The 144,179-nt window shown below is 29.1% G+C and overlaps 6 protein-coding genes across 8 annotated transcripts; 3 read left to right on the plus strand and 3 right to left on the minus strand.

The window, feature by feature from the left end:
- Positions 1–1,997: 1,997 nt before the first annotated feature.
- On the plus strand, positions 1,998–49,896 carry LOC139426795 (uncharacterized). Of its 3 annotated transcripts, none has more exons than XM_087151030.1 (2): positions 1,998–3,336; positions 49,796–49,896. In XM_087151030.1, exon 1 carries the CDS (start codon positions 2,240–2,242, stop codon positions 3,218–3,220), a length of 981 nt encoding a protein of 326 aa, XP_087007156.1. In that variant the 5' UTR covers positions 1,998–2,239; the 3' UTR covers positions 3,221–3,336; positions 49,796–49,896. The 3 variants fall into 3 exon arrangements, with proteins under 3 accessions (XP_087007156.1, XP_071042902.2, XP_087007157.1); XM_071186801.2 differs by lacking the exon at positions 49,796–49,896 and adding an exon at positions 22,092–24,773; XM_087151031.1 differs by lacking the exon at positions 49,796–49,896 and adding an exon at positions 19,595–19,733.
- On the plus strand, positions 19,462–20,436 carry LOC122271571 (uncharacterized). The gene has a single exon (XM_043053364.3). It carries the CDS (start codon positions 19,462–19,464, stop codon positions 20,434–20,436), a length of 975 nt encoding a protein of 324 aa, XP_042909298.3.
- Positions 40,266–40,769, minus strand: LOC147803378 (protein FAM200A-like). The gene has a single exon (XM_087151270.1). It carries the CDS (start codon positions 40,767–40,769, stop codon positions 40,266–40,268), a length of 504 nt encoding a protein of 167 aa, XP_087007396.1.
- Positions 41,270–41,788, minus strand: LOC147803379 (protein FAM200A-like). The gene has a single exon (XM_087151271.1). It carries the CDS (start codon positions 41,786–41,788, stop codon positions 41,270–41,272), a length of 519 nt encoding a protein of 172 aa, XP_087007397.1.
- On the plus strand, positions 43,116–44,087 carry LOC110282055 (uncharacterized). Its single transcript, XM_021144665.4, has one exon. It carries the CDS (start codon positions 43,116–43,118, stop codon positions 44,085–44,087), a length of 972 nt encoding a protein of 323 aa, XP_021000324.3.
- On the minus strand, positions 48,992–88,185 carry LOC107446654 (cationic amino acid transporter 3). Its single transcript, XM_043053363.3, has 15 exons — positions 87,814–88,185; positions 84,847–85,007; positions 80,158–80,277; positions 78,828–78,956; positions 77,627–77,782; positions 76,175–76,314; positions 73,257–73,371; positions 71,513–71,735; positions 69,649–69,788; positions 67,186–67,288; positions 67,045–67,101; positions 65,307–65,488; positions 61,966–62,132; positions 59,449–59,557; positions 48,992–55,184 (listed from the first exon to the last, which is right to left on the minus strand). The coding sequence occupies exons 2-15, from the start codon at positions 84,959–84,961 to the stop codon at positions 54,943–54,945; spliced, it is 1,998 nt and encodes a 665-aa protein (XP_042909297.1). The 5' UTR covers positions 84,962–85,007; positions 87,814–88,185; the 3' UTR covers positions 48,992–54,942.
- Positions 88,186–144,179: the final 55,994 nt, after the last annotated feature.

Here is a 144,179-nt window from a genome sequence, read left to right on the forward strand (position 1 = left end):
TTGGTAACCTCATGACGCGCGAGCGAAGTGGAGCTCTCTGTGGTAAAACGGCTTAAATATGACCAATACCGCACGTCCTTGGTCCCTATTTAGGCTGATCAAATTGGTCATCCACTAGCTCACTGACCGTATCCAGTGGAACTTCACTCCTGTGTTAAACTGGGAACAGTGTCTTTGCAATCAGTTCACCACAAGACTATTAGAACTCTAGACGTGCTCTAATAAAGAGAAGCTTTTTAAGATTATTAATACAGTATCATTTAATAGTTCAGATCAGGTTAGATTTCGGTTTAGAAGATTCGTCCGCTCTTAGATAATCAAAGCTATTTTATCGATTGGTTACACCACACAGTCAGCGAACCTAGTATATCGATCGGGGTCAGTTCCACAACAAACATCTTATATAGATGTACGAACTTACAACCTTAAAATTCCACAAACAGAAATTTAAAAAAAAAAGTGTAATTGTTTTACTTAATTTTTTTACCGGCTCCAAACATATGATAAAAATACAATTGAAGAATATCGATGTTCTCCTTTGTAGTCTTAAAATTTTGAACCCCACCCAGAAAATATGCATATAATTGTTGCGTAAGGTAAAGACTCCTTATGCGGATTCTCCCAACCACGGTATACATAAAACGAGCCTTTCCAACTCCAGCGGCCCATGATCACACATACGTAATTTTAATTTGATACTCTCGAGGGGGGCGTACGGATCTGGGAATGAGCTTTTTTCTCTGGATCTAAAGGTGTAAAGTAAAGGATTATTGTTTAGTTTATACTCGTCCAGTACTAACTTACACTGGCGTTTTCTTTCCCTCAGGAAAAAAATGACAATTGCCTGTTATTCCTACACTATTTTTTTTCTTCTTTCAGTTTAAGGGCCATTATTCGGTCATGATGACTTTTTTCGTAATCTCAACAATGTGAAATTCATAGCGATCTAAAAAAAGTACGGTATGGTAATTTCATTTACGTCACATTACAGCTGCACAATGGGAATTAACGATGGTCTTGGAAACATCCATGAGGATCATCCGGATATAACATGAATACGTCACACACCGTTTTACAGAGAGGATGCATTCACACGCCATCCAACCACAGAGAGTAATTTTTGATTTGAACAAGAGCACTATCTATCTCAGATTCGGGCCCCGCAGTGCACTGATAGTTAAGACATGATTCCCAGCAGATAACCGAAGTCAAGCATCACTGGCTGCGGTCAGTGTGCGACTGGGTGACCACTTCGATTAGTCTGCGTAGGAGCCAAGGGTGTACGGTATGTGTTCTCGTTAAACTGTTCTACCGTAAAATGCTAGACTTCGCGTGCACGTCGTCGGGCTACCAAAGCAGGGGTGCCATTCCCTCTGCAGAGGATCAAAATTGCGACGGCATATCTTCGTATCATCCTCAGGGATGATTCCCAGACATTTGCCAATAGCCCATTGTGCAGCTCTAGAACAACGTAAATGAACTACAACAACAACTTGGTAGCCTTTAAATTGTTAATGAATATTTTATTGAAGAAATAGAACTATTAATATATACGTAATTAAATTCTGTTATTATACGATGACTGCCTTTACATTGCACATGTTGCGTTTTCATTCCTGCTTACCGACAGGTGCAATATAACAAAGACGAGACTGATGCTTACGGAAAAGATATTAAGCAAGTATTTTTTTAATATTTTCTTTTGAAAAAATAATGCAGAAAAACTAACACTACTTATAAATAAGTGAAAAATATAATTTGCTGCTGAATTCTCTAATTTAAAAAGAGCACTTTCATCGCATCTGAAAGTACCTGATTTCGATTCCTGATGGACACAAATTTATAGGTAGCATTCCATTCAGTATAAGATTATTAATATTCATAACTTTATAGTATGTGTCTACACAGGGCAGATGAATCGGTTGGTGACGTTTCGCCCCAAATACCGAGTTAAAAACAATATCCAATCCAATCATTTTGAAAGTTTCCAGCAAATGAAATATTAAAATAATAAAATTAGCACTACCTTAACTAGCCACGTAAACGGTTAGATTTAATGTTAAAGGTTAGATATACAGTTCTTTCCAATCAAAAGATAACTGTTATCAATTGTATTAAAAAAGAACGCGTAGAGAAACTTAAACATTCTTGATAAGCTACTGCAAAGACCTATCGTCTCACTCTTCTACAATCTAGAATCAATCAAAATAATCGTGAAATCGCTAACATTTCGTTCATAATGTCATCTGTTTTTAAAAAGATTTCACGTCTTCCAGACACATCTAAAAATATTATCGTAATTGAAATGAAAATTGAAAAATCGGATATTGAACATACAAGAAGTATTTTGAGTAAAAATTTTTTTGTGACAGCCACCGAGGCATGTGTCCTTGAATACTGCATATTAGCGCGAGATGATACGTTAGCTTTACTCTTGCATGGTATAAAACAAAACATGTTACTGGGCTTCAGCATCTTCGTAACTGACGGTGATGGAGTTTGCCGTCATTCCAGAGAAGGTACTGCTCAGATATTAAAACGTTCTGTAAACGAAAGCGATTTACTTGTAGGCTTTGTTGACCGAAACAGTTCATTAAAATACCCTTTATCTATCACCTGCCACTTGGAATTTCCGTATGCTGAAAAATCTAAAAATCAAGAAGTGGAATTACAGTGCCTACGAAAGCTATCTGTGGATTTTAAGAAAATTCTGGACCAAGCTACCGAGACGGATGTCACCTTGAAAGTTGACGGTGTCAACATCAAAGCCAACAAGGTAGTACTGCGGGCAAGATCTCCTGTGTTCAACAAGATGTTTGAACACGATACCAGCGAACGTGATAACAGCGTGATAAATATAGAAGACATACGAGCGCCAGTTATGGAGGAACTGGTATCATTTCTGTACTCCGGCACAAAAGAATATCAAGATTTTGAGGAGGCATGCGATCTCTACTACGCAGCTGACAAATACGAAGTGTTGAGTCTCCGAGATGCTTGTAGGAGTGATTTGCTCGACCAATTACAAGTGGGTAATGCGTGTCAAATGCTTATCTTGGCCAATCGCCACGGTGATGCATCCTTTAAAGAAGAAATTATGAAATTCATTAAGATGAACTTCAAAAGTGTAGTAAATACGGAATCTTTTGGAGAAGTTGTAGAAAGCGATGCTAGCATGGCATTGTCATTGATACGTTTTCATGTAAATAATGGCAAATAAACTGTAAGTTACGAAGATTATTCAAAATGTTTGTGTTTAAAAAAGCCAAAAGTTTGTGTGCTATTTCCTAGTGTTATGGATATGAATACTGATAAGCAAAGTTTGAAAATCGATAAGTATGTTTTATTTTATAATATATTTGAATGAAAATTAATTCTGAAATGAAAGAAAAACAAATGTGTGTTCACTATTTTATGTATAGAAACCAATATATATTGATATAGAAATAGATTGATATGATTGATATAGAATCTAATTCCTTCAAATTGAAACTAATTAAACCAATTTCTAAAAGTTGGAGATATCCTAATCATATTAACAGGTTTAGGATATCTCCATGGATTGGGATATCACCAGGTGTGCTATAGCACACTTGCTTTTAGATATCCTAAAAACTGGTGTGTGCACTGTTTTATAGTGTGATTAATAAAATAAACTAATTAGCTAATTTGTAAAATTGAGGGAAATCCAAAAATACGTATTTCGTAACATGATTGATATAAGGACTAGATCACAAAATTGAATATTCGATTTTAAGTGTGATTGATGTAGAAAATATTGCGCAGAATTGAAAATCCGAGAAGGGTACATCATTTTATTGTATACTGAATGTCAAATTTGGAAAAATCTAAGGTGTGTATTTTGTAACGCGATTGATATGGAGATTCTCAAAGTTAGAGAGCCAGATATAAGTGTGATTAATATGAAAACTAATTTGAAAAAATTTTTAAAATCCAAAGTTGTGTGTTATTTTTTATAGAAGGATTTTTATGGAAACTAATTCTCAGAATTCAATCAAAACCCAAAAGTGTTTATTATTTATTGTATAATTAATATTGATACTGATTATCAATCAATTAGAAATCAATCAATCAATGAATTAGAAAATCAAAAGGACTGTATTATTTGCTAATATGATTGATATAGTGATTAATGCTCAATTACATGTGATTAATTTAAAAACTAATTTTTAAGAAACCCAAAAGAGTGTGTAATTTTTCTAGTGTTATTTATATGGGAACTAATTTTTAGAATTGGAAAAACACAAAAGACAGCATTATTTTACAGTGCAATTAGTATGAATATACTAATGTTCTAATTTAAAAAATCCAAAAGTTTGTATTTCATAACAGTGTGAATTTTATTTAAAATTCTTAATTTTTGGAAACAATTCTTCACTTTTGAATATTGTTAGTAATTAACTATGTAGTGATAAATTTTGTGTAACAATAAATTCTAAAATTCATATATATTTTTGTTATAATAAATTATATAATTTTTAAAAATAATTCACACTTTTTAAAAGAATGACCAGAGAAACTACTTATAACATTTTTAAAGTATTCAGAGTATATAAATTCGCTGAATCAAATTCAGTGATGATTGTTATCAAAATACACTTCCGATTTTCTGTTTACGTTGGTTTCATATACTTATGTTAAAATTGTACATTCCAGTTTCGGAATAAAAACTTTACTACAAATAAAAACATTTCTGAAATATTTTTATTTATTTCTTTTGAAATTTCAATAAGTATTTAAAATTTTAGGTAGTACTTACGAATAAGTGATATGGCAACTGCTAATTTTCATTTAAAGCGTAGTCAAGCACAATTAAATATTTATAATTTTAAGAAGGATTTCTGGTGGAATTATAAAATGTAAGTCGTTGGTAATTTTGTTAAATTTGGTGGATGGGCTATGACTAATATTCTTTTGATAAATAACTTTAAAATATTTAATTGGTATTCCATAACAAATATATCATTTGTTTATGGAATGGTTATTACGTTAAACATTAAGTGTATTCATATATTTAGTGTGTGTATATATATATATATATATATATATATATATATATATATATATATATATATATATATATATATATATATATATATATATATATATATATTATTACAAATAAACAAATATATTATTACAAATTTTGATTGTTAAATCTGTTAAACAACTTTTATTTATTTACTTTTATTTTAAATTTTGATAATTGCTCTTCAATTTTTTTTATTAAATACAATAATTGCAACCAATCTGCAATAACTGCTATTAAATCCGCCGAAAAAAAAGTATGTTTATTCAGCGAACCTACGTTTTTGTGTCTGATTTCTTAACTTATCGACACTAATTAACTAGCATATTTGAGATCACCCTCTAGAGCAGTGTTTCTTAACCTGTGGTTCATGGACCCCTTGGGGGTCCATGGGTCATATTTTGGGGGTCCGCCGACTGATTTTAAAATGTTTGCATCAATATTTAGCCAGCAATGGTAACCCGGACCTTCTTCATCCTTAGCGCGCTCTGTGATTTTGATAAGGGATGGATGATTTTATAATTCGTAATTGCATTAAAAGAAATCAGTATTTTCATAAATCTAGTCAATTGAAAAATATCAGTCCATCATCGTTACAAGCTGGAAGTTTTTGTTTCACTAAAGCTAAAGAACAAAAATTAACTTATATAAAATGGAAAGAAATTCTTATGCACATTCTTTATTATTTATTAAAAAATAAACAGTAATGTTGATATTTTTTCTCAATATTTTTATTCTTTGAGTAAATAGTTTGCTATGGCGAAAAATTATTTTTATATACATTTATAAAATATTATTCCTATTTCAGTAATAAAGAACTAAATAAATGCATATGCTTGATTTTAAATACTCTTATAACATAGATTAAGGCAATTAAAGTAAAGTTAATAAAATCTGCTGGAATATATATATACATATGTATTTAACTTTAAATTTTTTGTTGAAAGAATGAATTTAAAGTTTTGGATCACAAGTTTTGTAAGAGGCTACTGCTATGCTGAAGACAATTACATGCTTTGAATTCATGCTAGAATAAATAAATAAAAATTATCAATAACTTAAGCTGACTTACATTTTAAAATCAAAAAATATTTATTCTACATAAAAAATTGATCCAACATTTCTTTCACTTAAGATGAAATTAAATCTTCGAAAATAACTTGAAGTATACATTAAAATTAAGATTAATATAGTTAAAAAATGAAAAAACGAAGTTATTTTGTATTTATAACGCATCATTTATAAGCAATACCATACACTTTTTTTATTAAACTAAAAAATCTTAAATATTCCGAGCTAGAAAATTTCGTCAAGTATTAACAATGTTTCAGTGGGTACCATTGAAATTCAACATTATAAAAATACTTTATTTCAAATCCACATTTTTATTAAGCGATATTAGGGTGCAATTTTTTATACAGATAGCTTTACACCATCTAAAATAGGTCCCGCAGTGGACTGATCGTTAAGACACGGTTCCCAGCAGATCACCGAAGTCAAGCATCACTGGCTAAGGTCAGTGTGCGGGTGGGTGACCTCTTGGATCAGCCTGCGTAGGGACCGAGGGTGTGCGGTATGGGTCCTCGTTAAACTGTTCTACCGTAAAGTGTTCGACTTCGCGTGCAGGTCGTCGGGCTACCGAAGCGGGGGTGCCATCCCCTCTGCGGAGGATCAAAATTGCGATGGCATGTCTTCGGATCATACTCAGGGATGTTTCCCAGACCGTCGCCAATAGCCCATTGTGCAGCTCTAGTGCGACGTAAATGAACAACAACAGCCATCTAAAATAGTTGGATTTAATTAAAAAATTAGAGCATCTCAAATCTCTTCATCCTGAAAATGCATCTAAAGATCTAGAATTTTTTACTAAGAAGAAAGCCCAGTTTTCGAAATCTGGAACATTAACCAAACTTGGATTTGGTATTCCACAAAAACCTTTGGTGAGGCATCTTTCAGAGTTGCATATCATATTGCCAAAAGTAAGAAACCGCATACTATTAGAGAGACATTAATTAAGCCATGTGCGCTGGAAATGGTTGAATTAGTTTCTGGACTGGAACAGAGAAAAAAACTTGAGGCTATTCCATTGTCCAAGGATGTGATACATTCAAGAATAGTTGAAATTTCTTGCAATATCTTGAAATATCATCGATGAAATGAAAGCATCGCCATTTCCCTTTAGTATGCAACTGGATGAAACTACAGACATCTCGAATTGTAGTCAACCTATTGTTTTTGTTCGTTACGTGTTTGCTGATACTATCAAAGAAGAACTCTTATTTTGTGAGCCTCTTTTGCAAACTACAAAGGCAGTTGATGTTTTAGCGATTTTAAATGTTTTCTTTTTCGAACACGACTTCGACTGGAAACAAAAACTTCATTCACTTTGTACGGATAGAGCACCTGCGATGCTTGGCAATAAATCTGGTTTTGCCCATTTGGTAAAAAAAGAGGCTCCTAATGTTATTGTTACATATTGTTTTTTTACATAGACATGCACTGGCTACAAAAACTCTTCCAACCAGCTTAAAAGAAGTATTGTCAATAGTTATTAAAACTGTGAATTTTATTAGAAGTAGAGCTCTTAATCATTGTCTTTTTAAAACACTGTGTCAAGAAATGAACGCAGAACATGAGGTACTTCTGTACCACACGGAAGTGCGCTGGCTGTCACGAGGGCACGTTTTGAAACGAATTTTCATGTTAAAGACAGAAGTATCACTTTTTTTAGAAGAAAAAGATAGATCACTCTTCGAATATTTCAAGAAAAAAGATTTTATATGGAAATTGGCTTACCTGGCAGACATTTTTAACCACATGAACGATATATGTCTTTCAATTCAAGGGCCTGATACAACAATTATGGATGCCACTGAGAAACTACAGGCATTTTTATTGAAAATGTCAGTTTGGAAAATTAGAATTCAAAATGGGATGTATGCAACCTTTCAAATGTTGGACGAAGTGCTTTTTGAAAATGGATCTCAGCAAGATAGTTTGTTATTGAATAACTTGAAAAATGAAATCTGTGAACACCTGGAAGTACTTCAAGTTTCATTTGAAAAATATTTCAATTCGGATGGAATAAATATAAAAGATGAGTTGTGGATTCGTAATCCTTTTCTTTGTGATATTGACTGTATCGATGACATGAACCTTGCCGAAGATGAGCTTATTGATTTGAAAACAAATTCCTTGTTAAAAATGGATTTCGATTCAAAAACTCTTGGATAGTTTTGGTCTTCTTTAAGAGAAGCCTACCCATTGCTTGCAAAGAGAGCTATGGCAGCCATTATTCCGTTTGCTACAGTATATCTTTGCGAAGCAGGATTTTCCACACTTGTCACAATAAAAACAAAACATCGAAATCGACTGAATGTCGAACATGATATGCGCATTGCTTTGTCGAAAACCATCCCTCAATTCAATCTGTTAATCAAGGAAAAGCAGCAACAGCCTTCACATTAAAAATTTTAATTTCTTCAAATTTTTTATACTATTGAAATAAAAATATTAAAATAATTAAATAATAAAACAAAATGTATTTTGTAATAAATGATGTTTAAGCAATGTTTTTTTCACAGAGGGGTCCGTGACATATTTAAAATTTTTAAAGTGGTCCATTGTGCCAAAAAGGTTGAGAAACACTGCTCTAGAGTTATTAAGATTGAAGTCCAGAACGTGAAAATCCGATCATTAGATCAAAGGTTATTCAAGGTGATCCTTTTATTTTATTATATTATATATTAACATATCGCAATCCGGTAAGAAAAGTGACTCAAGTCAAAAAACAGCATTTGAGAAAAATCAATTTAAAGAATATTATAAAACTTATTCTGAAATTGTAAAATCTTGAGTACAATCTAAAGACGAGATACTTTTTGAGCTTGATGGGGTACTTCATGCATATTTTTTATTGACATAACCCTCAAAATTGCTGTTTTCTTTACTTGTGTCACTTTTTTTGCTGGGGTGCGATATATTGAACGGATAATGAAAAAAAAAATATGTACTTAAAAATTAGATTAGTATTTCGAATCAAATTTCAATTTAAAATAACCAAATTCAACAATAAAATTTTTTTTTTGTTTTTTAAATCAGAATCAACATTTAATTTCAATAATCATCGTACGCATCAAAATCGTAAAAAAAAATTATTTCCACATTTATTTTCAATTAATGATGTTGATTATTGAAATGAAACCGTTAGCCGTTGAAATGAAACCGTTATGAAATAACAATTTACGCTTCAAAATCGAAAAAAAAAATATTTCCTCATTTATTTTCAATTAATGATGTTGATTATTGAAATGAAACCGTTAGCCGTTGAAAGGAAACAGTTATGAAATAACAACAACTTACGCTTCAAAATCGAAAAAAAAAAAAATTATTTCCTCATTTATTTTCAATTAATGATGTTGATTATTGAAATGAAACCGTTAGCCGTTGAAAGGAAACAGTTATGAAATAACAACAACTTACGCTTCAAAATCGAAAAAAAAAAAATTATTTCCTCATTTATTTTCAATTAATGATGTTGATTATTGAAATGAAACCGTTAGCCGTTGAAAGGAAACAGTTATGAAATAACAACAACTTACGCTTCAAAATCGAAAAAAAAAAATTATTTCCTCATTTATTTTCAATTAATGATGTTGATTATTGAAATGAAACCGTTATGAAGAATCAACATTTAATTTCGTTAGTTCACGGTTTCATTTCAATAATCATCTTACGCTTCAAAATCGTAAAAAAAAAATTATTTTGCTCATTTATTTTCAATACGAATAAGTAATATTAATTTTACTTTAAAGGACTCCAAAATGAATCTTTTATCTCAAGAACACAAGATTAATGGTTTACTATATAATAATGGTTTACCATAATGGTTAAACTCCACTAGTCACAAAGAATGGAATTAACTTCGCTTTTATGTCCATGCAAGTTATTTTTCTCTTATTCAAAAAATAAAAAATGTCTGAAATATCGGGTAAATGTACTGCTCCTGGCCAAATTATTAGACGCACTCTAAGATTCTATGTAAAATCTTAATTATCAGGTGATACTATACAGCTTTATCATTTTCACACGACTTAAACTGGTTTTCACTTGTTAAGTTCGTGTATCAATTGGTAAAATTAGACGCTATATAATACAAATTCAACGATTGGATAAATTAGACGACATGTTATATAAATATAGAATATTTATTACATCAAGCATAATGTTAGTTTATTATAATAATTAGAGCAAATTATTAGACGGACTGCATTTTTTAAATAATTACGTGCTTTGCACTAGTTAATATGCAATATTTTTATATTTAAACATACATGTAAGGGTTTTTATACAGGAGATTTTTTATGTACTTCCTATTTGTATTTATTTTTAACGTATTGCATTACAATGTTAACTAATTAATACACGAACGTAAACAAGTTCAAACCTGTTTCAACAGAGTAAAAGGAATAAAGCTGTATACCATCACCAAATAATTAAGATTTTACATAGAATCTTACAGTGCGTCTAATAATTTAGGTGACCACTTGGATCAGTCTGCGTAGAGACCGAGGGTGTGCGGTATTGGTCCTCGTTAAACTGTTCTACCGTAAAGTGCTCGACTTCGCGTGCAGGTCGTCGGGCTACCGAAGCGGGGGGGCCACCCCTCTGCAGAGGATCAAAATTGTGATGGCATGTCTTCGGATCATCCTCAGGGATGTTTCCCAGACCGTCGCCAATAGCCCATTGTGCAGCTCTAGTGCGACGTAAATGAACTACAACAGCAACAATCTCCTATTCGGTACCCACAGAGGTATTGATTTGTTACGGGAACTTGGATTTAGTCACCCTGACAAATTTAGCTTGAACCAGGCACCAATTTGTACACGGAGATTCTGTGGCCATAGGGGATCGAACTTTCGGACATGGATCCAACATCCTAGGCTATTTCAGCCCAATCTGAAAACAACTTATTCTAACTCTTTATAAAAAATACGGTATACGATATATTAACTACAACGATAACTACAACAACAATTTGGTAAAAGACTGTGTGCCGTGCAGTGGTGATCCATTAAAAACTTTGTATATCTGAAATTGATGCTGAACCTTAAAATTGACATCAGTGTTTGCAGTGCTGTAGTTGGGGGGGGGGGACACCGTACACCAAAATAAAATTAGTAAAAAGAGTTACAATTGTAGTAAAAAAGTTAAAATATTTGAAAAAAATTCAATTTATTTTCCTTTTAATTTTTTTTTATTTATTTATTATTACCATTATTATTTTGCGAAGTGAAATAACATAAATAAAAATATAAATATGATAAGTGAAAATATAAAATAACAAAACAATGTCATGTCAAAATAAAAATAGTTTGGTCACCACAAACAATTGAAATCAGGGATTTTTGCTAAAAGTCACTGATTAGATGATTAATTTTTTATTGTAAGCTGGAATCATTTTTCATTTAGCACTTAAACCAACACATAGCTAGCCCAACTTTCATTAGACTTGTTACTAATTTTTGAGGCCCCTCAGAAATTGTGGGCTCTAGGCCAATGCCTATTGGGCCTAGGCTATAATCAGGCCCTGCTTTTATGACGAATACACCGAAGATAAAAATAATGCAAGTTGGCAGCAAAAGTCCTTTTTATTTTAAATAATTATCTGGTTTTATTTAAATTAAGTAATTTAAACTGGTCTTTTTTTTTTACCTAGCAAAAATCAGTCAACTATGATATATACCTTATAAAGAGATGAGTTCCCCTAAATATTTTATCCAACTGCAGCCCTGAGTGCGGGGAAATTAACCATCACTTCCAAAAAACAGTGTAAGAAATGGAAATAATAGTCACGTTATTGATTATTTATTGTTCAGTACACATTTGTTTTCTCGAGTCTGTCCGAAATATATCACGAGAAAAAAAAGCTTTTTCCAATCATAAAAGAATATTTTAATATGAAATATTATTATTTATTGTATCTAAATTTGGGTTCTTTAAAACGTTGAATGTTATGGAGGTCACCGGTGACTGGCACTGAATTTGTCTTAGGGTCACCGGTGACCGAGGAAGTCAAGATTATTAGAAACACAGAATAAGTGTAAATTTTTAATATTTTTGTATTATTATCGTTACTAAAATGGTTTGAAGAAATTAATGCAATATAGAACACACAAAAATAGTTTTATTTATATACACAGAGATGTCAAATTGCTCCGGGTGGCGAATAAATATTTTCAAGTGGTAGTTTATTAATTGTGATTCTTGGTTTAATAAATTCAATTTAGTAGATTTTTATCCACCACTATTTCAAAAAAATTCGTAAGCTTATATAATTCACCACTTTAAGTGAGTTATTCAAAACCCTTTAAAAAACTGGCAAAATCTGTCTAATATTCGCAACTTTAGTATGTAGTTATATACCGTTTGGCCAGATGGGCAAGCTATGCATAATTAGCTTTTCTTTTTTGTGCCGTTGTGTTAAACAAGCTTACAGCCAAAACGTAATTATTTGCCTCAACTTTGTCCAAAATCTTAACCAAACAGTGGCTTTGAACAGCGCTGTTTCCTCTCCAAGCATAACTCTTTACTTTCGAACCTCGTTACCGATTTCGATTAACAACATTACTTGAGGCATATATTTACGCTCCCTGTCTGGTTGGCAGGGCATTGGACTCCCGTTCATGAGAACAGGAGTTTGAATCTAACCGGTTGAAAGCTCGCCCGTGTGGTAAATGGTGACAGGTGCACGTTAAATCTGTCTGATCACAAAGTCTTCTATGTTCACATAACAAATAAATACCTCGGGGGGTACTGAATAAGATATTGATCGTTCTGTGGTTCAGGTCAAACTTACGATCTTTGGATGTATGACTGGTTCCGCCCTATAAACGAGTGTGGAAAAAGTCGAATTCTCGATCATAGATGGCGCCACTGGAAAACAGGAACAATCGCACCCCTTGCCATAACTGCCAACGACAACAACATTTACTCATGCTGGCGATCACAGTTCGTAGGTTCGATCCCCGCCGGCCGAAGTCTCCCCGTGTAGTAAATGGTGACTGATACGCGTTAAAGCTGTCTAGTCGCAAAGTCCTCCATGTTCTCATAACAAATCAATACCTCTGGGGGTACTGATCCAGGAGTTTCCTTGTCTTCTGGATTCTTTCAAAATTACGAGGCTACGGAGTTTAACATTAGTGGTCGTAAACCCAAAAATTGGTAGGCTGTTCAACGACGGTTATAAATGAGAGTAAAAAGATAAAACTAGTAGCCAAACTATTTTGTGTAACTATTTGTTAGTGGGCGTAATAATACTGGTTTGATTTATTTTATTCAACGCAACTTAGTTAAAAACTATGTAGTTATAGTTGAAGCCAACACTGATTAGATACTAATAGAATTAAAATTATAACAATGAATGAGCCGACCAAGTTAGCCACACCAAAAATTAATCTGCTGTTTTTTCCCCCTTGACGGTCGTCACCATGTTACAGAGAAAATTAAACAGCTTGGAGACTCCTCCCCCTTCGAGTGATCGATTGCAACCACTGGGTTGCTACGGGCAACTAAAAATATAGAAAGTGGTAGAAACTGTCAATTTATTTTTATACACAGGGTGGTCCTAAAATATATGTCAAAATTGTTAAGGTAGGTAGAGGGGACATAAAGAAGCATATTTCGGATAGGAATGTGTATGAGGTAATGGCACATTAAAGCACTAGCTTGTAAAGCAGTATGAATCAGAGGTAACTGAAAAGACAAATAAAGACAAAAGAAAATAAAAATTTATCAACAGTTTACAAGAGGTACGAGAAAGAGCAGCCACCAACATCGATACAAGATTCACAGCCACTGCGCATCGATCGGCGTACATTAGCTTCGGCGTACATTGGCTTTTAATATGACCCCAAAAGAAAAAATCCAAGCAGGTTAAATCAGGAGAACGCAGTGGCCAGGCAACTGGACCACCCCTTCCTATCCAATGAAATCCTTCTATCCTTTTTTTAAAAAATAGCCAATTTGACGAAATTTTTCTACCTATCTGAAAATTATCAAAAATCACTGCCTTATTCTCAGTTTTCGGAAATTTTTATGAGCCCAGGGAATACAGCATTGGAGTAAGTTTTTAAATATTAAAAAATTAGACCACAAACGCTTATCATTTTTACAAAACTGTGGCTTTTTTCCATATTGATGTTTTACGCCATTTTCAATATAAGCGCAGACCAAGACGGCTTTAGATAGCCTAAACAGAAATAACAGTCATAAGTAACAGTTGCAAACTAACAGCAGTTATAAAAAGATCATATTATTAGCAAAAAAAAAAAAGAAAAAAAAAAAAAGCATTTTATATTACGACGTAGCCGTCGAAAAACATTCTCAGACCGATACTACCATGATTTACAAATAAATAAATAAATAAATAATAAATAAATTAATAAATAAATTAATAAATAAATAAATAATAAATAAATTATTCATATTTAAAGCGAAAACATTATTTGCATTAATTTTCAGAAGTAAACTGAAAGAAATTTGCTAGAAAAAGTTTCTAAATTTAATTTCTTCCTCTAGATTTTTTTTATTTATTAGTCATTTCGTCCTACAGTTCTAGCCATCCATGGCATCTCTACAACCAATATTTTTACAGTTTAGCTCTACAGTTGGAGACATCAGATTCAATAATGTTAGAGAATGCTTTCTCAAATATACAGTCTCATGATGGTGTTTAGAAAAAAACTTAGTCTATCTTCTATACAGTAGTATTGATCATAAGATGCTACGAATCCATGATCAGTAATCTTCATTGTTCGTAGATTCGTAGCAGTTGTTGAAATACAGCATAAAAAGATAATGTGGAATAATTTTTTAAATTTTTTTATTGTCTTTGTATTTGCCTCTTCCTCTAGTGTTGGTGGCTCTATATTCATCAGAGTTCTTATTTTATTTTTTACTTTTATTCTATTCATAAGCTTGCTTAGACTTTTCATTTACGCCTTGCTATTTCAAATCACCCTAATTTGCCCTAATTAAGACTCGTGATTAAACATTTTGCATAAATTGCCAATCTTTAGACACTTGTGGCAACAGTTCTAGCGCTGATGTAACAAGATAATTTTTATTAAATTTTTTTGTAAATCCTCAACATAGTATAGTGATTCCTGATATATATATAACAAATATATACGATGATAAGTGTTTTTTTATTCCTACCTTTTCATTTATTTATTTTGTTTGAGATTCGTGTTTACTGAGTTGAGTGATGTCATTGTAGTAAAAAACAATTTTATAGTATAATAAAAAGATTGATATACAGAAATAAATAAATTGGTACTAATAAGGTATATAAATACATGAAAAGGACAGAAATGAACTCAAAAATAATACATTTAATTATGGCAAAACAAAAATACATGCTATTCTATTTTTTAAAAAAAAGTATTTGAATTGGAAACCTAAATTTCTACCACGTATTAACGTTATTTTCGATTTTTCAAATTCTGAAACCCTAAACAAAGAAAGCTTTTATTCTATGTTGTTATTATTGAACCTTTGAGATGCGAATGCGATAACACGAAAATTATACTTTAGTTAATGCATTTTATAGCTGTAAACATTATTATCTAAAAAAGGGATGGATAGTTAATAGGAGATTCATATCAGCTTGGTGTTGAAACATTCCGCGAAAAGATAATATTAGACGTCAGTGTCCTTTATAGATGAGATATCGATGAAGGGAGCTGTTTTAAAATAATCATTTATTTTTTCCTTTTCAAAACTAAACTCAACATTCATCATGTCCGACGTCTATCAGAGGATAACTTATTTTAAAAACTCATCCAGGATTTTGATCAATATTGAATTGCGTTTTAACCACGACTATATTCAAACTTTTAGTTCTTTTCTCAGTGAAAACTTTTCGGTCACGGGTAAAAGGGAACGCAACCATCTGCAATTACTCAATTACCATGATTCTTTTATGCTAGTTTGTAAAGTAAAATCAGTCGACCTATTTACAGGTTCTACGTGCCTTGTACTCGATGTGAATGACAGCTGCCTTGATTATATTGTTAGATCTTCCATAAAATGTCATGCTGGTGATTACTACCCTATTAATTTATTTCATGAGCCAAAATCTTTCTCGCCCCATCAGTTTCCCATCAAAATAATTTGTTACTTAGAGTTTAAGAATATTACTCAATCGGGTTTCTCCGAAAGTTTAACTCCATATAACTTTGAATTGGAAGAACTGCAAGAGCTTTCGAATGACTTCTCAAAGATTTTGCATCAAACTATTGCCTCAGATGTCACGTTAGATGTTAGTGGTGTAAAGATCAAATCGCACAGAAACATTCTGCAAGCAAGATCACCAGTATTTGACAGAATGTTCAATCATGATACAAGCGAATCTGCAAGGAATATCATAGCTAACACGGATATACGAGCTGAAATAATGAACGATCTCTTGCTGTATCTCTACTCTGGAGTGACGATAATTCATGACTTTGACGACGCTTGCGACCTCTATTATGCTGCTGACAAATATGAAGTTTTGTCGCTCCGCGATGCTTGTAAAACGGAATTGCTGATGGTACATCTGAAAGTAGATACTGCGTGCCAGATGCTGAGTTTGGCCAATCGACATGGTGATGAATCATTTAAAGAAAGTATACTGAAATTCATATGGGAAAACTTCAAAACTGTGGTCAAAATGGAATCATTTGAAGAACTTTCAGTCAACGAGCCAAAATTGGCGGTGTTAGTGAAGCGCTATGGTATGAACTAGAAAACCTAGAGATCAAACAGATAAAATTAGCGACTCTAAACGCAGGCGAAATTGCTATAAGAATATTCTTTCATAAAAATTAGTGACTCTATACGTAAGTAAAATTTTTATAAGAATATTCTATATGTAAGTGAAGTTGCTATAAGCCTTTTCTTTACTTATCTTTGGTACAATATACTGGATGAATTGAATATTACTGGATGTAATTGTAATAAATGCTACTGTCAAAGGATATGTATACTATTATTTGTCTCTTAAACGAATAACGTTCCGAGAGTCATTTCTATTTAAGTATGTTTATAAAAGTAAAAAGCGGGTATAAAATTTAATCTTATTTTACAGATAATTTAGTCTTTTAAATTAGTCTAACAAATACATATGTATGATATATACGCATAATGTAACTTGTGATATAATTTATTAGTTATTCCTAACACCCAGATCATACACTAGTATATGTGTGGTTTATTTATATGCTGTATATAAACTTTTATACTTATTTATGCGCTTTATAAGAGAGATAAATTTGAATAAAAGCTATAAATTCCAGTATCAAAAAATAAATAATAATAATAAGCATGGCATAGCATGCTACTACTTTAAGTAAAAGAAAATCAGATATTTATGATTATTTCAGATAAAAAAAAATTTTACTTCACTGAATTAAATTCTAAAGAGAAAAAAAACTTAGCAATCAGTTTTAATATTTTCGGTTGAAAAAGTTATGTTTATGTGAATTTTTGAAAGCTGAATATTATTTGTTCGATTCGTAAACAGATTATATCAAACAAAAAAAACTAATCACAGAATATCGCTTGAAGCATATTTATAGCTGACAAATTGTGAAGTAATTGAGAATATGTTTTCTTAACATTTATGCTTTAATGTATAAATATTAGTTTTAAAAATTTTGTGTCCGTCCCCCCTCCCTTTGTATTATGTAAGGCTTAAGTGTTCCTGTTTTCTCGGACCAATTTATGTTCTCAGATTTCATAAAAACTGAAATTCACCACTCTGGCCTTCAAATCGCTAATTTAGCGCCATTTTTCCACGCAGTAGAAAATTATCAAAATCACTGCCTTACTCACAGTTTTTGAAAATTATTATGAGCCTAGGTAATGCAGCATAAGAGTTTAAAAAAAATTATAATAAAAAAAGACAGCAAACGCTTTTTATTTTCACAGTACTATGACTTTTCTCCATATTGACTCCATTAGCTGAGCTAAACATGACCTAACAGTCATAAGTAACTTTTGCAAACTAACAGCAGTTTTAAAAATTACAATTATTCACAAAAAAAGCATCATTTCATATCACGACGCAGCCTTCGAAAAACAGCCTTAAACCAAAACTACCAGAAGATGCTATGAATCTATAGTCACTATAATCTTCATTGCTCGTAGATGCGTAGCATTCGATGAGATACAACATAAATAAGATAATGTAGAATGATTTTTATTTGTTTTTTTGTTATTGTAAATAATGCGCTAGTGTTAATGGCTCGATATTCCTATAAGATTTTTTTGTACTTTTATTCTTTTCCTAAGATTGCTTTGTCTTTTCATTTCACCCATGCTATTTTTAATCACCCTAATTTGTTGTAATTAGCTGCAAGCAAAATTTAGTGTAAAAAATTGCCAATCTTTTGACACGTGTGGCAACAGTTCTAACGCTGGAGTAACGAGAAAATTTTTAAAGAAATTTTCTGTAAATCCCCAACATAGTACAGCGATTTCTAAAATTTATAACAAATATATACGATGGTAGGTGTATTTTTTTATCCCTACTTTTTCTTTTTTTGTTGCTTTTATTCTTTTTATAAGCTTGCGTTGTCTTTTCATTTTATCCAAGCTATTTTGAATCACGCTAACTTGTCATTAGAACTCGTGATTAAAAATTTTGCATAAAATATTGCTAATATTTTGACACTTGTGGCGACAGTTCTAACGCTGTAGTAACAAGGCAATTTTAATTAAATTTTCTGTAAATCTTAACTGATTCCTAATATTTATAACAAATATTCACGATGATAAGTGTTTTTTTTATCCCTACCTTTTCATTTATTTATTTATTTATATTGTTTGAGATTCGAGTTTATTGAGTTGAATGATGCCATTGAAAACCAAGTTTATAAGAATATCTATAGATTAATATGCAAAAATAGATAAATTGATACAAATAGGAAAATAAATACATACAAAAATAAGACAGAAAAAACCTCACAAATAATAAATTCAATTATTGCAAAGCGAAAATATATCCTGTTTTTTCAAAAAAGAAATATTTGAATTAGATTTAAAAATTTTACGACGTAGTAACCTTATTTTAGATGTCGAAAGCCTTAAAAAAATATCTTTATTCTTTGTTGCTATTATAGAACCTTTCATAAATGCGATACACAAAAGTGATATTTTAGGATATGCTTAAATCATATCTTTGAAAAATTATTATCTACAAAAGGTGGGGATAGTCAATAGAAAGATTATATCACCTTTGTGATGAAACATTCTTCAAAATGATAATATTATAAAGACTCTATTGTTCTTTATAGATTAGATATCGGTGAAGGTAAGTGTTTTAATTTTTTTTTTTCCTTTCAAAACTAAACTCAACATTCACCATGTCTGGTGTCTTTCAGAGGATAATTCATTTTAAAAACTCATCCAGGATTTTGATCAATATTGAATTGCGATTTAAGAAAGATGATATTAAAATTAATAGTTCCTTTAAGAGTGAAAACTTTTCTGTCACAGGTGAAAAAGAAAGCAACCATCTGATATTACTCAATTACTTTGATGATTTTATGCTACATTGTACAGTAGAATCAATTGACCTATTTATAAATTCTACTTGTTTAATATTCGATGGGAATAACAGCTGCCTTGATTGTAATGCTAGATCTTCCATAAGAGGTAAACTTCTTGATTTATTTCTTAAGCCAAAATCTTTCTCGCCTCAGCAATTTCCTATCAAAATAATTTGTTATTTAGAGTTTAAAAATTCTACTCCATCGTATTCGCCCGAAAGTTTAACGCCAAACAACTTGGAATTGGAAAAGCTGCAAAAGCTTTCGCATGACTTCTCAAAGATTTTGGATCGAACTATTGCCTCAGATGTCACATTAGATGTTAGTGGAGTGAAGATCAAATCGCACAGAATCATTCTGCAAGCAAGATCGCCAGTATTTAACAGAATGTTCAATCACGATACAAGCGAATCTGCAAGCAATATCATAGTTATCCCGGATATACGAGCTGAAACAATGAACGATCTCTTGCTGTATCTCTACTCTGGAGTGACGAAAACTCATGATTTTGACGACGCTTGCGACCTCTATTATGCTGCTGATAAATATGAAGTTTTGTCACTCCGCGATGCTTGCAAAATGGATTTGCTGATGGTACATCTGAAAGCAGATAATGTGTGCCAGATGTTGAGCTTGGCCAATCGACATGGTGATGAATCATTTAAAGAAAATATACTAAAATTCATAAAGAGAAACTTTAAAACTATGGTCAAAATGGAATCATTTGAAGAACTTTCAGCTAACGAACCAAAATTGGCGGTGTTAGTGATGCGCTATTGTATGAACTAGAAAAGACAGGGATCAAACACATAAAATTAGTAACTCTATACATAGGTAAAATTGCTATACTCATATTCTTTCTTAAAAATTAGTGACACTATATGTAAGTAAATAAATTACTATAAGCCTATTCTTTCGTAACAGTTAGTGACTCCATACGTAAGCAAAATTGCTATAAGCGTATTCTTTTGTTATCTATGGAACAATATACTGGATGGATTGAATATTACTGGATTTAATTGTAATAAAGGCTACTGTCAAAGGATATGTATACTATTATTTATCTCATAAACCAATAATGTTCTTATAATCATTTTTTTTTTAAATAAGTTTCAAAAAGTAGAAATCAGGTATAACATTAAATATTACTTCGTAGATAATTTAGTCCTTTATATTAGTCTAACAAACACATATGTATGATATTTACACATAATGTAACGTGTGATATAATTTGTTAGTTATCCCTAACACCCGGCTCATACACAAATAAATCTTTAGTTTATTTATATGTTGTATATGAGCTCTTATATTTATTTATGTGCTTTATATGAGACATAAATTTGAATTAAAGCTATAAATTCCAGAATCAAAAAATAAAAAAATTATAATAATAATAATAAGCCTGGCATAGCATGCTTATTATTTAAGTAGAACTTACTACTTTAAGTAGAAAAAAATCAGACATTTATGATTATTTCAGGTAAAAAAAAAATTTTGCTTCTCTGAATTAAATTCTAAGGAGAAAAAAAACTGAGCAATCAGTTTTAATATTTTCGGTTGAAAAAAATACCTTGGTGACAATTTTCAACATCTAAATGTTATTTGTTCGATCCGTAAACAAATTATACAACCGTAAGCAAACAAAACAAGCGTAATCACAGAGCATCGCTTGAAGCATATTTATAGCTGACAAATTGTAAAGTAGTTGAGAAAAAGTTTTCTAAATATCTATACTTTAATGTATAAATGTTGGTTTTAAAAATTTTGCATCCCTCCTCCCTTCCTTTGCAATATGTCGGGCTTAAATGTTCCTGCTTTTCAGAACTAATTTATGTTCTCAGATTTCATAGAAAAAACTGAAATTCACCACTCTGGACTTCAGATCGCTAATTTAGCACCATTTATCCACTTACTTGAAAATTATCAAAATCACTGACTCATTCTCAGTTTTTACAAATTTTTATGAGCCTAGGTCATGCAGCATTGGAGTTTTTAAATATTAAAAAAAAATTATAATAAAAATAGACAGCAAACGCTTTTCATTTTCACAGTACTGTGGCTTTTTTTCAAATTGACTCCATTAGATAAGCTAAACATGACCTAACAGTCATAAATAACAGGTGCAAACTAACAGCAGTTATAAAAATAACATATTATTCGCAAAAAAGCATCATTTCATATTACGACGGAGCCTTCGAAAAAACAGCCTTAAACCAGAACTACCATGATTTACTATACAAATTATTCATATTTAAAGAGAAGATATTCTTTGCCTCAACTTTCAAAAGTAAACTGAAAGAAATATGCTAGAAAAAGTTGCTAAATTTAATTTCTTTTTATAGATATATGCTAGAAATTACTGTAAGAAATATGCTAGAAAAAGATACTAAATCTATTTTTTTTTTATAGATTTCTTGTTATTCATTAGTCATTTCTTTTTACAGTTCTAGACGTTCACGGCATCTCTACAACCAATATTTTTACAGTTTTGCTCTACAGTTGGAGACATCAGATTCTATGATGTTAGAAAATATGGCATTTTCGAAAATTTAGAGTCTCATGATAGTGTTTAGAAAAAAAATCTATCTTCTACAGTAGTATTGATTATAGATAGTACGAATCTATGATCAGTAATCTTCGTTCATTGTTCGTAGATGCGTAGCATTTGTTGAAATACAGCATAAAAATGATAACGTTGAATAATTTATTTTTTGGTCATTGTATACAGTTGAAACTTGCGGCATCCGCTAAAGAGCTGAAAGCCCATATATATCAAGACGGAAAAGAGTAAAAATTGGTATTAAATAAATTTCAAATTTTAATTTTTTTTTTCGGGAATAATAAAAATCTATAACTACCAATTGCTTTTAACGAATATAATTTTTATATTGCATTGCTCCTTCGCCGAGATTAAATTAATTACCGTGAATTGTTTAATGTTAAGAACAGAAAAACTCCTCCCGAATATTATGTAATATTGAAATAGTTCTCCTACCAGTATTTTCTCTTTTCCGTCTCGCTTTCAGGCCTGATCCGCTAATGTTGATGACTCCATATTCCTATTGAATTTTTTTACTTTTATTCTTTTCATAAGCTTACTTTGTTTTTTCATTTTATTCATGCTATTTTGAATCACCCTAGTTTTCCATTAGGACTCGTGATTAAAAATTTAGCATAAAATATTGCCAATCTTTTGACATTTGTGGCAACAGTTTTAATGCTCAAGTAACAAGGCAATTTTTATTAAATTTTCTGTAAATTCTCAACTTAGTACAGTGATTCCTAATATTTATATCAAATATGTCCAATGATAAGTGGTTTTTTATCCCTACCTTTTCCTTTATTTATTTTGTTTGAGATTCGTGTTTACTGAGTTGAGTGATGCCATTGTAGTAAAAAAACAAGTTTATAAGAACATCGATAGATTAATATGCGAAAATAGATAAATTGGTACAAATTGGAATATAAACACATACAAAACTAAGACTGAAATAACCTCATAAATAATAAATTCAATTATTGAAAAACGAAAATATATCCAATTTTTTTAAAAAGAAATATTTGAATTGGATTTAAAATTTTTATGACGTAATAACCTTATTTTCGATTTATCGGTGTCCCTAAAATAAGTAGCTTTTATTCTCTGTTGTCATTATAGAACACCATTTATAAATGCGATAACACAAAAATGATACTTTAGGATGTGCTTACATCTTATCGTTGCAAAAATTATTATCTAAAAAAGGAAGGGATAGTTAATAGCAGGATTATATCACCTTTGTAATGAAACATTCTGCAAAATGATAATATTATAAAGACTCTATTGTTCTTTATAGATTAGATATCGGTGAAGGTAACTGTTTTAAAATTATAATTTATTTTTACCTTTCAAAGCGAAACTCAACATTCATCATGTCTGGCGTCTTCCAAAGGATAATTTATTTTAAAAACTCATCCATGAATTTGATCTTTATTGAATTGCGATTTAAGAAAGGTGATATTGAAATTGATAGTTTCTTTGAGAGTGAAAACTTTTCTGTCACGGGTGAAAAAGAAAGCAACCATCTGACATTATACAATGGCCAAAATATATTTGGACTAATTTGTTATATAGATTCCATCGACCTATTTACAGGTTCTACGTGTCTAGTATTTGATGCGAATAACATCTGCCTTGACTGTATTGTTAGATCTTCCACAAAAGGTCATGCTGGTGATAACCCTATTGACTTATTTCTTAAGCCAAAAGATTTCTCGCCTCAGCAATTTCCTATAAAAATAATTTGTTACTTAGAGTTTAAGAATTCTACTGAATCGGATTTGCCCGAAAGTTTATCTCCAAACAACTTGGAATTGGAAGAACTGCAAGAGCTTTCGAATGACTTCTCAAAGATTTTGGATCAAACTATTACCTCAGATGTCACATTAGATGTTAGTGGTGTAAAGATCAAATCACACAGAAACATTCTGCAAGCAAGATCACCAGTATTTGACAGAATGTTCAATCATGATACAAGCGAATCTGCAAGCAATATCATAGTTATAACGGATATACGAGCTGAAATAATGAACGATCTCTTGCTGTATCTCTACTCTGGAGTGACGAAAACTCATGACTTTGACGACGCGTACGACCTCTATTATGCTGCTGACAAATATGAAGTTTTGTCACTCCGCGATGCTTGCAAAATTGATTTGCTGGTACATCTGAAAGTGGATAATGCGTGCCAGATGTTGAGTTTGGCAAATAGACATGGTGATGAATCATTTAAAGAAATTATTCTGAAATTCATAAAGGAAAACTTTAAAACTGTGATCAAAATTGAATCATTTGAAGAACTTTCAGCCAACGATCCAAAATTGTCGGTGTTAGTGACGCGCTATTGTATGAACTAGAAAAACCAGAGATCAAACGGTTAAAATTAGTGACTCTATACGTAAGCAAAATTGCTACAAGAACAGTCTTGCATAAAAATTAGAGAGTCTATACCTAAGTAAAATTTTTATAAGCATATTCTATATGTAAGTGAAGTTGCTATGAGCCTTTTCTTTCGCTATCTTTGGAACAATATACTGGATGAATTGAATATTACTGGATGTAATTGTAATAAATGCTATTGTCAAAGTATATGTATACTATTATTTATCTCTTATCCAAGTAACGTTCCCAAAGTCATTTCCATTTAAATATATTTATAAAAGTAGAAAGCAGGTGCAAAAATTAATCTCATTTTACAGATAATTTAGTCTTTTAAATTAGTCTAACAAACACATATGTATAACGTAAATTTAACGTGTGATATAAATTATTAGTTATCCCTGACATCCAGATCATACACTAATATATGCTTAGTTTTTTTATCTGCTGTATATGAGCTTTTATATTTATTTATGTGCTTTATTTTCTATTTTCTTGTTGCTAAATTTAATTTCTTTTTATAGATATATGCTAGAAATTACTGTAAGAAATATGCTAGAAAAAGATACTAAATTTAATTTCAATTTATAGATATTTTTTGCTTATTAGTTATTTCTTTTTACAGTTCTAGCCATTTCAGGCACTTCTGTAACCAATATATTTACAGTTTTGTACAAATGTACAGTCTCATGATAGTGTTTAGAAAGAAAAAAAAACTTAGTCTATCTTCTACAGTAGTATTGATCATACGATGCTACAAATCTATGATCAGTAATATCCATTGTTCGTTGATGCGTAGTATTTGTTGAAATACAGCGTAAATAAGATAATGTAGAATGATTTATTTTTATTTTATATATTTATATATTTTGTCTCTGTATATAACGCGCAATTTGCGGCTTCCACTAGAGTTGGAAAATCCATATTCCTATTGTTTTTTTTCTTTTTTACTTTTATTTTTTTCATAAGCTTGCTTTTGTCTTTTCATTTTATCCATGCTATTTTGAATCACACTAATTTGCCATTAGGACAGGACCATATATGGCAACGTTACTTTTAAAAAGTAACGAGTAAAAGTACAAGTATTTTTAAAAAAAGTAACGAGTAAAAAGTAAAAGTACAGGTACTAAACAAAAAAAGTAACGATTTAAAAGTACATTTCTAGGAAATCGAAAATTCAAAGTAACTTAAAATTTGATTGAATAATATTCTTATGTTCTTTAATGTTTTTGCAAAATTGTAGTTATTTATTTAATTATTTTTAATTTTGAAAGTTATGGATTTATTTTTAAATTCGGAAGAATATTATAATATAATTTTATAATATAATCGTATAATATAATTTTAAAACCAAATATAATTTTAATATCAAACTTTTTATGGATTTGCACGAGAAAGAAATTTTATCTATTGATTTTAATTTTTAGTTTACTTTTGTTTATTTAAATTACCATTGATTTAAAATTGTTTTACTTTATAGAAACGCGTTTTAAAAGCACAAACATAAACAAAGCAAACACGGGATTTCAGAAAGCTTTGTGATCTTTGAGCTAGTAAAAAATAATTGAATGTGCAGTATAAGTTGAAGCAGAACAGTCTACAGTTTTATTTGTAACAATGGCTAATGCTGAAGTTATGCAAGAAAACCATTTTCCGAACATTTCTGCCTAACGGAATAATTAAAATTTGTAAACGAATTTTAGTATCAGCGGCTAAATTAATACCTTCGAGTTTTCAAGAATTAAAATAGTAATTATAATAGTTTTCAGTAGCACAAATAGTTCTGAAGTTCTTAGAGATTTGACTGGGCATTGTTTGACAAGGTCGGGCATAAACATAATTTTAGTAAAAAATATACTAGGTAAAAATGTATTTAGTAAAAAATGTATTAAGACAAAAATTGTATTATTAGTGAGTTCAAAAAGAAAATTGAAAAACGTAATAACAAAATCCAATATTTTTTTATTTAAAATGTATTAAACAAATGCATAAAACTCGAAAATGAATGAAAATAACTTGCTAATTAATATTTTTATTCATTTTGCAAAAATAATTGCATTTCGAAAGCATTTTTTTTTTTAGAAAGCTTACCGAGTTTTAGAAAAAAGTAACGATTTCATTCGACATTTCCGATACAAATACTTGTACTTTTTCCCTAAAAAAGTAACGAAAGTACAAGTAAAAGTACTAAATTTAAAAAGTAACGAAGTGCAAGTAAAAGTACTAAATTTAAAAAGTAACGAAGTACAAGTAAAAGTACGTACTTTTTACTTGTACCGGCGGTACAAGTAACGAAAGTAAAAGTACTGCCATATATGGCATATATGGCAACGTTACTTTTAAAAAGTAACGAGTAAAAGTACAAGTATTTTTAAAAAAAGTAACGAGTAAAAGGTAAAAAGTTCTTATTTTAAAAAGTAACGAGTAAAAAGTACAAGTAAAAGTACAAGTACTGAACAAAAAAAGTAACGACTTAAAAGTACATTTCTAGGAAATCGAAAATTCAAAGTAACCTAAACTTTCATTGAATAATATTCTTGTGTTCTTTAATGTTTTTGCGAAATTGTTGTTATTTATTTAATTATTTTTGATTTTGAAAGTTATGGATATTAATTTATTTTTAAAATCGGAAAAATATTATAATATAATTTTATAATACAATCGTATAATATAATTTTAAAATCAAATATAATTTTAATATCAAACTTTTCATGGATTTGCACGAAAAAGAAATTTTATCTATTGATTTTAATTTTTAGTTTATTATTTTTATTTATTTAAATTACCATTGATTTAAAATTGTTTTACTCTTTAGAAACGCGTTTTAAAAGCACAAACGTAAACAAAGCAAACACGGGGTTTCAGTTAGCTTTGTGACCTTTCAGCTAGTAAAAAATAATTGAATGTGCAGTATAAGTTGAAACAGAAGGTATTTAAACACGAAGTTGGCTGTTAATGCATATATATTGCACATTAATTTTATAAATTAAAAAAAAAACATAAATATTATTTTTAAATATTTTTTTTTTAAAGCTTACCGAATTTACCGAGTTTTAGAAAAAAGTAACGATTTCATTCGATATTTTCGTTACAAATACTTGTACTTTTTCCCTAAAAAAGTAACGAAGTACAAGTAAAAGTACTAAATTTAAAAAGTAACGAAGTGCAAGTAAAAGTACTAAATTTAAAAAGTAACGAAGTACAAGTAAAAGTACGTACTTTTTACTTGTATCGACGGTACAAGTAACGAAAGTAAAAGTACTGCCATATATGGCATATATGGCAACGTTACTTTTAAAAAGTAACGAGTAAAAGTACAAGTATTTTTAAAAAAAGTAACGAGTAAAAGGTAAAAAGTTCTTATTTTAAAAAGTAACGAGTAAAAAGTACAAGTAAAAGTACAAGTACTGAACAAAAAAAGTAACGACTTAAAAGTACATTTCTAGGAAATCGAAAATTCAAAGTAACCTAAACTTTCATTGAATAATATTCTTGTGTTCTTTAATGTTTTTGCGAAATTGTTGTTATTTATTTAATTATTTTTAATTTTGAAAGTTATGGATATTAATTTATTTTTAAAATCGGAAAAATATTATAATATAATTTTATAATACAATCGTATAATATAATTTTAAAATCAAATATAATTTTAATATCAAACTTTTCATGGATTTGCACGAAAAAGAAATTTTATCTATTGATTTTAATTTTTAGTTTATTATTTTTATTTATTTAAATTACCATTGATTTAAAATTGTTTTACTCTTTAGAAACGCGTTTTAAAAGCACAAACGTAAACAAAGCAAACACGGGGTTTCAGTTAGCTTTGTGACCTTTCAGCTAGTAAAAAATAATTGAATGTGCAGTATAAGTTGAAACAGAAGGTATTTAAACACGAAATTGGCTGTTAATGCATATATATTGCACATTAATTTTATAAATTAAAAAAAAAACATAAATATTATTTTTAAAAATTTTTTTTTTAAAGCTTACCGAATTTACCGAGTTTTAGAAAAAAGTAACGATTTCATTCGATATTTTCGTTACAAATACTTGTACTTTTTCCCTAAAAAAGTAGCGAAAGTACAAGTAAAAGTACTAAATTTAAAAAGTAACGAAGTGCAAGTAAAAGTACTAAATTTAAAAAGTAACGAAGTACAAGTAAAAGTGCGTACTTTTTACTTGTACCGGCGGTACAAGTAACGAAAGTAAAAGTACTGCCATATATGCTACTGTCACTGAACAGACCATAGAGTTGAAATACTGTATGGAACAGACCAGCTCCTTTTATTTACTCATGATGTCCATCTGACTGCAAGTAAGAGAACGCGGTCTCTTTCATCTTTCGTATTCCAGGTGTCTTTCTTTTCTAGAAAACAGCATCGGAGTAAAACTAACCTCTGGACAATAGGAATGGTTATTTTCTTAAAGATAAATGGACTTTCATTGTTGTTGGTGCAACAGATAAGACACACTATTCAAAATTCTTTCCAGAAACAGCAAAAATGAAAAGGTCACAGGGGGAAGAAAATTCAATGATAGTTAACAACATATATTTCTTTTTATCTGTAACAAGGATTGCTTATTTGCTTCATTTTTAATTTTAAAATTTTTTTTCAGAAAAAGAAAAAAAATATTTAAAGGATAAAAAAATTAAAATGTTAGCCTAAAATTTCGGTGCATAATTGAAAAATTTATTTTTAGAGCGACGCATAAACGAAGGATATTTATCATTATTTCCCTACCTGATGTACTGGGACCAATAAAAATCGTCGTATAAATGAAAAAGGCACATAAAAGAGGTGGTGCATAAATGAGAGGTCACTGTAGTTTGTTTCTTAGAGTTTAAGAATTCTACTCAATCGGATTTGCCTGAAAGTTTAACTCCAAACAGCTTGGAATTGGAAAAACTGCAAAGGCTTTCGAATGACTTTTCAAAGATTTTGGATCAAACTATTACCTCAGATGTCACGTTAGATGTTAGATGAATTGGATTTTAAATTCTTACGACATACTAACACTATTTTCGATTTTTCGGTGTCTAAAACCTTAAAATAAGTAGTTTTAATTCTTCTTGTGATTATAGAACCTTTCATAAATGCGATACACAAAAAGGATACTTTAGGATGTGCTTACATCTCTTATCGTAGAAATAATCATTATCTAAAAAAGTTTGCATTTCACCTTTGTGATGAAATATTCCGCAATTATGGGGACTCTATTGTAGATTAGATGTCGTTGAAGGGAACACTTTTAAAATGATTATTTTTTCCTCTCAAAACTAAACTCAACACTCATCATGTCTGGCGTCTTTTAGAGAATAACTTATTTTAAAAATGTATCCAGGATTTTGATCAATATTGAATTGCGATTTAAAAAAGATGATATTGATAGTTGTTTTGAGAGTGAAAACTTTTCTGTCACGGTTGAAAAAGAAAGCAACTGTCTGAAATTATTCAATAATTTGGGTGATTTCATGCTAGTTTGTAAAGTAGAATCAACTGACCTATTTACAGGTTCTACGTGTCTTATATTCGATGGGAATAACAGATGCCTTGATTGTTTTGTTAGATCTGCCATCGAAGGTAAAATTTTTAGGTTATTTCCTAATCCAAAGGATTTCTTACCTCAGCAATTTCCTATCAAAATAATTTGTTTCTTAGAGTTTAAGAATTCTACTCCATCGGATTTGCCTGAAAGTTTAACTCCAAACAGCTTGGAATTGGAAAAAGTACAAAGGCTTTCGAATGACTTTTCAAAGATTTTGGATCAAACTATTACCTCAGATTTCACGTTAGATGTTAGTGGTGTAAAGATCAAATCGCACAGAAACATTCTGCAAGCAAGATCACCAGTATTTGACAGAATGTTCAATCATGATACAAGCGAATCTGCAAGCAATATCATAGTTATCCCGGATATACGAGCTGAAATAATGAACGATCTCTTGCTGTATCTCTACTCTGGAGTGACGAAAACTCATGACTTTGACGACGCTTGCGACCTCTATTATGCTGCTGACAAATATGAAGTTTTGTCACTCCGCGATGCTTGTAAAAGGGATTTGCTGGTACATCTGAAAGTAGATAATGCGTGCCAGATGTTGAGTTTGGCCAATCGACATGGTAATGAGACATTTAAAGAAAATATACTGAAATTCATAAAGGAAAATTTTAAAGCTGTTATCAAACTGGAATCATTTGAAGAACTTTCAGCCAACGATCCAAAATTGTCGGTGTTAGTGACGCGCTATTGTATGAACTAGAAAACCCAGGGATCAAACGGATAAAATTAGTGACTCTATACGTAAGCAAAATTGCAATAAGAATATCCTATCGTAAAAATTAGTAACTACACGTAAGTAAAATTGCTATAAGCATATTCTTTTGTAAAAATTAGTGACTCTATAGGTAAGCAAAATTGCTATAAGCATATTTTTTTGTTATCTTTGGAACAATATACTGGATGAATTAAATATTAATGGATGTAATTGTAATAAATGCTGTTGTCAAAGGATATGTATACTATTATTTATCTCATAAGCCAATAACGTTCTTACAATAATTTCTATTTAAATAAGTTTCAAAAAGTAGAAAGCAAGTATAACATTAAATATTACTTCGTAGATAATTTAGTCTTTTATATCAGTCTAACAAACACATATGTATGATATTTACACATAATGTAACGTGTGATATAATTTATTAGTTATCCCTAACACCCACATCATACACAAATAAATCTTTAGTTTATTTATATGTTGTATATGAGCTTTTATATTTATTTATGTGCTTTATATGAGACATAAATTTGAATTAAAGCTATAAATTCCAGAATCAAAAAATAAATAAATAAATAAATAATAATAATAAGCCTGGCATAGCATGCTTATTATTTAAGTAGAACTTACTACTTTAAGTAGAAAAAAATCATACATTTATGATTATTTTAGGTAAAAAAAAATTTTTGCTTCTCTGAATTAAATTCTAAAGAAAAAAAACTGAGCAATCAGTTTTAATATTTTCGGTTGAAAAAAATACCTTGGTGACAATTTTCAACATCCAAATGTTATTTGTTCGATCCGTAAACAAATTATGCAACCGTAGGCAAACAAAACAAGCGTAATCACAGAGCATCGCTTGAAGCATATTTATAGCTGACAAATTGTAAAGTAGTTGAGAAAAAGTTTTCTAAATATCTATACTTTAATGTATAAATGTTGGTTTTAAAAATTTTGCACCCCTCCTCCCTCCCTTTGCAATATGTCTGGCTTAAATGTTCCTGCTTTTCCGAACCAAATTATGTTCTCAGATTTCGTAAAAAACTGAAATTCACCACTCTGGACTTCAGATCGCTAATTTAGCACTATTTATCCACTTGGTTGAAAATTATCAAAATCACTGACTCATTCACAGATTTTACAAATTTTTATGAGCCTAGGTCATGCAGCATTGGAGTTTGTAAATATTAAAAAAAAAATTATGATAAAAATAGACAGCAAACGCTTTTTATTTTCACAGTACTATGGCTTTTTTCCATATTGACTCCATTAGATAAGCTAAACATGACCTAACAGTCATAAGTAACAGTTGCAAACTAACAACAGTTATAAAAATAACATGTTATTCGCAGAAAAGACGGAGCCTTCGTATTTCGACGCAGTCTTCGAAAAAAAGCCTTAAACTAAAACTACCATGATTTACATTACAAATTATTCATATTTAAAGCGAAAACATTCTTTGCCTCAACTTTCAAAAGTAAACTGAAAGAAATATGCTAGAAAAAGTTGCTAAATTTAATTTCTTTTTATAGATATATGCTAGAAATTACTGTAAGAAATATGCTAGAAAAAGGTACTAAATTTTAATTTTTTTTATAGATTTCTTGTTATTCATTAGTCATTTCTTTTTACTGTTTTGGCCATTCACGGCATCTCTACAACCAATATACTATTTACAGTTTTGCTTTACGCCTTTAGACATCAAGTGCTATTATATTAGAAAATAATGCATTTTTTCAAATGTGCAGTCTCATGATAGTGTTTAGAAGGAAAAAAACTTAGTCATTGTTCGTAGATGCGTAGCCTTTGTTGAAATACAGCATAAATTTGATAATGTAAAAGGATTTTTTTTTTATTTTCTGTCTTTGTATATAACACTTGCGACACCCGCTAGTGTTGATGACTCCATATTCCTATTAGGGTTGATGTTTTTTTTTTTTTTTTTTTTTTTTTCTGCTTTTATTCTATTTCAAAGCTTGCGCTGTTTTTTCATTTTATCCGTGCTATTTTGACTGCTATATTGCTATTTTGCCATTAGGACTCGTGATTAAAAATTATACATTAAAAATTTTCAATCTTTTGACACTTGTGGCAACAGTTCTAACGATGGAGTAACAAGGTAAATTTAACGAAATTTTTTGTAAATCCTCAACTTTGTACAGCGATTCCTAAAATTTATAACAAATATATACGATGGTAAGTGTTTTTATCCTTTTTTTATATATATTTTTTTAATTTCTTTACTTATTTTTTATTTTATTTATTTATTTATTTTTCTTTTATTCTTTTTATAAGCATGCGTTGTCTTTTCATTTTATCCATGCTATTTTGAATCACCCTAATTTGCAAAATTAGGACACGTGTTTAAAAATTTAGCATAAAAAATTGCCAATCTTTTGACACTTGTGGCAACAGTTCTAACGCTGAAGTAATAAGATAATTTTAATTAAATTTTCAGTAAATCCTCAACTTAGTACAGTGATTCCTAATATTTATAGCAAATTGAAATATATATGATTTTAAGTGTTTTTTTTTTATCTTTACCTTTGCATTTATTTATTTATTTGAGATTCGTGTTTACTGAGTTGAGTGATGCCATTTAAGTAAAAAAACAAGTTTATTAGAATGTAGATTAATATACAAATTGGAATATAAATACATACAAAAATAAGACAGAAATAACCTCAAAAATAATAAATTTAATTATTGCTAAACGAAAATATATCCTATTTTTTTAAAAAGAAATATTTGAATTGGATTTAAAATTTTTACTACTTACCCAAGTAGCACAGAAACATCGATCTATACCGTGGCTGTTCCTATCAATATTTTGAAAGCGGAGGAATATAGATACTGTGAGCAAGTTATTGAATGAATTCCGCCAATGAAACTTTAAAAGTATTTTTCTTAAAACACTCTATATTAAATATATTTTAGTTTCAAAGTTCAAAATATTTGTTAGAAAGATAAAAATGAGTAAAATTTCTTTATACTTGCTCACATTAGTGAAAGTAAAAAATAGAATTCCGTGAGAACGATATTGAACGGGATTGGAAGGTGAAGCGAACTTAATATTGTTATCAACAAAGTTAATCGATATGAACGCTTGTCACGTGATCTTCAGCTCTGACGTCACGCTTTACGATTTGTATGTGTTAAGCGTGTTATATCTTCTACTAAAAACATAATATTGTCGTCAAAAGTCACCTTACCGATTTAATTTAGGTAAGCAAAGTTTATTCATCTTCTATTTACTTGTATAAACTCTATTAATATTATGTCAGATCTTCATTTCTAATTGCAATGTTTAACTTTTATACTTAGGTTAAGCCTACATTACCAAAAGAACATTCCATTATAAAAGATCATATGTAGCTGGTTTTGAATTATAATTAAGTTAGTAGTTTTTAACTTTTCACTAATTTTAAATATTATGAACGGAATAATTTCTAATTAATGACGTAAATTCATTGTCAAAGTTGTTTGTTCAGAACCGTTTACTTGTTGGCTGGGATGTTAAATGTTATGGTTCACTAGATTCTTAAATAATTTTTTATAAGATGAAATGTTTCTAATGTAATTTATTGTGTGAACAAGGTTCATAGCATTGTAGTTATGAGTGTATAAATACTTTTCATAAAAATTAAGTCTGTCAACGTTAATTCTGTGTGCTTATTAACAGTTAATTCGTTTTAAAACATTCAAAATTGTGCTCAAAATGATATAAGTATACATAATTTATCAAAATATTTATGTAAGTGAATTGTAGTAAAAGGTTATATAGATTTTAAAACTATGTCTAAAAGTAAAATAAGCAATATGAAAATATTAAACAATTTTAAAAAAAGAAATTAGTTAAGCTTTTCAATTTCTGAAAAAAATGATATTCTATTTACCTAAATTTAATCCAGTCTTGTAATATAATTCTCTAAATAAAAGTTCTTAATATAGAAGATTTAGTTTATGGTACAAGAATGATTTTAATTCATTACTACTACAATTTTTTTTTTTAAATGTGTTGGATATCAAGTAAGGTATGTGTTATGTATAAAGTATGATATGTGTTTCTTATATAACAAGAGTATACTAAAGGAAAATTAAACTAGACACTAAAGGTTCAAAATCAAAGAAATTTTTATGGTTATTAAAACTTTTTTAAAGAATTTTTTGTTTGCTGAAAATAATAATAAAAATTTGTAGATAAAAAAGGGAAATTTAAATGTCAAAAATAATATCAAAATGTGTTAATATACAAAATATTAAAGCTATTCACTTTTTTTTTTATCTTTAAAATAACTTTAAAAACTGAAGTATAATTTGGATAAGAGTGCACCAACTAAAACTTATAAGTTTCTAAGATTATGATTAGAAAATATTGGTCAAAGCTTTTCTAATTAATTATTTTATTGTTTTTCAGGCTTTGAAAAATCCCGGGGGAAATTGGGTGTTTTCATTTAGTGCTCATAAACTTTTAAGTTATACTGTATAAATATTTTTATTTATAAAAAGTGTTCTATAAGCTTAAAAAAAGAAATAAATCTGAAAAGTTATTTTAATTTAATTATATGTATTTAATATTATATGTATTTTTAATTTGTTTTTATAATAATAATAATACACTAAATAAAGTGACGGAGGAATTAATGGTATAAAATATGTTTTACGATACAGCTTCTTATTATACATCTAGCATCTAAACATAATATATTACAAGCTATTTATTTTTGTAGAGAATTGTTAGGAATGCGAGAAAAACATTTTTCCTTATATATTATTCATGTTAATAATATCATATTGTTCAGACGTATTTTATGTTAGAAAAATTTCAATTTTTGTTTTATTAAACTATCCAACGTTAATTAATTTTGCAGGATCTCAGAGAATGAAGGATCCCAATTTTTCACAAAAGAGGTACCTCTCAGAAAAACCAAGACAGACCAGGTATATATATATATATATAACACAACAGGTCTATGTGTGATTCTTATTAAATAAGATTATAACTTAGCGGTGATTCATTCTAAAATATTAATGTGTAGAAATTAATTTTGTAATGTCTAATCTTATACTGATATCTATTAACAATATATATCAAGTAGAAATGTTATATTTTGATGTGATAATTTGTTACTGTTTTATCTTATTCTTAATGCCTTCATGTAAATGATTAGAATTTATTTAGAAAATGAGTGCACTTGTTTATTTATACCACTATCAGTAATTTAATGAATAAATGTCAGACAGTTCTTTCATTGTGTTGCAATTTCACCAACATAGGTGTATAATTTGCTCTACTCAGCTTTTTAGCTATTAAATAAATTATGACATCAGACTATTTTGTATTCTTGTCACTGAACAGAGCAATTGCAAGATGAGAAAACTAATATAAATTTAGGAGCCTCGAGTAACATTTTGTATTTTTAATATTTTTTCCTCATTTATTTTTCATGAAAAATTTGCTTGTTATAATATTTAAAAAAATGTATTTAGTTTATGTATTAGTAAATGTATATAGTTTTTATTTTTTGTTAATTAACTTGGTGTTTTTATAAAATACCTAATCTTATTATTAGCATTAAGAACACATTTATAAAACTGCACATACTTAATCTCTTGTATTTGTTATTTTAGTGACTAAGATGTGTAACTGTGTGTTAAAAAATCAAGAGGAGATTAAAAAGTTAAGAAAGGAAATTAAAGAAATGAAGGCTCATCAAATTCAGCTCTCTGAAAAAGAGAAAGATAATTCAACATCTGTTTTTTTAGAATTACCAAGAGGTATTGAGTTCCCGCTTTCTTCGGATGGTGATCTTAATCAATTAGAGGAAAAGTTGAAAGAAGATGTAAGTGAACTTATTGTAATTATTTTTATGATTGAGTTATTCAATGGTATTATAATCATTCCCTAATTTTTTTTCTCCATAGAAAGCATTTTATTAAAAATGGAGCTATAATTATTATGATCAAAAAAATTACAATTGCTCATTGGATCCTTTAGTATAGGAACCTTTGCTCTAAAGTATAGGCCAGTGAATCTTAACCTTTTCAAACCTTGCTGTCTCCTTAAAAAGCAAAAAAGAATTTCACCATCTTATTTGTTCTGCAAAGTGTAAATAATAATTAAGGTGGGCTAGCTAATATAAATATGTTAATACTCTTATAGATTAAATTTTAACATAATTTATATTGTCTTGTAGCTGTTTGAATAAATTAACAAACTTATGTTTTCAGATTCAGTGTTTTGACTCCATATGCCGGCATTGTGACTGAGGTGAAAAGAAAGTCCTCATTTGAAAGTGTGCCTGCCATCACTAATGTCATTTGGGTAAAATTGTTTATTAAAATATTATTTATTTTTATTAATATATATATGTGATATTTTTTTCTTTCTAGTTTTTAAATGCTTTAAGAAAAAAAAATTTAAGTTTTCATCTGAATAACAATTCCAATTGCAAATAATAAATCAAAATATTTAGAATTCCTCTCTTTTTGTGTTAAATTTTACAAACATTAATTTGCAGTTAATCCTTAACATTTCTAAGTTTATTCAGGATTTTTCGTGTATATTCACAATTTTTTAATATGTATTAATCTATATCATCAGTCGATTTTTATCTTTGCCAGCTGTAGTTAAAGGCATCATTATAATTTAATTTAAAAATAATGCTAGGAAGAGATTCTCTCTATTTGAAAAATACAAAATAAAAATTTGTGCCCTTGTAAAGGAAACCAAATATTGCAAAAAAGTTTCAGAAATCCAAACCAAAAAAGTGAGCGGGAGAGAGAGAGGCTTGAAAAACTTAATTTTCAAAGTCTGACACAGTTGTACGTCAATAGTTTTTGGATCACATAAAAAAGTAATTTTGTAGAAGGAAAAAAACAACTATTACATTAAAGAATTGAATGCATTTGGAAGTGCAGTGTATTTATAATAAGTTTAAGCTTTTGTTTAATTATACTTCTAAGTATATGCAATCATAAGTAATCAATATCAGATCTAAATTTTAAAAATAAATCTTATTTTCAACTTCAATACTTTTTGTATATTCACATTAGTATAAGTGAATGTTCTTTAATACACAGAAGTAAAATTGAATATTAAGAAATACAATAAAACTGAATCAATAGGCTTTTTATTATAGTATTTTTTGTTGTTAAAGAATTTATTATTTAATCAAATATACAGCATTGCTGCTTGAATATTGACAGTTTTACAAAACAGTGTCTAATGCAGCATGCCCTTTTTTTATCTGTGTGTCGATTCTCTAAGCCAGTGATTCTCAACTGCAGTGTCGTGGCATTTTTTTGTGCTGCCAAATTCTTAAAATGTGCTTGAAATGTTCATAAAAAGTATATATATATATACTTTTTATAATTTTTCTACGCTTTAACCATTAGAACATCTTTGTCGGCGATTGCCTTGTCTCTGACAATCTTAAAATAAGATGGAATAATTAAATTGTCTTTGACACGCAGTCTTAAAAAAATGTTGAAATAAGTAGGGAATTTAATGACTATTAAAATAATTTATTAACAAAGGAAAACAAGCTAAATATTAACTTACAAATGGAAACATAAGTTAATCATTAAAGTAAGCTATGCAATATAAACAAATTAACAAAGGATAACTTAAAAAAACCAAATATATAAAAAAAAACAAATTAGGAAAAGATAACTAACAAAAAATAAGCTAAAAATTAATTAGCAAAAAAAACTAGTTAACAAGAAATCACAAAAAATAACAGTTAATAACTATAGAAAACAAGCTAACAATTAATAACTAGCAAAAAGAAGGGGGGGAAATAACTGTTACTTACTAATAAAAAATCAGTCGAAAGAAATAATTAATCCCTTAATAAACGTGCTTTTGTAGTACATATTATTATCACAGACTATTTAACACAGTGTACTATAGGTAAGTAAACAATTTTTAATAAAATTTTTTTTCATTGTGTGCCATCAAATTCCTAAATCGTTAAAAGTGTGCCGCAACAAAATAAAAAGGTTGAGATACATTGCTCTAAGCCCTTCATTCAGTTTAGTTCTCTAAGTTTCGTTATATACTCATTAATAAATTGTGTTTTGTTAGTTAGTCTTTCAGTTTTTATTTTTTAAATGTTATTAATATTACTCAATGTTTTACTTCCAGCTACAGTTCGCAAACGTTTTGAGGCCAAGAGCTTGTGGAAAAATTTGGGAAGGTCTGCTACAGCCACTGATTGGGAAGGACGAAAACCTAAGATAATTGACGTGACCAATTCTTTGGATTTGAAGACCCAAGAATGAGCCAATTTGTTTTACTAAATTTTTAATGTTTATTCAAATAAAATATTCATAGCTACTTTTTGTTTTATTCCTTTGCATTCACACCTAAAATTAATACTTTTTGAGTTATTAGTGCTGTTGTGCAATATATTAAATTACTAATTTTCAGTGATTGAATCCTGTCTGAAGATCAAATGTGTATTGCTAATGCTAAAAAATAAGAAAACTAATTTACATGCGTAGAAAATGTGGTTATTTTAAAACAAGCAAATAGTCTTTGATTTTGATTTATAAATCATAGTTGAGCTTAAAATAATTATCATGCCTTACATTAATATTCACTTCTTATATTCCATCTATTTTACACTTAATTTTTAAATTAATTACTGAGCAAATCCTAATTTTATATATATATATATCAGGAAACTGATTAAAAATATTTTTGAGTGCTTATTTTTTGTTGAAAAATTGGAGTACAATTAGCGAAATAAGATCTGAAGTGCAAAACCTTATAAAATAATTAACACAAATTTACCTCTATCCTACAAAACCCAGTGAAAATTTTTTCTTGAATAACGTATCGAAATTATCGATCGGTGTTCTGCCGCATCTTTAAATGCTTATTAATATTTGTTGTACGAATAACGTGATGAAAATATTCATCGACGTTCTACTGTATCTGTAAACGCCGTGGAATATGGTATTTTCAATCTCGACATTCTACGGCGTTATTGAGATATCGATCTATATCAAATTTCACAATGTCGTACAATATAAAAAAAATCTGACGTTTTTACATAGATCGATGTTTCGGAACAATATCGATCGAAGTCGTAAGCGAAGTTTTTTCGAGATCATTCGATATTGAGTGCTACTTGGGTAGTACAGTGCTTTCCAAACTTTTCGTACCTGCGTCCCCCTCTTTGGAAAAAAAATTTGTTGTGCCCCCCTTAATTTTTCTAACAATCCAATTTCATAAACACTCATCTGATATTGTAATTTATTTAATGGGCTACAAAATAATATACAATATTATGTATAAAAATACATAAAAAATAATTATCTATTTTAAGAAATAATAACATAATGTAATAAAAACAAATCTTACAAAAGTACAAAAAATAGAATTCAACATTAATACAACATTATAAAAATTTAATGTGAAGGGTGAGCTTGTTTTTCAGCACAAATTTTGTCAAACCGTGGTATCATTGAAGATATCGCGGTTCTCAGTTCCTTTTCAATCTTTAAGCAAGATCGATACTTTGTCTTTAAGACAGCTACTGCAGAAAACCCAGTTTCACATAAGTAAGATGTTACAAAGGGCAATAAAATTTCTAAAGCTTTACTTGTTAAAGTAGGAAACTCGTCCTTTACTCGTAACCAAAACGTGACAATATTATTTTCGTGTTGAAACATCTGCTTTAATGTGCTGTCACTAGATACGTCAATTATCATTTCCTGCTCTGCTGTCGTAAGGCCAAAATCATCATATTTTTCTATCACAAACGGGTTTCTAATCCATTCATATTTGGACATGTCAAGATCTTTAAAGTAAAACGAGAATTGCTCCCTTAAACTGGTCAAGTGTTTATTAATAAGAACTTTACTTTCTTCTATTTCATCTGCAAGACAGGTAATTTTAAAAGTGGGAAACATGTCAAAGTTATTATTTTTCTAACTTATTATCCACAGTTCCAATTTTCTCATAAATGCAGTAACCTTGTCTTTCTGGACAAAAGCATGAATTTGAGGCCCTTGCATTAATTTATATAAAGTACTGAGTCTTTGAAAAATATCCACTAAATACGCAAGTTTTACAAGGAATTTCGTGTCATAAAACAAGTTTGCTTCATCTCTATTATTATCAGTAAGGAATATGGCGATCTCTTCTTTTAGCTCAAACACCCTTTGAAGTACTTTGGAACGAGAAAGCCAACGTGCCTCACAATAATATAGAAGTGATGTATATTCTGAACCCATGTCATTACACAATTTTGCGAAAAGCCTTCCTCTTAATGGGCTATTTTTGATAAAATTTACAACTCTTAAAATAACTTGAAATACTGTTAGTAAATCTTCACCCATATCTCTTGAAACAAGTGATTGTCTATGAATCATGCAATGCGTCCAACTTGCCCGAGGAGCCACCTTTCGAACTATAGTGCCTGTAGACCAGCGTTTTTTCCTGCCATAGATGGAGCTCCATCTGTGCATAGTCCAACACAGTTCTCCCACAGAATGTTATATTCATTGAAAAATTTATCAATCATATTAAAAACTTCACTTGCTGTAGTATTGCCTTCAATAGGTTTACAGAATAACATGTCTTCTCTAACATCAGTTTCCACAACATATCTTACATATGTAATCAAGTGTGCATCCTTAAGAACATCTGTAGCCTCATCTACTTGCAACGCGAAAGAAGAGAGTTTTACTTTTTCTATTAATTGATCGCAAAGATCTTCAGATATATCGGATATTCGTCTTCCCACCGTATTATCTGCAAGTGGAATGATTTTAAGTTGATCAGCATATGATTCACCTAGCATCGTAGCTACCATGTCAATAACTGCAGGTAGCACTAAAGTTTCTCCTATTACATGGGGTTTTTTGCATTTAGCAATTCTATAAGAAACCTTATAAGACGCAAGCAATGCTTTTTGTGTAACAGACATGGTCTTTGAAAACATTTCTTTTTGTTTATTTAAATTCTCCAATTTTCTTTGGAAAAATTCTATTGTCTTGCCAACGTGATCTGCATGTACGTTTTCGAGATGCCGTTTTAATTTATTTGGTTTCATGCTGTCTGAGGCCAAAGTATTCAGACACAGCAAACACATTGGTCGTTCTTGGACATTAATGACTTTACATGTAAATCCAAATGATAAGTACATTGGATCATATTTTCTACATTTAGGTTTACTATTTTGCGAAGATGTTCCGCTATTTTCGTTACCTCTTCTTTTACCGTCTGCTTCTGCTTCATTCAATTTTCTTTTCAACCCAGTTACGTATTTATCCATCTAAAAGGGTTATTATTTTAAATCAAATAAAAATACTTTATAACAGTTTTGAAATTTACCTCAATATTAATTTAGAAGTGTACCAAAGCGAGTTTGTAGACAATCTGCGTGGAAACGGTCGAGTTTAACCAACGTTTCTTAACGAAATGCCGCGTGTCTGCTCTCGTCTGGGCGCGCGCATCCAGGTGTAGTCGCGTCGTCTGAGTTTGAAAAACCCCGCAGTCGCGCGCAATTGATGATAGTTCCACACCAGATGTAATGAGCGCTAACGTCGTCGAATTAACGACGGCCTTGGCTCATAAGCCTTGTCGGGGCCTGCTGCCTGCTTCTGTTTGCTGAAGTTTGGCGGGAGTAACCCCGAGAATACCCGGGATGATCCGAGTGCTTGTCTAGTGTTTCCTCGCGCTCGTCTCCAAACGGGAAAGCAAGATGTTTTCGTTCCAGCAAGAGTATGGATGGATTTTTTAGCATTTATACCCGAGAAATTCGCGGCGAAGATTACGTATAACCGTTTTTCTGATTAATTTTTTTGACACCTATTCGACTTCTTTGGTTTGTATTCGAAAATGATACTTTGGAATCAGCTGCGTGCCCCCCCCCCCTACAACAGTCTCGCGCCCCCCTAGGGAGGCGCGCCCCACAGTTTGGAACACACTGACTTAGTAACCTTATTTTCGATTTATCGGTGTCCTTAAAATAAGTAAATTTTATTCTTTGTTAATATAGAACACCATTCATAAATGCGATAACACAGAAATGATACTTTAGGATATGATTACATCTTATCGTTGTAAAAATTAATATCTAATAAAAGAGTGAATAGTTAACAGTAAGACTATATCAACTTTTTGATGAAATATTCTGCAAAATGATAATATTATAAAGACACTATTGTTCTTTATAGATTAGATATCGGTGAAGATATCGGTTTTAAAATTATTTTTTTTTTTTCCTCTCAAAACTAAATTTAAAATTCATCATGTCTGGTGTCTTTCAGAGGATAATTCATTTTAAAAGCTCATCCATGAATTTGATCTTTATTGAATTGCGATTTAAGAAAGATGATATAGAAAGAAATGGTGTCTTTGAGAGTGAAAACTTTTCTGTCACGGGTGAAAGTGAAAGCAACCATCTGATATTACTCAATTACTTTGATAATTTTATGCTACGTTGTATAGTAGAATCAATTGACCTATTTATAAATTCTACGTGTCTAATATTCGATGGGAATAACAGCTGCCTTGATTGTAATGTTAGATCTTCCATAAGAGGTAAACTTCTTGATTTATTTCTTAAGCCAAAAGATTTCTTGCCTCAGCAATTTCCTATCAAAATAATTTGTTACTTGGAGTTTAAGAATTCTACCGAATCGGATTTGACCGAAAGTTTAACTCCGAACAACTTGGGATTGGAAAAACTGCAAAAGCTTTCAAATGACTTCTCAAAAATTTTGGATCAAACTATTACCTCAGATGTCACATTAGATGTTAGTGGAGTTGAGATCAAATCGCACAGAAACATTCTGCAAGCAAGATCACCAGTATTTGACAGAATGTTCAATTATGATACTAGCGAATCTGCAAGCAATATCATAGTTATCCCGGATATACGAGCTGAAATAATGAACGATCTCTTGCTGTATCTCTACTCTGGAGCGACGAAAACTCATGATTTTGACGACGCTTGCGACCTCTATTATGCTGCAGATAAATATGAAGTTTTGTCACTCCGCGATGCTTGTAAAAGGGATTTGCTGGTACATCTGAAAGTAGATAATGCGTGCCAGATGTTGAGTTTGGCCAATCGACATGGGGATGAATCATTTAAAGAAAATATTCTGAAATTCATAAAGGAGAACTTTAAAACTGTGGTCAAAATGGAATCATTTGAAGAACTTTCAGCCAACGAGCCAAAATTGGCTCTGTTAGTAACGCGCTATTTTATGAACTAGAAAACCCAGGGATCAAACATATAAAATTAGTGACTCTAAACGTAAGCGAAATTGCTTTAAGAATATTGTTTCGTAAAAAATAGTGACTCTGTACGTAAGTAAAATTGCTATAAGCATATTCTTTTGTTATGTTTGGAACAAAATACTGAATGAATTGACTATTACTGGATGCAATTGTAATAAATGCGACTGTCAAAGGATATGTATACTATTATTTATATATTAATCAAATAATGTTTCTAAAATCATTTCCATTTAAATATGTTTCTAGAAGTAAAAAGCAGGTATAACATTAAACATGTATTATTTTGTAGATAACTTATAGTCTTTTATTTTAGTCTAACAAGCACTTGATTGGACCCTTTTAACTCGAACTTGAGTGAATTTCAATCATTTTTCATTCATATTTAGCATAATTTAAGTGAATATATTTTAATCATATTGGAGTTATTTTCTATTATTATTTATTCTTTTTACTTGAGTGTCATTTAAATCACTTTTGAATTAAATGAATCCTTTTGCTGGCTATTCACCGAATATTTTAATGTCTCTCATAAATAAGATGAAAAGAAAAATATTTTTAGCATGTATAACATAAATAATTTTTTAGCATATATTTCTTTTAAATTTCATCAATGCTTTGTTCGGTAATTAATATGTTCCTTTTTTTTCAAATTTCAAAACTTTACAGTGATAGTTGGGGGAAAAAATTGAAAGCTTTGTAATTTATCGGTATTTAACAATATATGTTGAATATAGTTGCAAGATAATACTCTTTAGAGTTCAAAAGCTTTGTGACAGACTTAAGTAAAAAATTTTAAGGATTTTTTAACTTGTTGTAATAAAACAATTTTTTTATTAACAGTTTACATAATTTTTCATTTTACATAAGTATTCAAATAGTAGTTAAAAAGACTTCATTAGTACGTTAAATTGTACTTAACCATTTCCTTTCCAGTTCTTGGGAACATAACTTTAATAATTCTACATTCCATTTCATCTTGATGTAAACTTTTCTTGTTATTACATTATTTATAAAAGGTTTGCTAAAATATACTTATAAATAATTTTTAGATATTGGTAAAAGGCAAGAGCATAAACATCTTTATAACAGGTAACACACTCAATTTCAGAAAAAAATTCCCTGACTTTTCCAGGTAAATTAAAATCAAGACCATATTTTATCTATATCATGCAATTTTTTATTAGAAAACTTTGATTATTTTATTTGTAATGGTAAATATTAGATTTTCTGTGTAAAAAAATATGTCGGTAAATGACATGGAAACATTTCAGTTTGACTAAAATGTAAAATTTTTGCAACAAATAATTGTAACAGAGTTTAGAATTGTTTAACTCAATCTCAATAACTAATTGCTGTTACTGACAATTTTAAGACTGGTTATTTTATATGTTATGACTGGTTATATAATAGGAGTTTCCCAGATTTTTGTGAAAAAAATTGCAACTTGCCCTGACTATTCCCTAATTCTTGGAGCAAAAATAAAAACCCTTGAGCTGTCTTATAGGTCTCGTCAAAAAGTTTCTCCCCTACCTGAACGATTGATGAAGTGGGCGGAGGATCTCTATTGAAAAAGCACATCTGTTCCCGTTTTATATTATCTGATCATAGAATCTGAACGCAGCTCAAAATGACGTGTTTCCGTGCTTAGTCTTAAAACACAAAAGAAGAAAATACAATTTTTGGAAGAAAAAAAATACGCTCAGAAAAAGGTTGAAGCTCCTTGGTTTGTTAGAAATATCAAGATTAACCATTCACCGAATATTTGGAGACAGGAAAGACTGAATTCTGCTACAAAGCAATCAATTGCTCTCCTGCAAATTTCAATTACTTATTCCATAAGGAATTACATTAAGCATAGCCGAGTCCAATCATTCTTACTCGGCTAGGATCATGTTGAAATATTTTTTGTAAATACTGTTAAGATTTTTTCCTCATTATTTCTTTGGTTAATTTCTAATATATTAATAGCTATCAATTCTAATAATTCGGTATTACCAGTCATGTTGATAGTAGCTCAAGATGAAATGGCAATAATGTCGCAAGTCAGGAATATCATATTAACCTCACGTTGAAGCACTCACCAAGTTTGGCATTGAAGCACTTACCAACCACAGTTGAGCATAATCCTTACAGGGCAAAGTCCCGTACTTCGAGCAAAGAATTCGATATTCTTTGCTTCAGAGGTCGTGGTAACTTTTCAGGCTATGTATACGGATTCAGAATTCTAAACAATAAAGTGAATTTTAAAACTCTTAAATTCCATTAACGTCAAAGTACTATCATAAATTTATTGCAACCGTGAAAAACAATTTGACGAAAAATTTTTAAAAAAATTTACCAGGTGACTTATTCAAATTGACACATTACGAATTTATTTCGATTCATTATTTATTCTTTGAAAAAAAAAATACTCGTAAGAAAAGTTCGGAAAACTGAATCAAACACTATACCGATTTTCATAAATACATATTTCCAGCTGTAACCATTTTCGTAAACACGCATTTCGAGCTGCGAACATTTTCATAAACTAGCATTTCAATCTGTGTTCCTTCTCATATGACTGTCCACACGCTAATGGTGAAAGCACGTGAAGTGTTACCTTAGATAAAAAAAAAGTTCTGTTCCGCGCCACCTGTAGCCTATTTCGATAGCCAATAATGTGCAACTGGCTACGAGCAGTAATTTCTGCTAAATAACATACGTCTAGGACAGCGGTTCCTTATTTTTTTTTTCCGACTACGGAAACCTAAATAACCATTTCTTTCGGCGGTAGTTTCTTTATTTACGTCGCACTAGAACTGCCCAATGGTCTATTGGTGAAGGTCTAAAAAGCATCCCTGTGGTTAATACTAAGGCATGCCATCACAATTTTGATCCTCTGCAGAGGCGATCTCATTTGTGAGGCCACTTGATCAATAGACACAAATCTGAAGCAGTAAGAAATGTTCTCCGGATTGTTGTGCAACCAACCACACATTATACAAGCACGAATATTTTCTTTCGATGAAACCCCCGACTTTATAAATAGAAGCTAATTAAAGTAATTATGATAGTTATAAGCTATAAAATACTATTTTTAAAATACATAGAGGAATAGTTTTTTTTATAGTTTAGCATTAATCTTAAATGAGGTTTCACGTCTACAGAAATATTTGTAGTTCTTGAGCCACCATATCGAGCCCAGCAAAGAATTTGTTTTTGGTTTAACATACACTATATTATAGCATTAAAAATCTTCATACATTTAAACCTATTAAGAGCGACACTTGCAGAACCTCGTCGAGTCATGTTTTTTTAAGTTTGGGTCATAAATTGTTGTCAATAATAACGTACAAAAGATTTACTGAAATCTGTAACAGGTCGATTTTTTCAGACGATTATATATGGAACTCACAACATTGTGTAATTTAAGTAAGGCTTTTTTTTTCCCATATGTAATTTAGTTTGTGTTGTCTTTTGAGATTTCATTGCATTTACTATTTTCCAAGAAAAAGTCATTCACCCCTACAATATGAACTTCCATATTTGAGGTGGTAGAGTTAAGCTTGGAAAATGTACTTGTTACATCCACTTACGTTAATCGCTAGTATAGGAGTTTTTATTTTTTAATATTGTTTTTAGCGAATAATGGGGAATAAAAGTATTTAGATCTATACAGTGCGAGAAAAAAACCGAGTCAACTTAAATAATTTTTGATCTAAGGATCGGATCTCCACGTTCCAGGACTCAAATCTTAATGATTCGAGAGACTGCTCTCAAATATACTTCAAAATGTAGACGATATTTTAAGTTACGAAATCAGACACGAAAACGTATTTTCTCTGAACAAACATATTTTTTTTTATCCTCTACGGATTCGGTTTTTGACCCCCAAAATATAGGAGGTAGCAGCAATCTGAGAAATGTGGTCTCATTAGTTTAGCCAGGAGAGCGCTCTAATGTTTGGATCCCTTAATATTAATTTTAAACTTTATTAATATTAAGAACTTTTTGTACATAATAATAAAATTCGTTTATGCAAAGATAATTTCATGCAAAAAATAATTTTTAGTAAATATTTATTATTCTCATTTTATTTAATAATGGTCGAAAAATTTTTGAATTATGAGATACATAAATTTTTGCATCATTTTGCTATTTAAAATCGAAATCTTTAAAATCATGTAAAAAATTGCTTACCTTAGAATTAAAAAAAATTTCGACCATTATTAAATAATATAATAAATATTTAATAAAGGTTATTATTTTTTAATCTTTGGACAAACGAATGTTATATTTGTGTGAAATTTTTTTTATTTATTCGCTTTCTAAGTTCTTAAGATATAGCGAAATACGCAGAAAGTAAAATTAACATCAAGGTATTCAAACTTTAAAACGCTCTGCTGACCAAACTATAGAAACAATATTTCTCAGGTTGCGGGTAACCCCACATTTTGGGGGTCAGAAATCCGAATCCGTTGGGGGGAAAAGTTATGTTTATTCAGAGAAAGTACGTTTTTGTGTCTGATTTCGTAACTTAAAATATCGTCTGAGCTTATTATTTAATATATTTGAGGTCACCCCCTCGAGCGATTAAGATTTTGTCCTAGATCGTTAAGATTCAATCCTTAGATCAAAAGTTCTTCAGGGTGGTCGGGTTTTTTTTTCTTTGGCGCACAGTACAATTCTTCACCCAACCAGGGTAAATTAGTAAACTTTGTGTAGATGATACTGGCACATCCCCTTCTACTGACAAGAATGTCAAACAACTGTGAGCACTTCATGAAGTTTATATATGGTTTGCCCTTACAGTGATAGCTGGAATCAAATTCGATACCTTTGGATAAAATTCCCACTGTAATAAAGTAATGTTGTGCATTTAATTAAATTTAGCTCGATATCTTGATCAAAAAACAAAAACACTTTATTTCTCAAAAATAATGGAACCAAGAAATGTCTTTTGATAACAATGAAATATTACACTGCTTCAAACATAACAAAATATACAATTTTCTTCAGTCGAATATCAAATAAAATAAAAAAGCAATATATACAAATGATGAAATACACAAAACATGCATATATAATTATAATATTCAACAATTTGTGAAAACTGATATCACGAGTCTAATATTAAAAACATTAAATGAATGTAGATTTTTGAGCAACATCTAATGCATTAAAATTGATGAAATTTTTGTTCAAAACTAAATGGAGGAACAAACACACAAAAGTAGTCTCGTAACATAAAATAAAATTTAACAAACATAACTCATTTTATATTATGCAACTACAGAAATAAAACTTTTATAAAGAAGATATACCAACCTGCAAGCTTTGATAAATTAAGTTTAATTATTTATAATAGTGTAGAAATAACTTCAAAATTCTCAAGCCAATATTGAATGAACATGTTTTCTAAGTCAATGACAAAAATGTATCAGCTTTCGATATGTAACTGCTTTATTTGATAATAGTTTCTTTATTTTTTTCAGCAATCTCTTCCATATTGATTAATCATCTGGTTTTGATTTAAGTTTAATTTAGATATTAAGTCAATTTAAACAATATTATCTACAGCTAACCTACTGTTCACAAAGTTGCAATTTAGTTCATTTTTTTTTCTTTAATTACAAGATTCAGTATTATTTTTTGTAAAATGAAATTTTGTTGAAATGATTAATTTTAGATAAATTTTTTTTAGTGCAAGGAATTGTCACAGCAAATAAACAATTTCAATTCACCTGAAAACAACAGAACTAAATGGTATGTCCTGGTTTTTCATTTCTCTCATAATAATAAAAATTATTCTAAACTTGACAAATATACAAAACTGATTTTGAATTTGTATCAATATATTTTCCAGGAAAAAATCCTGAAGCATTTTTTAACCCACTTTACATTTTTTTAACTCTATTTTTTAAAGGTACATCCCCTTTTATTAACGATTAAAATTTAATCAATTTAAAATATCTGTTGATATTTAAGTTTTTTTTTTAAATAGGAATCACTAAGCTTATTTTATTCAAAACGATTTCAATAACAAAGTTTAAGAATAGTATTAATTTTTCGAAAAAATTTCAAAACATATTTATTTTACAAAACACCATTTTATTTTTTTAAAGATGTTTTAACTTTTCATTTCTTTAAAATTAAGCATTCTTCATTTTAAATTTTTTTAAATATTTGATTATCGTTGAAATGAAAACTTTTAAAACACATACATACAATTATGATTAAAGTATATTAAATACATTTTCGATAACCATCGATGTAATTCTAATAAATAGTGCCAATTTATAAAAAAACAAAACTAGAAAAATTGTTTAATTTTTATAGTAGAATTTACAAAAATTATCAGTCAATATTTGGAAGTCAATTGGGTTTATATAAAAAAAAGTTAATAAAGCACAACTGAAAGTACAGAAATAGACATACTATGGTTAGGGTTCTAAAGACAAGAGCATTCCTCAATGTCTAAACGCCAAAAGTTTTGTGTTTAGACACTAAAGACTGTTCTTGTCCATAGAACCCAAACTATAGTATGCCTATTTTTGTACTTTTAGTTGTGCTTTGTTTACACTTTTTCCCCTTTTATGTTTATAGGCTTTATGTATCACAAACAATTTTATAAAAACTTACATGCATTATTGTAAATAAAAAAATTCTGATCACTGTAAAAAGCTTTATAAAAATTTATTTAGAAAAAAATTATTCACATTGAGGACTCCAGGGAAAATAAATATTTTTTTCTTTTGGACATTCGTAGATATTACATAAAAACTTGTTTTATGTACAGAGCTGCAATTTTTGACTAAAAAATTGTATCTTCTACAATCAAAAGCTAATGTAGTTTTTAGGTTTGTACTTTAGATATAGAGACAATTCTTATTAAAACAGAAAAGTTTTTCTCATATATATTTGAACTAATGATTTGCATTAATAATTTTTTTGTCGTAATATATCACTAAATATTTATATACTGACAGATAAGAAATGTTTGTTCATTATATTTCATTAAATAATTGCAGAAACATTTTTAATTATATGCAATTTAAAATGCATATTATACTTTAACTATTAGTTGCAGATGAGACACTGCTGTCCCTTTTATATATTTTTTTTTCTCATGCTCAAATCGCAAGTAAAAATTATAAGAAACAGAAAAAGTTTGACTTTTTTTTTCCTCATTTATAAATTTATCAATAATTGATTTTTCCAAATTAAAGAAATTTTAATGATGAATAACTGTTACTCTTAGTTCTAAAATAAGTGCAATTTTGAAAAATTATTGTTTGGAAGATTTTACCTTTCATGCAGAAAATAAAAACCAGTGTTTCATGCTCTATTTCATAACCATAAATTATTTAAATGCTAATTATAGTGATATTTTCCATTTATTTCGACCTAAATTAATACAAAATAATGAAAAAAAAAGTATTAAAAATATGTTTAAAATAAATGTCTGCATTAAAGGGTTAACAATCTATAAATTTTTTTTTTTACAAATACAATTTTGAATAAACAAATCACTAAAAGAAAAAAAAATCTTGAGACCAACTAAGTGTTGTGATTGCTTTTTGATGGTATTGCATTCATTTAATTTTTTCATGTAACAAACTAGAAGCATATTTTCATATTATGCTAAATATAGTGTATACTAAAAATAGATATTATAGGTCCATCATGTGAAGAAAAATAACTATTTTCATTAAGAGTGCGACAACTTAGTTTTATATTGCTGAAACCTAAATTTATAAAATTAAGTATGGTTTGGAAAATTAATAAATCTTTTATAAAGCTGGATCCAATTTCAAACATTCATCTCAGATCGTTAAGTTTTTATTTAAGAATAAACACTAATCCAAACATTCCATTTTGATAAAACTTTCCATTTAAAATTTCCGGTCATTAAGTTCAGTATAAATGCAAAATTATTAGCTCAAAATCTATCAAAGAAAAACCACATCGCTTAAATTATGGATTATCCTGTATTAGCTAGGAATCGGATATTACAAAATTTATTAAAAAATTGAATCACATTAAACAGGATTCTTCGAGAAGACAATATTCATAATGAATATGGGTGAATTAATTAAGACTCATTTTAATTCCTCTGGTTAGAAAACCCTTCTTTATAAACTATTTTATAATAGCTCCATTTACAAAAATTCTAATTGGAAGTTAATGCTAATAACAAAGAATAAATAATTGCTATAGCTTTGATTTCAATGCTATTGAATTTATTAATGATTCAAGTTTATATTAATAAATGGTCTGCAAAAAATAGTAAGTAATTAATATAAAATTTATGAAATGTTTCATAGAATAATTAAGGTCATTTGAATATAATTTAATTAACTTGAGAGATTTTACCTATTTTTTCAAATAAAGGAAATTTTAACCATACTGTTTTTTTAATAAGAAAAATTTTAAAACATATGAATGACATATCTCCCAAATTAATTAAAGGTTTGCACCATTAAAATATCATAAAACAGTAACATAACTTACAAGGGGAATACAATGCAGTGTTAAAAGTAAATTATGTCAAAGAAATTATCACAAAGTTTCTGGAAAATTTAAATTGGGCAGAGGCAAAATTATTTGACATTGGAATTCAGTATTTTGAATTAAAATTTAATACAAAAGTTAAAAATATGATCAAAATATAAATACAATAATAAAGTTTTACGCATACAAAGTGATCATCAACAGAAAATTTGAATCTGAAACCAGTAAGATTCATAAAGGCGTAATTTTTAGGGAAGGTTAAATAATAATTTTAAAAAAATCATGTTCATTGAAATAAATCAAAAATAGTTAAAAAAAAAAAAAAAAAGGTTGTTTTTATGACATTTTACTTCATGACTACATAAATAAGGATGTATAAAAAAATAGTTAATAGTGTAAGAACACTATAAATATGAACACTCAACTAAAAATTTTCAAAATAAATGAAATAGTTGGCTCATGTAATAAAAATTATCACGAGATTGTAAAAAGGAAATTGCTGCCTACAAACATAATATTGAAAATTAAAATTACATAAAACGGAATTATATATTTTTTGATTAGAACAAAAAATAAAATTACATTTAATTTGATTTTTAAATTGACAAAACTTTTTTGCTTTCTATTATTAATAATCTCATAATTGGATAAAAGTTACATTGAATTAGACATGGGGAAAAATAAATATATCTTTAAAAACTAAATTAATGATTACATTATTTATACACTACAGCCACATATTTAATTTAAAAAAAGTCATGACTAGACAAAAATAAATGTATAAGAAATTCAACATTTATTGTTTTAATAAACTTCACCCTGAAATATGATTTGAAATGCGAAGTTCATAATATTTTTAAATCAAAATAGCAGTGAAAATAATTTCGAACAATTTTAAATCCTATTCAGAACTGTAACTTAAGGTGAAAAAAAAGGATCAGTGTCAATAGAATAATTGCTTTTTCATGGCAATCATAGTATCTTTGTGTGAATAACATGCACAATACTGTTAGAGTTAGATAAATTTTCCTTACACTTTATTCATTAAAGTTTAACTAGTTCATGACTAAAACAAGTAGCAACACATATTAAAACAAAACTACTACACACAACGAAATAAAACGATTATTTACAACAGGAATGATGCTTAACATTAATTCTTTAACTAATTTTGTTTTGTATAGATTTTTATAAACTGGTGTCTACAATTATATAAATGTGTTTTTTTTTTTCTTAAAAAAAATTGTTTAATTTCAGTTTAAGGTCAGTTGCCAAGCATTATAAGGTATATGAAACTTTAAAAATATGAAAAAAGAAAAGTACAATTTTTAGTTCAACAATATTTTCTTCTTTTAAAGGGAAAAAAATTATTTAAATACAAATAAATTGTTTCGAATTTCCAACCTTACTTAAATTAAGATGAAGAACTTTTACTTAAATTAGTTTAGAAAAATAATACATAATGAAGTATTTAAGACAAAAGACTAATTTCCTGTTCAGACAATAAAAAAATTAAGTTACAGGCAGCATAAAAATCATGTCAAACATGTAAATTTATTATTCATTTTATGTGAGCACATGTAAATTAATATGATTTCATGTCAACAGCCATCGATTACAATGTATAATCATTGAAATTCAGTAAATGTCAGCAAATAATGGCAGGCATATGATCATTTTAATCATGTGGCATCAATTTGCTTTCACTTCTTATTAAAAATTTTTTAACTTCACTTGTAAATAACAAAACAAACTTAACAACCCGGTGGCCAGAAACACATAGGAAAAGAAATCTCTTTTCTTTTTTATTTCAGAATGATTTTATCAATTTTCCTTGATTCTTCTAACTGGTAGCCTTACTTTAATTATTAATTTTATAGTTATGTCTTATTCTCAGGCAAAGAATATATTACAAAATATTTATACTTGCTTTTAGGGTTGAAAAAAAAAAATTCCGAAGAATTAATACAAGATTCTTTTGTAAATAATATTTAAAAATAAAATGAATTTATTTAATTCCGACTTTTTGGGAACCTGACAAATGATATTTTTTTTCTTTTTCAAAATGTTAACGTTTCCCAATTTGTCCCTCTTGTGGTTCACAATTTAATTATTTTACCCGTAAAATCACTAATATTTTAAATTACATTCTACTGCTACCCGTTCTCAAATTTATTATTGCCTGAATAGTGAATTAACCTGTTAATCTAAGAAAGATATGCACATTTTTTTTAAAAAAGAAGAAAAAACAACTCTTTGGAACGCATCACAGTTTTCAATAATCTTCTGCAATCACTTGGCCTTTAATGGAAGCAACGCTAGGGGAGGAAGAATCAACTAAATTCTTCCATTGGAAGGGTGACTGGATATTAGCTGAACTTCAGCGGAATTGCAGCTCCCCATTAATTCAGACATATTGCTTTCAACACTGGCCTTGCCTTTGTGCAAAGGACTGCCATTCAATACGTCATTACAGTCCACTAATTGTGTGCCATCAACACAGAATACATTTTTGGCACCACCACTGTCTTTACGCTCTGAGCTATTCCATATACCGTAAAAGAAGTAGACACAGAAACCTGTTTAAAGATAAAATGTAGGATTTAATGACAAGAATAACGTGTTCAAGAATGGTTATTTAGGATAAACGAGTGATAGACATATTGTCATTAAAGTTAATAAAATCATAAAGATATAAAAACTTAAAATTAGCCGACAAAAATTCACTATCCTAATATATTAGAGGTGTAAATTTTAGTTTTTGACTTTTTTTTCAAATTATTCTTAAGAAATACTTAGAGGATCATTTCATAAATTTAGAAGTCTTTAGGTTATGTGATTTCCCCTATTTATCAATAAATTTTAAAGCTTTCAGAAGATTGAGGGCTTGGCAATAAATTAGTAACAAAAACAAGCATTTCTGATAACCCTATATGGCAGAAAATATAACAGTAAGCTTCTAACTTGCATTGATTACTTTGGTTTTTATTTGAAATAATTGTATGAAATTTTGTAAACCTAGCTCAAATTCCTTATGGTGATATGGACGTCCTTTTTTTCTTCAGTTTTTTTACAGTATAATTTTAAAAGCATTTAATAAAATTTTACAATTAATAACAAACTAAACTAATTTTGAACGAAATTCATTAAAAATTTTAATCGTTTAAGTAGTTCTTTTATACTGTGCAAGCTCTTAAAAAATTAAAAATATTTTTTTAACAATTTTGAAGTGAATTGTATAATATGGTATTTAATGAAAAATATCCGACTTGAATATCTTAAAAATTAAAAGATATTTGTTATTTTTAATAAAGCTCTGGAGGATAAGGGTTTTTCTGCAAATGACACTGGCATTATGATGCAATATCCCCCATACAAGTATGTTTTTTTAATGCATCGACGATTATTGTAAGCTATTATCATTGCATCATAATATTATTTATCATAACATAATAATTGCGTCTTATAATATCAGTTATTATTACATCATAATTATATCATCATAACATAACATGATATTTGAGGAAAACTTCCTAAGATTCAAAGCTCTTTTTAAAAATTTACGAAAACTACTTAGAAAATTACTTTAAACTACTTAAAATTATCAATATATTCAAATTGGACTTTTTTCAGTATTTAGAAATTTAATTAACTACAATAATATTAAAAAAAATTTCCCTGCATGCTCAGTATAAAATAAGTACTTTAAACACTTCCATCTTGCACAATTTTTTAAAATAATAATTTTGTAATAAATTTTTTTTTAGAAAATTGTTTAATTTTAAAGTTATAATAAAAAAATATAAGAGAAAAATATTAGCTTTTAATAAAAATGTCCCATAAATATTTAAGCTAGGTTTATGAATGCTCATTCAATTATTGAAAGTAACCAAAGTAGTTGATACAAGTTACACACTTAATGCGACATTTCCTGGCATAGGGTGTTAAAAAAAAAAAAAAAAATTCGTCATTTAATGCCAGTCCCTCAAACTTTTAGACCTAATTTATAACTATGAGAAATCACATGAACTAAACACCTGTAAAGTTATAAAATAATCTTCCAAGTATTGAGAAATTAAAATAATGTTAAAAACTGAAAGGGTATGAACAAAGTAAAAATAATCCAAAATAGCCTCTTTACACGAATTTTTGAATAGGGAGAGCATTGAAAAAAAAAAACATTTTTTAAGTGATCTAAATCAAATTTTCAGTGATCCCAGACTAATGAACCACCATTGGTTTAGAGTCTTGCTTCATCTTAGTAATTCACAAGTTCTTCGAAATTTTTAACAAAAATATGATACCAATAATTAACCAACAGGCTAGAAAATATAGAATTCGAAAAATTTCAAGCTTTGATTAAAAAAAAGTTATATTGTAAAGTAAAAATATAACTATGAAAGCCTAAGATGGTAAAACTGACCACAGGAGAATTAATATAATTGATAAAACTTTTACAAACTATTAATTATTGATTGCCAGCATCTGACTGTGACATATTAATCCACAGATTAAGTTTTATTTGATTAATTAAATTTTTAAAAGGCCATGACAGAAAGTTTTCAGAGGCGTGATAATTTTTAAATTTCCTAGGAAATATAATAGAAAAAAAAATCTGAAAATGATTCGAAAAAGAAATTGTAAATTCAAAGCATATTATGCCTGTGTGTATTAACTGCGATAATTAAGAGCAATAGAAATTTTTCATTTAAACATGAAATTTCATTGTAAAATTGGACTTAATTTAAAGGAATTTTTATAGAAATATCCTACAATATGAAAATAAAATAGAACAATATATATAGCAATTAAAAAATGCAAAAAAAATATAGCCTAGCAAGTCTTTAAAGTTTCTAGTCTTTTAAATTTCACCAGAAAATCTTGGAATTTTATCTACTGACACAGAATCATCATCACATGGATGAGTTTATTTTACTTTAGTAGTATTTGAGAAAAACTTAAAAGATCAATTTACATGAATTTTTGAAAGCAAAATTATACTTTTTAAAGTGAATTTTAAAAAAAATTTTTTAGCAATTTTATAGATTTTAAAATGTGTATGTAAAACTTTCATAAAAATGTAAAACTTTCATAAAAATTTGAATCGTGATTCCGAAGATAACGATTCTCTAAATGAGCTACAAAATAATATTGTGAAATTTAAATTAATAAAAAGTGTTACATAAAAAGGGTATTTATATCTAAATTTTTCCTTTAGTGAATAATAAATTTGAAAGTTAAGCATTTTTGCAATTTATAAATTTTACTGTTATTGAGAACTGAATAATTTAAAATATTTGCACAACTGCTTGAAAGTTATAATTTCAACAACCTTAATATCTGAAATCGTTAATTTTGATTTTTTTGTCAGTTTTTATTTAAAAGATTTAGAGCATTAATATGAATTTCATTACTTAAAAAAAAAAAAAAGTATTAAAAAATCTTTAAGTATTTTTTAAGTCTTTGTATTAAAAGAATTTGGCAATGTAAGTTATTTAATTAGTTATTGAGATTTCTTGATTTTAAATTAATTGTATAAATATAAGGGATAATGAGAAGATCAAGAATAAAACTTCTTCCCAAGTAATAAGTTAAATGAAATTTTATTGGGCTGTTTGGATGAAGGTTTCATTGGTCACAAGACACAAGATATACAAAAAAATATATTATGTATCATTTAAAATATCACTAAGGCAGATATTTACCCATTTCACAACATTTTTTAGATAAAATTAATATTCAAAATTTTATTGCAAGTAATATCTACTATGTTTTTAAATTATTATAGAGCAAATGGTGTAGTTACGAAAAAATAAGTATTTTTTTTAAAATTATGTTTTTTCCAGTCATTGCTATTACTGTCCCTTTTTGTAATTACTGTTCCTGTACACAAAAACAAATTTTGATTGTAAATTAAGTATTTGCTTACAAAATGTGGTCTTACTTCAAGGTATTATAAAAATCTAAATACAAAGATGTTTTTACTATGAAAAAGTACCAATTCGTAATATTTCATTAATATTCTAGCTATAATCAATTTTATGAGGAAATATTAAATTTCCAAATAAATATTATAACAAATGTTCCCCTACAATTATTAACTGTTGATACATAGAAAAAAATATATCTTCATGCGTTATTAAAGTGCTTAAGTGGGGGAAGGGGACAGAATTTACATTTTTTCAAGTAATTAAAACTGACCCTAAATTTGCATTTTTAAGTATTTTCATTGCTGGTTGCTGAATTGTATACTTAGATGAATTGTCTGACTGTAAAAATTGTCAACAGTGTTTTAATTATAAGATGAATTTTTTCTAATTGTTGCAAGCAAAAGTTAATGCCTTGAGAAAATCACCAATGCTTATTTTATTTTATAACCGTCATTGAACAGCCGACCGAGTTTTCAGTTTACGACTACCTATGTTCAACTTTGTAGCCTTGTGATTTTGAACTCAATCCAGAAGACAAGGGAATTGCTCGATCAAGTATTGGGAGAAATTTGCCTTTGTGGAGAGCTTTTTGAAGGATTTAACCCGTTTTGTGTTACATGGAGAGGAAAACCTCCCATGGTTAGCCTGACAGCAAGGGAACTCTAAACCATGATCCATCTATAACTGAGGATATTTTTTGTCAGCACTGTGATTGGTGCAAGCCGGGTGCGGAATTCCTATCGACCGGCCATCACTGGGATTTGAACGTGGTTCAATTCATTGGATGGCGAGTGCTGCATTCCCTGAGCCATCACGACTCACCCATACTTATTAACATATTTAAATTTCAATAATCTGATAGTTAAAAAATATATACATATAAGAATGAAATAAATAAATCACAAATGCTCACCAATTGCCATCCAAACACCAAACCTTTCCCAAGTAAGGACAGACAATTTGAACATCAGATAGGTATTAATGGTGACACTTAACATAGGAATAAATGGAACTAAAGGAACCTGCCAAATAATAAAGAAATTTATTACAATATATTTAAGCAACATTTATGTAAATATTAGGAATTTAAAAAACCAATATCAAAAATAACTCTGATTAAATTACCTACTACTCATACTTAGCTGCGCAAAGTTTTCCGGCAAACCAAATACACGAATTTTCACTTGTTTAGAAAACATGCACAAGTACATATGTTGCTTCGTCTTTGCAGTAAAATATTTAAGATTTCATAGATTGCAGTAAAAGAAAAGTTTTTTGAATGTCATAAATCCATGGAGGTTTTCTTCAAATTATTTAAATATTCAGCACATTATTACATAATAAACCTACTTTCAAAATTAAGCACAAATTCAAAAGTTTAAATACTTATATTAAAATTTAAGAGGAAAAAAAAAGTTATAAGGTTTCAAACTAGCATATCAACTTTAATTACAAACAAAGGTACTTTGGGATTATCCCACCAGTCTGTCAACGTTCGCAAAAATGCACAAATTCTTTGGCACCATCATAATGAAAAGCAATTTCCAAAATAAACATTTTAAATTTATCAAATAATAATTTAAAAAAACGTAAGAGTAAAAATACGTAATAAAAAAAGTTTCAAAACAAAGTAATATTTTTTTTTTATAATTACACATTGAATTATTCTTGAATCTAACCATATATGTATTATTATAAATAATTTCGTGGGCCAAAAATCCTTGATAACTTTTAAAGGTCAAACAAACAAATCATTACCTTGTAACCACATAAATTCGTTTAAATACGAATGCTAGTGTTTTCAGGTAGTCTGGCTTTACAGCGGAGTAAAAAAAAAAAAAAAAACAGTATATTTCAACATGCTAAAGAAAACTAACTTGCGTTGTCAAGGATTACACAGTAAATATTATAAAATTTGGGGTTATTGGCGCTGAAATTACCTTTTGGCAGTATCGGGTTTGGCGAAAATTTATGACGGGATAATGCCGAAGTAAGAGAATGGTTGACTGGATAATCCCAAAATATGAAAATGGTCAACGGGATGATCCCTAAATAATACATTGATTGATTTGATTAGATGATGAACTTAATGATACAGTCACAATAAGTCTATTCAATTAACTGATACAGTCACTTTTAGCTCTTAAAAGAGAATTTATTGTGTCAAACTCGAAAATAATAAATTGATCAATTTTTAGTAAATTTGATACAAAAATTAAAAAGAAGAAAATTTAGAAACAAAAATAAAATTCAGCAGAGTGCCTTCAAATGGTAAAAACAGTAATTATCTGTACTTGAAAACCCCAAAAAAGTTAAGAAAAATATTAAGAATATAGATTTTCAAATTATACATTCAAGAACTGCAATCTTCTATAGTGTATCAAACAACATTACTACCAACTATGTGGTTCAAACAGTGTTGTAAACAAAGATCATGGAGCATATCATGCACCAATATTTAGACAGATCATCAATTCACCCAGTGTCCTCAATTAATAAACGATCCTGGTAGAAACGGATATTAAAATAAAGCTAATAGAATCTGAAAAAGAAATCAGCATAACCATTAACTACTCTAGAATTTCTGTAGTTACAGAAAATTTTTAAGTAGTGGTAGCAGAGGTAATGTATTACTTTTTTTCCCAATTAATTAGAATTATAAGTATTTTGTGCACCAGTACATTTTAATAATTTAAACAGATGTATAAAATGGTCAAATAGCAGGGGTAATTGTGAGCCCAACTCAAAAATCCCGAAAATTTCTTGAGTAAAATCATTAATGATGCATTTCAAAAAATTAATGTCTTCATAAATTTAAATCAATGATATTTTAAAAGCATGAAATTCTAAATAAATTATATTCAGTATAATTTAAATGAATAATTATGCATAAGTTTACTTTTATGTCGAATCACATTTATTATTCTAAATGAAAAAATATTATGAAATTAAAGAGATGCCAAGTATAAATTTTAGTTCTTCTGTCTCTAAATAAAATATACCAAATTTTTTAGACATTAATGTGATTGATGATTTCTTGAAACTTCTAGACCTCTGATTTCCTCAGATTATGACTTTTGGATCGCGATTAGCCAAAAATTCAGAAATTCGGATTTTTTCCAAACCACAATCATCTCTGAAATAGACAAATGGTTATGTTTTCAGATTTCAATAAAAGTTTTGAAAAAATTCTATTTATTTTAATATGTTTCTGTTTCAGATCTGAAAAGAATGTTTTGTGAAAATCTCTAATGTATGACGGGGTGTGTATCAGAACTGACTGAAGAGCTAGTTATAATCATCCAATGTTCTAAGGATTGGTCATCCCTGTTCTGTTATATCAATTAATTTCACATTCTCTAGTAAAATATATGATAAACACAGACATCTATAGCTACAATTTTATTATTGAAGCATGTAAAATACTTACTTTAAATGATAATTTGGTTTGTTCTGATGGCTGCCTATGTAGCATGATAAGACAAAGGAGAATAAAAAAAAGTGTTAAACCTAAGCAGCAAAACGATAATAAATCTTTTTCTGCTAAGCCTGTCTCATTTAATGCCAGCTGTCCGTCTAATATAACAATCAATGTACCTACAATATAATATAATTCATGTTTATAACTTTGAATTTAATATGAAAAAAGCACTTTAAATTATAAGAAATGATATTTTAAATTAACAAAAACAAAAATATTATTTGCCCAAATGTGTTTTAATTTGCAACAAATAAAATTATGTTCCTAATAATTTGATGAGAACTTTTCAAAATTTCTTAGTAAGATTCTGGATATAACATACATTGATCTTTCCCAAGGATGATTTCAGCTTAAAATAACCTAAATAATTTTATTCATATTTTTTAGACCTGCAAGGCAGATATACGAACAAAACAAAATAGGAGAAAAATTTTGGAAAATTATTATACAGCATAAAAGTACAATTATGGTATGTTAATAAATTACATTCAAAACCAAATTGCTCTCACAAATTGAAGATTTAAATTTCTACAGTAAAAATTAGTTAAAATTACTAAACTATTTTAGAATAAAAGTTACTAAATTTTTTGTAACATTAAAGAATAAAAATTAGAAAAATATTATATTAAAAAGAATCTAAAGAGGTTTGAAAAATATTTAATGATAGGATTAAAATTGATTTTAAAAGAGTAACAAACACTGAGCTATATACAGGTATATATACATAAATTGCAATTTTTTATAATTGAATTGTAAATTTATGAATTGTTCACAAATAAAGAAAGATAATGTTGCAAGTACTCTACAATGCAATCATAAAAAGGTTTGCTAAAAAAAACTTAATTATTTAATGATAAAATTAAATTAAACTAAATAATGTAAACAAAATTGAACAATTGATGTAAACAAAATAAACACCTGCTGTTCTGGTCTATCATGTGTACCAGCCGTTAGCAAAAGTTAAATGCTAACTTTATTTGTTGCATATTTCGCTATATCTCGAGAACTTTTAGAGCAAATTTAAATATTTTTTGCATACAATTATGAAATTTGTTTATCCAAAGATCATTCAATGCAAAAAATAAATTTTAGCAAATATATATTATTTTATTTTATAACAGTCTAATAAATTTTGAATGGCAATGTATGTATTTTTTTATATCATTTTAAATTATCTTATTTAACATGGCAAAATAAGAAATTTGAGCAAAAATACAAAAAAAAAATTAATAATAACATTGGTTGACCAGTTCATGAGTATAGGAATTTTAAAAAAGTCGTACATTTATAATTCAATTTTTTAGCAATTATTCAATCAATTTTGCTAGAACTTTGTATTTCACCATGTTAAATAAGATACTTTAAGATTATGTAAAAAATTGCATAGCTTACAATTCAAAACATTTTAGACAATTTTTAAATAAAATAAAAAAAAAATAATAAATATGTACCGAAATTTATCTTTAGCTTTGAATTATTTATGGATGAATGAATGGGAATAGAACAAATTTTGGAATTAGTTGAATCGAGATATGGTGAAATATGCAAAAAGGAAAATTAACATGAAGCAGTTCAAATTTTAAAGCGCTCTGCTGGCCGAAAAATGGGGACCATATTTCCCAGACTGTGGTTACCCTCCATGTTTAGGGGGTCAGAAACCTAAATTCATCTTGAAAAATAGATATGTTTATTTGGAGAAAGTACGTTTTTGTGTTTGACTTTGTATTTTAAAATATCATCTGCACTTATTAATTAGCATATTTGAGGTTAGTATATATTAGCCTTTGAATGATTAAGATGGATTTCTAGATAGTGAAGACCTGATTATTATATTAAAAGTTTTTCAGTGTGGTCTTTTTTTTTCGGGGAGGGGGGACAAATAGTACAGTGCAGTATCAATATTGAATAAAAATAAAAATTTAAACTTTATAGAATGATGCGATTTTTTTTTTAGAAAAATAAATGATTAAAAACAAGATTAGATTGAAAATCATATGTTGTACAAGAATGATAAAGTGTAGGTTTTTAGAAGAAAAAATAAAAGTGTGCATTGAACAATCCAAATTAATAATAATAAAAAAAGAGTAATTGTTAATGATGATCATATTAAATTTCATTAAAAACAACGCTTATAATCATAAAAAAATTCTCATTACAAACCTAATGATTTATTAAACCTAATTGGTTTCTTTCATTAAAACCTTCAATTTTTGATAGAAAAAAAAACCTTGCCCCTCATAATTTTAAACTTTTAATGAAATTTCATATTCATTCTATACATCAAAAAAAGTTTGAATAAAAAATAAAATTAGATAAAATAAACTTAGATAGGTCATAGTACTAACTAATCTTTATATTTAAAGATTAAAATGTAAAAACTAAGAATAGGAAATAAAACTGTGCTAAAATAAAATTTAAATTATGAATAAAATTAGAATACTATACATATAATAATTGTATTAAATGTAGATTTTAACAATGAAAATAGGAAGCATCTAAGCTATATTGTGTTAAATTCAAGCCTAAAAAAACTACACAAAATTACACAATCATAAAAACTATATTTAGTATGTATAGAATGGTAACATGCATTATATTTTTGAATTTGAATTGTATTTTGTATTTAAAACAGCAACAAATAACATGTGTTACAAGTGGGATAAAATATGCAACAAAAAAAAAACATTGTAAGAAATAAACTTAATAAAAAAAAAAATTTCAAAAGGTTTTTATTAATTTTAAACACAGAATCTAATTGATCATAAATAATATATTTTTTTAAAATGTAACCAAAATTTTTTTAAAAAGTAAAAAAAAGGTCACTAGCGCACATAGGTTTGAAATTTTATTTATTTATTTTGAAGGTAATCACTTCAAAACCTATTTTATGCACAGTAAAACTTTGAAACAAATATTAACTAAAATAACTAGATGCTATAACATAAAGTAAGTTTAAAACAATTTATTGAATACAAAAATAAAAAGTGCTAAACAAATTGATCTGATAATAGATAAGCTATTTATAATAGAGTTATTCATCTATTGACCATAATTTTGATACATTGAACAAATGAAAAGAACACATAACACTTTAAATTGTTGTTTAGAAACCATAAAAAAAATATGGTTTGAAGCAAAAATGTTCCCACACGATGTATAATAATTTTACATGTCTCTCAAATGGACTTTCTCAATTCTTTACAAAGTAAAATAACTTATGTCAGCATGTAACACATATATTTATGTAACTTATATATTTATAAAAAAAATCAGAATCAAATATAACTTACATATTATGGTAATAAGAGAAAAACTTATTTTTGATGTTAATGCAGTTGGTTTCTCGATTCTGTCTAAATTGTACAACTGTCTAAATACAGCATTGTAAGTTATCTTCTCTAGCGGAATGGCTAAAGAGTCTGACAAACTTGCTTTACCATTACCCTCGGTCTCATAACCAGGTTTCTGTGAGCTGGGGGAAAAAATCTCATGATTAGGCGATAATTCTTTTCAGTATTCTTATCATACAAAGAAATCACAAGACATAATTCTATATAATCAAAGAAAATTCAAATTTTCTTAGTTGTTATTACCATTAAATAAACAATTATTCATTTTAACTGGTAAATTGATTGAGTCATTCCACATCAAATCAATCACTTTTTAATGACCAATTTTTATTTCTCATAAAATTTGGTAAGATAGAATCCACTTATAATAAACTTTTGGACTTTCAAACTGTACTATAAATTTACGGTTTTGCCTCATCTTTTCATGGGCATTATGGCAAAACTAAAATATTAAGACTAAAAGTGCTGATTTATTTTGTTATATAGTCCTCTCACATCGAAAATTCACAGCTGCCAACATTTGCACCTTATGAAGCAGGTATTTCCTAGAGATAGTGAAATTACAATGTTATTAATAACTGTGTTAATAATTGTTTCAAAAATAAATTCATTGTTTGAATTACAAATAATTTTTCACTTTTTAATAAAGAAAAACCTAAAACTATGCTTGAATTTTAAAAAAAAATTATTTAAAATTACGAAGCTGCAGATAATTATTAACAGTTTTAAATATTTTCCAGAAATTTATTTAACCAGTAAAGTGATACACAGAATTTTAGAAAATTAAACCCACTTGCTGCATAATTTTTTTTCAACAAAATAGATTCAAAAATAGTGTTTTTTTTTTTTTTAAATTATTATAAAGTTCAAATGTACATATATTTTAGTGTTAAAATATACAAAAAAAAATTTTTTTTTTAAATATAGAATTAGATTATAAAAGAAGGTTGTCAGGAAATTGTAACAGAATAATAATCATATAATAGCAAAATTTCTGCCCCAAAAAAATATTGAAATGAAGCAGGAGCAAAGGGAATATTTTACACATCCCATCTGTTTCCACTATCACTGGAATCAGAGTACTTGAAATCAGAGACTGCTTTTAGTGTCGAAAATATTGTCAGGAATGTAGGTTATGTCACTTGTAAAGCTCTTCTTGCCAGACATGTTTGAGAAAAAGAGTGGAATTAAGTATCGAATATTTCCTAAAATGTAGACAACTTAATTATATGTTAACCCAGATGTGAATAAACAACAAAACATCACAGAAAAGCTAAAATTAAACCATTAACAGGAAAAGAAAGGGATTCAACTTTAAATAGACAGGAAACATTCAAATCCATATAAATCACAGACTGCACAAATTTTGCTATTTCTACATTGCTCAAAGAGAACCACAAAATATGCAGCAAGTGGGTTAAGAGTTATCACATGCCTACTGGCTAAAAGCCCTAATTTAAATAGTAGTTACATTTTACTCAAAATTCATATTAACTTTTTAATTATAAATCCTAAAATCTGCTTTCACCTAAATTAGAGCAGGATACAATTCGTTTGATTTGCACAGAAAATCAGCTTTCCTGCATGTTATTCAAAGGAGATGCTATGCCTGGGAGTGAAATTCTTGTGTAAATTATGACAAGTTGCAAATTAGTTAAATATTTAATAATATACTTACTTCTGAATCGATGAGTACCTTGCATGCGATGGCTGAACATTATCTGGACAACGATATCTATATAAAAATAAACAAAATAAGTAGTGCACTCAATAAAATTGTTATCAAACTAAAAACTTAAGATAGGAAATCAATAAGTACCTCAAAATAGTAACAGATACAGCAACTAGAGAGTATGCTAACAATGTCCCAATAGACATCATATCGGCTAATTCTTGGACATTGAACATCATAGCCATTGTTCCTATGATTTTCACACAAAAAATTAAAGAATATGCATGAATAACTCTTTCTTTTAAAAAAGATGTAACTTTATTAATCTTATAAGGAGGATGTTGATAACCAAAAAATTCTTGAAAAATGCCCTTAAAAATACAAGCTTCTAAAAACAATTAAAATATTACCTTAAATTGAAAAATAAAAAACTTAACATTTTTAAAGCGTTGTTTTATATTAGCTATCTAATATATCTATCTAAATATAAAAATAAAAGCGTATATAGGGACGAAGGGATCATTTAACAGCTCGTTCTTACAAAAGTACAGAAGCGTGTTTGATTTGTTATTTCAGTTACCTTGGATTGGCCGGAATCTGGATGTGCGCAAGGTAACAATATTAGATAATTCAAAGTTTATAATTAGTAATAAGTTTGAATTTTAATTATAAAATTTAGTATTTTAGAGATATTATTAACATTTGATGAAAAAAATTACATACATATGTATGTATCTATACATACACAACAATATATATATTTTCTAAATACTTCATATATGCAATATGTTACCTGCACTGCATTTATAAATTTAATAAAAATAAATTAGTAATTAAAATAAATATTTAATTTATGAACAAAATAAAATGGAACTAGTCTTTATTAAAATAATAATAAAATTTAACTTTAAAAAAGATAAATGATAATTTCTTGAAAAATTTAAAAATTCTTGAAGTGAAAAACTATGATCATTATTATTACAGCATATTTAAATATTTAAAATACAAGATTCAGTGCAAAATTTAAAGTAATTTATAAAAAGGAAATTAATTCACAAATAAAATGCTTTTAAAAAAAAAACTATTAAACAAAACTATTAAAATGCCTGATAAAAAAAAGAGCAAAAATGCAAATGCAATAATTAGCAACATCCCGTAACTCTGCTGATAACTGCATTACTATAACTTTAGTAATTAATAGGAACTAAGTACATTTTTATACAGATGCCAAAGATTACAGAGTAAAGATCATATTACATATTTGAAAATGTTTATTCAATTTTCTAAAACAAAAAAGTAAAAGCAATATTTTCTTTCAACTAGAAAAAATACTATCATGAAAAAATATTAATTTTTCTCCTAATTATTAAAACCTATTTTCTTAAATGAGAATAATTATAATAGCTAAATCAAAAAATATAAACAGAATAATATTTGAAGCTTCCATATGTGAATATGTTAGCAGAACAAGTATTTTGTTACAAGGGAAATGGTGTTTAAAGTTACAGATTTCTAACTAGTTAGGTCAAGAAATTGCGTTAGTTACATTACTTGTTAGTTAGGTTATAAAATATGTTGTAATGATTTAATTAAATTGTAAATTAAGGAAACAAACACATAGAAATATTACATACTATATTTTTGATTAAATGAGACTGCTTAATATGAATGCAATATATTTATTTATTTTATTATTATTTTTTTTTTTGAAGTTATATTTCACAAAAAGTTAGAACAGATACACTAAGTTTTAAATATATCAAAATTCATTTTATAAAACTGCAGTTTATATGAAAGTATTCGAAAATCCTTAATTTTTCTTTTCATTCGATTCTTTTTTTCAAAGAAGCATTTCAATTAGACTACAATTCCTACATCACTACTAATTTCTTTGTGCGTTTACAAAAAAACATTTTTTCAAAACATTTTTTCCATATAAACATAAAAAGTATATATATTATAAATAAAAATACACTGATCTTAATATTTTTTGCAAATCAAACAAATTAGCATAGATTAAAGGAAATACTCTTAATATTTTATGAAAATACAGATGATAATATTTAAAGTTTACAAACATTTGAAGATGTTTAAGTCTTACAATAACATTCAGACTTCCTAAAAACTAACAAAGGGCGATTATCTATTTGATGAATGCTTAGTTATCAACAATTAATTAAAAATTTATAAAACATTGATGTTTCTGAATAAGCAAAAACTAAAAAGTGGCTGTTTTTGTCGTAAAATAGACACCTTTGACAGTTCAAAATCATGCATTTGCCAGTGTCTTAATTTTGCTTTTTTATTTAACAAGATAAATTCATAATTTAATAACTTATTTTTCATAAAAACATATATTTTAAAACCATTGTTATTTAAAATTTTAAAAAAAAACTAACTAATAACCAGAACAAATTTTATTTAAAAAATAAAAATTGTGGGAGTTTTGATCACAACCTTTAAAAATATAACAGTAAAGAAAAAAAATGAAATTTTGCTATGAAATAGTTGAGATTGAAAATGCTGCTAGGATAGAAATATAATACAAGTGAATGCTAACATTTGTAACTAAAATGTGAAATGGTGGAGAAAAATAAAAGTTTGAAATACCTGCAAAAACACCAGAAACTGCAGTTGCTATCAGTGGAGTCTGAAAACGAGGATGAACTCTAGCTAAGAATCGAAAAATGATGCCATCAGAACCCATTGCATACAGAACACGTGGAAGAGGGAAAATGGCTCCTAATAAACTGAAACGAATTTTAGGATACCCTGTAGCTTTATAAAAAAAATATAAAAATGAATTGTAAGACATTCAGCCTAATTTGCTCCGGTTAAAACTTAATTTGCATTTATCTTTCATTAGTTTAAAGGCATAACTTAAGATGAAGCATAACTTACAAACTAAAGTGTATGCATTTAATATAATGTAAATCATTAATATAAGAAAAAAAACTACAAACAAATATATATTATAATTTTTACAAATTTCAGCAGATACAAATTTTATAAACTCTGATTGTTAGCTTCATCTTTTATTGAACATTAAACTGCTATTAATTTTATAAATTTTTAAAAAAAAAAACATAAATTTGCTATTACAGACATAACACAATGTGTTTGTTAGTGTAAACTGACAAAAAATTAATGAAAATTAGATAAAGTAGAAAATGTTGCTAAAACTATTTTGACAAAATGTTTTAAAATTTTTAACTAAAAAAAAATAGATAAATAAATTAAAAAAATTATAAATTCTATGTTTTTAAAATGAGAAAAAATTCTATTCATAACAATGGAATTATCCATTTCCAAACATCCAAAGAAATTTTCCAAAAAGTTTGCTAAATGGAACAATTCTTACTAAGAAACAATTTTTTTTTTTTAATCTATAGATGATAACTATGGGATACATTGCTATGAGATATAATACTCTCCCTCTCACATGAATATTTTTATAAGCACAGTAGAGCGCCGGTTGTCTGAACCCTTATTATCCGATCGTCCAATTATCCGAACTGCGTCCGATTTTTTTTTTTTTTTTAAAGATTAGAATACTTTTTAACTTATCAATAATTTTTCTAAATTTCTAAAAAAGTAGATCATTCGGATGAAAAGATGCCAGGTTATGCAGCAGAAGAAATAGAAGACTGGTGTCGTTGAGACACTGAAAACGTCCCGGTATTTCAAATAATGAAATAGTTGCTGAAATTTTGAATGAAATTCAGAACTCCACAAACAAAGAGGAAGACGTAGGTGATCAAATTCAAGATAGTGGACCATCTCATACAGAAGCATGCAATTCATTAGATATTGCAATGAATTGACTAGAACGCCAAAATGATGTTGATCCAGTTCAGTTGATTTATTTAAAAAGAATAAGGGATATGGCTGCTCAAAAAAGAGCATCTTCTTCGAAACAAAAGTCTTTGCTGGATTTCTTTTGCAGTGGAAAATAAAGAAAAATGTGGCTAAATCAGTAATTGACAAAAAAAAATTTAAAAAGCTGAAATATGATTAAAAAAATTCAAAATGAAAAAAAAAGTTTTAAAAAAAATAAATAAAAAATATTTAAAATTTGAATTTTTTTTTTTTAAACAGAGCTATTTTAGATAGTACTGCCAGTCCTAAACCTGGAAAAAGTGTGAAGGCAAGTTAATACATAAATAATGATAATTTAAACTAGATTTTGAACAACCTTCCAATTATCCAAACGGCGTTCGGTCCCGAGCAGTTTGGATAATCAGCGCTCTACTGTATACTTCATTGATGTATATTAGAAAATATATCTCCTTGGTGCAATTTTACAATTATATCTCATTGGTTAATTTTTGCGAGTATGATGCATTTTTCAATTTCACTTGTTAAAAAGTAAGATCTGTCCAGATGCTTAGTCACATAGACATATATTGCTGTTCAAACCAAACATGTTCTCAAATATTTTTTTTAAATATAATTTATTGAAAAACTGGCAAACCTTGTTGAAAGACCAGCCAGAGCTCCAACTGCAACAATCCACCTGCAAACAGGCCATCCTACATAATCAAAAACATAGGGAAGGGGTGCAGCATTGTTTTGCAAATAATAGGGTACCATGAGAGTTTGCACTGTAGAGACTCCAAAGTATGCAAGGAATACAAACAACAGTGAAAGAACTATACTGATGGGAATTGACTTCTGAGGATCTTTTACCTCCTCTCCTACAATAAATAAAAATTTCTAAATGTATAAGTGAAAAATGGAACAGTTCAATAAACAGAATTAAAAGAGGAATTCCTTTGACTGGTTACATAAGTTTTATAATAAGCAATTTTCTTATACAATTAACTATAGTTTTTATACAGCAATTTATTGTAAATTTACAAATATAATTTTGCTTATTAAGAAAATCCAAATTTGAAATAGATATCGTTAATTAATATACTCCAAGTAAGAAAACAGTTTCAAATATATTTGGCAATTTCTGATGCCTATTTAGATTTATAATTTAATAGACATACATACTACATATTTTAAAAATTATAATTGATTTCTATATTTTTCCTATAAGAAAAGGTTTTAAATTTTCAAACCCAGCATACATTTTTGATTTTCTTTCAAACTTACTGAAGCAGGTAGAATTTTATTGACATTAAAAAATTTAGAAGAGGTATCAAAGCAAAAATATTGAGGAGTAACTTGGGAATCAGAAAATAGTTAGATCAAGTTAATAAAATATAGCCTACAAATTCCTATAATGTAATCAACAAAGTGATAATGTACAACAAAATTAACTACATTGGCAAAAACTAAGAAAATTTAGATACTAATATACAGAACCAATAGCTAAATTTATTACTTGTCTCTACACATTTTCACTGGTATGTTTGCATATCTCTATTAATTTCTTCAAGTGAATTAAAATGAAAAATTACAAAGCAATGATTGTGAAATATTCACAATTAAAATGAAATATGCTTTACTGTAACAAAAGCACAGACCAAAACACAAAACCGAAAATTAAAAAAAAAGAAGCATAACAATCCCTTTATATAGAAAGGTGGTTTTGGTGCTGAGACAACTGGTAATTATTTTAAGATGGTCCAAGTTAAATTTTAATGGTCTTAGACCAATTGACCATAATGAATTTTAAGGACTGAACTGTATTACTGTTACATATTCAGTAATATCATTAACACTAAAACAATTGTAAATTTTTTTAAAAAGAGTCAACTTTTTAATGTATAGGGAAAAAAAAGTATGTGATTAAATAAAACGAACTTTAGAAAAAGTGCGATAAATTTTGTTGTATATTTAACTCATTAAAGTACAATAATTAATCTAAATAGGAAACATTAAATAAATAAATCTATAAATATAACTTGTTAAGTTTCAATAAGACCACAACATTGTTCCTTTTTTTTACCAACCATTTTAAAAAAAGGAAAAGAAAGAAAAAACTAACATTGACAGATTATAAATAACCTTAAATTGTATAATTTTTTTTTCTTTTAAAAAAAAAAATCTAAACTGTGCAATAAAAAAACTGTTTCAATCAAAACTGTACCGCTTCGATACTTTTAAACACATTAATTTTTATTAACTGAACTATTACTAAAAGTTTTATACTTTTCCCTACTAATGCAAAAATTCATAAAAATTAAAATAGTATAAAATTTTGTTAGAGTGCTTTTTAATTTTAAGTTACGCAGATGAAAAAAACGTATAGTCAATAATATCACCTGTCGTTGCAATGCAATCAAATCCAATAAAACCATAAAAGCAAGTTGCAGCCCCTGACATCATTCCAGAAATTCCAAATGGGAAAAAACCACCATGACCCGCATATGCAGGAATCTACAACAAAAAAAAAAACATTAATAAATATTAGAAATAAAAAGGTATAAACCATGACACTAAGATTGTTTTCCTAAAAAAAAGGAAAAAGAAAGAAAGTAAAAGTATTTAATTATGCTAAAGTTAAGAAATAAATAAAAATTGCCGATTTCACAATAAAACATTTGATATTCCTGATTTCCAATGAGATTAATTTTTTCAAAAAAGTAGGATTTTTAATTTTTTTTTTCTTTCTAATTTCTTGAAATAAAAGTTTATGTTATTAAAATTTAGCTAGAAAAAATGAAATGTTCAGCCTACCATTTTAATAAAAGTAGAATTGGATTTAAATGCTTTTAAAGTAACAAACAAAATTGCTCAGGAGTCAAATATTATTATTACAACTGTACAAATGAATTTTTGATAATATTGATATTTTTAATATAAATTTCAAATGTAAAACAGTAATAAAGAGCATCTGAAACTCATCAGATTTCACAGCGATACTTTAACATAAATAGAATAGACAAATTCAGTGCATAGGAATGAAAAATTTTACCAAATAAAAAAATTATTTGATATTATGAATTTAGGGCACAAATCTTCATCTCTCCTTGTCAGTTTTGGTGAAGATAAATCAAATAATAATTTTGATATTTAATAATTTTGGTAGTTTTAATATAAATTCTAAATGTAAAACAGTAATAAAGAGCATCTAAAATTCCTCAGATTTCACAGCGATACTTTAACATAAATAGGATAGACAAATTCAATTGACATTAAAAAGGATAGACAAATTCAGTTTACATATCTTAGCAACAAGTGATTATTTTTTCAGTGCATAGAAATAAAAAATTTTACTAAACAAATTATTTGATATTATGAATTTGGGGCACAAACCTACATCTCTCCTTATCAGTTTTGGTGAAGATAAAGCAAACAGTTTAAATTGCAAGCAGCTTTATACCCCATTTGCACACACCAAATTATTGCAGATAAATATGAAATGAAATTTAAATTCTTCACCTTAGCCACTCGTGAGAGTTCTTCAAAATAATAGGTTCATATAAGAGCATTTCTAAGAGCTTCTTTTCGACCAGTACATTAATATTTTAGAATTATATAACATTATACAATATTTAATTATTACCCTATAGTTCCAAATACAGGGTGTTTCATATTGAATGGGACAAAAAGAATAGCACAGTGTGACTGCCGTAATGGATTTATTCAGCCGAAACAAATTTATTCTGCAACTACAATTATACTAGTTTTATTTGGCAACAGGGAAAAATCATCGAATGACGAACTCGCCGCTAGAGGCGCTGTTAAACAAAAAGTCATCCATGCAGGAGAGAGCATACTGCATTTTCGAATATGCCAAAACCTCCTCGGTAACTGTTGTGCAAAGACATGTTCGCACGAAATTTTATAAAGAACCACCGCATCGGCATAACATAAGCAGGTGGGTGAAGCAGTTCCAGGATACCGGCTGCTTATGCAAGAACAAAAGCCCAGGACGAAAAGAAACTCCATCGCAGGGGATATGCTATCACGAGTGTGGCAGGAGCTTGATTACCGTGTAGACATTTGTCGTGTCACCGAAGGGGCACATATAGAACACCTGTAGAAACTTGAATAAATGTAGCTTTTAAGTAAATTTGAATTTTCTAAATACAGTACAGAACCCGTTATCCGGAAATCAGAAAACCGGAATGAAATTCGATAAATTTTCCCGCCATTTTTTTAAAGAATATTTCTTTTCCTCATAATATTTTAGGATTTTTCTTTCTTTTCTGAAAGATGTTTAGCTTACCATCATTTTGGAAATAATCATTAGTGTATTACTTCATCGTTTTTTCTTCTTTTTATGATTATTTCCAAAAAAAATTTCTTTAGTTGGGTTTAACAATAAAAAAAACTGCTTTTTGCAGGGATTCAGAAAACCGGAAAAAACAGTTATCCGGAATAGCGATGGTCCCGATCGTTCCGGATAATCGGTACTCTACTGTATATTAATTATAACGTTTACAATCATGTTTTCTTTTTATATAAGTTGATCTGTGTAGAAGCTAAGATGCTCAGTGGCCCTCGATGGGCTGGTTTAGTGTAGAAGCTAAAGAGTACGCTCTTCATTTGGAAATTCACCAAAAATGCAGATTTCGTTAATAGGTCAACAAAAAAAAAATAAGGAATGCTATGCTTGATAATAAAGATGTACACCCTCTTTTCTAGTAATGATAAATCTAGCAACAGTTACACTCTGAGTAAAAGAGGCATGATCTTTCTGAATCTGTAATTAGAAGATTAAAAAGTAGTATTTCTTTCAAATTGTACTTATGCTATTTTTATATTTGGTCATACCGTTTCTAACTTTTATTCTATGTATTTAATGATTATTACTAATGCTAGACAAAAAGAGAAATATTTCTGTGTGCGATGTTTTCCTGGAATTATTTCTGTGAGGGATGTTTCCCTGAAGCCTCCCCCTCACTTTAGCTTTCAAAAATTGCTCTGCTTATATTCCAAAACATTTGGTACAAAAAAATTCTATAAAAATTTCGTTTCCTGCAAAGAGATGTTTATTTTATTTATTTTTAGAACATATTTTCATTTTCTTTTATTTATTTTTATAGGGTGTTTTTTTACTTTTTATAGAGTATTTTTTATTTATTTTTTGTGTCATCAAAGTGCGAAAGATAAATCTGATATACTGTTAATTTAAAACTTTTGCAAAAATATATAACAATTGCTAAACAAATTCAATTTTTCCTTAGGAGAGAAAATAAAACAAACAAGTTATATGATTAGTATTTTTAATTACCTCCGATTCCTTTAATTTCCAATTGCTGACATCAGATTTAATAGATCCAGCTATGATGGCAAAAACTACTACCCCCAAATTCAAGGCAGTGAACACTGTGTTGAAACGTGTGGATTCCTTCACCCCAATACACAGCATAGCTGAAAACATTCATGAATTGGTATATACATTTAATTTTTAAATTTGATAATATAAAATTTTTGAAATAGTAATATATATAATAACATATAACGATAATTTTAGTAAGCATATTCAATTCAAAGTTTCAAAGAAGTTTGATTTTAATATTATTTTCAGTCCCATTAATAAGATAAAATTTTCTAATCTCAAACAGCCCATTGACAGTCAAAATAGCTGGGGTACATACCAAATTAATTGCCAATGCGGCCTTTCATATATTTTATTGTTTACGACTACTTACGTTCAACTCCGTAGCCTTGTAATTTTGAACCAATCCAGAAGACAAGGAAACTCCTGGATCAGTACCCCCAGAGGTATTGATTTGTTGTGGGAACATGGAGGACTTTGAGACTCGACAGATTTAACGTGCATCAGTCACCATTTACTACACGGGGAGTCTTCGGCCGGCGAGGATCGAACCCACGACCTCTTGGATATGGGTCCAGCGCCCTACCGACCAGGCTATCCCGGCCCGGCCTTTCATATATAGGCCAAACTAAGTGTGCCTTAAAGTGCCGTGTCAAGGAACATGAAGCTTATGTCAAAAAACAAGAATTTAAACGCTCATCTATTGCCCAACATTGTTGGGACTCTAATCATAATTTTAATTTTTCTTCTTCTAAAGTGATTTAAATTTATTCTTTAATTTTTGATTTAAATTTTTACACGTCTTATCGTATTTTCAAAAATTCCAAACTGTTGGTCAATGACCTATCCAGCGTTCCTTATCTTTCTCCTGTTTGGAAATCTATGATTAAACCTAACTAACCACCTTTTTGTTCCTTGCTTCCAATTCGTCGTCATCCATTCACCCTTTCCTCCTATTGGCCGTTGCTCTAACCCTCTTGTGACATCACCTTTCTCTATATTTACCCTGTTTTCTCTCATTTCTTTCTGTTGCACTGATGAAGGTTGCCCTCTGAGCATCCGAAACAGCTGCCTGTATTTTATAAATATTTTTGTGCTCTTTAACGTTGTTTGCCTTATTTTGTATTTTAGCACAAAGGTCGCCCACTTGTGTATTTATATAGCAGTATTGTTTTATCAGAGAAAATTAATTCTTTGATTTTAGATTATGAATCTAATTATAATCATAAAGAACTAAAAATTTAACTAAAAGATTTAAAAACATCTAAGACAGAAGAGAAAGTTTATGAATCAAAATTAATACAAAATTAGCATACAATCTTGTTTACTTTAAAATATGCAAAAATTTTTTGACAATATCAAAATTTGTTTAGTACCTAATTATAAATACAAATAACAACATACTTGCCAATAACAGTGTTATTCCAAATGCTAGGAAATCTGGATATGCAGAGACATGCTGAATATCTATGGGCATAGCCGCCCTCAGGTGTTTTTCAATGGTACCATTAAATAAGGAGTCTAAATAGCCGCTATATCCTCTAGCAACAGATGCAGTTCCTTAACAAAATATAGAATAGTGTCTATTAGATATGAAATAGTTAACTTATAAGGTATGTTTTTGGTACCCATTATAAGCCATTTATCAGCCTCATAAAAGCTATAAATAACACACTGATAAAAGAGAAATTCTAGTTTTAAAAAATGAGGTGTTCAATGTCAAACCAATTTTCATTTCTATTTCATAACTTGATTTTGATTATAAATTAAATATTGTATATTAGATAAGTTTACAAGCATGTTTATAATAGCATGAAAAATAAAAATCTACAAGGTTGACAGTCAATTTTTGAAATAAAATTTATTGATTCTAAGAAGACGTCAACAAAATTCCAGACCTCAGTTATGATGCATACTACAATATTTCATCGGAAACCACGAACTGAACGTTTAACATGCATTTTTAACAATACATAAGTGTATAAATTATAAATTAAAACAATGGTTTACTCAAAAACTGAACAGATTGAAAAAAAAATGCAATAGAAATATAATTCATTAATAGAATCACATCAGCTATACAGCCATTATAAATTTTGCATAGTTTTAATGATAAAAAATTTATTTGAAAGTTATAAGTATTGAAATAAATTATAACTATCCTAATAAAACACACTGTTGAACTGTAAATAAAGCTACAATGAAAAGAGAAAAAAACATCTAACAAGAAATTGTAGAAAAATATTATGTACAAATATAAATTATTACTCTAGTTTTAATTGATGTAAGAGTATCAAATTATTTTGCATCAGAATTGGAATAAGAAATAATTGTAATAGATGTTACATTTTTCTCCCCTTTGAATAGTTAATAGTTCTTAAAATAAATTTTAAAATGAGACATTTTTAACTTTTCTTGATAAACTTTTCAAGACTAAAAACAAAAATTCATGTTTGCCCTAATTTTTTTTTGTCAAAATTAAATTTTCTGACAAATCCAACTTTTCCTGTACATGTGGGATTCTTATAGCTTATTAAAAATGAATTGCTTAACCCTCGTTGAAAAAAAAAAGCCACAATTAGTCAGTTTTTAAAAGTAGTTTTACCTATGACATATTCTAATATAAGGTTCCATCCTATAATAAAAGCCATCAATTCTCCAACAGTGACATAACTGTACACATATGCTGATCCAGCTCTAGGAACTCTTGCACCAAATTCTGCATAGCATAAACCTAAAAATACATCAATATTGATTATTTTCAAAATATCAGATTATTACATTAATCAATTCTACTTGACACCATAATTTACAGAAATTAACCAGTCTTTCAACTGATAATGTAAATTAACTGATAATATAAATTAAAATCAATAAACAAATCTACAAATTTCATCAGGACTATGTGCTATTTGATTGGAAAAATATATAGTGCACAGCTAGTAAGAAATACATTTAATGCTACTCATTGTTATTTACATAATTAGCTTTAAAAAATGAAGTAAGATTATTTAACCTAAATTTTAAGCTGGTTGCTATTCCAAAATAAAATTTGATTACCACACACTTATATTGTCCTTCGTATACCTAGGAAAGGGATAAGATGAGAGATGTGCAGATAAACAACTTGTTTACCTTATTTCAAGTTTTTAAGAGCAAAGAACATGCAAGAGTAAGATTTGATAAAATCTTAAGAAATGCTGTCGTTTGCAATCACAACTCCTACAAATTTAAAGATGAGAAATGGAATTTGAGTCCATTGTAAATAAACCATTAATTTTTCAGGGGCCCCCTATATGAAATAACTTTAGCTAAACGGAAGTTCAGAAGGGGCCACTACTATAACCGAGTATTCACATGTCTATGGTTCATTATAGTAGGGTTCCATTGAAGTCAAATATTTTAGTTACTGGTCCTTTGAATCATTGATGTTATCAGAGATGCCAACTGCTCCGGACACGTCAAAATAATAAAATATAAAAAAACGGTAAATAACTGCAAACTAAATTTTGCAAATATTTGACTATTTTTTATTGCTTTTTAAAAGGCATAGCATTACATAAGTACTATAAAGTGGTGAATTATATAAGACTATGAATTATTTAGAAATAGTGGTGGATAAAAATCTACTAATTTGAATTTATTAAACCAAGAATCACAATTGATAAACTACCACTTTAAAATATTTATTTGCTGTCCGGAGCAAGTTGGCATCTCTGTATTATATTCTTAATTTTTAACCCTGCATAAAACGGAATTGCTAAAAAAATTAATCAAAATGAAGATTTTCATTAAGCTAAAATTATTTTATGTTTCTGAATAGTAAAATTTCTACCCAGTAACATTTCAGTCCTCCTATACTTTAATACAACTCTAAAAAATAAGATAAATAAGTATTTATTAATAATAATAAAATTATCTCTATAAGCATGTACCGGCAAATACAGATGCTACAGCTGCAATGAAAAAAGAAATAGTAACAGCAGGGCCTGCTTTAGTACTGGCTACTTGCCCAGCCAGTACATATATTCCCAAGCCAAGGGTGCTGCCAATACCTATAAAAAATTAAAAAAAAAAAAGAGTTAAATTATTTGAAAATTATTACCTCATAAAAGTAAATATTACCATAATTATAAGAAATTTTGTAACTTTTCAACTGAAAAATTTGTTCAAAGTAAAATTTTATATCATACACAACTATAAATAAATAATTACATACCATTTACAATACTAATTTAATTATTTCATTTGAACTTAAAAACATAATGTTTCATTCAACTGTCTATGTTATTTATAATACTACAACTTTGTTCCCAATATAATGTGCGATAAAGTCCTGTCTCCTACTTCAGGGGTTTCTAAAATGTGTACCAGGGCGTCCTAACCTAGTGTGCCACAAAGCGAGAGGAATGATAACACAAGGTGCTCATGACTTCACTTTAAATATTATTCCTTTAATAATAATCTATTACGCAAGAAGAAAAATCTCAAGACAGGGTAGATAGATTTTATAGTTCAAATATTATATAATTATAAATTAAAATTAAAGCTTTCGATAGACTTTCAATTTTGAGTTGCATTACCTGTTTTCAAATCCTCCATCATAACTTTGATAATTTCTGTTTGAAGTCTTATTGTATATATTATATGTGTATGATAAACATTATGCTGCAAAGAAATATTACAAGACTAGGATGCCATAAGGCAATTTTCAATTTGTAAGGGCACCAAAACTTAGAAAAGTTTGGGAGCAACGGCTCAATATCATAACCACAATATTTTAATTCTCATTAGATCTTCTTTTTTCTTCATTAGAGAACAGAATTTTTCATTCCAATATATATGCCTAATTTTTATCAATTACCAAATTATTATTATGCATTATTAATCACTTATGAAATATGTGTGGAACATTTGTTGAAACTAACAAAACAAAATTCCTTCAGCTCATCGAATTACTAAAGATTTCCAAAGAAAAATTGCAAATTGTATTGATTTAAATTATACCAAATTTTTATAGCGATTTAAAAATATTATTAAGAAAAAAATCTTTATGTATTAAAAATTTATATGCATCAACAATTTGTATATAATAAAATTTAAATTTTGCTAATTTTTGAAAATTGCTCATTGTTTCAAATCTACAATTTTCATAATGCTAAACCAAACCATTTTCTATGATTTCTATAGAAGGTTTTTATTATTAAACTTGTAATGGGATTTAGAATAATTTTTTTGAAAAATATTGATTGTCCTAATGTTTTAAGACAAAAGAAAAACTCAGTAGCACAACAGCCCATGGAGGATCAATTCCTATGATGCACATCCTAGTTTTCTTCACCTTGGGCAGGAGCAAGAACAAATGCTCTTATTGAGTACTACGCCAAACTCAAAAATCCTAGGGTAAAGTTCCTAACCATGTTTGGAACTTATATAATTGACCAAAGAAGAGATAAAATAATGAGTCAATCTGACAAGTCCGAGAATAGAACTCTGGACCAATGGAACAGGAGCACGACTCAGTCAACAGTTTCATTTTTTTAAGGAAAAGGTAAACTCAATTATTGAATAAAATGGCTCTGACGAATACTTTATTATATGCAATTATAGTGATGACATATTAATACAATACTGCCAATTGCTGAGTTAGGGGTAAATTTCCCTGAAAATTCCAGATTCTTCCAGTGGTATTTTCAAATTACCTGAAAATTTGAGGCTTATTCTGTTTGCAGAATAAACCTCCATCCTAATAATGTTTGTTTTCACTTAGAGGATAGGAGTAGAGTTGATGATTAAAATGATATCTATAAATGTTGAAGAATGAAAGCTTATTTCAACAACTAAACATTTTTATTACTAAAAAAATAAATTAATTAATTAAGCTTAATTTAATTGATGGCATAAATTTTTAAACAAAATATTTAACTCCTTTATGGATCGTTTATAATATGAACGATGTAAATGAGATTCAGAAAAAAACACAATAAACAAAAAACAGCAAAATGAAATAAATATAAATTAGGTAAATGATTATAAGGAACAGGGCTGGATTAAGTGTACGCGGGGCCCTAGGACATTAATATTTTTGGGGCCCTTTGATTAAATTTTTTTCTCGTATATTTTTTTTTATTCAAATATAAAAGTATTTATCTTTTCATTTAAAAAAGCATATTAAAAATTAAAATAAATAATAATAAACTAAATTTTACTACTTTGTTTTATTAAATTAGAACTAAAAAAATAATCATAACATTTTGAAAAAATTTGAAAAATCCTAATCCTTTTTCCTAATTTTTTAAGATTTATTTTCAAAAAATTCATTTTAAGGGGGCCCCTAATCATTGGGAGCCCCAGGCCATGGCCTAGTGGGTAATCCAGCCCTGGTAAGGAAATTAATTGGCAAAGAACTAAATCAAATTACAAAAAAAAAAAAAAAAAAAAATGACATAGTAACTTAGAAAATTTGAAATGAAACCAAAGAAGGCAGTTGCAGTTAAATTCTTTTAAATGTTTAACATTTCAATTCCTCAAATTAGAAAAATAAAAACTATAAAAATAAGAAAATAAAACTTTATAAAATTAGTGAAACACTGCACTCATTTAAAAAATTGTCTTCAGTATTAAAATAAAAAACAAAAAATAAGCAATTTACATTTTTAGTTTTTAACTGCAACCTACAAGCATATTATGTACTTGAGTTTTGCTTACTTATGTGATTTTTTATAGGATTTTGATAAAATAATTTTTCATTAGGAACTTCAAACTTCATAATTTAAATATAACATTAAAATTTAATATTTAAATTATTTAGCTCAATTAAATAAGAGGGTTTTATGCAAGTTGAATTGTTTGTTTTAGAAAAGACCAAAAGAAGCAATGAATGAAACAAAATTTAATTTGACAAATTTAAAATTATAACAATAACTAAATAGCTTATGAAATGAATAAAACCTTGTTTTAAGCAGTTCAATGTTAGGAAAAAATGTATTTAGATGAATTAATTTGAACTTAACATATGCTCATGAAACTTTAAAAGGAACATTGATTAAATAAACATTACATGAACTTTAAACAACAAAATGGTATTAAAAAACAAACACTGATATTTTGCTATTATTATACTCATAAATGTTTTAAACTTTCAAATTAATTGTTTTTATAATAACACTAACTTCTTTCCTACACCTACTTTTAATATAAACCAAATATGTAATTCCCCTAAATACAATGTTTTCTATGACTGAAATGATTAGTCTAACATTATAAATATGGCATACTTGATGCTAACACTGGTTCTATAGGTCAATTAGTTAGAATTTATCAAATTTGAGTCTAAGAAAGGAAAATAACTCACAAAATAAAACTATTATAACTTACATTTTGTAAGCTTTTTTAGTTCGAAAAAATACATAATATTTTGTAAGCTGTAATTTGTAATTATTTAAATTTAAATATTTTTTTTAAAAAAATTTAGTAATTTTGAAAGAAAAGCAATTTATTCTTAAACATTGAATAAAGATTCATTTTCAAAAAAACTGAAAATTATTATAATTTTATTTATAATTATTTTTCAAGCAATAACAAGCAAATGTAAAAAGTGAAATCAGTCTTTCATTTCTTTTAGACTTCAATCAAATAAACTTAAGCTAACAAGCTTTTAAATTCTAATACATCTCTATCCTTTGATACCCGTGTTCAAGTACACCATTTAAAAAACTCAGTTTTAGAAGTTAAATTTTCTAACTATCCCATGAATAAGTCAAAAAATTTCTGACCATATTAAAAAATTATCTAACAATATTAAAAAATTATCTAACAATAATACATAATTTAACAATAAAATCACATTGGTCACTAAGCCATGATATATCTTACAAGTAAGTTTGTGATGAAGAACTTTGATAAATTACTTTTTTTTAAAACAATTATTATCAATTTAGGGAATAGTAGTATTAAACTGAAAATATGGACAAAAAAATTTGTGTAGGTGGAAATTGAAACAAAAAATTCCCAAATGAGATTACTTTAAACAAATTAATATTTTAACTTTACTAAATCTAAATAAATTTCATTATACTGTAAAGAAATAATACATAATATCAGATATTTTACTTTGAACTCTACTTGGTGAGAATATTACATCACATATTTTAAAATTAGCTAATTTCCAAGGTTTTTTTCCAGTTTTGTTTAAAATATATCATTATTTCCAGATTTCCAAGGAACCTTGTTCATTTCAATAAAATTCAAATTATATAAATTTATTACAAATTCAAAATATAATTTCTTATTATAATACCCCATCATTAAGTTGCATTTTTAAAAAGAAATTAATAACTTTAGAAGAAAAATGTAACACACATACAATATTGCAATTTTCTTTGAATTTAAATCACTGCATATATAATTTCACTAACCAGAATTTCAAAGTCACAAATAAAAAAAATATATTGTTTTAATAAAACATAATATTGACATGTATTATAATACTACAGTTCATTTTTTTTAACATTCTTGTAACCTATTAATGTGTTGTAACAAATAATAGTTCTTAATATCCTTAAAATCAAATATTACTCACTTATTAATAGCATCAAAAAACTAAATAATTAAAAACAGCTTACCAAGTGATGTTAAATCTAATGTTGACAAACATCTGTTAAGTTTAGTTTCTTGTAAATCCACTTCTAAAGGTTTTCTTCGGACTATTGCTCTGAAAAAAGACCTTGCGGCACACATTTTGTAGTATGTTTCAGGACCACTTATCAGCTAAAAATGTTGTTTCCTGTCAAACAATTAAGATCAGAGGAAAATTAGATTCAATAAAAATCAATGCAGAATTTAAAACATTAGGATTAGAATTTAATTTATTTAAAAAAAATTAAACTTTAAAATTACTTTAAACACAAAATTTTAAATCAGTAAATATTAAAAAGCAATTTTATTGCTGTACTTGAGTAACTGTATAAAAATAAATGAAATGTATTATTTAAAAATAAAAAAAATTGGATTGAAAACTGCACATTCAGAATAAAAATTTAAGAAGAAAAATAAATGTGTATAATTTTTTCACACAATTTACTAGATTTTATTTCATATAAAAACCAGTCTCTATTTAAAAAAAAAATTTGATAATACTGCAGGAATTAATGAAAATTAAACTATGAAAAGTTAACATTAATAAAATAATATAAGAATCATATTTCATAGAAATAAACCAAATATTTTTCAATTAAATAAATATTTAAAATTGCATTTAAATAAATATTTAATCTACTAAAATAAAAACTAATGGACATTTTCAAACCAAATATAAAATTAAAAAAATTATTTACTTTTACATTTAAAACATTTTCACAAAAGAATTTGACTTAAAGATCAGTGCTAGTGAAAATTAAACAATTAATAACCAGAGATGGCATAATTTAAATTGCTTGAATTTTTTTGAAAAAAATCATTGATTTAAATTGACATTTTTACAAACAAAATCATTGATTTAAATCAAAAACACTTTTTGTTCAGTATAATTTACAGATAAATTATTAAGATTTATATTGAAGGTTTTAAACTAAGAATTAGAAAAATTATGATGATAGAAGGTAATGCATGTAAAATATTATTTGATGCCCAAAATGAACTAAAAATAGAAACAAAATATGGATTAAATTATGACTTACCATTAGCTGTCCGTAAAATAATTTACTAGTTCAACATATTTCATTGTATCAATTTATTTCTAAATTTAAGTACAAATACTCTGAAAACTTATAATTTTTTAAAAAATATATTTGCATAGGATACAAATTTGTTCTGCCAAGTAAAGTTTAAAATAATTCTTTTTTATTTATGTTTCATGATCTAAATTAATTTGTTTTTCCTTTGATATCAAACTAACAAATTAAATCTTTGTCTACATATATAATATATTCATAAAAATGTTTTTCTATGATCATGATAAAAACTTCTATGATTTTACATGTTCAATTTATAATAATTATATAATTATTTTCAGCATTTTAGTTAGAAACATAAAGTACTTAAGTTATAGGTAATAATGTTTTTTAAAGTATTAAGCCTTATTATTGTATTTTATCCGAGTTTTAATTAGTATATGTATTAAAAAAATCTGATTTCTTGATTTAAGAAAGATTTTTTTTTTAAATTTCAGATATTAGAAATCCTGATTTTCGCAACACTGTAAATATCAGAAAAAAATATGATAGAAACTTATTTTAAAAGAAAATATTTATCAAAGAACAAACAAATGAAAATTTATGAAAGATCAACAGCAATTCAATAAAACTTAGCAACAGTAACTAAAGGTTTTGTGCTAATAAACTAAGCATAATCTTCAATTATAATTTAATCAATCTTTTCTAATGAAATAATTATTACGATAAATATTTAAAATACTACAAAAAGAAAAGAAAAAACATAAGCAATTACCCAAACTAGGAAGTTTAAAAAATTACAAGTGCTTATAAAATAGGCATTTAGAGAAAAAATAATAATTTAACAATATATTGCAGAAATTAAGAGAACAACTATGTGAATTCAGTCAATAAACCTTAAAGATAATGTTAATGCAGTCAATAAATAAATTTAAAAAAATAATATCTAAAATAAACTGTATAAATAAAGTCAAACCTATAGATAAACACTAAAAATAATTTCTTTTTTTTTGGTGTTTTGACAGTAATTTTTTTTAAAGGTTTGATGCTTTAAAAAACTAGTCTTTATAAATAAAATTTAAAAAAAAAACATTGATCTACAGATAAATAAAAACTTAGAAAATAAGCATAATATGTAATTGATTGAACAAATATTTATTACTGAAATAATTGAATAAATACTGAAAATCCTACAGTAAATAAAAAACCTCAAGCATTTTTAAAAACAAATATCAAATTTAATAATAAAAAAAAAACTTTAATACTCTTTCATGACTCATAACATGATCATATTGCTTTAAAAATCAGAACTTGAACAAAATATTAAATATACTTTTGAAGAAAAAAAAGTAAACAAATTCAACAATATGCAAACAGTAATTAAGAATATATATATTATGGGTTCAAAAAAATAATAATGAAACGATCAGATATTTTTTTCAATAAATATATTTAACAGAAGTTTTTTTTTTAATCTCTTGGAATTCAAAGATTTTATGTTTATTCTTTTTTATACTAATTTTACAAGAGTACCTTAATATTACATTTTATTAATAATCAATCTTAAAGGAATTTTATTACATTTATCTGATTGACTTCCACATTGCACTAATAAAAATTAAGCATGAATAACGCTACATATATAAAAAGCAATATTTATTTTCACTACCTTCAAATTCTAGCAATTGAATCGGAGCTTGCAAACTAAATTAAAAAATCGTGTTTATAGATTCAATTTAAGTTTTTAAATTATCTTTTTAAGAGATAGCTCAAAGAGACATGGGTGATTACGTGATTGCATCATCAATTCCAGTCAATGTTTTAACCAAAAAAAAAACATCTTTTTTCGACAAAAACACATAAAATTCATATTTTTCTTATAATCTAAGCAACAATAAACCATTTCGAGCATTGACTTACCTTTATGATCACTTTAAAAAGATAAAAAAACAGACGATAAAATATTTCTCTTAGACAATATTGAAAACACCTACACCTTTATATGACACTTTATAGACGAAGCACGCGGTATTTCCACAAACGATAAAATCGTGAAATACAGTAGAATCCGTAAATGTAGGAGATAACTTATGTAGAAAAGAGAATTTATACTTTTTCGAAGTCACTAACACGCTGACACAGTGTTCTACTACAAAATGATGCGAGAAACTATCACTGAATATCAGGATCAAGTTTTTCTTCTTTTTCTTCAGCTCGAATCCGCGATCAGTCAGTGCTGCCAAACCAAACGCGGCGTGTTTGCGCATGCGCTTTTAGCCTCAAAGCGGCCGGCGAAATGTTCAGTTATGCAGCTGTTTTTACTGTCTAACAAGCTTAGCGTTTCGGCGGAGAAAACACGTACTGTAATTATTGGTTGTATACGTTTTGGAATTTCGTGATTATTTTTATATTGTGAAACCAGAAACGCGATTAATTTTTATTTTGTTGTATTCCGTATTATGGAAGAAAAGTTCTAGTTTCGAATTAGTATTTTATTTTTTGAATTAAAATTTTCTTTTTTAATAATAGAGACCTCAGTATTTTTACTCTTATTAAATATTCTCTTTTTTTGTGCTTGATTTTTAACTGATCTTTCAATAAATTTTGTATTTAAAATTAGAAAAAAAAAATATAATTAATGTTTATTAACTTCTAGAATTTATCTTATCTTCTAATTTAATCTATCTAAGACTATTATTTAACTTCCAGATAGCAAATCTGGTCTGATCTTTTTATTCAATTTTAAAAAAGTTTTCTAATTCAATTTTATCAAAATTTTTTATTTCTATTTTAAATGCGAGATAATTGCATCTGAGCTTTCTAAATACCTAATCAGCCCTTAAGGTATAATTTGGAGCATATTATTTATTTATAAGTTCAAATACGTATCTAAACTTTTCTCTTCTCAAGCTCTAAGTAGCACATACGGCCAAGTTTTTTACTTCAAAAGATTAGAAACCAGTTTTTTACCTATTTTCTTTTATCAGAAAACGGAGGGTTGACAAAGGATTTTATTTTGAAGCATATAATTTTACAAATTTTAATACCTGCTTATTACTCAGAGAATAAAAGTTCTCCGATCCAACAACATATCACTATTTTATATTTTATAATCGTCGTTGAACAGCCGACTCAATTTTTGGGTTTACGACTACTAATGTTCAACTCCGTAGCCTTGTAATTTTGAACCCAATCCAGAAGACAAGGGAACTCCTGGATCAAGTATAGGGATAAATTTCGCCTTCGTGGAGGACTTTTTGATGGCACTAACTCGCATTTGCGTTATATGGAGAGGAAGACCACAAGAACCTCCCACCGTTAGTCTGACGGCAAAGGGACTCAAACCCATTATCCGTCTAGTACTGAGGATATTTTACGTCAACACTGTCGGTGCAAGCCGGATGCGGAATTCTTATCGACCAGCCACAGCTAGGATTCGAACCTGGTTCACCTCATTGAAAGACGAACTCTCTATCCCCTGAGCCATCACGGCCATCGTTAGTAACATTTTCGAAATGCTAAAACGGGCATTCTTTAAAAAAAAAACATTCATATACACTATGTAAGACTATCAAGTAAGTAATACGATGTTTCTAAGTATTGATCTGTCTTCTGGTTACTTCTAAATTACCAAATAGGAAACAATACTAAGTTACAGATAGTGAACTTGAAATATCAGCTTTAGAAAACTGTGACTTCTATGCACTTAATCTTTTAAGTGATGACGACTCAAAATTTTAGCTTAAAATTTAGTAACGCTTCTCTAAAATTTCACTTGTCACATTCTTGTTTCACACCAACTTATTTATTCCTAGCTATTTCAAACTGTATTATTATGCAATCATTTTAATGGTTTTAGTTTAAAAATGAAAAAGCATTCATCATTTTCGGGAAAAAAATACTTTTAACACACGTTATTTTTACGCTCTATGTATTATTTTTTGTTTATTTTATTTTGCTCCAGCAGGTTTCATGCGGTATTTAACAATACATATAAAAATCGAATAATGATGTAGCAGAATCCAATGAAATCATTGACAGTACGAAGTCTTAACGCTTCAAATGCATCAACCAGCCAATCAGAAATGGGAACGTTATTAAACCAGAGATTATTGTTACTTTAATGAAGTTTTTCTAATACGAGCTTTAAAATTCTATAAAGCCAAGTTGTCGGCGCATTTTTATTATCTGGAAAATTGTATGGTAGAATCATAATTCCTATTTATATATTCCTATATAATTTCTATATATTTTGGCTGTCATCAGGATAAAATTCATAAAGGTATCGTTTTTCTGTAAAATATATTCGTAACCCTAATTTAAAAATTTTTACACGTAGTATTTGATTTTTCCTATTATATTCTGCCATTATTGCGTTTTTGATTTTGATTATTTTTTTCTGAGTTAAAAACTAAAATAGTTGTTTCTGTATTATAGTATTATTCTAAGATGTTACCTTAATGTGCTAAATTGTAAGATAAACTTATTTAAATCGATGGTTAAATTTATTAAACGTTTTGGAATTATTTTTTGGTTTAAATTACAATAATATTTTTTCGACATTAGTTTGTCGCAAAACGGTTTTGTTAGCAACATTTTTAGTCATTTTTGTGTTTATTTCAGAAAAAAAGAATTAAAAATAACGGCAACTAGCCTAGTAAAATAAATAAATGCAACAAAAAAACAAAACGCTTTTCAGAATTATTTATGTTTAACGAACAGTTTTTCCTTTACATTTTTTTTAACTGTCTCAATTTTTGAGTCTTTTTCCCTCTTTTTTAGAAATTTCCTATCCCAAGAAGTACTTTGACCGACTTGAGGGGAGCAAGACGTAACTATCTAAAGAATGAGACATTTTTTTAGCATCTCTTGCCAAGAATAGGTCCTTGAAAACGGTCTACTTAAAGAAAAAGAATTCACGTTTTGCCGGTCGTTCGGCTGCATAATTGGCGACGTTTCCCAGGTGCAATCAGTGTTGCCAGAACTTAAGATTAAAAAGTAGCGAATGGGAGCTCCAAAAGTAGCGGATTCGAACATTTTGTAGCCCAAAAATAAATCATATATATATATATATATATATATATATATATATATATATATATATATATATATATATATATATATATATATATATATATATATATATATATATATATATATATATCATATCATATATATATATCATATATATATATATATATATATATATATATATATATATATATATATATATATATATATATATATATATATATATATATATATATATATAAATTTATTTACTGCACTAATAACATTGGCTAGCTCGTTTTTTTCCAGCTTTTTTATGTGTAAAAATCAGTCGGAACTGTCTTCGATATTTTAATGTTGGTGCGGTCTTTGAGCTGCATAAGAATACTAAGAGGTTTCGACCTCAGCTCGCTTCGTTCCCCAACCTCAAGAACCTTAATTACTCGCACATAAAAATGTTCTCACTAGCTAATTTTTTTTTAATAAAAATTATCTCGCTTTTCGAGGAAATTAAAAATAAGACCTAACTAGGACCCAATCTCCAACAAGAAATTCAGAAAAGTTCAACTTCATGGGCCTACATCTGTGTGTATTTAAAAATAAAAGGCAAAAAATCTTTTTTTGATAAGCAAAATAATTTATTTAATCATTTCTGCTCTGAAGTTCGAAACAATACAAAGTACAAACATTCAGCTCGCAGATGAGAAATATGACTTTGCTTTTCTTTGTAACAGCATCAATAATTGAGAATAGTTTTGATAGTCTCGATTTAGAATAGTTTTGATAGTAATTGAGTGAACAAATGAATATTTTGATTTGGACCACGTATGAAACAGTATTTTAAAGCGTCTACGAAGCAACAAATATTTTTAACTAATTTTTTTTTCATTTATAGTAGCCGTAACATCTGTTGTAAAGTTTTAAAAAAAAACAATGATAAAAAGATAGATTTGCACTAAATGCTCGTAAATATTTTCTTTTCTCGCAGCTCGCCTTAGTTGCTGTGCTTACTTTACTTGCACAGCGAAACCTGTTAAGTTGACCATCTCTATAAGTTAATCACCTATCTAAGATTTTGATGATCAAGTGCAAAACTGGTAAAAACAATTTATTATCATTTTTATAAGATGACTTCTCTTATAAAACCATCAAATTGTAGTTCCACTTCTGATCAGTTTACGATAGTTTCACTGTAGTAGCTTTAATAATTTTCTAAACTCCTTTTATAACACGCAGCATATACATTACCGTGTTTATCATTTAAAGTAATTATCTTTCCTAGTTATTTTGCAATTACTATAAATGTTTCGAAAGGTTTAAAATGTTGACATTTTCGAATTAAAAAAATTGTCGTTATTCAGTTTTCCTGATCCCTAAGTGCATTATGTTTCAATTAACTTAGTCATTTTTATTCATAATTTCATTGTTATAGTTAATTATTATTTGAAATTTCATAGTATATATTTTTGTTTTAAAAACAAATTCCATCTTTTGCGTTTCATCGTCATCATTGGGTGGGCCTTGGCCTTCTATGAAATATTTCTTCATGTCGTTCTCCTTGATGTCAATTCTGATTATCATTTGCGTTTGGTAATACGAATTTTATTTTAATATGATAACTATCCAAAACTTAATTTTTATTTGTTTCATTTATTTATTGCATATTTGGCAAAATGAGGTGAAAAATAATAACTGTAAACCATAGCAATACAGATTATAGCTTCCTTTAAAAAAAATAATTTCCTCATTTACAACGGGCAAATCTAAGCTCTAGAGCAGGGATGGGCAAACTTTTTTGGTCGAGGGCCAAAAATCGAGAAAAAAAATGTTTGGTGGGACAAATAAAACTTTCAAAATTTAAAAAAAAAAGCGATATGCAAGTTTTAATTTAAATATTTAGTGAGATGAATGAAATTGCGATTTCGTTTTTAAAAGTTCCTTATATTAAGGTTCGAAGCGAGATGTGCCTATTTTACGGAACAAGGCTAAATTCTCTCCCAAACTTAGGTTCAAAGTTGAAAACTCTTGTTCACATATATAAGATTAAGCAAACATAGAGCTGATTTTCTGGGCATGAAATATTAAATTTTGGAAACTACCTTTTGGTAATGATTTGTAAAACTTTGGCAAATTTACAAACAACTGCTTCAGATGATTGTTAGATTGTCCGCTCGTTGGATCTTAAAATGCGTAGTCTGCCAAATGTGAAGTACAATTTACCTACATTAGATTCCTCGAGAAAGACAAACACTAGTTAGAGCCACTCTAAGACTATTCTATGAAGAACTTCTGCTTTCAACATTTTACCAATTGAAGCTGTCTGTGCTAACTATTTCCATCAATTTATGTTTTGTAGAACAAAAATAGAGAAAGTAAAAAGGTCATCAGTACTTTGTTAAAAAAGGAAAAACAGAAATAATTTTGAATAGTTGACAAGAAAATGGATGTATATTGTTTATGTATATTGCCACTGATCGGCAAATTAAAATTATATCCGCGGGCCGGACAAAACCTTCCGGCGGGCCACAGTTGGCCCGCGGGCCGTAGTTTGCCCATCCCTGCTCTAGAGAGATATAAAAAATTTCCTATTTTTCGTGCAACTGTGAATAGATCGTGATTTACAAAAGTGAAATGAATTCACTAAAAAGCATTTAACAGTACGATATTTTTTGGAAACTCATTGTCATTCACAACAACTATTTTCATTCATCAGGTAAAATGTCTTCGGATTTAATTTTTCTGAGTTTCAAAGCGAGTAACGTGATTTTTTTCTCTCCAGAAGATAAACGATTAATAATAGTTGGAGTTAAAAAACATTTTCCCCATCATACTCTCCGTGCATTTTTCCATATATATCTTCGCGATTTCCCGAGTCTACGATTTGAAACTTAAACATGGAAAGATTATAGACTCGATCAGTAAAACATATCAAGAATCCAAAACTGAAGCGAGAACGTTTTCAACAACAACAACAAAAATGTCCTTTTTAAAAATGGTAAAGAAGTTGCAAACTTTCAGAATCATTTTATAATGGTAAGGGAAAAAATTAAAAAATATATATATATTTCAGTAAGGAAAAAAAGTAGCGCATATTTAAGATTTGTAGCGTTCGAAAAATAATAAGTAGCCCAAAAAGTAGCAAGTAGCGAAAATTCAATTTTCAGTAGCGGGGACTTTTAAAAGTAGCCCAATCCGCTACTTGTAGCCCAATCTGGCAACACTGGGTGCAATATACGTGTCAAAACGCCAAATAAAAGTAAAACACGAGCTAGGAAGAAGAAAGAGAAAAAGAAAATTAAAAAACAGTAATTAATGTTTCCTTCTATAAATTAACTCATCTTGATTTCTACATGGTATGGTAATATTATAATTTACACTTCAACGCATGGGAAGGATAATAAAAATGAATAAAATATATTGTTGCACGAATTCAAGGTTGTATATTAAATATGTTTCATTGCTTGTTTACTGTTCTTTATTTATTGTTATAACTTATTACAATTTGAAAACAGCAGTTAACATTTTATTATACCTTTTATTACTACAAATGGTGTTCGATTTTGTTTCTAATTCTTTAACACTAAAAAGACTGAAACCTATATTGCCCAAAAGCAGTCAAAATGATTGTGAAAGAATAACTTTTATGTAAAGAAACTTATTTAAAATTAATTTTTAATATTTTTATTTTATTTACAGTAATATAACAAGTTATTAGTAAATATTAACAGTAAAAAAAAATTATATGTTGTCACAAAATTCTAAGAAACTGTGTCATTATACCTCATTTTTTTTCTAATTGAAATTAAAAAGCAGTTAAAATTACTTTCTTGGGCAATCTAGTGTTAAACAGATAATATAGGTAAACTTTGAATTTTGATTCTAATTTAAATTAGTTCGTTGATAAAATGAGACGCCCTGGTAAAACGTATTTTTTTAAACATTAAAAGAGAATTTTTTTTTAACTATACGTATTATTTAATTTAATTTTTTACTGAAAATAAAATGTTTCATAAAAAACGTGAAGCCCCAAAAAAAACAGCAAAAAAATTCGCAGTGCTGCATTAAAAATTCTGTAATTGGCATGAAGTAAGCAAAACTCATACATTTCCGTACGCTTTGTCAGTAAATATTAACCCCTTAAATATTTCAATATGAAATTGTATTGGGTAAGAATAAATATTTTCTGCAATCGGAAATAACTGAAGCGAGAAGGATTGTGTGTGTAAAAAGGGATAATTTTTAAATAGCTTTTCATAATTTCATTGCTTCATTTAAATTTTTTATGGCTTTGTTTAAATTACATTTTTCGACTTCCAAATTGCATAATACTTAAGTGAGTTTCTTTTGTAAAGCCGCAGAATTCAGATGTGATGAAAATTAAATATTACTACTTATGCGTAATTATTGTTATTACTTACATTAATAGTTTGTTGCCCGATTACATTACAATTGCATACTTTTCAATTTACTTAAACATCTAATTTAAATGGGGAAACTTAACTTTCATCCTGCTTAAGTAATATTGTCAAATTATTATAATTAATAATAAATTATATTTAAAAAAAAGGTTAGAAAGTTGAAAAATTTTTACTAGTTGCGAATATGCGTAATCAATTGAAGGTCAAAGGGGAAAAACTATCTATAAAAGTTGATTTTGAGAAAAACGAACTTGCGCGCGAACAACTTTTTTTTTTTTTTTTTTTTTCACAGTACGGCGCGGGTTTTTTTCACACTCAACACTCAGAGAGTATTGTTTTCCCACGTTTTCAATTTGTCACAAACTTAGTAATCCTGAGCAATGGTGATTCATCGTAGATATTGTGGAAATTGATAAAAAACCGTTTGTCCCCTTATTTTCAATTAACAGCTAATCTTTTTATCAAATTACCATTTTAAACCAGAAGTAAATATTTAAGGATTAGTTTTGCTACAACTATAAAAAAATTTCCGAACATAGCGTGAGAGTTGGCAGCAAATAATGTACAACAAAAAGAAAATTGGAATTCAAATTTTATGATTGTCCTGTTACATTAAACGTTAACCAGAGAAAAGTACCCCATCCCCCCCTTATTATTAAATGAATAAACCCAAGAAATTGCGGTACTAACGTATTATCGCAACCAGGCCAAAATTCGCATAAATCGCCAAATTTGGCGATCCTACTTACGGCAACCTTACGTGTTATACGTGGTTTTTCCTAAAGAAACAAAATAATAATAAATAATTTTGTTTTAATAATAATTTGATAATAATAATAATTAATTAATAATAATTTTATTTTAATAATTATAATTTGTTTTAATAATAATAATTTCGTTTTAAATAATTTTAAAACAAAATAATATAAAAAACTGTATTAAAAATTATCTGTAATTAATAAATGCACATTTTCTTTCTATTCATACTTTCTTACTCAAACTTACAAATCGCGCCAAACCTGGTTGCGATAATACGTAAGTACCTATATTACTTGTTTAAAAAAATTAATTCGCTTCAAAATTATATAAATCATAAATAACAGTCGACTTTGTTTCAGGCGCTCAAAAACAAGCGCCTGTTATCAAGACTTGTTAGACGCAAATGAGAAGAAACGAAGATGATTTGAAATATAAAAAGAGAAGTTTCCGACGAAAAAGGAAAAAAAATAAAGGTGGGAACAGAACTAGAAAAACTTCAGCAGCTTAGAGGAAAAAAAGATGAAAAATAGAACAAGAAAAAGAATGTTATTATATATATTTTTGAAGAGAATAAAGTTTATAAATCAAGTAATACTCTCTTCTTATATTTGTTTACGTAACTGAATAAAATAACTTAAAACAGAAACTAATTAAAAAAATTTATAGATTGTTTTTCAGTTATTTAATATATTCAGTAATACCGCTACTGACGCAAATGAATGTAATTTGTATTGATTATTAAAAAGAAGAAAAAAAATTGTAATTCATGCAGTACTAATTTAAGTCAAACTTAGCAGGTCAAGACATTTACATTTCATATTAAATGCAACAAGCGTATATAAATAAATTATCTTGAGTGGCCTTGGCAATGGAATTCAATATTGAGAATCACGTTTGGCGCCATTTAAACATAATTTTAATTTGTTGTGCGACCAGGTGTATGTAACTTTATGGTAAAGAAAGAAAATGGATGAAGGAGAATTTTTTTTAACGATGTTAAAGGAATTCTGATTCTTTGCACAGTGTAAATGAATATATTCAGCTGCATTTTAATGTAGGTATGAGATTGTGCAATAAAAATAAAATACTTGGCAGCGTTGGCGTAACCAGGAAATTTCTGTAGGCTGGGTCGTAATTTTACAGTCAGTACCAAATAACTAACCAATTTAATAAAAACATCAAATTTTTTTTAAATGAGTTTTCAAAAGTTTTTCACGAGTTTCTTTTTCATTGTATTTTATAGTTAATTCAATTTATTTTTTATCTAGTCTTCATATTATTTTTTAAATATTTTATTGCGATTACCATGAAAACTATTTATAATATCGAATAAATATATTAGTTCCATTTTTTATGCTAGCACAATTTATGGAGAAGCAAAAGTAATTTGAAAGGTAAATGCAAGAGTAATTTAAAATTTTATGTTGAAGAAATTTAATTGCAATATAAAATAAAAAAATAATAATTATTGTTTGCAAAACAAAAATATTTTTAAAGGTGAAAAAAATGTATAGACTTGAATTAGCTAAAAATTTACAAGGTTTGAAAATTAGCTAATTGCAAAATGGCTATTTCTACTTTATGAAACAACAAACTACATCAAAGAAATTTTTTAAATTCTTTTTAAAAATTATAAAGAGTTAAAACGCATGTATTGGTAACCAGTCAATGTGTTTTTTTTTCTGGTGAAATTTAGAAATTTCTACTCACATTAATGAATGTAATTGTAAATCTATTGTCACTTGAACAGTAATTGTCAAACTCTGCTCCAAGACAAAGTCTCACTAGTCTGCATTTAATCAACCTTTCCTAGAAGAGAGAAGGCTTCTGCACGGATCAATTTAATAGTCCAACGTAACGAACTTAAACTGCGCAGTGAGAAGGAAGTACGAACGATGTCACAATGTTAGGACTACTAAATGATCGGATTCTTATATATGATAACCTGTGCGGAGGCTTTCTCTCTTCAATGAGGTGTTGATTTAATCCAAACACACAGCCACTCTGGAATCACAAAAATTATACTGCTTGAGCTATATTTTTCCTACCTTTACGGTAGAAAGAATCAAAGAAAAAGAAGGAATACTCTATGCAGAGAACATTCCTAAAAGTAAAAAAAAAAAAAAAAAAAAAATTCGTTAGTTTTGAATGAAAAAAGTAAGAAATAAACTATTGTGAATTTATACGAATCAAGTCTGAGTTAAGATTGCGGGTATTATGTTCATTTTATGTAAAGTTCGTCTTAAAATGTGTTACAAAATTTTCTTCTCTTATTAAATTTTTAAATAATGCAGACGATAAGTCGGCGATTGATTTTATATTATCATTGTTATTCAAAAACCGCTGACTTTCCATCTGCTTACTTAAAATTCCTTTTAAGAAAGTCTTGCAACACATTTTAAGGTAAGAAAAGTTGTTGTTTTTTAAAATTTTATTTTATACCTTTCCGTCTTATGATTCTAAGTCACTAAAAAAAGTCGCGCTTGATCCTCTGTAAATTTGGTACTGATAGTAAACTTAGATAGATTATTTTAGGTCAGACGTATATGTAATAATCTTTACTAAAGAGAAAGACTAATATAAATCAAAAATAACTGAAGATACAGGTTTCTTACGGATTAGAAATTAAAATATCAGTCAAATTAAAAATTAATTAAATTGAAATATTAATTGAATAATGTTACGAAAAAATTGATAGGTAATATAGAGGACAATATACTTTTCTGGAATTCTGAAGAAATTGATACTGAGTATAAGTTGGAGTCGATGTCTCAGGAAAGTATAGAGTCGGAGCTGAATTCGAACCTTTCAACTACCGACTCCACAGTTCTGATCAATACCATGAATTATGCACAAAATTGAATTATTGAACCGACAAAATTAATAAAGCTAAAATGTTTTTTTTTTTAATATACTGTCCTTTCCGGTTGCTTTACATTATTAGATTGAACAAAACATTTTTTTTAACAGTTCATCTCATTAGAATAATAAATTAGTGCATTCATAAATATTGGAATGCTGCTGTTGCTCGATATTAATACGGACCTCAGGACGCTCTAAGTGCATACCACTGTGTTTCCGTATACTTTTGGCCCGATGGTGTATATTAGTATGTAGGGCACATATTAAAAGCAACAATAATTACCGTAATACCGGCAGTACTAACTACCAAAGTTAAGCATCGTTGACGTTAATATTACGAGTCGATATAACTAGTAATATCGATATAACGAGTACGGTCTATTACTTAACCCTAACGGTTCTCCTAAGCGAATCGGTACTTTTTCTCCATTATCTTTGCATTTTAGCACGAAACTTTTTTCTTTATCTAAATTACCACAGATTTTGAATTATTTAAATTTATAAAAACAAGTTTAAAAATCTCGACTATGAAAAAATACACATGTGATTTCAGATAATTTTATAGGAATACTAATTCAGTGAAGTAGCCACGTTGATGATTTAGCTTGTAAATAATCTTAACCTTAACTGTTCTCCTAAACGAATTGGTACTTTTTCTTCATTATCTTTGCATTTTAGCACGTAACTTTTTTCTTTATCTAAATTACCACAGATTTTGAATTATTTAAATTTATAAAAACAAGTTTAAAAATCTCGACTATGAAAAAATACACATGTGATTTCAGATAACTTTATGGAAATACTAATTCAGTGAAGCAGCCAGGCTGAGGATTAAGCTTGAGAATAATATTTAAGCATTAAAGAACGTGCAATAAATTCCTTAGCAGAATTATCTACAGTTTAATTTATAAGAATGGGTTAACCAATATGAAAAATTCATTTTCACACATTTCTTCCGAACCAACTATTTGAAATTTTTAAGCGATTTTTTTGATTGAGACTAAAGTTTCTCCTTGTAGTCAATGCTGCGAGTAACGCATAATAATATATACGCTTAAGTTTTTTTAAAAATAGTGGTGATCAAAATCATTTAAAAATTAAGTTTATAAACGAAAAAATAGCATATATTTACTACCACTTTAAATGTAAAAATAAAATTTTACGCCAAATGCGTAAAAGTTGGCAGGTATGCTCCCTGGCCGAACGGTATCGCCCACTAAAAGCTCTGTTAAGCGTGGAGGTGTCGGGTTCGAAGCCCGCCATAAACCTGGCTGTATTCTTTGTGATGTCCTTCTCTATATTGTGCTATCTCTTCTACTTGACAAAGGTTTATAAAGGTTTGAGCACACAAGCCGGCAAATGTATGTTTTAAATCAATAAGCAATTATTGCCTTCGCTTTCATTAAAAATCCGAAATAAGTATGCCAAAAATGTTGTTGAATTTAATGTAAAATTTTGAAAATCACCACTTTTGCAATTTTAGTCGCATGTGGAAATCTTGACTTTTAAATTTTCCTTATTACAGAATATTTTAATATGTAAGTTAAATTTTAAAAAAAATTGTGGTAGTTTCAGTTTTATAATTTTTTTTCTTATTTAATTCTTTATAAGAATTTGTGAGATACATATCACTTTTTTTTAAGACTGCCAAAAAGCAAAATATTTCTCTTTATGTGTTCAATAAAAATTTATTAATCTGTGTTGAAAAACTAAGGTTTTATTGAAGTAGATAACTTTTTTGTAACAAATGTTCTTAAAATTTAATATAAACAACACTAAGGTATTATGTACTGATTTTTCATCGTCGCGTTAAAGGATGTCCAAGTTGCTAGTTTTAAAAAGGGGGGGGGGAAACATTATTTTGAAATTAAGCAAAAACATTGCATAATAGAAATCTTTATTTGTAATCACGATACCTTTTAAAAGGGTTTTATTAATCCGTATTTTTACTACAAAAATACTCAATTAAAATGGCAATTATAGTAAAGACAATTATGCAAATATGTAAAAGCAATTATGGTAATAGAATTTAATAAATGATGTTATCTTCAGAAAAGCTCTTATTATACTACAAAAATATAAAAATTTTCACGATTATTTTGTTTTGATAAAAAGATTTAGGGCACATTATCTCAGAACAGCACCGTTAAATAAAATGATAAGGTTTATATGGAATAAATAATGAAAGTGATTCGACAATAAAAAATTGATGATACGTTGCTTATTTATTTTGCTTTTATTTCTTATAAGGTTTTGCTAAGGTGAAAATTAACTACGTTTCTTTTTAGTACAGAAATATCAACTAAAACTATTCATTTAGGTTTGAGAACTTACAATGTTTAAGAAATAAAACGTGTCAAGGCTTTCTGCTCTGGGACAGCGGTTCCCAAATGGTGCAAATGGTGCTTCAGGGCAGCTCCGTGGATAAGTTAAAGGGGTTCCGCGATTTGGTGATTTTTATAACTAGTGATGTGTTTTGAAACCTCAGATTATGTTTTGATCCAACCTATAATTTATAAACCAATAATTCCTTTTAGGTTGCTTTAAAATTATTCCAAAAATTTTTCCCCAAATTTTTTTTTTTTTTTTTTTTTTTTTAATTTTTTCAAAAAACGTTGAAAGTTGGCAGGTCTACATATATAGCTGCCAACTTAACCCTTTAATGGGGCATTTATTTCTTGTAAAGGTAAATTAAAGCATTTTTGGAATTGAAATAATAATCGATATAAGAAAAAAAAACTAATTTAGTTTATACAAATGCCATTTTTTGGTAGTAAATATATTTAACACGACCTATTAGGAACTTATTGACTTTTATTTTTCTTTATTTATAAAATAAATTTTATGAATGCTACAAACTTCAAAAGGAATTATGTATTTTATAACTTTTATACGTTTTTTTAAACTAACAAAAGGTTACCAATTTTATTCAAACGCACTTCAAGAAAGCTGAAGTTATTAACAAATGGAAACCTAAATTAAAAGTGGCAAAAATGTGGTGGTAAGTATACTTCCCACGGCCTTCGAAAGGGTTAAATGCCATCCAACGATATTTCCTAGTAGTGATGAAATTACAATTAATTTGTAAATTGCAAGCTCTTTTAAGTTAGGTTAAATTTTAGACATGATTTCGAATTTTGGCATCTTTTATTTTCGAATTTTGGCATCTCTTTTGAATCCCGTGGGATTCAAATTACCGAAATTCAACCAGATTGGGGCTATATTTTGATATTTTTTTAATGTTATTATTTTGATACTTAAATATATTTACTTGTAATTTTTCGCGATGTTTTGAGAATCAAGTATCCAAATCAGAGACGGCATGAAGAAACGGTATGTTTATTCAGACAAAACACCTTTTTATGTCTTAAAATAACGCCTGCTTCATTTTTATCATATTTTCATAATTCAGAGTATTCTTCTCTTCGAACACTTAATATTATATGTTATTATGTTAAAACCCGATCATCATATTAATATTTTAGGTTTTCTTTTATATATATTTTGGGCACTGTTTATACATATGTAATGTACCGACTGACTTTAAAATTTTAAATTTGCAATTTAACAGAAGAAAACAATTGAAGGTATTTCATTTTGAGTTCTTTTTCTCTATTGATTCATTGATGTTTTGCTTAATGTACCATTTGATGATCCTAATAGCGTATTTGTAGGCTCTGTATGGCACATATATCTTTGCTTATTTATTGTATTTTTTCTTTTTTAAATCACACAACTTGGATTTCAAGCTCAATGCAGATTATTACTTTTTTTACGTTAACATTTTATAAATTTACATTACTTTTTTCCCCCACATAACTTTCACATTCGTTTCATTTCTGATAAAAACAAAGAACTTTATCAAGAACTTGATTTTATAATCACACATTGAATAACTTATAGAAGAACAAAGAACACTTTCAATTTCCCCACCATTCAATTTCTTGAATGATAATGATGCGCAGTTCCATAAAACTAGTCATAAACATTTTTCTAAAGCTTTGTCTAGAATAATATTACATAAGTTCACAGCTTTAAATTTATATTTCTGTAAACATAACTAACCGCGCTTTCGATTTATCTCCCCGGTAACAATGAATCAATATATTAGAATCCTGCCAAGTCTTAGTATTTTTCACTGAATGATATATACATTAATAATAATATATTTAGTCGATAAATCCATTGCATAGTTTTCATTTCATCCTTCTGGTCAGTTTGTGCAACGGTAGTAAAACTATTTCATATCTCGCATGTTTTCCGATACCTAAGCTAAATAACTGTTTACTAGTCTTGTCAATTACGGATTTTTATTCGATGTTAAATCAAGCTAGAAATGAAATAGTGATTACCGAATTTCAACTTTACATTTTGTAAACTGAAAAGCAGAATAGAAACCGATTGATCTGGAAATTAAAAAGAGTAAATGGAAATAGATTGGTCGTTCTACGTAAACCTGAAAAATTTAAAGTAAAACAAGTTTTTGATTGGAACCCTCATGGCAATAGAAAAAGAGGAAGACTTAAAAAAATATTAGGCGAAAGACGATTGAAACGAATTGAAAACAACAGGAAAAACTTGGAGAGAGACAACAAATAGAGTAAGTTGGAAAGCTATGATCGAAGCCCTATGCTCCAATTTGGGGTGATGAGGAATATGTTTTATTTTATTTTATAGCCGTCGTTGAATAGCCGACCGAATTTTTGGGTTTACGACTACTAATGTTCAACTCCGTAGCCTTGTAATTTTGAACCCAATCCAGGAGAGAAGGGAACTCCTGGATCAAGTATCGGGAGAAATTTGGCTTCGTGGAGGACTTTTTGATGGAGCTAAGTCTCATTTGCCTTATATGGAGAGGAAGACCACGAGAACCTCTCACGGTTAGCCTAACGGCGAAGGGACTCTAACCCATGATCCGTCTACCATTGGGGATGTTTCACGTCAGCACTGTGGTCCGTGCAAGCCGGATGAGGATTCGTATGGTACGTGCCTGGAAAAAATTAATACCTCGCATCATTTTGTTACAAAGAAGCAGAAAATTTCTTAATATTAGTTTACACTATCGAATTAAAATCTCATACTTAGAGAAAATAACATATTCTGGTAGATACAAACATATTATATTAATATTACTACCACTTTCAATTTTTTTTTTCCGGGTGCGTATGAACTCTTCAATAAATATTATTAAATTTTTCAAGGAAAAAAAGTTCTTATCCGCTTTGACAAAGGAATAAGAAGTTACTAAACGGTGAAGCTCTGTTGCCAACGAAAATAAAAAAAGTCATAGTATAAGTGCCTTACATTTAAAGCAATGCGGTGACTTAAAACTATGTGTATAATCTTGCAGTGAAGAATTATCTGGGTTTAAGAACAGACAATTAAGTTAAATATTTAAAAAGTTATTAAACTTTGTAAAAATCTCCAATTTGGCGACATTTTTCCACCTAGATAAAAATTATCATAACAAATAACAATTGCCTTAATCTCAGTTTTTATGAGCCCAGGCAATGCAGCATTGGAGTAAGTTTTGGAATATTGAAAAATTGGACCACAAACGCTTTTCATTTTCATAAAACTGTGGTTATCGCAGTATGGAAATAATTTTAAAAACAATGGTGAAGAAGATTTCATAAGATTATTGTAAATTTTACAGCCTTTAAATTGACATCAATTTTATGAGTTGGAACAAAAATATTTAATTTTTAAAATATTTTTGACTGATGGCAATTAGTTAAAACATTTTGATTCCTTGATATTTTACTACCAGTTTTTAAAATTTTTCTTGAAAGTGGTTCTTACCCAAATATACGTGCTAACTAGTACAGTCGCTGAAAAGTGGTAGTAAAGTAACAATCAAAGTAGGATTTTTTTAAAAAAAATTAAATTACTTAAGCATTTAGTAATTAAATAAGTTAATTAAATAGATCATATCTAAATATGTTTTAATTATTGATTTTTCGTGGTAGGTGGAAATTTTTTTTGAAACTTTAAATTGAATATTTAATAAGTCAAAAGCTATAATGTTGCGACTGAGAAATTTTTTCTCAATTGCCGCACAAGTTGGCAACTATGTGACTATAGTTATTAATTGAAGAAGCGATTTATAGATGTTAACAATATTCAACTTAACACCTAATTTAATTAAAATGTATTTAAAGCCTTTAAAATTAACCATTTTTTAAAATTTTCTCGGTTGTGACCTTTCAGCTAATCTATCGAAATTTTGGTACCACAGTTTCGAATAAGTAACACTCGTATACAGGGCCGTTTTATCCATTAGGCACAGTAGGTAACTGCCTAGGGGCCCCGCCACATTCAGGGGCCCTGTGCTACAGAGAAATAAATTGACTATGTTTCTTAAACAGTAATTATAAACAGTGATGTATTGGAAAAGGTTAACTTTCAGGATGTCTTGAACGATTTTGTAACAAAAAAAGTTAGAAAAGTTAATATTTAAGCTTATTGTATGATTTTTTTTAAATGCATATATTAATTACTTATATTCTTTTCGTTTGATTCAATATTTTTATTGAATAATGTGATAATATACCTATGTAGTAAAAAACAGCGTAATTATGAATAAAGTGTTGTGTTAGCGAAAAAATATATTAGGAAGTTCGAAGACGGTAGGGGGGGGGTGGCGAGACGAGCATTGCCTAGGGGCCGCGACATGCATAAGCCGGCCCTGCTCGTATACTTCTACAAGTTACACTCGTACAAGTTAGCAGACACAACAATTGAGAATTAAATATTTTTAAAACAGTCTGTGACGGTAGAAATTAAAAAGATGGATTCGTCATAATTCTTAAAAAAATATATACATGTTTATAAAGATTTTCTTAATAATAAGCATTGAGATAATGCAGTTATAAATTATTATCTGTCCAAATCTAGATTTAGGTACCAATCCAATTGTTCTTCCGACTATTCTGTAATAGAAATAATAATATAGAAAGGGACACCTTTGAAAAATTGATGCTTGTTTGAAGAATAGTACAGTTTCCCTTTCTCTATTTGTTACTTTACATGAACAATAAAAACGTTCTTTCTAAATGTATGAGTAAGGGGTAAATACAATTTCTTTTAATAATTATAGTTATTTTTAGTTCCCTCAAGGAATTTTTCTCATATCCACTCCCCTTCCTGGTTTTCTTGGGAGGAAAAGAGACCGGTTTTGTTTTTCTTCAAGGGTGGCTTTGTTCTTTTTTTTAAGGGAGCTCTGTTACCATCTTTTAGAAGTAAAAACCAAGGCGCCTTTTTATCCCTTAGACTCAGGATTTTTAGAAAACATACTTTAAATAGTTTTTCCATTTATTTTGCGTTAATTTAGGTCAAAAACAAGAAAAGCAAATTATATTTAGCAGTTTAATAATTTCTAATTATGAAATACAACTTGAAACAGTGTTTTTTTTTCTGCGTAAAAAGTAAAATCTTCGAAATACGCTTCACTTCCAAATAATAACGTTTATAGTATTTATATCTAAGAGAGAAACAGTTATCCATCATTGAAACTTCTCTCACTTTCAAAATCAATTATTGATACATTTTTGAATATGAATGAGAATTCTTTTTTTTTTTTTTCAAACTACGTTTTTTTGGTTTTATAACTTAGTACAAATGCAATTCCGAGAATCTAACAGATTTTTTAGATACTATGAAACTGTTTTTATTATTAAGAAACAGCAAATTATATTTTTGCTTGTAATTAGAGCTTAATGAGATCTTTCGTATTTATCACCATTGCGCAGCGTAGTAGCCCGAACTTAGTGACATCTTTCTTATTTTCATCCACTGCGCAGTTTATGTTCGTTACGTCGGACTACTAAATTGATCCGTGATGAGGCCTTCTTTCTTCTAGGAGATGTTGTATTGGTTCATGGATCAAATGGTACCGGGCACCCCAAGGAATTATTTCCATATTATCATAGATATAAAGGCATAAATGTACTGCATATTATGTACTGTGGTGTATTTCTCTCCGGTTTGTACGACTTTCCATGGACGAGAGGTTAACCGGGAGTTGATAGACGTCAACTTAAAGCCACGCCAATACCATAATTGTATTTTGTTTTGAAAGCATGTTTAAATACAAACATGCCTTCGAATCAAAACAATTTAAAATACAAACAATCAACGTCCCTTCCCCCTCTGAGGGTCGCAGCAAAATTATGAAACGTTGAACGGCCAGTGGAGATAAAAAGGTTGGGGAGAACTGTTTTAAGGAATTATTCTTTGCTTTGTAAATTTGATATGAAATTTGTTCCGCACCCCTGCAAGTAAATAATTCAAAAGTGTCAGTGAAAATTTTGAAATTGTGAAGCCACTGTGTTTCGGTTCTGATGTTGCTAAAATTACCAAAATTTTCGAAAGCTCTAGTTTTTTATTGTTTACTGCTCTATAAAATATTTTGCCAAAAACCGTGAAAGTTGGCAGACCTAGCTTCACGTTTATATGATGATAATGTAATTTTGTTGAGATAATATTCAATAACATACAATTATTAATGGTTTCACGTTTATATGATGATAATGTAATTTTGTTGAGATAATATTCAATAACATACAATTATTAATGGTTTCACGTTTATATGATGATAATGTAATTTTGTTGAGATAATATTCAATAACATACAATTATTAAAAAGAATTGATGTTGAATAACAAAACATAATAATAGAATAAAACAACAAAAGCAGATAAAAAAATGCCGTAGATTAAAATGTAGATTAGAGCAGATTTGCATGAATAATTTATAGGTAAATGCAATGTTAAACCTTTATTGATTTTATGCTGATGTCAACACTGATGATATCGGTATCTTCTTTGTTCAGCGAGAATGCTGTTACGTGATTGCTTACACAAATAAGAATGTTTCAACAACAATCAGGAAATTCGTCAGACTAGTTTCGTTTTCATAGTGAAAATAGATAATCCATTTGTTTGTTATTACTTTTAAAAAAATTACGGGCTTTTTGACTTATGATTAAATTATCATTATTTCCATTGTCAAAAATGAATGATATCAGTATTTTGCAAATCGTTAAGCGTAATTTTAAAATCTATAAAAACCATATTAGGCAATTTTACGTAGATGGGCGATTGTACGGAAGATTGCGATTGTTGATCGTGGAATGAGGCTAATCTTTTGTTTAGGTAGGTAGCTGCTTTATTGATGTCGCACTAGAACTGCATGATGGGCTATTGGAGACGGTCTGGCAAACATCCCTGAGGATGATCCGGAGACATGCCATTGCAATTTTAATCTTCTGCAGAGGGAATGACTCCCCTGCTTTGGTAGCCCGACGACCTGCGCGTGAAGTAGAGCACTGTACGGTAAAACAGTTAAACGAGGACTGATACAGCGCACCCTCGGTCCCTACGCAGGCTGATTGAAGTGGTCACCCACCCGCATATTGACATTTTTTTTTTGTTTATCAGTGCAGCCGGATCAGAAATTTCCAGCCCTTCCCACAATATTTTAAGTTGTAGTTAATCACTAGTCAAGAAAGTAAACATTCCAAAACATTTTCACCATTTTTAAGAACATCGATTTTTTTTTAACCCCGCTACTTAAAAGAGCCGTTATGGCTTAGGGGACAGAGCGTTCGCCACCAAATGAGGTGAACTGTGTTCGAATCCCAGCAATGACTGGTCGATACTAATTCTGCACCCGGCTCGCACCGATCACAGTGCAGATGTAAAATATCCTCGGTGGTAGACGGATCATGGGTTAAAATTCCCTTGCAGTGAGACTAACCATTGGAGGTTTTCCTCTCCATGTTACGCAAATGCGAGTTAGTTCCCTCAAAAATTCTCCCACTAAGTCGAAATTTCTCCCAATTCTTGATCCTGGAGTTCCCTTGTCTTCTGGAATGGGTTCAAAATCACAAGGCTACGGAATTGTACATTGGTAGTCGTAAACTCAAAATTGGGTCTGCTGTTCAACGACGGTTATAAAATAAGATACTAATTACGACATTTTTATAAACTAAATGAAGATTTTCTGCAAGTAATTAAGAGCGGGTATTTAAATTAAAAAAAAAAAAAGAAACACGCAGTTTTCTCTAATTTAAATCTCAAAAACTAACATATTTCTTTTTTTTTTTTATTACACTGAGGTATTTTTCTTGATTTCAAGTAGTGTTACTCGTCTTGATTCAAGTCTTACGTCACTAAATCAAAAGTTATTCTTGTGCTCTGTTTTTCCTGTTGCGCATTGAACAATTCTTTTCACAATTAACAATTTCTAAATAAAGATGTTTTTGATCAGCGCAACATTCTTAATTGATTCATTAAAAATGTATTAGATAAAGAGTAACATTAGATTAAATTAAGATATTTTTAAAAATATCTTAACTTAGATTTATAACTAAGATATTTTTTTAAACCAAATAATGACTTTCTAAAAAAAAAAAAAAAAAAAAATGAGCGACACAATTAAACATTTTTCTTAAAACACACACAGTTTTCCTTACTTTAAAGCTAAAAAAATCAAATATTATTCTTGTATTTTTATTATTTTAGATATTAAACACAAACCCTTTGCTTTAAATCTCAAAAATATAAAATATTTGGTATTCGTCCTTGATGTCAAATAAAGCGTAAAAATATTTCCACCAATGCTATCTATTTTACACGATGCATGGCTTACGTTTCAAGGGTAACGTTATTCCAACATTTTTGCGAAAGTGTTAGCGGCTCTATTAAAACAACGTTACGACACCCTAATTACGATCCAGAGGATAATACATTCAAATAGCTGCAAAAATATATTTTTATATCCTTTTACTTTTTTCTTGTATCCTTTATTCAAACACACTCAATGTCATAAATCTCTTCTTTTTTTTATTTTTTGGAGTTTTCCTTTCAAGCATTTTTTTATGGCAGAAAGCTTGATATCAGTTTTAACTTTTACTATGAGACGATATAATAATTTGTTGAATGATATATCACTTGCGCTTAACAATTGATTTCGCAATAATATTCTTTATTTAAGTCTAAATTTTATGTGCATTATTTTCATGATATAATGTTATGATTAAATCATGTTACAAAGATATATCTAATAAATATTGTGTTATGATATTACATAATATATTTTTAGAAAATATTGAAAGAATTAATTCATTATTTTTTGTTTGATACTTTGAAGCATTGACTAAACATTATATAAAATAGTTGGTTATTTGATTGAAAATTATAATTGTAAACAATTTGGAAGAACAAATTTATTAATTTTTTTGTTGCATGATATTTTTGAGCGGGTTTTCACGTCCCTGATTTAAAAAATGCAGTGAGTTTCGATCTAAGCTACTGTTTTTATGCAATTTAATAATATTTTTATGGAATTTAATAAAATATTCTTAGGCAGGAGTTTTGAAAATTCACTAGAGTTAATATTAAGAATCCACACTTCTCATCTACGTAGTTAGTGGTAGGAAGAAGGCGATAATATATTTCAGTTTATGATGCGATACATTAAGATCATATAGTTTTTTTTTTACCTTAAAAGTTTTTTTCAGAAGAGAAGACAACCGTAAAAGTTTATAAAATACACAAAAATAATGAGCCTTGAATGCTTTTGATCTAGAAATTTTAAAGAAATTTGTCACAAATTTATAAGTTCTGTTAAAATTTGAAAGAATTTGTAGAAATTTTACAGAAATTTGTAACCAAAATATAGAAATTTTGTCCAATTAATTATAAAAAACTATAACAAATTCAACTACTTATCTAACTAACGAGATTTATATCCCAAATTCCGTTTAACCCTTTTCAAGGCCGTGGCAAGTATACTTACCACCACGTTTTACCACTTTTAATTTAGGCTTCCATTTTTCAATAACTTCAGCTTTCTTGAAGTGAGTTTGAATAAAATTGGTAACCATTTGTCACTTTTAAAAAACGTATAAAAGTTATAAAATACATGATTCCTTTTGAAGTTTGTAGCATTTAAGGAATTTATTTTATAAGTAACGAAAAATAAAAGTCAGTAAGTTCCTAATAGGTCATGTTAAATATATTCACCACCAAAAAAATGTCATTTTTATAAACTAAATGAGTTGTTTTTTCCTTAGATCAATTACTGTTCTTAAAACAATTTCAATTCCAAAAATACTTTAATTTACCTTTACTAGAAATAAAGGGCCCGTTAAAGGGTTAACCAGTTTTAACTAACTTCAATTCGTTCTTCATGTTTTAACAATTAGTTTAGAAACTTCAAATTGATCATTTTCGACGCGGAATAAATTAAGAAGTGATTAACACTCGTAACTAGGCCAAGTACAATTAAACTTAATTATCTGATCGAACAGCTCACCGAAAATTTGACATATCAGTCCTGTTATTAGTCAAAACATTATCAAAAACATGAATCTATTGCACAGTAGCCATAATTTACAGAGGTCAAGGACCATTTGTTGACTGAATTAAAGAAACTTCTCACCCGGAGTATTTCGGAAATAAACTAGTTTTCAAAAAAACAGAATCTAATTGATATATATTAATTTTCATGTTGTGGAATTTAAAAAAAAGTTATAATTGTTTATTTATGAAGGAATTTAAAATAGAAAAAAGGCAAATAGTGCCGATTGCTAATTTACGTTTCATAAATAATTTTATGGGAATCGATGATGAGTATCAATTTTAGAAGTTTCGGAATTAGGTTTCTTGTCCATAAGGAGATAGAGATTAATTTTTTTATAACTTTATTCATCCTTAGTCTTATTAAAATTTGAAAAAAATTACAGAAGTTATCAGATGATGAACAAAAAAATTGAAAAGATATTATTTAATATATACGAGAATCAGGGAATAAAGCTTTCGCCTTCCTATGAGGTGAACCGGGTTCGAAATCCAGAGACGGCTGATGGATACGAATTCCGCACCCGACTCGCACCGACCACAGTGCTGATGTAAAATATCCTCATTGGTAGACAGATCGTGGGTTTGAATCCCCTTGCCGTCAAGCTAACAGTGGGAGATTTTCGTGGTTTTCTTCGCCATGTAACGCAAATGAGGGTCAGTTTCTGCATAAAAGTTCTCCACTAAGGCAAATTCCTCCCATTACTTGATCTAGGAGTTCTCTTGTCTTCTGGATTGGGTTCAAAATTAAAAGGATGTGGAATTGAACATTGGTAGTCGTAAACCCAAAATTGGTTCGGTTGTTCAACGACGGTTATAAAATAAAATGAAAATTGTTACCACGCAGAGCACAAATAAGTAATCAGTTTTTAACAATTTAGAGAAAATAAAATGTTCCCAAAATGCGAAAAAAGAAGAGAATTTCTAAAAATAATTTCGAGTTTATGATGAAAAGAAAACAATCACTTAAAAAAATAAATAATTACGAAAGCATGGTTTTGTTTTTAAATAACAGTCTAAATTTGTTATTTTTTCCACTGACTAAGATAAGAATTAGATCGCTGATTCATGCCAAAGGTAAACCCTGAAACAAAAGTAATGAACCGTTACGTTTAATTCCCTTTTAACAAGCCATTTCAGTCACGTTAAACACTTTCAGTTTCTAGCCCATTAACATTGTAAAAGAATAAGAACGGATACTTTAAATCTCAGTGCGAGTTTTTCCTGTGTCGGTACATAAATTAGCGAAGAAAACTTGAGAAATCATCTTTCATTCACGTTTGAACGATTTGCTTCCTTTTTGCGAAAGTGTTTTCCAAATGGAATGACATTTCAGACGCTGAGTTGTGGTGACGCAGCTGTTGTTATAAAGCATGTTGACAATCAGTCGACCGTTAAACACGTTTGTCAAATCAATCAATCAATTTTTTATTAATCAAATTTTGTTGCTACTAGCAACGTGCATGTTACAGAATTTGATAAAAAAAATTATAAATCGATATAAAAATTTGTTATTAAATTAACTAACGATTGCAAAAAGAAAAAAAAAAAAAAGTTTATATTCGTTATTGTAGAGTAAATATGTATTACTAGTGGGCGCTCGCAAACGCTCGCCAACCCCCGAAAATTGCTACGCTATCTTATATGGTTTGCTTCGCAAACCAAGCTCACTTCGCTCGCTACTAACTTGGGTACATTGCAAATGCACAAAATTCTAAGAATTCAAAACAATCATTCAAATCCATATAAAAACTTTTTTCTTTAAAAAAATTACATCTTTTTAGTAAATACTAAGTCATTAAAATAAATTTGAATTCAAATAAATGACATGTAATTCGTTGAACCTATTAGAAATGTGCTATAGTATAATTCGTGATATAAATCAAAAATCAATAAATAAATTCGTAATATATAAATTCGTGAAAAAAGCGCTTTCGACAAAATACTAAAATAGAGATCTATCGACAAAGACTACTCACTTCTGCCTAACTTATTAGTATAAGATTGCCGCAGCCGATGCTCTCTGGTTATTTCAGTTTCCTTTTTTAAAAGCGCTTTATGTCGAGCCACCTCAGCTAGATTTGGCATGTGACATTTTTAGCGGCAATCATTGGTCGATTCGCCGTGTAAGAGAAATAGTAACGTAAACAAAAGAAAGCAAACGTTGCCACCGGCGGAAAAGAAATACAGCCAAAATTTGGGAGCCACGTAAGAGAACTATATATATTAGATTATTCAAAAGGGTTTTCATTAACCCAATTTGTTCGAATTAATAGTAAATAGTGGCATAAATATGCTGCTATCAGATGTTTTAAAAATTATATGGGTGCTCACTTTTAAATTTTGGCACTAGGTTGCCTAAAGGCAGTCATTTTGACTGCTTTTTCATTTGCAAAAAATGTACAAATAATAATGCATAAATTAATATTTTCTTTCCAAGAGAAGTAAATTTTTTTATTGTTAATATTTACTAATACTTGTTATATAACTGTAATAATATAATAAATATTAAAAATTACTTAAACAAATTTCTTTACACATTCTTTCACAATGCAGTCATTTTGACTGCTTTTGGGCAATATAAGTATACACTAAGTTTCAGTCTTTCTAGTGTTAACCCGTTTTGTCCCGAATTTATCTATTGAAATGATACAAAAAGTGGTTTTATGGAAAAAGTGGTATAATATATTTTCGAAATTAATTGTTTTTTCTGCTGTTAGGGCATTCGAAAAGTCTTTGATAGATCGAAAAGTACTTGCTCCTTATAATTCGAGATCTAATCATAAATAACTAAATCATTGTGGTATCTGAGAATCATTTAATTCACCCAGATAAATTAAAATGCTGAAAAAAGTTTCCCACCACAATGAATATTTTTGAAAAAAAGGAACTGTCCTAATTATATCACTTCGCGGCAAGGCAACTCTCACCGTTATTCAATATGACAATTTTAATTATTTTTAAATTTAACAAATGTAGTGACTTAATAATTTCATTGTTAGGATTTAATTTTTAAAGTGGTAGATATTAAAAAAAGAGAAAGTCCTTTTTCAAAGCTAGGTATCAATAGGTTCAGCAACAAAAGACCTGCGTTAATCAAAAACTGTGGATTTTCTCCATATTTGCATTTTGCGCTATTTTCATAATTAGTATAAAGAATATCACTGGCTGAAATGAAGAAAATTTAATATTACTATCAAGAATAACTGTTACAATCTCACAACAGTTTTAAAAATAACATATTATTCGTTAAAATATGTTATTTTATGTAACAATACAGGCTTCGGAAAACAGCTTTTAAGAATAACGAATTATTCTTATTTTTTACATATGTTAATGAGTTTAAACAATGCAGCCTTTCAATGTTAAAAAACAACAAAAGACTATAATTTTATCAAAATTGAGGATTTTCTCTATATAGAATCAACGAATAATTTTCCTTTTTGCATATTTTTATGAGTCTAAACAATGCAGCATTCAAATAAGTTTGCAAATGTTAAAAATTATTCTAAAGATTTCTCGTGTTATCAAAACTTGTTGCTTTTTTTTTTGGCATCTTGACATTTTACGCCATTTTCTAGCCCAATCTAACCTAAGCCAAATCTAATCAAGCATTAGCCAAATCTAACCTAACTGTCAGGAGTAACTGTCACAAAATTACAATAGTTATAAAAATAGCATATTATTTGTTAAAGCATATAATTCATATAATGACACAGTCATAAACATGCCACCCAAATTATTTATTAAATACTAGTGGTCTGCGCCCCCTTCTCGCTAACGCTCGCCAACCCCCGAAAATTGCTACGCAATCTTATATGGTTTGCTTCGCAAACTAAGCTCGCTTCGCTCGCTACTAACTTTGGTACATTACAAATGTACAAAATTCTAAGAATTCAGAACAATTATTCAAATCCATATAACAACTTTTTTTAAAAAAAAAACATTACATCTTTTTAGTAAATACTACGTCATTAAAATAAATTTGAATTCAAATAAATGACGTGTAATTCGTTAAAGCTATTAGAAATGTGCTATAGTATAAAATCTTAAGATAAAATTTCTAAAACTGATATCTCTATAAAAAGGTTAAAATTTTGGCTATAATTAAGTCTATTAAAAATTGAAATAAGTGAATTGCAGTGGAAATAAATCCTGGATAAACAAATAAATTCTAGTAAAACAAATAAATTCGACTACTGTTTGTCTACGATAGGTACTCTGTCCGCCATTCGTCTGGAGGGGTGGCGGGGACTATGGTAACGAGGTATGATTATTTCAAGTAGGGGTGCGGGGCCCCTCTTTAAGACTGGTTTCGGTGGGAGAAAAGGAGACTTCTTTCTTCGATCTATTGTATTAGCCCTAGAGTTAAGAGAAATGAGCATTCGCGCCTGAAACATCGTTTAGAGCGTGTGATTCCTTTTTTTTAATCTTTTCTCTTTTTCAAAAGCTTCTGTTTTAGAAAAAAAATTAAAAAAATTTATATGTATGTATGGAATATGTATGGAAATTGTATAAAATTGTTTAAAGCAGCTCAATGTTTTATTAATAAATAACTCATCTATAAATTTATCATACATAGTAAATTGGTTATTAAGAAAAAAATAAATTTGCTATTAAAAACTGTTTTTAATAAATAGTTAAAAAAACTGTACAGGTTACAATAAAATATGAATAAGAAAACGTAATTTAAGCAAAAAAAACTTCAGATAATTTCAGATGGTTCTGATAAAAATCATCGTTGATAGTTTTAGATTTCATCCTAGTTGCGGTTACTTGCTTTCAGTTTCAAAAAAAAATAAAATAAATAAATAAATAAAATATTTAAAAATTAATAATCAAAACAAAGATATTTAATATTTCTCCGGCACAGATAACGTGAACTATTTTTATTTTCAGCAAAAGTTTTATCTCCTTTTAAAATCAGAGTTATTAAGTTTAAGCTCTTCACTTTTTCCCGAAAATTCAAGTAATAAAAGAAATTAACTGCTTTAAAAAATGTGCAAGTTTAGAAATTAAGCAATCTAACAATCAATGAACATTCATAATAAATATCGTAAAATTAAAAAGTAATATTAAAAAAACCTGTACTACCCTTAATGTCAGAATTTGTTCACTTTTTTTCCTTTGTATTTAAAAAATAACAACTGATTGAATCGAGAGAATTATTTTAAGTAAGAAAGAAATATTTATACGAATCTTAAAAAAGTTCTTGAATCAGATTAAATAAATCTCCTACTGGTGGCTGAGTCAGCCAATCTGGTATACTCCCCATAAAAGCTATCATCGAAGACGAAAGAAAAGAAGACCTCTTCATCGAAGCCACCCTCCCTAAAATGCTCTCTTCTTGTTTCCATAGCACCAGACTGCCGCAGACTTTGTGGCGGACAGAGTACCTATCGTAGACAAACAGTACTCTCTTCTGCCTAGCTTATGCTCTCTCTGGTTATTTCAGTTTCCGTTTTTAAAAGCGCTATATGTTGAGCCATCTAAGCTAGATTTGGCATGTGACATTTTTAGCGGCAATGATTGGTCAATTTTCTAGTGTTGCCATTCGGGGAGTTGTAATGAGGCCTTTTTTATTGCCGTGTAAGAGAAATATATATATAGATATTTTTCATTATTTTATATAGATTTAGATCGAAATAAGTGAAAAATATTATGTTTAGCATTTCAATAATCTATGGTTATGAAATATACCGGTATCTTTCTGTGTTGAAGGTAAAATTTTCCAAACACGACTCACTTCTAAACAATAATTTTTCAAATTAGCACTTATTTGCAGTTAATCATATTTAAGAGAACCTGTTATTTATCATTGAAATTTTACAAAATCAATTGTTGATATATTTCTGAATATGAATGCAAAAAAAATTTTTTTTCAAAGTACTTTTTTTTTTATTTATATTTAGTACAAATATAATTTCAATAATCTATTAGACTGTTTTAAGTAACTATTAGACTGTTTTTTTTCTAATTAAAAAATACCAAAATATACTTTTGCTCGCAATTTGATCGTTTGCGTTAACGGATTAAATAACGTTCTAAATCAATAAATAAAAAAAATTATAATTTAAAACTATCATCTCTACTCAAAAGAAATAAAGTAAATGAAAAGTGAAGGAGAAAAAAGTATTAAGAACATTGTGCCATGATATTTTCAATCTAATATTAAATAAACCACTAAAAAAAGAAAACTATTTATAACCGATTTTATAATTCTAAGAGCACCACCTGCTATGAATGATTAGAAGCATGTGTCATTCCCCCCTTTTTGAAAGTGGAATAAGTCCATGTTTTTGGGTAACGAGATATTTAAGCAATATCGTTTGGAACATAAAAATATTGGCAAATTTTCATCGATTTGGCTGTTCATTGTTTTTAAAACTATAATTTGATAGAACTTTAAAATGCGCAATAAAATAGAAAAAAAGAAATAAATGATGTTTAGCTCCGTATGAACTTATTCCACTTTAAAAAATAACAGCTATATTTGAACCAAGTATTATGTAATTTGTCATCATATTTGACGGATACTTCCGGTAGATTTTTTTTTTCTTTCTTTTTAATTTGTAGAACTAGATTCTGTAACGAAATACAATAAATCACCCTAAAGGATAATATTGAAGGATTTCAGAAGCACTTATACCGAATGAAATATGAAAATAAAAAAAGAGATAACAGAAAGTGGACAGGAAAAGGGATGTTCTACGGGTCACACTTCCCGATAGAGACTGATATTGAAAAAGAGGAAACAGTGTGGCCGTCTGGACAGAACAAGAACTAGAATAATCGCCATTTGTATTTTTACACTCAGCTTCAAAGGAAATGAATTAATAGACACCGATAGTTTTTATAATTCCATTCGTTTTAAAATTGTTATATTTCTCTCTCCAACATTTTATTAGCGAAATATAATATTTCCTTTTTAAAAAAAATCATCAAAATTTATTTTTGGAAAGATTTTTTTTCTCCAGTCAGTAAAAGGTGTTGACAAAAAAAAAATGTTTCCAAAATTGAAAATAAATTCTTTGTGTAGTTTAATGATTGTAAAATAGCCTCAGAGGTAGACAGAACATAGGTTACAGTCCATTTGCTGTCAGGCTAACCATGGGAGGTTTTCCTCACCATGTCACGGATATGCGGGTTAGTTCCATATGTCCCCCATGAAGAAAAATTTCTCCCAATGCTTGAAACAGGAGTTCCCTTGTCTTCTGGATTGGATTCAAAATTACAAGGCTATGGCGTTGAACATTCCTTATCGTAAACTCAAAAGTGGGTCTGCTGTTCAACAATGGTGATAAAATAAAATAAAATGAATAGTACTTAATCGTTTGAGTATTAGGAATACAGTGTCAACTTAAGGTCAAATATTTTATTAATGTTTTATCATCAAATATACAATAAATAAAGCTAGAATTCATACAAATTGTTTATTTATTTATATAAAACTCACCCCCCTAGCCTAAGGACGCTAGAAAAAAGTATGAATGAAAATAATAACTTATTAGAAAACGTTGCTAAAAAGAACTGTGCTTAATCGTCTGAGTGTCAGGAATACAATGTCAGCTTAAGGTCAAATGTTACATTATTAATGTTTTATCATCAAATATACAATAAATAAAACTAGAATTCATAAAAAAATTTTTTATCAATGTAAAATTCATCCCCCTAGCCTAAAGACGCTAAAAGAAAGTATAAATGAAATTAATGATTTATTAAGAACTGATTAGAAAACATTGGTAAAATGAATAGTGCTTAATCGTTTGAGTGTCAGAAGAACAATGTCAGCTTAAGGTCAAATGTTACATTAATAATGTTTCATCATCAAATATACAATAAATAAAGATAGAATTCATACAAATTGTTTATTTATATATAACTTCCTCTACTAGCCTGAGGACGTTGGAAAAAAGTATAAATGATAATCTATGGTATATAATTCTCTTACGTGGCTCCCAAATTTTGGCTGTATTTCTTTTCCGCCGGTGGCAACGTTTGCTTTGTTTTGAAAACACCAAAGCATTCTGCCTTTTAATGAAGTGTTTCTGATCTAATATATATAATTCTCTTACGTGGCTCCCAAATTTTGGCTGAAGTACTTTGTACAACTAAATAAGATTCTTTTCACAGCAGTTAAATATTTACGTCATTTTCTTCATTCATAGAGAAAACAGTCGGCAAAGAATTATACAGTCAATTCGCTATAACTCGAAGTACGATAACTCGAATATTACTATAACTCGATTTTTTTATGAGGTCCCGACCCTTTTATCTTAAATTTCATGTTAATTATTCTCGATTACTCGAATTTTACTCCCTTTAACTCGATTTTTTTTGGATCTTTTAAAGCAAGAAAAAAAACCTAGGAGCTGATATCTCTCCCCTTCCTTTGCAACACACACACAATGTCTTTTGCACTATTCATGGAGAAGCTAAAGCTGTCCCTCTTGAAGTATCTGAACAGTGGTTAAATGAAACGTTACCAAATTTACTTCAAGCATACAGTTAAAATGATGTTTTCAATATTGATGAAATGGGTTTATTTTTTAAATGTCTTTTAAATAAGACTATGATGTTTAAGGATGAAAACTGCTCAGGGGGTAAAATGAGCAAGAAACGTTTGACTGTCCTAGTTGAAGGAAATGCGTCTGGGACAGAGAAATTGCCCTTACTTGTTATCGGAAAATACCGAAATCCTCAATGTTTCAAGAATGTAAAAACGTATCCTTTGGATTACAAGTCTAACAAAAAGTTTTGGATGACATCAGTTTTATTTGAAGACTATGTAAGAAAATTGGGTCGGAAATTCTTCGCTAAAAAAAGAAAAGTGATACTCTTTATTGATAAATGCACAGCGCATAGTGATCTACCTAATTTGAAAGCAGTAAACTTGCAGTTTCTCCCACCAAACACAACAGCAAAGTTGCAGCCGATGGACCAGGGTATCATAAAGTGCTTAAACAGTCTTATCGTAAATGGCTTGTCAAAAAAATGATCTTAAATATTGTAAGCATTTAGAAGATTTGTAATTAATAAGCATTAATTAAATAATCCGACAATATTTTTAAAGTCCAAAACCTAAACTAACGGTAAGTCGAACTTCCGATATGTCGAAGTTTTTCGTCAGTCCTATCAGATTCGAGTTATCGCGAATTCTCTGTATTAGGTTAAAAAACATTTCGCTAAAAAAATAACGAATTCTAAAGAAATAAAAATAAACAACTTAAAAAATAAAAATGCTGTTGCCAGCCATAGAATTTTTTGAAAGTTAACTTAGCAACATAAATCAAAATGACATAGAAGCGCAACTAGATCAAAATTATGATACCTGAGCACTTGACGTAACAAATCTTTCAATTCTAAAAGTTTTGTATCGCCAAATGCCCAAATTAACAATTGTGTTCTTAAAGAAATTCTATAAATTGCTCATTGATTAAAAATATTGTTTTAATTTTACAGTACTAACTTTACTTCTACTTTCATTATTGCTATGACCCTCATTTTACAACTTCATGCTAAATTTGAGGACTTTAAGTTGTTTTGTGGTTGAATACTGACATTTAGAAATGTGCACATAAATGTGTACAAAAAATAATATTTAGAGGTTAAGAGTTGCCTCATAAAAATTTGAATTGTTGACATTGAACTTAACAATGGAAACAATCGTTTTTGTAAAAAATTGAATTGTATTGTTGACATCAAAACTAAAAATATTCTGTTTCAACTTAACAATACTACCTTGGTGAGCGACAGCGAGCAAGGGGCGAAGCCTCCTAGTAGTTTATTAAGAACTGATTTGAAAACATTGGTAAAAAGAATTGTGCTTAATTGTTTGAGTATCAGAAATACAGTGTCAGCTTAAGGTCAAATGTTACATTATTAAGGTTTTATCATCAAATATACGATAAATAATGCTAGAATTCATACAAACTGTTCATTTATATATAACTTCCTTTCCTAGCCTAAAGAAGCGGGGGGAAAAGTATAAATTAAAATAATAATTTATTGGAAACTTATTAGAAAACGTTGGTAAAAAGAACTGTGCTTAATCGTCTGAGTGTGAGGAATACAATGTCAGCTTAAGGTCAAATGTTACATTATTAATGTTTTATCATCAAATATACAATAAATAAAGCTAGAATTCATACAAATTGTTTATTTATATATAACTTCCTCTACTAGCCTGAGGACGTTGGAAAAAAGTATAAATGATAATAGTTTATTAAGAACTGATTCAAAAATATGTATTGGTAAAAAGAATTGTGCTTAATCGTTTGAGTGTCAGGAATACTGTGTCAACTTAATGTCAAATGATAGCTTGAGGTCATTATTAGTGTTTTATCATTAAGTATTTTAAAATAAATAACGCTAGAATATCAACATATGTTTCATTTATTCTAAAATTGCCAAGCCCATCCCAAAGCTGCTCACAAAAAACATTAAAAAATAAAAGTAATAACTACTTATGAACTGATTAGAAAACGTTAGTAAAAACAATGTTACTTCATCGTTACAGTATCAGAAATGCAATAGCAGACGAAGGTCAAAGGTTTTATAATATGATTATTAAGTGACATATTTCAAATGAAACGCGAACATGTCATGATTATATAACTTTTTAAAGCTGCGCATTTCCTTACTGCTTATTTGAAAATACTTTATTTCATTAATTCTGTCTGATTTTTTTACATTCTATAAATATTTCTGTCAAATCGTAATGTCATGATTAGGACTGGGCGATATTAGAAATTATATATCGTGATATATCGTCAGTTTTGCATCGCGATATAGCGATGTATCGCGATATAGTATTTTTGAATTTCATTTACTTTAAGGCACAGAAAGTCAGATTTCTATCAAGACTTCATACGCATATTGATTTAAATCAATTTATAAATTTGAAAATATATATGTTTTGCTAAAGAAAGATATTAAATAAATTGACTAAGATGTACAAATCTTACTTAAAATATTTATTGAAAAAATGTGTGTAGATACAGAATGAAATATTTGCACTTCTTTATCGTTTATAAGGTATAAGCAGTCTTAATTTAAGTTAACCCTTAAAACACCCTTAATGAAAAAAAATATTGTTATTAAACAAAAGCTGATTTTAAAATTTCAAAATATATTTTAATTAAAATAAAAGTTAGATTGACTAAAAGCCGAAGTTTAAAATTAAAAATGTTCGAATTTTAAACTAAAAAGTAAACATAAGAATTGTAATAATTTCTTAAAATTTTCGTTCTCTGAAAGATTTCTCAGTTTAAAAATAAAAAGGGAATTTTATAAAGATATCTAGCTGAAATTATTGAAAGAAAATTTAAAAAATTAAAAAAAAGTTTGTTAAGAAATTCATTATACACTTAAAACAAAGTGTTAAAAATATTTTTTTTTTTTTAAAAAAAAAGAAACTTTTTTTAACAAATCAATATTTGCTTGTACTATTATGCGTAAATAATTACAGAATTATTAAGTTCGATCGTAATGTTCAAATTCTTAATAAAGAAGTAAACACAAGTTTTGTTATATTTTCTAAAAATGATCACGCAAATAACAAAAGATTTCTTAGTTTAAAAATAAAAAAATAAATAAAAGTGAAATTTATCAATATATTTACCTAACAGCATAGGAACAAAATTTAAAAAATAAGTTCGTTAAAAAATTATTTGTATGCTTAAAGCAAAGAGCTAAATAAATTTTAGAAAAAAAATGCTTCTTAAACACTATTTTTATTATTATTTCATATAAATAATTAAATTAAATTAAATAATGAACGAACGAAAAACAAAGTAAGGCAAAGTTTCTTAATTAAATTCTTAAAAATAGAAACAAAAGAATTGTGATATTCGGTAATATATTTAGCTAATTAACTAATAATATAAAACGAAAATTAAAAAAAAATAATGATTTTACTCTCTAATAAAACGAAGTAGTAATTGATAAAAAAAAAAGAAATGAATAAAATCCGCAAACTTTTCAAATTCTTTTGAACAAATAAAGTTTATTGACTTATGTCCAAAAAATAAGTTTTGTTTTAACTTTATTTCTAAAAATAAAAACAACTCAAGATTTATAAATTTAAAATCAGTAATAGAAGCCCATTAAATTATTAGAAGTTTTATCCGAAAGGTTTTTAATAAATTAAAAGAAAGTAAAAAAATAACCTAACAAATTTATTTACTTTGTAATTTAATTCCTTATGTGTGCCTTAAATTAGATTTCCGATAATTTTCACATTTAAAAATATAAAAAAAGTTTTGTCAGAAAATAAATAAAAAACTTATCTAATTAATGAAGAAACTTTTCTTTATAAATTCTTTTCAATAATTGATTGCGTTCAGAACAAGGTTACGACGGCGATCACGAAGTTAATCCCATTGAAAATAATCTACAAGAAACGATTTCTAATCGCGAAGGTGCAAAAACTAACATGTGATATAACGATATAAAGTCTCAAAAGTGATTCTGATTCTACCGCTCATCAGTCAAGGCCGTCTCAACATAACGAAACAATATCGACTTCCACAGCGCGAGTTGGCATCGGAACGTAAGAGAAAGTCCTTGCGTGTATGGCTATATCGCTATATCGTTATATCGTCTTCTTTACTCGACGGCTTAAAGCAGATTTCAGATACATCGCTTGGAATGAAAGTTGCTGTATCGGTTTGCCGATATAGGCGTTAAATCGATATGTCGCGATATATCGATTTATAGCCCAGTCCTAGTCATGATGCTTCCGTTTCTATTGGTTATTCCTTCAATTTAAGGAAGGCACTTTACATAGGAAGTGAAAACATGTGGAACGAGTTAAAAAATGATTATTGAATTTAGAATTCGGCAGATGGTAGCCATATTTTTTTCTTCTTTTCTGCGTTTTAAATTAAATGAAAGGAACTTTTTATTTTAAATAGTTGTCTCAGATTTACAAAGCAAAAATTAAGAGCCGCTATGGCTCAGGGGGTAGAGCGTTCGCCTTCCAATGAGGTGAACCCAGGATCGAATCCCAGCGATGGCTGATCGAAACAAATCCGCATCCGGCTTGCACCGACCACATTGCTGACGTGAAATATCCTCAATGGTAGATGGATAATGGGTCAGAGTCCCTTTGCCGTCAGGCTAACCGTGGGAGGTTCTCGTGGTTTTCCCCTCCATGTAACGCAAATGCGGGTTAGTTCCCTCACAAAGTCCTCCATGAAGGCAAATTTCTCCCAATACTTAATCCAGGAGTTCCCTTGACTTCTGGATTGAGTTGTCGTAAACCCTAAAATTGGGTCGACTGTTCAACGACGCGGTTATAAAATATAAAACAGAATCGAAAATTAAGAGTTCTGCTCTTAATTACTTATTTATTCAAATAAATTCATTCAATTTCTTTAGAAGAAGTTAGAAACCTGTTCATTTTTCGAAATAATTTATTTCAAAAAATGGTGGGCCTTCCTAAAAGGTGGGGGGGGGCTCTGACTCCATGCCATTTGGAACCAAAAGAAGAAGAAAAAGAAGCATTACAAAAAATTAATATAGCTTCAAAACAGACTTTGTTGTAATAATTGGAATTTCATTTAATGAATGAATCTGAAGCTACGTAAATGCGTCGCAATTTAAATAACTGCAGGGAACTGTATCTTCCGCCTAGTGCATGTGCAGAAAATTCTGAGCTTACAAACTTTTGAGTGTACAAACCGGAGCCCCACCATAATACTTCGATGCAAAATGATACTTCCTCTTCGCCGTGATGAATTTTGAAAAAAAAAAAAAAAAAAAAAAAAAAAAAAAAAAAAAATCACGCTTTTAATTGCGGTATAATATGCATAAAATTATGAGTTAATAGACTTTTGTATAATCCCGGAGCCCACGTGTAAAATATTTCCAACCAAGTGACCCTTAAAACCTCCTTCCCTATGAAAATGGGAGAAGGAAAGGAAAAAAAGGAAAAAATACTTCTCCGTAACATTATACTTCCACGTCGCAATGATGAATATAATGAAACACAAACATACTTAATATTGCGGCATAATGCGCATTAAATTCTAAGTTAACAACCTTTGGATTTGAAAGTTGAAATGCACCTTTCAATGGAAAATTTATGACAAACTTTTTCGTTTCAGGGAATAACAATATTGATTGAGTAAAAACAAAACGCGTTGAGAAATTTTTGGGGTTACACTATTTCAAACGACGTTTGAAACTGTTTCGTCACTTTACGGTTGAAAAATATTAAATTATATTTTTGGAAACAGAACAAATTAGTTTTCTGTCATTCATTTTATTGATAATAATTAAACTAACTTCAAACAAAACTAATTTTTTTTTTACCATAAATTCTAAAATAAACTACGTCGACTAAAAAGTTAGGTGGTTAAAAATTAAATATAAAATAACTAGTTAATTAGAGAATGTTCAAAAATTTCTTATAAGTTTTGCAAATCAAGTTACTAAGCGAAATTAATGTTTATTAACTTTTAAAAAAAATGAGGACATTTCATACCCAGGGGCCTCCATCAGGGGGGAAGGTGGGCGCATCGTGCGCTTAAAGCTTGGGGGGGGGGACTTTTTACACTAAAACGAATAGTTTTGGGGGGGGGGGAATTTAGACGAGATAATTTTTTTTTAAGTACATAAATAAACGAAGCATTGTCATATTATGAGTAAGCAAAGTAGCACTATTTCGAACAAGCTAACATGGAAGGGGGAAATTAGCAATTTTTTTTGGGGGGGATGAATGCGCCCAAGAGCTTGGGGGGATGGGGGCTACTGTTCATACCAGTACCCCCACCCCCCTAGACCCCAGTCCGATTCCGCACTATAGTTTCATAAAAATGTATCTAAATTGCAACGCAAACTACAGAAACATTGTATGATTTAAACATATCCTTTATTGCATCATTTAAGAGATCCTTGGACTTGTTAAAGGTGAAGGAATCGAAGATTTTCGCAGCCGTGCCACACGTGCGTACCAATGCGAAAAAAACGTTCTAATTTAGAAAGGTAGTGAGTAAGAAATATATCACAGCACCCGTTGGAAGCGGTCCAGTAACCTTGCGACGGAGTTTTTGTGTCTTAAAATAAAACAGATCTCATGTTTATACTTTTTTTAGCATTTGGTTGTGGAAAGTTGAACTCTGGCGACAAACTTCCGCGTTTTGAAGAAAATGATGTCATATTTGGCGAAAAAAGGGGGTGTGTAACTTATGGACTTTGGATATTAATCGATTATTTTTTTTAATCGTTAACACTAGGTTTACGGAACGTGTCATTTTGACGCATTTCGAATTTTATAAGGAAAATTACAAAACCCGTTTGCACTTTTATTTTATCTCTTGTAATGACTTTTATCCATTGATAGAGGTAAATATATATTGAAGTCTATTTTCTTCAAAAGCGTTGAAATATTGAAATTCTCTTTGTGGTATACCTATCTCTACGGATATTGGTCAATTTGACGCGATCGTAATTTAGACAAAATTTTGAGTAAACATGCAAACATATATCAATAATAAATAGGAATGTACCGACAATACTTCGAGCCGCTATCCGATATCTTTATCTCAAATGAAGCGAGCGATAAACAACTGTCGCCGATAAACAATAATAGAAAGAACAAACGCAGAATGTCAATTGATGTCAGAGTGTCATATTTTGAAGGTTTCAGTTGCTTAGTTCGAGTATTGAAAAATAAAATACTAAAATATTTTATAAATATACACCGAAGAGCCATTACACCATGACCACTCTCCATCTATAACAATGGGCTCGCTCAGGTTTTCATGGTTTCTCGCCCAGGAACAATGTTTTGATGGGCATATTAGGATCCATAATCCTCATAGAACAATACTTGTAAGCTACTTGAACATAGTTGCAATCCAGGTTCACCCATTCATGGCAACAGTTTTTCCTGCCGGGGATGGTGTTTACCAACAGGATAATGCACCATGTCATAAGGGTCGAATCGTCGAGGAACATTCCAGTGACTTTTAAATCATGTCTTGGCCCCCAAATTCACCTGACCTTAATACAATGGAGCATTTGTGGAAAACCAAATTCGTGTTGCCACGCTACCCCCTCGCAATGTGAGGGAATTGCAGGACCAGTTGGAGAGCGCTTGGTACCAGATACCTCAGACTACCTATCAGCACCTTGTGGAATCAATGCCACGGCGGGTGCTAGCAGTTTTGAGGGCGAAAGGTGGTCCTACATGTTATTAGCAGGGTGGTCATAATGGTGTATATCTCATATCGGTGTATATCTCATATTTTCATTTTTTTTTCTTTTATTACATAATTACATTGCTTTCTAAGTCCAGCTCCAGACATGCCAAAATAATTAAAAAAGAAAGGTAGATAACTACTAAAAATCTACTAAATTGAATTTATTAAGCGAATCACAATTGATAAACTACCACTATAAAATATATATTTGCTGTCAGGAGCAAGTTGGCATCTCTGTAAAGTGCTGTTATATGTATTCGTTCATGCGTCAAAATGACGCGTGTTCGTAGATATATAAGAAACGTCCGTAAACCTAGAGTTAATGAAACTCATCTATCATAGCATTCATAATCTGAAAGGCACTATCACAATAAGAGATGGTTCTTTTAAGTACAAATCGAATCGTATAGCTTTTTTAATATATGGCTCTTTTGCACTATAATAATAAAAAGAGAAAATTTGAATTTTCTATAAATTCATTGAGAGTAATTTAGGCTCGGGAATCCCTCTTTTACCATAACACCATAGTCATGGTTAGAGGAATTTAACTAAAAGATATCAATTCAAAAAAATATCAATTAAATCCGGAAAAATTGGCATCGATAATTTTGATCTAAATAGGACTGTTTTTTGAATATAAATAAATTATATTTTTATAGCATTTCAGGCAATTATATTTTTATAGCATATTTTTTTTTGCAACTTTTTATAGCATTTTTCTTTAAAATTTACTATTGAAATTTCATCAAATTTTATTAAATCGAGAATAAAATGGTGAAATGTAAAATAGAGCAAAAATAAATAATCAGGAAAACTTTCTCGCCATAAGTGGAAGAAGTTGGCAACATCACGATCACAGTTTGCTCTATTTACCATAACTATGTTATTATTTATAATTATTTTATTTTATTTTACATCCATCGTTGAACAGCCGACGCAATTTTTTGGTTTACTACTACTAATGTTCAACGCCGTAGCCTTGCAATTTCGAACCCAATCTGGAAGACAAGGGAACTTTTGGATTAAGTATTGGGAAAAATTTGCCTTCGTGGAGGACATTTTAATAGAACTAATCCGCATTTGCGTTACACGGAGAAGAAAACCACGAAACTCTCCCATGGTAAGCCTAAAGGCAAGGGAACTCTAACCCATAATCCGTCTACCACTAAGGATATTTTACGTTTGCACTGTAGTCGGTGCAAATCGAATGCGGAATGCGTATCGATCAGCCATCGCTGGGATTCGCACCCGGGTCACCTTATTGTAAGGTGAACGGTCTATTCCCTGAGCTACCACAGCTCTATATATTATTATTTTTCATATTTATTTTTATAACTATTTTATAACCAATTCATTAGAAAACGGGACTAATAATTCCTTGCTTTATTTTATTTACCACCGCCTAATTTGAAATAAAAATCATGTAGGCATACTAAAAACTAATGCCGCTTACAGAGATGCCAACTGCTCCGGACACGCCAAAATAATTAAAAAAAAACGGTAAATAATTACGAAGTAAATTTTGCAAATATTTGACTATTTTTGTTTGCTTTTTGAATGGGTATAGCATGACATAATTACTATAAAGTGGTGGATTATATAAGCCTACGAATTATTTAGACTGTCGAATTATTAGACTGGTATTATTACTGTCCGGAGCAAGTTGGTATCTCTGCGCATAGTTACGTTAGGATGAAAGTGAAAGCAAAAACAGTTCTGTTACATTAAACATACCCATATTGAGGCAACCACTTTATGTTATTCTCTATGATTCACTAATTTCCCCTAAAATGTCACTTACCTGGTTCTTCCACCAAGCTCTTAAACAGTGTCGGTATATGTCTTTCAGTTTAGAGCATGATTTCGTAGTGTTTCTCAGTATTGATTCATTGATTCTTTGCCTTTTTTTAATCCATCCCTTGCTAAGAACAGATATTCAGCTAATATTTTATGGATGGTTGACCGTGCTAAGCGCAGATGGCGCTGCAGTCAAAATTCGCCGTACTACTTCTGACTGATTTTTAAGCCTAAGCTTGAAAAATCACGCCATCTATTATTTCTATACTTGATGTGTTTTCAATATAACGATTTCTTTCAACATAACTTTCAACGAAACAAGCAACAAATGAATTGGGAAGAGTCCGCAGGCTTGCTATGATGTTAACCCAAAATAAAACAAACGGCACTATTTTACACAAATATATAAGGATAACACTCAAAACATAGCAAACCTTGCACTTTATTTATGCTGCGATATTAATTTTGTTAAATTTGTTTTAGGTTCATGGCCAGTTAGAATGTATAAATTACAGTAAACTGTTAAGAATGGAAAGATTTTACGAACAAATTTAAATACAAATCACAATAATTAAACTTCCTAGAATACTAGGACTCTTCACACATCGCCTCGTAAGCATAACATAAGCGGAGGGATACACCGGAAGCTTTCTAACTTCCTTCCGGTTTTAGCAAGCTTGTTATTGTTTACATTCAGTCAACCATCCTTAATATATTTAAAAGTTTTAGGAAGGAAAAATCTCATTATGCAGACATAAAAAATATAGCTTTTATGCAAATTGTTACTGTAACACATTTTTTGTTTGTTAAAATGTTTTTCGAGTAAAATAAAATGTAATAAAAAAAATGCATAGGGAATTATTTGTTCGAGTAATATGCATGCTTGGTTTATGTCACAGAATCAATTGATAATTTACCCCTTTGACTTATTACTTATCAATCACATTATGCTTTTCCGCAAATCTCTTTTGATTAATAAATGCAAGTTCTAGGAAAAAAACACAATTCTAAAAATAAATAAGTTCAAGTTCAAATCAATGTATTTTTACTTCCACGTGGCACGTGTTTTTAAATGTGAACAAACGAAGGTTGTTTACATGAAACGAGTTCAAAGCCTACTATTATTTGTTTCCGCTCTATTGGATTCGAGAATAAATAAAACAAAATTATTCCTGTTGGAAGGTGAAGGCTTTAATTGTCAATAAAATCGAATGATCAAATTTGTCAGAAAATAAATATTTACAAAAACAAGATCGGACTCTAACTCCTTTGTTTTATATTTTTTTTTTCTTCTGATACGTGATTTTTAAGAACGGAATTTGGGTATTTTCGCGTTGCTGATTTCAAATCTGCAATAGGTTTATCTTTACAAGCTACCATTTAGCAAATTTATATAATATATTCGAACCAGATTTTTTTTAAATTCACTCGAGCTGATATTAAGTATCATCACTTCTCTGCTACGTAGGGAGTGGTAGGAAGAAATCAATAATACATTTTAATTATGGTGAAGATCATCTGCTTTTATGTCGAAATAGTTATTTTTCAAAGAAGAGCACAAGTGTCAATGTATGTAAAGAGTGTTCTAGAATGCCCTGTGCAAACTTGGGGAGGAGGTAGAGAACATCGTTATAGGAGCCATAATTACATAGGAATTACATAGATGGCGCTGTACGCGAGCTCTCAGACTCGATACATGTGACTTTCTCATTGTAAACGCCATTGTAGTCCGCGCTCTACATGTATCGTTTTTCTAACGCCAAGCTGGCTGTCATCCAATTCAACTATGGCATAGCTAACGGTAAACGACCCGCTGATGTTCTGTTGTATTGGGAGAAATATCCAACATAGCGCCAAACAAATCATAAAATGTTCGCTCAGGTTCAACGTGGATCATTCACAGCCAAAATTGAAGGTACTGAGCAGATGTGAACACTTCATATTCGAAGAGAATCTGTTGCATTTGCGTTTACTATTTGAACAAGCTGCTATGTGACCAATGCTATGGGATATCATATCATTGGATATCAATGCTTTTAGCAAATATAGCATTTCAAAAAGTTCGAAATCTGCTTTTCTTTTTTTTTTATTTAGCTTAGATCTAAACATCATCATTGTTCAAAATACTAATGTAAATGTGTCTACTAACAAGTGGAGAAAGTAAAATCAAAGAGACCTCGTTCCATTAAAAAAAATTAATTGATAAATAAATAGTCATTAGTGGCATTTCTGCTCTCAACATAGTATACTATGTTGATAGTATACATAGATTGAATAACGAAATTGGATTAACTATGAGAAGTAACGCCTACTTTGTACTCAGAAATATCTGGGAGAACGTATAGAGGTTATGAAAATCCGAAGTAGAACAGAAAATCTTATTCCTTTATCCCGAAATGAATACCATAATTTGTTTTTGATGCATGCATAACTTGAATAGAAGTGAAATATATATATATATATATATATATATATATATATATATATATATATATATATATATATATATATATATATATATATATATATACAGTACAGAACCCGTTATCCGGTAATCAGAAAACCGGAACGAAATTGGATAAATTTTCCCGCAATTTTTAAAAAAAAATGTTTTTTTCTTCATAAGATTTTAGGATTTTGTTTCTTTTTGTGAAAGATGTTTACCTTACCATCAGTTTAGAAATAATCATTAGTGTATTAGTTCATCGTTTTTTCTTCTTTTTTAAAATAACTTCCAAATACAGTAGAGAACCGATTATCCGGAACGATCGGGACCATCGCTATTCCGGATAACTGATTTTTCCGGTTTTCTGAATCACTACAAAAAGAAGTTTTTTTACTGTTAAACCCAACCAAAAAAATATATATATTTGGAAGTTATCTTAAAAAGAAGAAAAAACGATGAACTAATACACTAATGATTATTTCTAAACTGATGGTAAGGTAAACATCTTTCAAAAAAGAAACAAAATCCTAAAATCTTATGAAGAAGAAAACATTTTTTTAAAAAAATTGCGGGAAAATTTATCGAATTTCGTTCCGGTTTTTTGGTCTTCTGATTTCCGGATAACGGGTTCTGTACTGTATATTATACATTTTTTTAGTTGGGTTTAACAATAAAAAAACATCTTTTTGTAGCGATTCAGAAAACCGGAAAAATCAGTTATCCAGAATAGCGATGGTCCCGATCGTTCCGGATAACGGGTTCTGTACTGTATACTATATATTTTTTTAGTTGGGTTTAACAATAAAAAAACATCTTTTTGTAGCGATTCAGAAAACCGGAAAAATCAGTTATCCAGAATAGCGATGGTCCCGATCGTTCCGGATAACGGGTTCTGTACTGTATACTATATATTTTTTTAGTTGGGTTTAACAATAAAAAAACATCTTTTTGTAGCGATTCAGAAAACCGGAAAAATCAGTTATCCAGAATAGCGATGGTCCCGATCGTTCCGGATAACGGGTTCTGTACTGTATACTATATATTTTTTTAGTTGGGTTTAACAATAAAAAAACATCTTTTTGTAGCGATTCAGAAAACCCGAAAAATCAGTTATCCAGAATAGCGATGGTCCCGATCGTTCCGGATAACGGGTTCTGTACTGTATACTATATATTTTTTTAGTTGGGTTTAACAATAAAAAAACATCTTTTTGTAGCGATTCAGAAAACCCGAAAAATCAGTTATCCAGAATAGCGATGGTCCCGATCGTTCCGGATAACGGGTTCTGTACTGTATACTATATATTTTTTTAGTTGGGTTTAACAATAAAAAAACATCTTTTTGTAGCGATTCAGAAAACCGGAAAAATCAGTTATCCAGAATAGCGATGGTCCCGATCGTTCCGGATAACGGGTTCTGTACTGTATACTATATATTTTTTTAGTTGGGTTTAACAATAAAAAAACATCTTTTTGTAGCGATTCAGAAAACCGGAAAAATCAGTTATCCAGAATAGCGATGGTCCCGATCGTACCGGATAACGGGTTCTGTACTGTATACTATATATTTTTTTAGTTGGGTTTAACAATAAAAAAACATCTTTTTGTAGCGATTCAGAAAACCGGAAAAATCAGTTATCCAGAATAGCGATGGTCCCGATCGTTCCGGATAACGGGTTCTGTACTGTATACTATATATTTTTTTAGTTGGGTTTAACAATAAAAAAACATCTTTTTGTAGCGATTCAGAAAACCGGAAAAATCAGTTATCCAGAATAGCGATGGTCCCGATCGTTCCGGATAATCGGTTCTCTACTGTATATATATATATATATATATATATATATATTATACTGAATTATAGGTTTCATTGAAATGAATACGAAATGTGTCATTTTTAACGTTGAGAATGGTTAACAAAAAATCTTATTTCTTTATCCCGAAGTGATTACCATAATTTATTTTTGATGTATGCAAAACTTGAAAATAAATAATAAAATAAAAGTACTGAATTATTGGTTTCATTGAAATGAATGCGAAAATATGGCTTGTTTATACAAGATAAATGCTAACAAAGAAAGGATTCGATCATTAGCATATGGATTATTAGTATTAGTATAAGGATGAAAAAAGGATTTATTTCCGTAAAATTGGTTCAGAAAACTTAGCCTCTACAGGGTGTCTCAGTTAAGCGTTTCAGAATTTCTAAGAGTGGTAGGGGGCATCCTGACGAGTCGAAATCATATAGCAATGTGGGGTCGGAAATGCTTTCCTGAAGCGGTGACGTACACAGAAGCACCATAAAGAAAAGAGACCGTAAGTGAAAAATCGCTATAATAATACATTGAAAAAATTATATGGCCTCCTCGGTCACCCGACCTATCAAGTCTTGATTTCTGGAGTCATATGAAGACACTGGTTTATGACACTCCTGTTGATAATGCTGGTTGCAAGAATCGCAGTAGCTGCCTGCGAGATATGCCTGGAGTATTGCAGAATGTTCGAATGTCCATGCGCTGGAGATGTGAGGTGTACATTGTAGCCGGTGGCAGAAACTTCGAACACTTACTTTGGCCCATGTACCATATAATTTTTTCAATGTATTATTATAGCAATTTTTCACTTACGGTCTCTTTTCCTTATGGTGCTTCTGTGTACGTCACCGCTTCAGGAAAGCATTTCCGACCCCACATTGCTATATGATTTCGACTCGTCAGGATGCCCCCTACCCCTCTTCTGAAGTTCTGAAACGCTTAACTGAGACACCCTGTATACTCATTTTATTACTATTCATATAGCGAAGGGTACTAGTTATATAAATTCGCTCTCTTACTCACATTGAGTTGAAGTCTTCATTTCCGAAGGACAACTACTCGTATTTAAAAGAATCTAGAACAAAATCCTTTAATTTACGAATTTCATAAATATTTTTAATAAATATTCAATTAATTTCTTTACATTATAAACTGGGAACATATTTACTTTCTTTTTACTTCGGTAGGCATTTAAACTGTGTAGAACTCCCAAATGTCCGATAAAGCTAAAATGGTTGCAAAGATGATGACAGTCTCATTTGATTTAATGCTTAATTTATGGCTATTATAAAAAAAAACGAACTTTCTGCGTGCCTTTGGGATTTATGTTACATGCCATAAAAAATTTGCACAACAAAATCCGGTACTTCACGAGAAGTAACGCCTACTTACCAAATAAAATCCCTATTCCGAAATGCTTTCGATTATGATTATTACAAATGTAACGCGTAATGTAGATAAAATTTTATTTACCAGAAGTCGCTAGGTATAAATTATCAGCATTATCTAAACTGGGATAGTGCTGATTTAAGGAAAATGATTTACATAGTGATGGCTATATCCTCGATCGGTGAGTATCTTATGCAGCCTGTACGGAAATAAAGCTGCGTTGGCTAGTGACTCCACTTAGATTAAGATTTGAACTTGATGCTCAGTACCACTTCAGGTGTGTGCTCTTAAATGACATGAACCAAAAGGACATAGCTGGGAAATAGTGGACTCCATAGTCATACAGTTCGAACTGGCAGTCTGAGGCCTCTAATGAGTCCTCTTGCCATTCGTCTTGAAATATTGCACTTTGTGGTGGTAAAATAACAGAAACACAAATAGGGTGATAAGGTAACAGGAACACAAATACAATGATAAGGTAACAGGAACACAAATAGGGTGAAGGGCAGGAAATAAACATCAAATGGACAAACAATAAATGGACTGAACTAAAACCTGATCGCATTTCTTAGAACAAATCTTGCTTCGAATCCCTGAAATCTGCTGAATTTTTTTTTTTTTTAATTTACACTCGAGGATAAGCATAAAAAGAGTTCGGTAGCCTGGTCGCAATTCTAAACTCATTAAATGCAATACTGATTATTAAGGCTTTTTTTCGAAGGCTGCGTCGTAATATGAAATGATGCTTCTTTTGTAAAAAATATTCTATTTTTATAACTGCTGTGAGTTTGCAACAATTACTCATGACTGTTTGATCAAGTTTAGCCTATCCAAAGTCAGCGCTGCCTAAGTTTATATCAAAAATGGTGCAATACGCCAATATGGAGAAAAGCCGCAGTTTTTTTTAAAATAAAAAGCATCTGCGGCTTAATGTTTGAATATTTTATGACTTACTCCAATGCTGCATTACCTGGGCTCATAAAAATTTGCAAAAACTGAGAATAAGGCAGTGAGTTTGATAATTTTTATCGAAAATGTCACCAAATCGGCGATTTCTGAAATTTTTTAATAGCTTTGAAAATATTTAAGTTATTTTTCTGTTTTAAAGACCAGATAATTCTTGCCGGCAAGATTATACATATAGTTCCAAACCATCGCATCGCTACAAGACACTTAAACTATGGCTTTTTTTTATTTTCCTCGCTGACAGAGCTTCGACAAACAGCGTTAAAAAATGCAGTTGTAACAATAGATTAGAGAAAAGAGTAAAATAATAAATACTTTAGTACAAAGGGATAAACCACAGCGGATCATGCTGTGAAAGGCTTAGCTAATAAATCTTAGGAAATTCACAAAATTTAACTTTGTACCGACATAAACATTATTTAAATCACTGAAATGCACGCAAATGAACGAAACAATATTAAAGTTGCTCATTATAATACTTTCAAGCTAAAAACTGGCAGAGTCCAATGCATGAGAGTGCAACTGCAATAGGGTCCAATGCAACTGCAATTTTCGCTAAAAAAAAAAAAAAGAAAAGAAACTAATATCATCCACATCAGCAACAATACCAACGGATAATGAAGATATTTTTTATATTGCTTTATGACAATAATAATGATTTCAATAAAACAACCTGCCTCTAAACACATTATCACCAAATGAAAACCCTCTTTCCGCACATTAACACGTTGAGCGCCACGCTAATTTTACATGGCTTGCCAATCTGGCCACGGTAAATAACTAGAAACTAAATCAGCAAATAGTAGACGGATTTTGCTATATATTTTCAGAAGGTTTATCATGACATTACTGCGGAAACTAATAATTGGTGCACCGGAGTACCTGACCAAAAAGGCCACCTCCGTAAATTATATGATTACAAACTGAATCAAAGGCCATTGATATTAAAATTATTTGGGTTAGTAAACTTAATGTTAGTAGTTAAATAATATTGTGGAAAAGAAGATAGAACAGGGATAACACAGACGGGCAATAACATAAACCATGAAAAAAAATTACAGGAAAACAAAAATTTAAATTACTTATTATAAATTATTATTTATTTATAATTATTGACAAATGAGCAGTTAGTGATTAGCATTGTTAGTAGTTGTATTAGTAAATTGAATCAGTATGAGCCGCAGTAATTCCGGTTTATCATGACATATCTGACAAAAGTGGTGAATTATAAAAGCCTACGAATTATGTAGAAATAGTGGTGGATAAAAATCTACTAAATTGAATTTATTAAACCAAGAATCACAATAATTAAGTAAATTTTGTATAAATTTTCTGCAATTCCATAAGAGAGTGTAAATTTTATAGTTCTGTATCATGTTATACGCTGTCAGTCAGCTGTTTTTCGCGGCCTACGTGAAAGGTCAGAGTCAGCAAGCTGTGGCAGACGCAGCCTAAATGTAATTTCAGTGTCAGCCACCGATGGCTGACGCAGCCTAAATGTAATTTCAGTGTCAGTCACCGATGGCTGACGCGGTGCTCAACGCGTTAAATATTCTATTTAGCTCTTTCAAATTGAAGTTAAGAAACTGATCCGATAGATCATATTGTTTTTAACCTTTAACTGTCTGGGTCAATCAAAATTTATAAAATCATTTTGTTAATTTTCTTAAAGCCTGTAATGTTTTTTTTAGCTAAAATTTGCAATATTTTTACTGCTCGTATCCAATTGAATATGTGTGTACTCATTTACGGTTTTATAATCAAATGAAATCAGGTAGAAATAATAGAAATTAAAGCACAATTATTTAGCAAACATGATTTCTGAACAATATCTGCGCATTTCTCTTAATCAAGTGCGGACTATATAATTTCCGTGAACCCTTTCGAAAACCGTGGTAAGTATACTTACCACATCTTTTTTACCACTTTTAATTTAGGTTTCCATTTGTCAATAACTTCAGTTTTCTTGAAGTGCGTTTGAATAAAATTGGAAACCATTTGTTAATTTAAAAAATGTATAAAATACAAAATTCTTTTTGAAGTTTTTAGCATTTTTAAAAAACAAATTTCTAAATATAGAATAAATAAAAGTCAATAAGTTCCTCATAAGTCATGTTAAACATATTTGCCACCCAAGAAATGGCTTTTTTGTAAACTAAATTAGTTTTTTTTCCCTATATCAATTACTAATTGTTAAAACAATTTCAATTCCAAAAATATATGGTCCATTAAAGGGTTAACCATTTCGCGCCGACTGTCTCAAATCATCATCATCATCATCATCGAAATATAACTGGGCGCCTGGGGCCGTTAGCGGCCTTTTTCCCATTCATCTTGTATTTAATCTTTAAGGTGGTTCTTTCTGGTAACTGGAATAAAAGGAAATCAAATATTTTGTATTTTAGTTAAAATTATGTCACTACAAAAATGAGCTGCAATCGGCCTGAGGTTTATGTCTTCTCTTAAGTTTTCGAACGTAAAAATTTCGTTGAATCCTGCGGTGTCACAATATATGGTCTTTTCAAAAAATCTGAAGTTTTGCTTTGCAATGTGATGATCTAAAAAATCTATGTTGAGGTCGCTATGTATGTTTTTATTGCGGATAAACCATCTTGCTTTTGTTATTTTCCTGAGGATTTTGTTCTGGCATATTTTGAGTTTTTTAAGGAGTGATGTAGAGATGTTGCACCAAGCTGGAGATGCATAAGTCAGGATGGGACGGATCATCGAGATGTAAAGTAAACGTTTAAGTCTGAGCTCCATTTTAGGGTTCTGAAGAAGGATTTGAAATCTGTGGCAGGCTGTTTGTGCTTTGTTGATGACTGTTTTGACGTGATCGTTCCAATTAAATTTGCTGTTTATGACCAGACCAAGATATTTTGCTGTTTTGACTATGGGTATCGTTTCGTTAAAGAGTACAACTTGATTTTTAGGGAGGATCGTTTTTCTTTTATGTTGAATGATTAGTAGTTTCGATTTTTGGCCGTTTACTTTAAACTTCCAGTCTAGGCACCAGGTTTCTATTTCTGTGATATTTTCTTGGAGTTTTTGTAAGGCAATGTTGGGATTTTTGGACTTCACGACAATTCCTGTATCATCTGCGTAAAGTGCTGTGATGCTGTTAAAGTCTTGTCGGTCGATGGGAAAGTCGTAGGTAAATAATATGAATAGTATGGGCCCAAGGATGCTTCCTTGAGGTACTCCTGCTGTTATTTTCCTGTTTGTTGATTTCATATTTTTAAAGTTAACTTGAAAGGTTCTATTATGTAAGTAGGCCTGTATTATTTTAATGATACCAGTTGGGAATTTCAGTTGTATAAGCTTGAAGATGAGACCCTGATGCCAAACTCGGTCGAAAGCCTTTGCAATATCTAGCATCAGTAGTGCTGAACTCTGTTTGTTATGGAGTCCACGTCCAATATAGTCGACAATTCTGAGGAGCTGTTTGGTTGTGTCAAGATGCTTCCGAAAGCCATACTGCTCATCTAGTAGTGAAGTAAGGTGAGGCGACTGTCTCAAATACGTGCCAGCATAAAGCCATATCAACCAGGGTAAAAAGATAAAACTGATAATCAAAGTAATTCTTTAGCAGTTTATTTGTGGGCGGATTTATAATTGTTTGATTAATTTAATTCACCATTACTTTGTTCGAAATAAAACTATTTAGTTATACACTGAATTAACATTGATTATATATATGACAAAACTAACAATAATTAAAAGTAAAAGCAAAGTAAGTCTGTCAAATTAGCAACGACTACATTTAAGTCACCGTTTTTTATTTAATTACATCCTGATTCTGATTTTGTACGAATGCTTTTCTGAATCACCCGTCCCCAAAGGGTTAAAATAATAAAAAATTTCATAACCAATCTACCTAAACCAGTAACCTCTAAACTACCTTTGCATTTCAAAAGATTATTAGGTGCAAATTTCAACAAAAGGTAAAATCCTGAGTTGAGTATTATGTAATTCGGAATTATTTTTATATTTTTTCTCTCCGGGACGGGACAATTAATGTGATACTCGGACAGACAATTTGTGAGACAATGAAAGGTTGACAATGGCTGCTTACAAACAACACCCAAGCATAACTGAAACCATCAAATGTCGAAACTCGCAATCTGTCTTAACATTACAACAAGAGATTCAATATATTTTTATATTCCAGAGATGCCAACTTGCTCCGCTTTGTAAAATAGTATTTTCTAATGGCAGCGAAATTTAAGTTACTTTTAGTTTAGTATTTTTCATTTTAAGTAATCTCTTCACCACTAAATATCAAAAATTGTAAGTATCATATAAAATGCAACGTTTAATGATCACTGTAAAAAATGTACAGGTCGAGATATTCCGCGGAGGTCGCTTCCAAATTCAATGTTATAGATGCCAATAATTTGGACACTCTCAACGAACTTGTTCTGCAGAACCAACATGCATGAAATGTGCCCAGCCCCACTTCTCGTACGAATGTACGAAACCCATCTCTGAACCAGCGACTTGTGTCAATTGCAGCGGTGAGCCCCCAGCCTGTTTTTCAGGCTGCGGTGCAAGACCCAGGAAAACTCCAACAAGGAAAAAGACCCTTCCCAAGAAAGCTACAGACACTGCCAGTCGTTTTTTACGACTTTTTACTGAAATGAAAGAACTCTTGAAAGATGAAGAACTTGTGAAACTTCTTCGTTCCCTTCTCCCAGAGACTTAGCCACTCAAGATCGGCCAATCACCAGGCCAGCCAGCTACTGGATAGCCACACCCCTTCACAGCCTACCTACTATCTTCACCACCTGAGACGTGCCTCGGCACATTTTATTTACATTCCTATTGAGATGAATGAGTTAGGGCCCCTGGCGGGGCCGATACTTAGATAACCATTTCACATAGGCAATGATCAATGTACAGGCTCCTCCCACTTTTCCTAGTAATCGTCCCACAGCTGACCAATCCCGAGAAGATATACCACACCGAAGTGATCAGAAATTTCCCGGTCAGCATAGTGCTATCGCTGCCAAGCTTACGGGTGCACCCAGAATTCTTGCACTGACCAACCAAAGTGCATGAAATGTGCCGAAGGGCTACTCCTACCAGTGCAAGAAATCCAGAGACACTCCTTCAACTTGTTGCAATTGCAATAAAGCTCACACATCCAACTTCTCAGGGTGCGAGGCTCGCCCCTGTAGAAAGAATTTCATAAGGAAAAAGTCCTCTCCAGCTTCATCTGCACACAGACTCGTCTTTCTCATTAAAGAACAACAAGAGCTGATGAAAAATGAAGAAGTTCTAAACCTTCTTCGATCCTTCTTACCCTACTCTACCCTTTATGCTCCAACATCTTCCTTATTGCTCCAACAAAGTTCCTAGCCCGGAGATAGCCCTCCGGGCTGGGCAAGGAACTTTGAAAAACTAGATTATATCAGTAGGATCAACGTACTGGTTACTCTATTAAATAGTAGGCGTGTTGCAGAATGATTCAGTGGTGAATTGGTGCATTAATTAAAGAAACCATATTTAATAATAGTAACAATAAAATAAAAAAATATGATATGAAATGGAGCTCTCCAATGAGCCTTCCAATTCAATCCGTAGCCTGCTGCATAAGTGGTTAAAGAATTATTGTGAGTGAGTGATTACAACGCCCTCTTCTGGTCAGGCAGAAATTTTTAACAGGGCGTACCTATCCTTCTTTAACGAATTTTACTTTTTACTACTATATATAATTTGCTACCACTTTAGTAAAACTATACGTGATACTCTATGATTACTCGAGCACAAAATCTCATTTATTTAGAGACTTTAACTCGTAGGGATATAGTTTAGGGGTGTCAAACTCAAAAGCTAACTTGGGCCAAATAAACAATGCTTAACTTTAGGCGGGCCGCAAAAAAATGAAAGAAAAATCAATGTTCATAGAAAACAAATATTTTTATTTTGAATTGTAATACACATATATAAAGTTAAATTATTGTTTACGTCCTGATACTTGACATCAATGCTGTCTTCTCTGCTACTATCTTTTGTTATTTCGGGAGAAATTTTATTGGCCGAGACTACTTTCAAAATTGATCCAACGTGAGCGTAATTAATACGGTTTCGGACAGGAGATTTATTTCCATTCATAACAGAAAATAATTGCTCTCACTGTTAAGTACTTCCAAACATGGAAATAATTTCATATGCGAATTTTCGAGTATTTTCAAACCTTGCCGGTAAATAGTCGTAAAAATTCAGGCACACCCACTTCAATGACTTTTGCCTTCAAATTTGAGTCGCACTGAATCTCAAACACTTCCATTTGTATGTAACTGGGTACTGAGTCTATATTTATTGAGAGAATCGAAGAAAAGAAACAAAATTTGTCTTCCAACGAATTAAAATCTTTAAACCTTGTTTCAAATTCTGTTCTAAGATTTGAAATTTTTTCTGTATATTTTTGATACGATGCAGTATCATCTGAACTAGATTTGTTCTTGTTGCACATTGGGAAGTACGTTAAATGTTCATTTTTCAGTTGCCTTTCTCAAAGAAATAGTTTACATTTGAATGCTTTAATTATATCAAACAGGTTCGTAATGATCTGATTATTGCCTTGTAACGATAAATTTAAATCGGATAAGTGTTTGGTTATATCAGCAATAAAAGATCAATCTTGCAAACATATTTGATTTTAGAACAAGCTTATATCTTGATTTTTAGTTTGTGAAAACTTACATATTTCTTCTTTCAAATCCCAGAATTGCTTGAGAACCGTGGAGCAAGATAACCAACGTAACTCGCTATAGTAGGATAAACCTGAATATGCACTATCTAATTGATAGCTTAGTGTGAAACGGACTCCATTTCAGCCAATTAGAATTTCACATTTTCGTGCGTACGATTTAAAATGATTCATATAGTATATAAATAAAGTATATTATAATTTTATATGTTGTTTCGTTTCTAATTCACATTTCTATTTTATTTTTACTTTGCTTCGGATATATTGATTGGGCCACAAAAATGTTCATCTCGGGCCATGAGTTTGACACCCCTGATATAGTTATTTAAAAAATGACCCAAAAAAATTGTAACTGAGGAAATGCTCGTTTTTAATAGTAAAAATCTTTTATTAAACTAGGAATTGTCAGATATCTCTATCTCACATTTTTTTTTAGTTGTGCATACGGTTATACATAAGGAGTGGGTCAAACTATAAGGAATAACGCCTACCTTTTTAATTTCAACTTTACTAGGAAGTAAGGCAGGTATTTATTGGTTTAAAAAGAATGCCTGAAGGATTTAATGAAATACTTTCATTTTACCGAAGTCCTAGAGATCTACGCTCCTAATCGTCAATGTGTCAAAGTACTAGCGACAATTTTACACAGCTGAAACAAATTAATATTATTGCAGTTTTTTTTTTTTTAATTTCTAAATATTTTCAAGAGAAACTTTTTAATATTTTCCTAAAGGGATAGGTAGTGTAAAAATTATTTTACTATTTTATTTTGTTATCCATTTCTCATTTGTTAAATAACACTTAATCCCTTGAAAATTTATTAATGATAATTAAAAATTAGAGATTTTCGCTCAATTGTAGTAATCCTTCTCCGATTGACCAACTTGGGAATTGTATTTCCATGATTAGCATATAGTTTTGTAACAGAGATTGTAAATACAGTTCATTTTACTCAAGAACAAAAAAGCGGTATTATATCACATAAAATGCTCTCCGATGAAAAGTAAACGAAATATTACCTATTTTTTTAAACCTCTGAATTACCTTTATATTTCAAAAGATGGCAAAGTGTGAATTTAGATGAAAGGTAAAAGATTAAAATCCTAAGCTAAGAATTATGAAATTCGGATTTTTTTTTTCTTAAGCGCAGCACATATTTATGAATTGAAATTATTGAATACCTATAAGCTAAAAAAAGATATAACAAAAACCTTCAAAGAACAATACACGAGAGGATAAAGGAAGAACCAGAGATCGTGTCTCAATCAAGCTCTGTGCGTACCATGTTTTCTCGACGTCACGGACGAGGAGGCAAGACTTTGTCTAGCTTTCTCTACCACCGAAATCTACGCGTAAAATTATCTATCCAGATTTTATTGAACCGGATTTACAACCAGGCGAAATATATGAAAATAAATATGGAGACTACATATATATGAATAAAAGAGGAAATAGCGTCGGTCATCTCAAAGACTTCCAAGTTCCCGACTAGGCCTTATCACTCAGCTAACCCAATTACAGTTCTCGTTGCAACA

This window comes from Parasteatoda tepidariorum, chromosome 9 (genome assembly GCF_982258835.1).
Source record: "Parasteatoda tepidariorum strain Cologne lab strain chromosome 9, Ptep-v5.0, whole genome shotgun sequence".
Lineage (NCBI taxonomy): Eukaryota > Metazoa > Arthropoda > Arachnida > Araneae > Theridiidae > Parasteatoda > Parasteatoda tepidariorum.

Coding starts and splice junctions, on each gene's coding strand:
- LOC139426795 (XM_087151030.1), top strand. CDS start 2,240: ATGTCATCTGTTTTTAAAAAGATTTCACGTCTTCCAGACACATCTAAA.
- LOC147803378 (XM_087151270.1), bottom strand. CDS start 40,769: ATGTTTCCCACTTTTAAAATTACCTGTCTTGCAGATGAAATAGAAGAA.
- LOC122271571 (XM_043053364.3), top strand. CDS start 19,462: ATGTCTGGTGTCTTTCAGAGGATAATTCATTTTAAAAACTCATCCAGG.
- LOC110282055 (XM_021144665.4), top strand. CDS start 43,116: ATGTCTGGTGTCTTTCAGAGGATAATTCATTTTAAAAGCTCATCCATG.
- LOC147803379 (XM_087151271.1), bottom strand. CDS start 41,788: ATGTCTGTTACACAAAAAGCATTGCTTGCGTCTTATAAGGTTTCTTAT.
- LOC107446654 (XM_043053363.3), bottom strand. CDS start 84,961: ATGTGTGCCGCAAGGTCTTTTTTCAGAGCAATAGTCCGAAGAAAACCT. Junction 71,736..73,256: donor TGATTGCATTGCAACGACAG/GTGATATTATTG, acceptor TATTTATTGTAG/GAGAGGAGGTAAAAGATCCT. Junction 55,185..59,448: donor TGGTGTTTGGATGGCAATTG/GTGAGCATTTGT, acceptor ATCTTTAAACAG/GTTTCTGTGTCTACTTCTTT.